The sequence below is a fragment of the Chlamydomonas reinhardtii genome, chromosome 15, assembly GCF_000002595.2.
Source record: "Chlamydomonas reinhardtii strain CC-503 cw92 mt+ chromosome 15, whole genome shotgun sequence".
NCBI classification, from domain to species: Eukaryota; Viridiplantae; Chlorophyta; class Chlorophyceae; order Chlamydomonadales; family Chlamydomonadaceae; genus Chlamydomonas; species Chlamydomonas reinhardtii.
The window spans coordinates 1231990-1362467 of record NC_057018.1 but is presented as its reverse complement, the minus strand read 5'-3'; the positions used below and the strand labels follow the sequence as shown (position 1 = coordinate 1362467).

The window sequence follows — 130478 nt, the reverse complement described above, 5'->3', positions numbered from 1 at the left end:
CACACACACACACACACACACACACACACACACACACACACACACACACACACACACACACGCACGCACGCACACACGCACACACACACACACACACACACACACACACACACACACACACACACACACACACACACACACACACACACACACACACGCACAGGCCTGCATCGCGCGCGTGCGGGCCGCCGGCCAGACCCGCGACGACATCATCCGCCGCTCCTCCGGCCTTCCCTTCGCCTTCGCCGCCCTTTTCCTGGCCGAGCCCACCAACGCGCCCAAACAGCTGCTGCCGCATGGCATGAACGCGCTGCTCGCCGTCGCCGCCGCCGCCACGGATGCGTGCCTGGCGCGCGACGAGGAGGCGGTGGCGGATGGGGCGGCGGTGAAGGGGGAGGAGGTGGAGGGGAATGGGAAGGAGGAGGGGAAGGAGAAGGAGGGGAAGGAGGGGAAGGAGAAGGAGGATGGGGAGGCGGATGGGAAGGAGGGGAGGGAGGAGGGGAAGGGGGAGGGGGAGGGGGAGAGGATCACCATTTATCAGGTGTGGCCGGTGGTGCACGCCTTCAACTGCCTGCGGCACGCCTTCAACGACTCCCACCTGGCCGTGGACACCAGTGGCTACTTCGCGGCCGCCATCCAGGTGCGTGTGTGGGTGTGTGTGGGGGGGGGGGAGAGGGGGAGGCGGGGGGCTACTTCGCGGCCGCCATCCAGGTGCGTGGATGTGTGGGTGGGGGGTGTGTGGTTGGGGGGGGAGAGGGGAAGGGTGTGGGTGCGGGTGTGGGGGGGAGGTGGGTGGCGGTGGGGTGTGTGTGGGGGACCGCATGGGGGGACCGCGGGGGCGTGCGTGCTGGATCCAGCGCACATCAGTGTACGGTACCCATTGCCATGGCTTGGCAATCCTGACGCCGACTCCTCTCCTCCCTCCCTCCCCCTCCTCCTCCCTCCTCCCCCCGCGCCTCCGCCTCCTCCCTCCCTCATCTGCCTCCTCCGCCTCCTCCTCCCTCCTCCTCCGCCTCCCCCTCCCTCATCTGCCTCCTCCCTCCTCCTCCGCCTCCTCCTTCCTCCTCCCTCCTCCCGCCTCCTCGTCCGGCGCTTTGGAACCAAAGGCCTGCCTGCGTGCGCTGCGTGCTGGGGCCTGGGAGATCCGCAACAGCGCCATGCTGTGCTTCACGGCGCTCGTGACGCGCATGCTGGGCTTCAAGAACGACAGCAGCGCCGAGACCGTGCGCAAGGCCGTGAGCGGTGCGTGCTGCGTGCTGCGTGCTGCGTGCTGTGTGTTGGGCGCGCCGGGATGGGTGGAGATATAGTGGGTGGGATTTCGGTGAGGAATGCGGTGCTGGTGGTGGTGATGGTGGTGGATGGAGTGGGTGGGTTTGGCAATGAGGGTTGGCAAAGGCTTGCTCGACTACCGTACGCTGGGTGCACGCATCACTCCGCCCACATTGCTCTCTGATTGTTGCTCCTTGGTCAAATACAACTACGAAAACCACACACAAACAGGCGCGGAGTTCTTCGCTCGCTACCCCGCGCTCCACGGATTTCTGCTGGAGCAGTTGCAGGAAGCAGCGGCGGAGCTGGAGGCGGCGTCAGCCGCCGCCGCCGCCGCGGCCGCCGCCGCCGGCAGCGGCGCCGCCAGCCGCGCCGCCGCCGCGCTCGCCAATCCGCACCCGGGCCTCTACCCCGTGCTCATCATCCTCTCGCGCCTCAAGCCATCCCACATCCGAGACGACGACCCAGCGGCAGCGGCACCGGCGGCGGCATCGGCGGCGGCGCTGCTTGGAGAGGAGGGCGCCGATGGCGGTCCGGCGGCTGAAGGCGGCGACGGCAGTGGCGGCGGTGGAGTGGCGGCGGCGGCGACCTACATGGGAGCGCTGTCGCCGACGGTGTTTACGCCGCTGGTTCGCCGCTGTGCCACGGCGGCGCCGCTGGCGGTGCGGCGACTGGCGGCGAGAGCGCTGGCGCCGCTGGTGCGTGCGTGCGGGCTTGCTTGCTTGCCTGGTCGGCTTGCTTGCGTGTGTGCTCCTTTATATTGTGAAGAATGCTGTTGCCTGCTTGTGCTTGTGGGGCGATGATGCTGAATGGTTCTGGATGAGCGGCTTGTGCATTGTATGTACAAAGTCGGGAGGAAGCGCAAGGCCCCGAATGCACCGACACCGAGCATTCAAACCGCTTGCTTGTGACAACACATCTACAACATATACCCAGGCCCCGAATTACACCGCTTGCTTGTGACAACACATTCACATTTAACCTCGCTTGCTTGTGACCCCCACCCACAGGTGGCGGCCCCCGACGTCGCGCCGCTGCTGCGGCAGCTGCTGGCGCCCGTGCCACCCCGCCCCCGCGCCGTCGCCGACGGCTCCGCCCGCCCGCCCCTGCGCTTCGCTGGCGGCGGCGGCGGCAACGCCCTCCACGGCGCCTTCCTCCAGACCGCTGCCCTACTGGAGGCCGCCTCCGCGGCTGCAGCTGCTACTGCCGCTGCTGGCGGCAGTAGCAGCTGCAGCAGCGGCACCAGCAGTAGCAGCAGCAGCAGCACCGGCAGTAGCAGCACCGCGGAGGAGGACTTGTTGGCCGCATCGCTGCCGGCGCTTTCCCGCGGCGCCTGGATGGCAGACCCGGCCCTGGGCACGTGCGCGGTGGGCTGCGGGCTGCTGGCGGCGGCGGCGGCGGCGCTGGCGCTACTGCCGCCGCGGCGCTGCTCCGAGTTCCGTACACAGGTGGCGGAGCTGGCGGCGGCGTGCCGCGACGCGGCCGAGTTCGTGCCGCCGCCGCGGCCCGGCTCAGCTGCTGCTGCTACAGCCGCAGCTACAGCCGCGGCTGGTACAGCCGCGGCTGCTACAGCCGCTACAGCCAGTGGCGGCGGCGGCGGCGGCGGGGGTGTGAATGTGTTTGTGAGTGACTACCCCGACCCCATGCGCTGCCAGCTGCTGAAGCAGGCGACGCAGCTGTGGCTGGGGCCGGTGCTGTTGGCGCAGGCCTTCAGGTGCGGGCGACAGGGCGACAGGGCGTGTGCGTGTGTTTGTGTGTGTGTGTGTGTGTGGGGGGGGGGGGGGCGCTGCGCGCGCGCGTGTGGGCAACGAGGATGATGTGTATATGAGGGAGGGATGCGGTGCCATCACGCGAGCACACGCAAACGTCCACGGTCCCGGTCACTGTGGTATCTGCTTCCATCGCTCCCGGTCCCATCGCGCACCCCTTTGCGCGTCCAGTGCCTTTCTCACACTCCTCTACACCCGCCCCCCACACTCCCTGGGTTGGCAAATGTTTATTATGGAATCGGACTTGATACCCCACCTCCACACACGCTCCACCTACCGCCCTTCTTCAGGTCCAGCGCCCCCGCGGGCTTCTACACAGAGGGCCTGCTGCAGCAGCTGCGCACCTGCCTCGCCTCGCCCTCCTACGACGTACGCGCCGCCGCCCTCAAAACCCTGGACCGACACCTTACGGCCATCAACGCAGCCGTCGCCTCCGCCGCCGCCGCCGCCGCCACTTCCGGCGGTTCTGGAATTGGTGGTGGCGGCGGCGGCAGCGGCGGCAGTGTGAGCAGCGAGGCAGCGGTGGCGGCGGAGGCGGAGGCGGCGGCTGCCGCCGCCGCTGGGCCGGGCGTGGCGGACGCTGGCGGCAAGCTGGCGGCGGTGGCGGCGGCGCTGGCGGCGCGGCCGGCGCAGCTGTCGCGGATCGCTGGCGAGGGCATGGCTTTGTTGTGGGGCTGCGTTGCTTCCGAGCCCATTCACAAGGTGGCGCGCCGCCACCTCAAGGCGTTGGGGCAGCTACACACGCTTGCCGCCAGCCTGGCGGCGGCGCAAGCGGCGGCGGCGGCGGCGGCGGCGGCGGCGGCGTCGCCAGCGGCGGCGCTGGCGGCGGCGGCGGCGCCAGCAATGGACCCGATCACTGGCGAGCTGCTGCCGCCGCCGTTGACGGCGGCGGCGGCGGCGGCTGCGGGCGGTCTGACAGTGCAGCATCCGGCCGGCTGCTTCTGCTGCGTCGATCCCTCGGTGGCGGCGGCGGCGGCGGACCCGGCGGCGGCGGCGGAGCTGGCGGCGGCGCTGGCACACGTGGCACTGGTGCGGCGACTGCTCGGCAGTAGCAGGGAGCTGGAGGCGAGGTGCGAGGCGCTCCGGTGTCTGGGCCGGGCCCTGGGCCGCGCCCTGGCGGCCGGCGCAGCGGCTGCAGCTACAGCTGCGGCGGTTGCTACAGCCGGTACCGCCAGTGGCAGTGGCAGCAGCAACAGCAGCAGGGGCAGTAGCAGCAGCGTTGTGCCTGTTGAGCACTGGCTGCAGCTGGCGGCGGCGCTGGGTGCGCTGTTGGATTCTGTGGCGGCGGCGGCGGCGCCATGGCAGCCTGAGGACTGGCGGCGGGCGGGCGTGGAGGCGCTGGCGGGGTCACAGCTACTGCCGACTTCCGCGCTGGCGGCTGTAGCAACAGGAGGCAGCGGTGGGGTTGCGGGGGCGACGGCGGCGCAGGCGGCGGCGCTGGTGGCGGCGCTTGACGTCGGCGCCAGTGGCGGCGGCGGCGGCGGCGCGTTGCATCGGTCGGCGCTGCGAGGGTGGCGCTGTGTCGTGGCGTTCCTGGAGGTACGTCGTTTGGCCTGTCGGGTTCGGCGTTTTAGTTCGGTGAAAGGATCGGGTTCTGATTGCCGTGTGCACTGCTGTGCCCAGCTCGATCCCAACCCATTGCGGACCAGAAGTGCGCTGACACGCACACGTGCAGAACACACACACACACACACACACACACACACACACACACACACACACACGCACACACACACACACACACACACACACACGCACACATACACACATACACACACACACACACACTTACACACACTTACACACTTACACACACACACACACACACACACACACACACACACACTTACACACACACACACACACGCACTCGCAGGACGAAGACCTGCAGGTCCGCCAGTCCTCCGCGCGCCTGGCACAGTGCGTCATGGAGCTACTGCCGTCCACAGCCGCCGGCAGTCGCAGCAGCGCCGGCAGTAGCAGCAGCAGCGCCGGCAGTAGCGGAACCGAGGAGGAGGGGCAGGAGGCGGGGCTGTGGCGGCCCGCGCCGGCGGCCGCGTACCAGGATGGCGCGAGTGGCGGCACCGGTGGCGGCAGTAGCAGCAGCGACGAGAAGGAGAGGGCGGCGGCGGCTGCTGCTGCTGCTGCTACAGCCGCGGTGGTTGGCCGCCAACCGCTGTACGTCGAGGCCGTGATCCGGTGGCTGTACCCGCTGCTGGTTCGGCTGTACGGCAGTAGCAGCAACAGCAGTAGCAGCAACAGCAGTAGCAGCGGCAGCGGCAATAGCAGCAGTGCTACTGCCGGCGCCGCACGGCCGGCGCTGCTGGCGCTGCTGTGTGACCTAGTGGTGAATGGTGTGGCGCCTCAGGCGGAGGAGCAGCAGCAGGGGGGTGGCGTGGCGGGCACGTCGGCCGCTGCTGCTGGAGGGGGTGCTGAAGGGGATGGGGATGGTGGTGTGCCAGAGGTGGTGACGGCCCTCCTCAAGGTGAGCATATGCAGCAGACTCTTCAGCAGCAGCAGCACCAGCAGGACCAGTAGCAGCAGTAGCAGGTGTCGCACGTGTGGCATTGTGTTTCTTAGGAAGGCACCGAAAAGGAAGGGGCCAACACCGGGCGTGCAGGTTGGGTGGGCGGTTAGGGCACCGCGATGTGGGGCCAATCTGCCCTTTGATTGGGTTATGTCCCAGGGGTTCGCTAACTGCGCTACAACCGCAAGCAAGCAAGCTGCCCACCTTTCATCCCGCAAGCCTCGTACCCCACAACCCCATCCACAAGCCTAACGTAACCCACAACCCCCGCCACTCCCGAACGACAGGACGCAGCCGCGGCAGCTGCGGCTGCAGCTGCGGCCGACGGTGCCGCCCCTGGCGGCGGCCCGGCTGCTACTGCCGCTACTGCCGCTACTGCCGCCACCTCCTCCGCCACCTCCTCCTCCCGGCGCCTGTTTGACAAGGAGGCAGACAACCCACACGAGGAGCCGCTGCTGACATGCCAGCTGGCGGCAGCGGCGGCGCGGCGGCTGCTGCTGCAGCTACAGCCACACCCCGCAGCAGCAGCTGCCGCTGCCGCTGCTACTGCCGGCCTGACGGCGGCGGAGGCGGCGGCGCTGGCGGCGCTGCGGGCCGCTGCCTGGCGCCGCCTGGGCTCCATTGCGGCCGCCGCGGCGGTGGCGTGCGGCGAGGCGCCTGCTGCTACTGCTGCTACTGCTGCTACTGCTGCTACTGCTGCTACTGCTGCTACTGCTGCTACTGCTGCTACTGCTGCTACTGCTGCTACTGCTGCTACTGCTGCTACTGCTGCTACTGCTGCTACTGCTGCTACTGCTGCTACTGCTGCTACTGCTGCTACTGCTGCTACTGCTGCAGCCGACAACGGCAGCAGCAGTAGCAGTAGCAGCGGGCCAGACGCTGCCTCAGCCGCTGGAGTGGCGGCAGTAGCACCCACCGCCGACTCCGCCTCCGCTTCCCCCTCTCCGACTGCCTCTGCTGCGACGGCGGGTGGGTGGCTTGGGGGTTTCATCAACCAGCCTGACGTGTTTGGCTGCGCTTACCGAGCTCTGCTGCTGCTGTGGGCCACAGAGCCCGCGGCGGCGGCGGTGGCAGCAGCAGTGGCGGCGGCGCAGGCGCCTGCGGCGGCCGGGCAAGCACAGCAGGCGGAGGCGGTGGGCGTGCAGGAAGCAGTGGTGTTGGGGGCGTTGGCGGCGCGGGCGGATGTGGCGGGCTCTCAACTGGGTCCGCTGCTGCGGGCGCTGCTGCCAAAGCGGGCGGCGTCGGAGGGAGGAGAGGGGCAGGCGGGGCAGGGCGGTGGCGGTGGTGGTGGTGGGGGAGGTGGCGGCGGTGGTGGTGGTGGGGGTGGGGGTGAGGAGGAGCAGCAGCATCGCATCCTGTTCCTGGTGTAGCGTGCAACTGGTGGTCAATTGGGGCATCGGGGCCGGCGGCGTTCAGTTGTGTCACCGACTCCATACTTGATTGACCTCATGAATATGGCAATCAAATCGCAGAACTGCCTGTTTGCTTAAGAACAGAGGCGGGAGGGATTGCTTTGAATGCAGAGCTCGAGGTGCGTTGGCCGCAGCACAGAATGACTGTGTTTGCCGGGGCGGGGTGCCTGCGGCCGATGCTGAGGAAAGCGGGTTTCAGATGAAGGAAAGGGGGGTGGGTTCAGGTGAAGTCGTTGGCCTGGTCGGTGGTGCAGGCGGTGTGCAGGCGGGTTGCTTGCTGTTTTGCTGTTTTGCTGTTTTGCCCTGAAAGCTCAGCTCCAAGCCATACATGTACAGCCTTCACCGGGGGGGGGGGGGTGGCCACCGGAGGCGGCTGAGCTTGCCGCCGTAGGGGCGGGGAGGCGGCCACAGCATCAACAGCTGTCAGTGGTTTTTGGCTTGTGCGGACACCCCATTATGGTCGAGCCGTAGTGCGGCACTGGCTTGCCGGCACTGCACGCACGCCACCAGCAGCAGCAGCAGCAGCACGAGGGCTTCTTGTTGTCGCGTGTGCTTTTGTGTGTGACAGCAGACCGGCCCCAAGCAGGGGGGCTGCGCTCTCGTCAACACCTACCCTGGCTCCTTCAAGAACGTTTTGGTGCTGTCCGTGTCAGCTTTTGGTCAGCTGGCCACGTGTCAGCTGACCGAGTGCGTGTCATACTGCCTTGGCTGGGGAGAAAGAGGAGTGCGTGAGCAGGGTTGAGTTATGCGGCTGGGTGGGTGGGTGCGGCCCCGACGACATGGTGATAAGATAGATGGGCCTTACTGGTGATGGGCCTTACTGATGGCTGGGGTTAGTTCAACACGGCTGATGCACGTAGCGGCACGCACGCGCTAGCCTGCAATTGTATTATTGCTAACTTAAATCAAGCACGCGCATAATCATCAGCAATAATTGGTCCAAAACACGCACACACGCTTCACACGGCGGCCGGCATCAGCTGCAGCCCAACAAAGTAAGGTCGCGCCGCCCGTACTTCGTCGGCCACCCACCCTTCCTTGCTCATGTACCCTTCAGCAGCAGTAGCAGCAGTACCCCATGGCCATGCATGCACATGCGCACGCACACGCACACGTCCTCCCCCGTCCTCCCCCGTCCTCCCCCGTCCTCCCCCGGGGGAGGACGGGCCCGTCCTCCCCCGTCCTCCCCCGTCCTCGCCCGTCCTCCCCTGCACCGACCACTAACCATTTTTACTGCGGCGGGTCCCCATCTCATCGTCAAGAGAATTCCTTGAAACATGGAAGCAACGCGGCGGTTCCGACACTGCTGCCCCTGCCTCGCTACACTGCCTCGCTACACTGCCTCCGTCCACTGCCGCCACCGCCGCCGCCTCCAGCACGCATTGCCACGCACGGCCGACACAGCTGCACTACTGCCCGCCGCCACCGCCGCCACCTCCAGCAGTATTCATCCTCCGCCGCCACGAGTGCAGTAGTCCATCCCCTGCCCTCCTTTGCTACCACACCCCGCTGCTAGTGCTGCTCTCCCCACTCCCCATTTTGTCCCCTACCCCTGCGACTACTGCCACGGCCCGCCGCGCCCCCTAAATACTCCTCAGCATCAGCCCGCCGGGGGTAATGCAGCAGTCCATCCCGCAGCAGTGCAGTAGTCCTGCTCCTGCTGCCCCTTACTTCTGCTACTGCTGCTCTCCCTGCAGCTGCGCTGTCTTAACTCCCCTGCTGCTCCCCCTACCGCCCCTGCTCCACCTGCTGCCCCCTGCCGCGATCCGCCGAGCCGCCGCCGCCGCCGCCGCCACTGCTGCCGCCGCCGCCGCTGCCGCCGCCGGGAGACGGCAGCGCCTCCTTGTCCATGGCGACCTACGATATCGATTGACGGATTTGGAGGTAGAAGGAGAAGGATTGGGAGGAGTGTGTATGTGGAAACCCGCCCACACACACACACCCGCCCTCTCACGCTCACCATGCGCGCGTACTTATCCGCCGCGCTCTGCAGCTTGGAGGCCACACCCGCCCGCGGCACTGCGCCGCCGCCCGCCGCCTTCTCGGCCTCGTAGGCGGCGGCGGCCTGATGGGTGGGCGTGTGTGTTTGGGGGGGGGGAGGTGGGGAAGGCATGTGGAGGCATGGGGGTGGGGAGGGGGTGGTGTGTGTGCGTGCGGTGGGGGAGAGGTAGGGCGTGACAAGGTTTGGCATGGGGTTGTGGGGTGGGGGAGGGCACAGGGTGGGTGTGGGCAAGGGGTGGGGGAGGGCAAGCGGGTGCATCGGCGGGACAATGGGCGAGCCGCTGCGGGTGCAGCTGGGTGGTGGATACATGGTTGGGGTCGTGGCATTGGTTGCAGCCCAAACCGTCTCACACACACACGCACCCAACCTACCCAACAACCACGCATATGGACACGAACACTTGTGGGCGCTTGCTTTTCCCCCCCAGTTCTCATCCCTCCAGCCCCACCCAACCCACCCACCCACCCATATCCAACCCACGCCACACCACCTTGTCACCCACCTCCGACGCCAGCCTGGCCGCCACCTCCTCCTCCCCTGGCAGCGCGTCTTGCGCCGCCGGCACCTGTGGGGGCGCGTGTGTGTGTGTCGTGTGAGTAAAGCATTGCCAACCCAGAACCAGAGAGCACGGAGGAGGGTTTGCAATGGTGGTGATTGGTGGTGGTAGTTTATGTGGCATAAGGGCGCGCGGCCTCACTCGGGCAGCCGTTGCCCCCCCCTCTACCCACCCACCTACATGCGTGCCTCCGGATTCTTACTCCATCTCCGCCTTCCTCTCCACACATACCCATGCTTCCCCGAACTCCCCCCTCTCCCCCCACCTCGACTCCCATCCCCTCCCCCCCCCCCCACACGCACACACCTTGACTCCCGACATGACGGCCAGGGGGCTCATGTGGCGGTTGGCAGCAACCGCCGCCGCATACTTGCCAAAGGCACCTTTTTGGGGGCGGGGCGCGGAGGGTTGGGTTAGGACAAGAAAGGCGGATTGCAGTATTGGAACAGTTTTAAGAATCCGAAGCGGCCAGAGACGCGCGGGATGAGACGCTCCGGATGGATCCAGGTTGATCCAGAGGGCAAGCAAGGGCAAGCACGGCCAGGGCGGGGGCGCGCCGCCACCGGCGGTGCCCCCGGTATGCACGCCAGCATGCAGCCACCCCTGCGGCCCTCCCTGCTCCCTCCTTACCAACCATTCCCGCCATGCACGCCCAGCCCAGTAACGGGCGAAGTCGACGCTCCCCGCACGTACGCACCCACCCACCCACCTCTCACGCCATTTACACATTCAGTGTTTACGCGCTTCATTCCCGCCATGCACGCCCAGCCCAATAACTGGCGACCTCCCGTGCTTCACGCACGCACGTACGCACGCACCCACCCACCTCTTACGCCTTTTACACATACACGCACAAACCCACGGCGGGCTTTCGTTTCGTTTATAACAAAAACACACACACACACACACACACACACACACACACACACACACACACATACACACGCACGCACGCACGCACGCACGCACCGCTGGCGAGCGAGGGCGGCGAATTGCGCGGCGGGTCGTGTCCGCCCGTGTCACTGTGGTAGCTGATGGTGCGTGCCTTGGCCTGTGTTGTTGGATAATGTGACACACGAAAGCATGTGGAACGAAAGCACATACACATGCACGGTACCAAGGGGAATTCAGACGCATGATGACTGTATGTGCATGTGGTGCGGCGCGACTAGCTGTTGCGCGCACTTATCCTCGCACCCTTCCCCTTCCCCCCAGCCCTCGTCCCAGCCCCTGTTAGTAATCACTTGCCCTCGGCTCACCCGGCAGCTGCCCTCATGGCTCGCCTCCCACGCCGCCATCCCACGCCAGCAGCACACACGCCATACCGACACGTGCCCCCGCGCTCACCCCCGCGTCCCCACGCCCCTGCAAATAAACACACACGCCCCTGCAAACACACATGCCCGTGCAAACACACACGCACACACATGCTCGCACCTCGGCTTTGAGCGCCGCCAGCATTTCATTCTCGTCCGCCGCGCGATAGCTGTGAGATTATTCAGGTTGCACAAGAAAGCGTGATCACTTAAGGGATGAAGGATAAGCAGCCGGGCATGAGACACGGAGTAAATGGGGTTGTGCTGTGCGAAGTACGGGGCGAAGTAAGGGTGTAGTGTGAAGGGCGGGGCGGGGGGCGCCGGGGGGGCAACGCCGGGAGCACGAAGTGGATTGGCGGAAGGCGGTGCGGTGCGTGGCGAGCGAGCTAGCATGGTAGCTAGGTAGGCAGCAGGTGTCAACAGGAGTCAACAGCAGCAGCACGACAAGTTATGGTGGGGAATGAGACGTGGTGCGGTTTGGAATCGTGGTTGAAAAGCGCGGAAGCGTGGAAGCGGTGGGGCACGAGGGTACCCCCGGCCGCACCCGAGCCCGCGCGCGGCGGCAGCTCGCCTTCAGCAGCAAACCAGTTTAGTTGCTGCGCATTCCCGCACTCCCATTCTTTCCTCTGCTATACTCGCTCCTGCCGCCGCCCCTCATAGCCAACAGCGCTCTCGCACACACTACACTCGCACGCACACACACCTGGCGGCTGCGAGCTCGGCGGAGGGCTCGTTGTCGCCCGCACCCAAATGCTGCAACCGCTGCTGCTGCTGCCGCTCCGCCGTGGCGTCGGCAAGTGCCGCTCCTCCTCCCGCCGCGCTCCCAGCCAATGCCGTTTGCGCAGCTGCAGTAGACATGCTCGCTGCTTGCTAGACGTGGAGCAGCGTACGTGGCGTGTGTTATGTTAATTGGGTGAATAAAGGCCTAAGCAAGAAGTGGAAAGCAAATGACGGAGGGAACGCGAGGTGTCTGAAACGCTGGGTGGCTTTGCCGGCTTCACACCAGTCAGCAACAAGTCAGATGTGGCGAGACCCGCAGGTCGGTGGGGTGGCGTGCCATTACCCAATCAAGGCTTCCCCCTGCTTTTTATCTCCCCGAACTCCCTGCTTTCCTCGCCCCCATATGACCGCTGTTGGCGCCCGTTTGCCCCGTTGCCCTCCCTCCCTTCCTGGCTTCGTCAACAAAGGGCCATGAAGGTCCCTCTTGTAACCAATGCAATCTTCATCCCATGCGGGGGCATGAATTGCATTGCTCCTCAGAGCGAGGTCAGGGCCGCCGCTAATAACGGTACCTACCACGGATTACCACGGGTTTCATGTCCCTTGCCTCATGCCGTCATGCCTCGCCCGCCGCTACGAATCTGTCACAGTTGCAAGGACACGGCCTTCTTTCGTGTCACACACTCCCCACCATGATCTCTCTGGGATCTACCGCCACCACCGCTGCATACCCCGCTAGCTGTGTGCGGCTAGCCAGCGACAGTCGTCCACTCCACAGCATGCTGGTGCGCACCAGCCCTCCCTCATTTGCCTGTCTGTCTCATCCGCTCCACAGCGCCAACACTCACGCATGTGTCTGTCTGTCTGTCTCTCTCATCCGCTACACGGCAGGTCGCGGCAAGCCCAACCAACACGGCCCAGCCCAGGGCCGCGCACATACCCGCCTGGAAAACCCACGCCCGACATCATTCAGCAGCAAAGTAGTCCGTTGCTACAATTGCTGTGCTAGCTACAGTTCTGCAGGACTGCACGCAAACACAAACCACGTGGGATGGGACAAGTTCCGCAGTGACTACCGCAGTGACTGCTGCTACTGCCACCGGCACTGCTGCAGTCGCTTCTGCTACTGCCGCCCCCTGGCCTCCAGCTCCTGTGTACAGCGGCACAGGTCCGCCAGCTGGGCCGCCAGCAGCTGACGCAACGGCGACGGCGGCGGCGGCGGCGCCCGGAAAGGCGGCGGCGGCGGCTGGAACGGTGGCTGCGACGGCGACGGCGCGTTCTGTGGCTGATGCGCGTACGGCAGAATCTGCGGCGGCGCCACTGCTGTTGCTTCCGCCGGCACGGCATGCAGGACGCCGGCGGCGGCGCCGCCACAGCCACAGCCGCTGCTGTGTGTAGGTGGGTGCGAGGACTGATGCTCGGCGCTCACACACAGCGCCGCGGCCAGCAGTGGCGCGTAGGGGCCGCTACTGCTACTGCTGCTGCTGATGTTGTTGTGGTGGAGGTGGTGGAGGGGGTGGCCTGAACCGCCGCCGCCGCCGCCGGCTGCTGGCGGCGCTGCAATATTGCCGCTGAAGCTACCGCCTCCGCCGCCTCCGCCTCCGCCAAGGCCACCGCCACCGCAGCCACAAGCGGCGGCTGCGCCCCAAGCGGCTCTGGCCATGGTGGTCTGCTGGAACGCTGGTGCAGTAGCAGCGGCAGTAGCGGCAGTAGCAGCGACGCCGGGCGGTGGCGGGTGTAGAAGCGCCGCCACAGCAGGGGAGCGCGATCCCACCGGCGGGTATGGCGGCACTCCGCGCAGCAGCAGCCTGCGGGACAGCGTGTTGTGTGGGAAGGGCGGGAATATTAATGGGACGTACAGGGACGTGAAGGGGTAGCGATGGAGTGCAGGAGGGTTACGGTATGGTTTGCGTGCAGGCGGGCGTTGTGGTTAAGAAAAAGGAGCTCCGCACGCTGCTGTGGGGACACGGCAAGCAAAATCGCCGCAACGTAGCGAAAAACGCACCTCCGAACAACGCAACGCAACGCGAGCGGCATACCGTATCAAGATGAAGGTACGTACTGTGGCCAGCCATAAGTTACACTGTCAGCAACGGTGACCAAGCCACAGAGTACTTGTCCCGTCACACTCCACCTTGCTAGCGCGCGGAGCATTCTAATCTTTCCAACACGCGTAATCGTTGGGTAATATCATGGTGTGTGTCCCGATATGCAGCACTCACTACTGTGACTCTAATTGGGTATGCGCACTACCTCACACAAAATTCAGTAGCATCACAACGCGCAAGTCCCTGGCTCAAGTCTCGTGCACATGCTGTCATGTCTGTACGGTATCCCGCGCTCTTTCACCACCACCAGCACCTCACCGGCACGACTCCAATCCCACCCCATCCCCCGCTTCGCTCCTTTGCATTGGGTTCCGTTTAATTTGGGTCCAACCCCCCCCCCCCCCGCGTCCTCCAATCATTATCATCGAGCCTCGACGCGACAGGAGACGACAGTGGGTCCGACACCCGCGAGCCTGGTGGTGATAGTAACCGCGACCCTGGTTGCAATCACCGCGAGCCTGTTGGTAGAAACCCTGGTTGCAATCACCGCGAGCCTGAAATAGTTACCGCGAGGCTGGTGATAGTTACCGCGAGGCTGGTGATAGTAACCGCGAGGCTGGTGATAGTAAGCGCGAGCCTGGTGGCAGTGACCGCGAGGGTGTGGCTGCGGGCGAGGCCGGCCGTGCCAGCTGCTCCACCCGGACCTGCAGCGCTGAGGTTCGCTCCGCCAGCCGCTGCAGCCGAGAGGACAGCTCGCCAGGACCGCCCGCGCCCACAGCCTGCGCGATGGCGGCGGCGGCGCGGTCGGCGGCGGCGGCGGAGGCCGCGGCGGCGGAAGCTGCGGCGGTGGCGGAGAAAGCGGTGGCGGCTGCGGTGGAAGCGGTGGGTGCTGCAGCTGTTGGTGCGGCGTAAGATGCGGGCTGGGGAGGGCTGCGGGCGGCGGCAGGTGCGGCAACGGCAGGTGCGCCAGAGCGTGGGTACGGCTCGCTGGAGGGCAGCGGCGGCGGCGGCGGCGAGGCGGCGCGCACGGCGGCTGACCAGCCGTACACTGACTCAGGCGGGGCGGCGGGCGGCGGGGAAGCCGAAAGGCCCAACCGCTGCTTGACCAGCTGAAAGGCCGCGTAATCCCGGTCGGCTGCCGCACGGGCCGCCTCCGCCGCCGCCGCGTCCGCCGCCGCCGCCGCGACGCGCGCGGCCCCTGCTGGCGGCGACGACACCTGGCTCCCGAAGGGTCGCGCGAGCCCCACAGCTGGTGCTGCTGATGCTGCTGGCACCGAGAAATGCGACGTTGGGGGCCCAGGGTGCTGCTGCTGCTGCTGCTGCGGTGCGTACGGCCCGAATCTGGAGGTCACGCCGCTTGCAGCCGCTGAGGCAGCGGCAGTAGCAGCGGCAGTAGCAGCGGTAATAGCAGCGGCAGTAGCAGCGGCAGTAGCAGCGGCAGCAGCGGCTGTAGCTGGCGGTGGCGAGGCTGCCAGCTGCCGCCTCAGCTGTCGGAAGTGGGCTAGGGCCAGCGCCTCAGGGTCGGCGAGCTGCGGGCGCAGCAGCACCCCCTCATCCGCCAGCGCCGCCGCCGCCGCCAGCTGCTGCTGTTGCTCCTCCTCGTCTTGGTGCTGCTGCTGCTGCTGGTGCTGGTGGTCATGGTGGTGCTGCTGCTGGTGATGGTGTTGCTGCTGCTGGTGGTGGTGGTGGTGCTCCTCCTCCTCTTGGTGCTGGTGTTGCTGCTGGCGTTGTTGCTGCTGGTCCGCATGCGGCAAGTGAGAGGGCGAGGGAAAGCGGCGCGACGCGCCAGCCCCGGACCCCGCGGCGGTGCCAGAGGGCAGGGCGGCCGGGAAGGTGAGAGTGGTGTGTCCCCCGGCGGCGGCAGGCGCTGCCGGCGGCGACCACGCTGGCGCCTGCCCCGTGCCAAACCCGCCAAAGGTCAGCTCCCGCTCCTCCCGCTGCTCCCGCTCCTCCTCCTGCCACTGCCTCTGTTCCAGCTCCCAAGCACCGCCAGCGCCAGCGCCGGCGCCGGCCGTGCGGCCCGCAGCGGCACGCGGCGAGCGCGGCGAGGCAGCAGCGGTTGCGGTGGCGGCGGCGGCGGCGGTGGCGGCGTCCGCGGCGGCGGTGGTGGCGGCGGCGTACGCGGCGGCGCGCTCAGCCGCTGACAGCGCCGCGTGCTGTGACGTATCCGCGTGTTGGGGTTGGAGGTGAGGGTGGGGGCTGGAGTGGGGGCTGGGATGGGGGCTGGGTTGGGGGCTGGGTTGGGGGCTGGGTTGGGGGCTGGAGTGGGGGCTGGAGTGGGGGCTGGGGTGGGGGTGAGGGTGGGGGTATTCGTCCACAGGCACTTCGTAGACCACAGCCCGGTAGCGCGTCGGCGACTGCGTCGGCGACTGCGACGGCGACTGCTGCGGCTGTTGGGCGGCGGCGGCGGCGGCTGCCGCCTCCGCGGCACCGCCGGCAGGGCCAGCGGGCGAGCGCGAGGGGCTGAGGCTGCGCGCCAGTGCCGCCGCCGCCGCCGCGTCCGCCGCCGCCAGGGCCGCGGATTCCGCCGCCGCCCGTGCCGCCGCCGCCGCCTCCCGCGCGGCTGCTGCCTCTGCCGCCAGCCGCGCCGCAGCCTCGCCGGCGTGCCAGTCTCGGCCTGACGTCGGTGCCTGCTGTGGGTGCTGTGGGTGGTGGTGGTGGTGGTGCTGCAGTGGGGAATGGCGTTGTGGTTGTTGGTGGTGGTGCTGGTATGCGGCTGGGCGCCCTGTGGTCAGGCCTCCGCCCCCACCTCCACCTCCACCTCCGGCAGCGGCGCCCGTGTAACCGTACGGCCCGTACGCAACTGGCAGTTGCTGATGCTGCGGGTAAAAGTGTGACTGTGAGTGGGAGTGTGGTCGAGGCGTGTGCAAGTGTGACTGCCGGGCCGCGGCGGCGGCGTCCTCCAGAAGCAGCGCCGCCGCCGCCGCGTCCGCATACGTGGCGGCTGAGGCGGCGGCGGCGGCGGCGGCGGCGCCAGAGCCCGCTGGCGGTGTCGGCGGCGGCCAAGAGGCTCGCTGGTGAGGCGGCGGCGGCGGCGGGGTGGGGGTGCCGCCCGCCGCCAGCGGCCGCGGCTGTAAGCGCGGCGCGCCGCCGCCGCCGCCGGCATACCACGCAACGCTGCCAACCGGAGCCGCTGCCGCTGCTGCTGCCGGCGCCGGCCAAGCGCCCAGTCCTGGCGGCGGCGGTGGCGGCGAGGCGAAGAGCGACGCGAGCAGGCTGCCTGGCCCGTCCCTGTCGGCCGCCGCCGGCTCGCCATAACCGCCGACGCCGACGCCGCCACCGACGCCGCCGCCTGCCCAGCCTGCACCGCCATCGCGGCTGTGTAGCGGCCGCCCGCCCGGGACCAGCAGCCGCCGACCGTCCGACTCGGGAGCACTAAAGTCCAATCGTCCCGCGGGTGTGGGCATGTCGCCTGTCGGACCCGGTCCCGACTGGGGCCACGACGACCCGCGGTTTGCGGCGCCGCCGCCGGCATAGCGATCACCGCTCGCATCGAGCTGCAGACTCGCGGCATAGCCCGCTGCTACTCCTGCGTAGGGGTGCTGGGGCTGATGCAGCGGCGGCGGCAGCGCCGCCGCAAACGCAACCTCCGCGGCGGCGGCCACAAACGGCGCAGCGGCGGAGCCGCCCGCATTCCAACCATCACCAACACTACCAGTGCCGCCGCCGCCAGTGCCGCCGCCAATGCCGCCGCCGTCAGCAGCTACCGCCAGGTGCTGCCGCAGCGCCGCCGCCAGCTGTCGCAGCTCGGGTCCGGGCAGGCCTGCGGGCGCCGCCGCCAGCGTCAGCACGCGGATGCCCAGCTGGTGCGCCGACTCCTGAGCTCGCGTGTGCGTGTGCGTGTCGTGGGTGGGGGGTGGGGGAAGGCATTCATGACCGGTTAAGGAAGTGGTAGACGGCACGTGTCGCGGGGGGGGGGGGGGGAGGTAAGGTGGCAGCAGCGAACAGCAGGTTTGAGGTGGCAGGCAAGCGCGACAGACAGACATGACAGAACGCTAAGCACCCACCCACCCACCCACCCACTCACCCACCCACACAAGCACACACACCCACACACCCACAAACGCATGTCCATCACCTTCTTTCTTCCCCCTGCTCACCTCCAGTGCCGACACCACACGGCCCACAAGGCCCCGCCGCAGCTCCATCTCCCGCAACGTGGCGGCCGCCCGCCCACCCGCCTCCGCCTCCTCCGCCGCCAGGCGCCCAAAGTCACCCGCGCCCGCCACCGCCATCCTGCTACTACTTCTGCTGCTGCTGCTGCGGATGCCCGGCTGTAGCAGCTGCTGCTGCAGCGGCTGTAGCGGCTGTAGCACGGACCGCACGCGCGCCAGCAACAACGCCACGTCCTGCCGGTACTGCTGCAGCGCGGCCGCCGCGACGCGGCGGAACGCCTCCGCCGCGCCGCCGCCGCCGCCGCCGCCACTAGCGCCGCCGCCAGTAGCGGCAATACTGCTACTACCGCCGCCACCACCACCCGGGCATGCCATGCCCGTGCCCGTGCCCGTGCCTCCACCCATCCAATAATGTTGTTGCTGCTGATGCTGATGCAGCTGCTGCTGTCCCTCCGCCGCCAGCGCTCTCTTGAGCCGCCCCACGGCCCTTCGAAAGTCGGACAGGGCGGACTGGAGCGCGAGGCGGTCCGACAGCTGCCGCGCCGTGTCGCTGGCGGCGGCGGCGGCAGTAGCAGCAGCGGCGGCGGCGGCATTGGAGGCGGCGGCAGTAGCAGCACCGGCGGAGGTAGTGGTGGCGGGGCTTGGAGGGGGCCGCAGCGTGAGCTCGAAATGGTCCTGCGAGGCAGTGCGAGGATGGATGGATGCGCAGGCAGAGGCGGCAGGCGATGCCGAGTAAGCGGCGGCACAATCGGCGCTATGGCGAGGGCTAGGGCGGCAACGGCGTCAAGTGCTGGGGATTGGTCAATCATGAGCGCGGCTGTTGTGATCTGCTTTCCCGTGATCTGCTTCATGACCTGCTTCATGATCTGCTTTCCCCAATGCCGAGCACCCCACGGTAGCCCACCTACCGCTATCTCCCAGCTGGCATACCCCCTAGTGCACCTGCCACATTGCCCTCCGACTCATCCCCTCCACGCGCCCATCATCCCTACGCCCACCTGCAGCGACCTCTCGAACTCGGCAATCAAGCCCTCGACGTCCTCCCCCTCCCCCACGCCGCCGCCGCGTCCCGCCGGCGGGGCTACTGCCGAGGGCTCCCAGCCGCCGCTGCTACTGCCGCCGCCGCCGGTGCTACTGCCGCCACTGCTCCCAGAAGAGGTCGCATGGGCAGCAGCAGCATCAGCATCCGGGCGCGCCACCGCGGCTTCGACCTCCGGCCCCAACGGCTGCTGCCGCTGCCGCTGTTCATGTTGCTGCCGCTGCTGCTCCTGCAAAGGTGACTGCGGCTGCAAAGGTGACTGCTCCTGCAAAGGTGATTGCGACTGCGACACGCGGCTGCGCAGCAGCTTTGGCGTCTCCTGCGCAAGCATGGCCCGCGCGGCGGCCGCAGCAGCGGTATCACTGCCACCGGCGCCGGCGCCGCCGCCGCACATGCGCGACGGGTGGCGCGGCGACAGATCAACGCTGGAGTCCTCTGAGGTGGCCGACCCGCCGCCGCCGCCTTTGGCGCCGCCGCCGTTCACGCCGCCGCCGTTCGCGCCACCGCCACTGCTTTTACCGCCGCCGTTCACGCCGCCGCCGTTCGCGCCGCCGCCGCTGCTTTTACCGCCGCCGCCTTTTGCGCTGCCGCTGCCGTGCTGACCCGCCGCCTCCGCCCCCACCTCCACCTCTACCGCGCTACGGCTGCTGAGCGTGGGGGAGGAGGCGCCGCTGGCGCCGCCATCACCGTCGGCGCCGATGGCAGCAGCAGTAGCGCGGGGGGTAAGGCTGCCGGGCAGAGAGCGAGACCGGCGGTCCGAGCCGTTTGCCGTGGCACTGCCGCCTGCGGCCACGATGCTTCTCTCGCCGGAGCGGAGTTGCACTGATGCTCGGTCGCCACGCGGACCGCCACCGCCTGAAGCCGCCGCCGCCGCCGCCGCTGCCCCTGCTGCAGCTGCTGCTGCCAGCTTGCGCCTCGCCATCTCTGTGACCGCCACGCTGCTAGGCACGGGCGTGGGGGAGGACAGCGGCGGCGGCGGCAGGTGCCGTGGCGAGCCCGGCGGCGGCCGCCTGCCTGCCGACTTGACTGAGCCGGCAGCGGCGCTGCTGCCGCGCGGCGGCGTGTGGTGGCGAGAGCCGCCGGCGCCTCCGCCAGCGCCTCCGCCGGCGCCTCCGCCAGCGCCGCCGCGGCCACGGCTGGGGCCCGGGGGCGGGGGCGTGGCGGAGCGAGGCGTGGAGGCGGCGGCAGCGGCGCGGCGGGAGGAGGGCGGCACGGACGTGCTGCGCCGCCGCGACCGCTGCGAGGCGCCTGCCGCCAGTGTCGAAATGGATGGCGCGCGGGACCCCAGCGGCACCGGCGACGGGGCGCGCAAGATGAGGGCGGGTTGCGGCGGCGGCGGCGGCGGTGGCACTGGCACCAAGAGGATGGGCGTGCGCAGGGCCGGCGGCCGCCACAGCCCGGCCCGCGCCGCCGCCGCCGCCTCTGCCGCCACCTGCGCCGGCGATGTGGGCGGGCTCGCGAGCGACAGCGCCGCCAGCCGTGCCGTGCCGCCGCCGCCGCCGCCGCCGCCGCCGCCGCCACCGCCGCCGCCACCGCCGCCGCCGCCGCCGCCGCCGGGGTTCGAGCGGCTCCGGATGGTGCGGGAGGCCTGCTGCAGGGCCCCTGGCGCGGCGCGCCCGGCGACGTTGCCATGACCGCCGTAACCGCCGTAACCGCCGAAACCGCCGGAACCGCCGAAACCGCCGTAACGGCTGCTGCTGTTGCCGCTGTCGGGTGAGGCCCAGAGGTCTGGCTCCGACAGCTCCGGCCCATGCTCTCCAGCATGCCATTCATCGTCGTGCTCGTACGCCGCCTCGCCCCCCGCCTCCGCCTCGCCCCCCTCCTCCGCCTCGCACCCCGCCTCCGCCTCGGCCCCCTCCTCCTCCGGCTCGCCCCCCTCCTCCTGCCCCTCCTGCCCATCCCCGCCGGGGCCAGACTGCAACGCCGACCGCAGCAGCAGGTCACTGAACTCAAACCGGGCCGGCCCATCGCGATCCGCGGCCAGGACCGGCGGCGCCGACAGCAGCCGCGGAATGAGGAAGCCGCCGCCGGCGCCCGCGCCGGAGCCGTCTGCGGCGTACGCGACCGTGCCGCCGCCGGCGGCCTGCGCCGCCGCCTCCTCCGCCGCGGCGGCCAGGGCGAGCGGCGAGGAACGCAGGTGCCGGGCCAGGCTGTAGGCGTGCACCGGGTCGGCGTGGGGGTGGAGAAGGTGGCTGCTGTTGATGTTGTTGCGTCGGGCTCGGGAGGGGCTCGCGCTGCGGCTGCGGCTGCCACGGAAGGGCGGAGAGCGCGTGTCAGACCAGTGGCCGCCGCCAGGGCGGCCGCCCGGGCTGCGGCTGGGGCTGCGGCTGGGGCTGCGGCTGGGGCTGCGGTCGGGGCTGTGAAGCGCACTGACGCCCGCGCCACGGGGGCTCGTACGAACGGTGGGGCGGTGGCCGCCGGGGCTGTGGAAGCGGGGGGCCGAGGCGGCGGCGTGTGTCGGCAGCAGCGGGCGCAGCCAACCGTCCGCTCCCGGCGGCAGCGGCGGCGGCGACGCCAGCCAGACCGGCCCGGGGTCACTGCGACGGAGCAGTGACGCCGGCGAGGCGGCGGCTGCTGCTGCTGCTGCTGCCGCTGCTGCTGCTGCCAGTCCAGCTGCGGTTGCTCCGGCATTTCCGGGTGTTGCTTGTGTAGCTGCCGGTGGTGGTGACAGGCGGAGTGTGGGCTCGCCCCACGGCAAGAAGCCCGCATTGCTGGTGACGGCGCGGCTGCTGGTGCCGCGGCTGCCTGCATAGCCGCCGCCGCCGCCGCCATCGGTCCTGGCATCAAGCACGGCGCTGCGGGAGAGCGGCAGCGGCCGTGGCAGCAGCGCAAAGCCCCGCCCGGCCCCGGCGCCGACGCCGACGCCTGCGGAGGAGGCTAGGCCGCTGCCGGCGGGGCCGCTGCGTGCAGGCCCGGTCGCGGCGACGCCTGCTGGTCCGTGTCCACTGGAGATAGCCCAGGCGGTCACGTAGCAGGGAGCGGGCGCCGCATGCGGCTGCCATGGATGCGGCTGCCGCTGCTGCCCCTGCTGCTGTTGCTGTCGCCGACCTGGGCTGGCTCGGGTGCGGGTCCCAGCCTGAATCCCGGTCCCGTCCCAGGGCGCAACACCGGGCGTCCTCGCCGGTGACCGCCGCGCCGCGGCGCCTAGGAACGCCAGCCCAGCTGCCGGCGGCTCCGCTGCTGCACCACCCCGGCCACCCGACGGCGGCGACGCGAACAGCGCAGCCGCCGGCGTGAGCTCCCGCTCCTCCTGCCCTGCCTCCTCCTGCCCTGCCTCCTCCTGCCCTGCCCTGCCTCCTGCCTCCTGCCCCGCATCCGCCTCCGCACGGTAATCTGCGGCCGCGGCGCCACTGCCGCCGCCGCCACCCGCCCTGCTGCTACTGCCGCGGTCCGCCGCGCTGCTGCCGCTGCCGGCAGTGCTGCGGCCAGACAGCGGGTCGACCGAGGCTGCGGCATATAGCGGCCTGGCAAGCGGCTGGAAACGGTTGCTGCCGCCGCCCCAACCGCCGTCATGGAAGTCGTACGGCTCAACAGGAAGGCCCTCAACGCCCGCAGCCAGCAGGCTCTGGCCCAGCCAGTCATCCAAAAGCTGCGCCGTGTCACCGCTGGCGCCGCCACCGCTGATGCCAGCACTGCCGCCACCGCTGGCGCCGCCGCCGCTGGTGCCAGCACTGCCGCCACCGCTGGCGCCGCCGTGCCTGTGGCTCGACGCGGCGACCAGGCTCCTACTCCCGCCCTGACGGGAAGCTGGGAGGCGTCCTGCGCCTACGTCTGCGTCTGATGAGTTGGGGGCGTTCTTCCGATGCGGCTGCGGATCCCGGCGGCGCTGGTGCGGCAGCGGCGGCGCTTTGTCGCTGCCGCCCCTGGAGCAGCGCAGCGGCGGCGTGCCCGTGAAGACGAGCCGTGAAACAACACAAGGAGGCAAAACAAAAAGCACCAAAACGCGCAGACAAAGAAGCCGGCGCGGGGACAGAAGCCATACGTGATCGTGATCGTGATCGCGATCGTCTCTTACTTGCCACTCCGGGGGTCCCTAACGTGTACGGTGGTCCGGGTGATCACGCGCAACCTCATAGTCCTCGCAATTCGGACCCTACCCGCCGCAGCCCGCGGCACCGCAGCACCGCCGCCCCGCCCTGGCCCGCCCCGCCCCGCCCCGTTCCGCCCCGGCCCGCCTCGCCCTGCCCCACCCTGCCCGCATGCCAAACCTCCCCGCACCTGCCGTCGCTCGCAGCAGACGCCGGCGGCGAAGCCCACCGCTCCCGCGCGCCCGCCGCCGCCGCCATCACCGCCTCCAGCCTCTCCTTGCCCGCCGCGGAACGCTCCCGCAGCCTGGCCTCCCGCCGCCTCGCGGCGCGGGCGGCCAGCTCTGCCTCCTTGGCCGCCAGCAGCGCCGCCGTCACCACCACCTCCGTCTCCTCCTCCTCCTCCTGCTCATCCTCCCGCTCGCCCGCATTCCCCACCTCTGCGTCCTCCTCAGCACCCTTAGCGCCCGCGTCCGGCTGTTGAAACGGAGGCTGTTGAAACGGAGGGTGCTCCGCACCCGGCGCCCTGCCGCCGCCGCCAATACCGCGTGCCGACGTGCGGCCTGTCCCGCTTGCGGCGGCGCTGGCGGCGGCACTGCTGGGCCGGGCTGATGAGGTCCCAGGCCGGCCGGGGGCAGCAAGCGACCGGCTGGGGGACAGCGGGCGCACGCCGCCCGTGGCCCCACTGACGGCGCCCGTGGCTTCACTGACGCCGCCCGTGGCCCCACTGACGGCGCCCGTGGCCCCACTGACGCCGCCCGTGGCCCCACTGACGGCGCCCGTGGCCCCACTGACGCCGCCCGTGGCCCCACTGACGCCGCCCGTGGCCCCACTGACGCCGCCCGTGGCCCCACTGACGGCGCCCGTGGCCCCACTGACGGCGCCCGTGGCCCCACTGACGCCGCCCGTGGCCCCACTGACGCCGCCCGTGGCCCCACTGACGCCGCCCGTGGCCCCACTGACGGCGCTGGGAGCGCGGCGCAGACGCGACGAAGCAGGTGAGAGCGGCCGCTGCTGCTGCGAGTGCGGATGCGAGTGCGGATGAAGCTGCTGGTGTGGCTGCTGTTGCCACGACTGGGGCAGGCTGCGCTGGGGGTGGGGAGACAGGTGGATGTCCGAGCCGCCGGCGCCGGCGTCGGACGCCGCCAGCGGCGCCGCCGCCGCGGGCCCAGAGCCCCCGGCGGCCCTGAAAATAACAGGCGGTACAAGGGGATGTGTGTGGAGTGCTGAGACAAGGCAGGACAGCAGGAGGCAGTCATGTTCAGGTATCAGAGCCTCCAGCCCGACTGGTCGCTCGATATCCATCGTGACCCCAGCAGCACCTCGCCCACGCGCCCCGCCTCCAAGCCCCACCACTCCCCTGGTGCCCGTTCTTGATTCCGCATCCTGCCCACTTAACTCTCCGCTGGTGCCCGTTCTTGATTCCGCATCCCGCCCACTGAACTCTCCGCTGGTGCCCGTTCTTGGTTCCGCAACCCGCCCACTTAACCACCCCCACCTCCCCATGTGACCGAACACGCGCGCGCAGCATCCCACACCCATCCCACGCCCGGCCCGCATGCACACCCGCGCCCGCCCTGCATCTACCCACCAAGCCAGCCAGTCAGTCACCCCCACCCCCACCCCCGCACCTTGGCGTGGCCGCCTGCTTCTTCATCTGCCCTGCTCCTGCTCCGCCTCCTCCTGCTCCGCCTCCTCCTCCTCCTCCTCCTCCTCCTCCTCCGCCTCCTCCTCCTCCTGCTCCTGCTCCTCCTCCTCCTCCGCCTCCTCCGCCGCCGCCGCCCTGGTCTCTCAGGTCGTACCCACGCGCCCGCATGTTGTCATGGAAGGCCGCCACCAGACACCCCAGCTGGGCCGGACCCAGGTGCGGAGCGTGAGCGTGAGCGTGAGCGTGAGCATGGGCGTGAGCGTGAGCATGGGCGTGCGGCTGTGGCGCCGGCGCACCGGTCTGAGGAGCTTTGGCATCGCCGACGAGGCCGCGGCCGCGGGACTGTGGATCGCATGGGGATGCGGAGCCGCTGCGCGGAGGCGGGTGCTGCGGGTGGTGCTGTGGGCGTGGCGGGCGCTGCTGGTGCTGCTGGAAGGCGCGTGTCGATATGCGCGCCGGCGACAGACCCCTGAAGGTACGCGCGTGCACATCATGGGACGAGGAGTGCAGTTTCAAGGAAGCCGCGTGGGGTCGTGAAATGTAGGTGGGCCAGCCAGGGCGAGCGCATGGCTGTTGCGACGCCAACCCGCACGCGCTCGCTCACCATCACATGCCGCTCGATTGCGGGCCCAACTCCACGTTCACTGGAGCTGTCTCCACCTAAGCACCACCATTAACACCATTTGACCCCTGCTAATGCTTGCAGGAAGCCCCCCACGCACCGGTACGCTAGGTGCTGCGGCAGGTTGGGCAGGGCTCCGTCGGGCGGCGAGGAGGTGAAGGGCGGTTCCAGGCGGCCCTGCTGCAGCTGCGCCAGCAGCAGCGATCCGTACAGGTTGCGGTTGCGCTTGAAGACCGGGTTATTGGTCTGCGTGGGGGCGCGGGGAAGTAGGTGAGGTCAACGTGCCCTAGTGTTTTTGTCCGGGCGCAGTGTCAATTGCGTGTACAGTGCGCGGCGATGCAGCCAGGCCTTGGTAACAGATTTGCGCTGTTACGAGGAATCTTACCGGATCTCTCAGCTTAATGAGCCAGGCCTGCGCCCGCAGCTTAACTGGCTTGGGCTGTGACAGCACAAGCATCGTGACTTGCGCCGCGACCTGCAGTAAAAGTCCTAGAACATCTTATTGCAACATCGTAGATTACAGCAGGTTCTAAAGAGCAAGTACACAACGACTGTCAGCGCTCGCCTTCGCAAACTGCTGGTCAAGCTCCTCGGCGCCAGCCGCACCGGGGGCCAGCATTTTGTGGTATTATAGTGCAGTAATATCTCGATGCCTACATCCAAGCGTCTGTTAGAGCTGGAGACAGAGTTTGACCACCGACGCAAGATAGTCAATGTACGCAACGAACGTGCTCCTGCACCGAGGTAAATTGTAATCAGTTGCTATAAGAAGCAACAGTATCTACATTGACTTGCGAGCAATCAAAGAGTCTCAGGCATTCGCGGTCTAAACACTCATGGCCGCTGCTGTGAGGCACGCTCATCGCACCACCCTGTCCTGTTGGCACGGTCACCACGGCTCAGCCGACGATGACATGTGGGTACATGGCCGGCTCAGGCCCTAGAAAACGGCCGCACCAACCTATTCCACCAGTCTTGCTTTCATACATGCATCAAGCTTGATCAAGGGGACGGAGGTGTGTGTGCAACTACCTCTAATTGCGGCGGTGTCTGAAGATGTTTTGGGGGTTTGGGGGCTTGCCCCCTAGGAACCAGTTACCGCCTGCCGTAGATGCCGCGGGACGGGTCATCTACGCTCTGTAGACGCTGCGTACCTCAGGGCATCCACTAGATACGGGCACTGGGTGGGGCGGGGCGGCGGGGCGGGGTGTGAGGTGGGGCGGGCCACCGCCCGACACCCAACCATGACACACCCAGGTCGAGAGCGGCGGGGTTCACAGCACTAGATAGCTAGACACTGTGGCGCTTCTAGTTAGAAGATATTAGCGCAGCACGCAGAGTAGTAGATTCCGATTTCCGATTGCTTGAGCGAGCGAATCATCAGCAGTCGCTCGTCAGTCACTGCTGCTGCTGTCCCAATTCTTACTACTTCGTGGACAAAGTAGTTAGGTCACTTAGTACGCACGAGCGAGCAGCGTTTGTGCTCACTTTACTTGCGACGGCGAGTTTGCAGACTGCTGCTGACTGCAGTCACCCCATTTGGGCCCGGCACCGCTGATAGCCCACGAAGCTGCTGCTGGAAGCGATTGATGGTGGAGCCTTGCGCGCACGGTAAGGGCCGCCGCAGGGCTAGCTCCTGTATTTCGTTTTTGGGCTGAGCCCCCCCAGCGAAGCGTTCCAGGGGGGGGGCGAAGCCCCCCAGGAACACCCCTGTCGTGCGTTCGTTCGTTCGTGCGTCGGCAAAACATAGCATACTGGCACAAACCGCGACTGCTACGTATTAGTATTTGTTAATGCCTATTGCATGTAAATAGGTGGCAGGGAAAATTCGGGCGGAGCGAGAAGTGCCTTGGCGCGTCCATGGAAATTGACTTTCGCGAGGTCGCGAGGAAAGCATCCGGTGCCCGCCGATATGCAGTCTATAAGGCAAACTATGTTGGCGGCAAGCAAAGCGGGGAAGTATATCGAAAGTCTTTGAGCGACTTGCGCTGCCATGCCTGCCGACGCGCCAGAATGCCGAGAAGCCCCGAGGTCGCCCCCGCCCCGCGCCTAGCCCTTTGAGCGTGGGGCGCCGGGGAGGTGTTGAGTATGGCAGGAGGCGAAAGAAATGCTTGGGGTGTTTGGGAACGTGACAAGGCACGCATGTGGCGCGGGAAATCCCGCACGGCCCCAACCCGAGTGTCCCTAGCCCATGCGCCTGCGCGTCGTAGCGGCATGGAGGCTCTGACGGGGCGTTACACGCCTATTAGCTCCCAAGCGTACGGGGGCTCAGCCCATTTTCCAGCTGTACAAAGCTGACACCCCTTGTTCACTCACTAGCGGGCCGCCGCACGTTGTAGACCAAGTCGTGAACCATTAACTCTCGCACACAACATGAAAATGCGCAGACTTGCTGCACTCAAGCAAGCAACAAAAGGCAAGTAAGCAAGTTGCTAGTTCACGGTGTGAGCGAGCGATCGAGACCATACATCGGCAGTGAGAACCCACACAATAATCCGTTACATATACTACACATTTTGAAATATTAAAGCAGTCGTGTTGCGCGCTCAACTTCAAGTAAGCAAGCGCAGATGTTTGTTTGCTTGCGTAAGCGTCACTTGATTGCTTCTCCTTCTTGCCGCCGCTCGGCCGCGCGCTGCAAAACAACTCGTAGCTCCAAAACAGATTAAACTCTGCTCTCACGCAGATACGTTCAAAGGAGGGTTACAAAAGCCCCCACGCACAAGTTCGTTGGCTGTCCAGTATCGAGACACCGATTTGTCAATGTTGGTAGGCATGTTGGTAGGATGGTAGGCATATTGGTAGGATTAATCAACCCCCGGCTCCATCCTTTCACCTGCCCCCCCCCGCCCTTGCTCGTCGTCCACTGTACGTCCCCCTGCCACCGGCGCCCCAGTATGTAGCCACCCCCTCCAATTTTTGGGCTGAGCCCCCTGAGCGAAGCGATCCAGGGGGGGCGAAGCCCCCCAGGATTGCCCCTGTCCGGCGTGCCTGCCTGCGTCGACAAAAAGTGTCAAACTGGCGCAAACCGCGAGCGCCACGTATTATAAATTGCTATTCCCTATTGTAGAAAAATAGGCGGCAGGGAAAACTCGGCCGGAGCGAGAAGCGACCTCGCGAGTCCATGGACATCTTGACTTTCTTCAGTCCGCAAGTATAGCTCTCAGGCCCTGAATATCTTACATCCATGTGTCAAAATATGTCGACGACAAGCGTCTTGGGGCAAGAGTGTTGAAAGTTTGTGCAACAGCCGAACCATGCGTGCCGATCCCGCCTTAAATGCGTCGCGGCCCCGGTCGCGCCCGAGCCCGGCTAGCCGTTTGTGGTGCTTGTGAGGGATTTGGAATGAGGTACCACGGGCTCATGTGTGGAGTGGCGTGGACAGGGCGTGGCGGTGCCTTGGCACGGCGTTGGCATACCCCTTTGCCAGTCCCGCTGGGCTTGCAAGGGTGTGTGATGGGACAGGGTGCAAGGCGTTGCAAGGGTGCTGTTCATGTCGCCGGTGCCCATCATGACATCCCTTGCTCTAATAATAATAATAATAATAATAATAATAATAATTACAACGCCGGCCCATAGGGCCTGGCATGGATTAACGGGGCAAGGTGACTAGGGCGAGAAGTGGCGAGAGGGCTCACGCTGACGCCTCACCACGAAAGAGTCACAACCTCCGAAACTACAACCTCCAAGTCCTAGGCCGCTCTTCAAAGTCCACTACATCCGAGCCTGCACACCTTACATATCGTGCTAGGGAAACGCCGCGTTATAGTAGTGGAGCACTGCCAGTTCGTGCAAACCGAGGAGCCATGGCGCTCCTCATCGAGCCTTGATTGGATCTTGAGCCTTGTCTCGAACCTTGGACCTCGCCACTAAATCGGACTTCTGCACCACGACCTTTCTAGGTTGCAGCGGGCACAAGCCCGCAATTGCCACTAAGGGCAATTACCTTTTATTCGTGGGATCACCAATCGGTTTCGCACCAATCTTTCGCCTTTTGTATAATTGGGCTTTAATCCGGATGCGTACCCGGGTCCCTTCTGCCGTAAGGACGAGTCAAATCGCTAACTGAGTTAGCGATCCGGTGATTACCACTCTATCAGACCATCACCTGCGTACATAAGACCAGGGAGGGGTGGGCACCCAGCAGCCGCATGCAATACATACAGTGCCACAGGTGCGTGCACACTGCCTAAAGTACTCACCTTAATAACGCAGTTCTCATTGTTGTTATTGCTCCTTGGATCCCAAGTAAGGCATACACGTGGCTGTACATGGCTGGGTTAGCTGACTCTGGACTGAAATTGCTGCTGCTAATCATGATGCCATTCCTTCACGCTTGCACATGCAGTTATAAAGGCACACATACGGTGCTTGCCCAACAAACTTGACGCACAACTGTGGATGGTGCCTAACCTTCTTATCGCACTTCGTCCTTGCTGCCATCGTCGTCATCGCCAGTATCAGCCTCAGCCACGTCACGCCATGGCAGCAGCGGCCTCCTGGCTGCTGCTGGCAGCACTGCTTGCCACCCTCACTGCCAGCACAGGAGTGGCGAATGCCCAGCAGCAGACCACGGTGCCACCCAGTGGTGGCAGACCACCTCCAGCTCCAGTAGTAACCAATGTTACGGCAAACCCATACACTCCTCCTACAAACAACAACAACAACGTTGTCGGCGGCGACCAACTGCTGTTGCAGGAAGATGAAGATGCCAGAAATGCTACAATCCAGGTAAAAATGATGCGGGGGGGCACCGCGGGGGTGGGCATGGGTGCGTGTAATTAGGGTGGAGGGCAGCTGGGGCAATTCCGATACGATAGAGACACTAAGCCGAGGTAGTGATGATGCTTCGAGTCATTTGTGTATGAGGTATATGAGGGATACATGAATGGATGCATGCATGTGTTCATGCATGTGGGATTGAGGGGGCGGGGGGCAGCAGGGTGACAGGAAAGGCGGCAGGTAGATAGGTAATAAGGTGGCAGGGCGGCAGCAGGACAGCAGGCATGTGGGAAGGCGGGAGGATGGCAGGGCGGCAGCAGGACAGCAGGCATGTGGGAAGGCGGGAGGATGGCAGGGTGGCAGCAGCAGGGCGGGGCGGGGGGCGGGAGGGCAGGGGGGGGCCGGTGGGAGGGAGGGCAGGCAGGCGGGAGGGCGGGGGGGTGGGTGGGTGGGAGGGAGGGCAGGCAGGCGGGAGGGCTGGAGGGCAGGAGGGCAGGAGCAAGGGTGGGAGCAAGGGTGGGAGCAAGGGTGGGAGGGCGGGAGGGTGTAACGGGAGATTCGCTCCCTTGTTAACCTAGGTGACAATCTTCTTCTTACAGCAGACTAAGCAGACGGCGGGAGTGTCTGAGGGTAGGAGGGTAGGATTAGTAGGATGGAGGGTGGAAGACAGGCGCGAGCAAGCATCAAGCAAGGTGTGAGAGAGTGGGGGCGTGGACAACTCGGAAGCATGAGAGCACGAGAGTAGTGCTACGGAGTAGTGCAGTAGTACGAGAGCAAGGGAGCAAGGGATGGAGCAAATGCAGCAGGAGCATGGGAGTAGTGTGTACAGGAGCATGGCTGGATGAGTGGGAGACATTTGAAGACATACATACCGTCACATGTACCTGCCTGTTTGTTTGCATGCCATATATCCTGCACGTGCCTTTCTCCATACATGATTGCATGTAGCTTCTGGAAGCGGCACGGAACATCACTGCTGCATGGGCGGCACACAAGGCCCGTTACAACGAGTCCTATGACAGCCCCGAGCTGGACGCACAGCACCTCCAGCGCTTCAACGAGTCCGTGCAGCGCGCTCTGGCACTGAATCAGGGTCGCACCAGACTGAGCGCGTTCTACAGCTTGGAAGCAATGGGCGAGGTTGCGGATGACAGTCCCGCCGAGCTTGTCGCGGACCGGTTCGGCATCGATCCAGAGCTTGCGGCCGGCCTGGCCAGACTGGTCAACAAAGCACTCAAGGTGCGTATGCAAGAAACTTATTAGCTGGAGGTACTGACTTGCAATTTATATATTAGGTCAGCAGCAGCGTGCGTGCAGTTGGTGCTGACATGTATGGGCTTGCATTACTCATTCATGCAACACACCAGGGGCGCGTGGGGGCTCACTCATTGTGGGGGCTCATTGATTCCTTGAGTGAGTAGCTGTTACATCGTGCTGGTGTAGTTCCTGGTGTGTCATATAGTAGGTTCTAAAGCCAATGAGCTAGTCATTATATGTGCTTACCGGCAGGGGTGGGAAGGATAGGGCACAACGCTTGCTGACTACTACTACTTGCATGCACACACATGCAATTGAGCAGATGGCCATTACGCAAGAATTGTGTACATTATGTGTATATTATGTCGATGCCCATACACATGTGCTCCCGCTGCTGTGAACATGCTACTCCCAGGCTGCTGGCAACAGCAGTACCCAGGCTGGGATCATCAACGGAACGAATGGAAGTACAAGGCGGCGCAGGATGCAGGCTTCGGACATCAACGCTTGCCGTGCCATCCACAATCATGTTACTGAGAATGTTCATAGCAGCTCGCAAAAGATAGTAGACTGGCGATATGCGGCATGTAATGCCGAACACCTGAATGCAGTCTCCACCGCAAAAGACCAGTCAAAACCAAGAAGTTGTGGAGCCTGCTGGGCCTTTGCAGCCGTCGCGGCTCTGGAATCATATGCGGCCATAGAAGCGCATTACAATTTGACTCTGGTATGTATGCTAGGGTCATGCATGGCTAGATCATTGAAGGGCTTACTTCAGCAAGCCAGCAGGGATGTCTGTGTTTCCATATGCATGTTTGTATGATCAGCAGTCACACTCTGGGAAAACAAAGTTACCGGACAATCCAAAACCTACCGGACAAGTCACCAGACTTACCGGACAAGTGCCGTACCCTACCGGACAATGCCTGAAATCTACCGGACAATAGTCCCCGGCGCCCCTTACCGGACATTTGCAGGCCGCGATTTGCCAAATCTTACCGGACACCATGCACACCAGTGAAAAGCCGGTTCAACAGCACCAGCATGCTCAGTTTATGTACTGTATTAATTAGTTGTGTGTTATTACCAAATCAACAAGATCCTTGCACAGGGCAGAGCCATATCCAAGTCCTATCTACTACTATGCCGGCAGAGACAGCTTCCACGCGTCTGGCGGTGGCTCCATTGAGTTTGCCGATAGCAAGGGCAACGTGGTGAACATGAACGACCACAGGTGCAGGAGGGGCGGCAGCGGCAGCGGCAGGCCCTTCTGGAACGGCGTTGGATGCATTGTTGATGACAAACGAATAGAGTTTGGCTCTATAAAGTGGTACGGACAATAAGAATTGAGAAATACGGCTTGTGTGCGAAACGAAAAAAACCCACCGGTTCCAGTGGGTTTTCCGTTCGTCGCGTACACCTCGAATTCTTTATCCCCTGATGCACACACCTCACGCACTGCCGAGTAGCTATTGATAGTAGACATCAAAGACGCATTCCACTCCCAGGCGTGTCCTTGCACACGCGGTCATGCGTGTGCTCGTGTGTACACGAGGTGTGTGTGTATTGACGTGCGTGTATGTGCGTGCGTGAGCATGAGCTTGTGCATTTGTGTGTGTGTGTGTGTGTGTGTGTGTGTGTGTGTGTGTGTGTGTGTGTGTGTGTGTGTGTGTGTGTGTGTGTGTGTGTGTGTGTGTGTGCACGCTTGAGCGAACACGTGTGTGACGCCCAGCTGTGCGTGTCTCCAAGCGGGCAGCCCAGGGGGGTGTGTCCTGTGTGCGTGTGCTGTGGGGAAGTGTGTTTCCGGGCATATGGCCTGCTTGTGTGGCCCCAGCCATCTGAGCGGCAGGCACATGCGTGCATCTTATCCGGCTGTCGCCGGCCCAGTTTGATGCCAACCCCCAGGCACGCCCGCCTGGCCTCTCCATTGAACTTATGCAACTGCCTCCGGCGGTGGGGGTGACAGGCCTGTTACCGCTGGTGCCGCATGTGAAAGCGCGGCAAGCCGGCCTCGCGGTACAGTGTGTGTTGGGTGTGTGTGGTCTGCTGCCGTACGTGCCCCCGTGGACCCGGGTCGTGGCGGCGTGGCTGCGCCAGGTGCACCCGGCGGCAATGCCCCTGCGTTTGTTGGACCGTGTGCTAAATAAGCCGCTCACCCCGGCGGGCAAGCCGTTTGTGCGCCTGCTGAAAGCCATGACTAAATTGCCCGCGGTGACTCTTGTGGCGCCGCCCGAGCCGGGTGCGTGGGTGAGTCATGTGCCGTTGTGGGCTAACCCGGCGCTGTGTGAGGACGGCCGCACGTGGGAAGTGGCTTTCGCGGATTTGTTTGCTCTGCCGGGACTGGCGTGTGTGGGCCAGCTGGTTGCAGCACATGACGGCCTGCACGAACTGCGGCAGGCATTGACATGCCCTTGGGCGGAGGGCTCCCGGTTTGGTGAAGCGTGTCCCTACCGTTCCAGCCCCTATTAAACCGATCGGTATGGGGGCGGTTACCGGGCGGTCACCCTGATAAACCGATGGTCAGCGTCGGTTAGCATCGGTCTGGATTGGTATGGGTTGGCTGATCGGTAAAACCTCGGTAAACTTTGATAAAATGGGAACTTCCTGCTGGTAACCCATTGTTATGTGGCTCCTGCCCTTGTCCAGGCTCTGCCCAGGCGCGCTCAGCCCCCACCCAGATGCCACCCAGGCCCGCCCAGCTGCCGCCCAGCCGCCGCCCAGGCCCGCCCAGCTGCCGCCCAGGGCCGCCCAGCTGCCGCCCAGGCCCGCCCAGCTGGAGAGGCGCCTACTGCCTGAGCATGAAACGTACCCCATCATGCACACTATTTATTACATTCTATAAACACCGCAGGTGAACTGGCCGCTGTCAGGCGTCTACACAAGCTGGGAGGGCAAGACACCGGCTAGCTTTGGCTGCACAGAGAAGCAGCTGGAGAACGCCAAGAAGTAGGGGAAGTAGAGGGATAGTGCTTGGACAGTAAATTACATTGCAGGATGCCCTTGGTCTGTTGGGCAGTAGCATGGCATGCACGGCGTGCGGGATAGGTGCACCAAAGCAAGTAGTACAACTGGCGGCGGGGGGCAGTGGGCGGTGAATGTTGTTGAGTCCTTGCAAGCACTTGTTGGTCGTGAAGCTGGCTTACATGCGTGTCAAGGTGTGCCAAAGAGTCATGTTGGTGCTGCAATTTATACGGCAGCCGGGTGCCGGGGGGTGGGGCGGCAACCGGGAGCCGGGGGCTGGGGCGGCAGCTGGGCGGGGCCTGGGCGGCAGCTGGGCGGGCCTGGGCGGCAGCTGGGCGGGCCTGGGCGGCAGCTGGGCGGGGCCTGGTTAGTGCGTGCGCTATGCGTGTGTCCTGCGGCCTAGACGTTTCCCGGCACTTCTGTACCTAGGCTTGTGGCGATAAGGCACAGCGGTGGGGCTCTGGCGGGTTGAGGCCTGGCTAGGACTCACAGTGCGCGGAGTCACACAGACTTTGTCCACAGGAGGGTTTGCAGCAAAGTCGGGGTTGGTGGAGTCAAGTTGGGCCCTGATAGCATGTGATGGCTCGGCGTCTTCGGGTGCTGGGACTGTCCCCTCTGTAACTTCCGCATTCTTATACATGCCCGCATACGACATAACCAGCGCCCAACACTTGAACCAACACAGCAACACTGCGCAATGCCCAGCTGTGCGTGTTTCCAAGCGGGCAGCCCAGCAGGGCGTGTCCTGTGTGCGTGTGCTTTGGGGAAGTATGTTTCCGGGCATGGCCTGCTTGTGTGGCCCCATCTGAGCAGCAGGCACATGCATCTTATCCATGCCCGCATCCGACATAACCAGTGCCCAACACTTAAACCAACGCTGCACAATGCCCAGCTGTGCATGTCTCCAAGCGGGCAGCCCAGGGGGGCGTGTCCTGTGTGCGTGTGCTATGGGGAAGTGTGTTTCCGGGCATGGCCTGCTTGTGTGGCCCCATCTGAGCGGCAGGCACATGCATCTTATCCATGCCCGCATCCGACATGACCAGCGCCCAACACTTGAACCAACGCTGCGCAATGCCCAGCTGTGCGTGTCTCCAAGCGCGCGGGCAGCCCAGGGGGGCGTGTCCTGTGTGCGTGTGCTGTGGGGAAGTGTGTTTCCGGGCATGGCCTGCTTGTGTGGCCCCATCTGAGCAGCAGGCACATGCATCTTATCCATGCCCGCATCCGACATGACCAGCGCCCAACACTTGAACCAACGCTGCGCAATGCCCAGCTGTGCGTGTCTCCAAGCGGGCAGCCCAGGGGGGCGTGTCCTGTGTGCGTGTGCTGTGGGGAAGTGTGTTTCCGGGCATGGCCTGCTTGTGTGGCCCCATCTGAGCAGCAGGCACATGCATCTTATCCATGCCCGCATCCGACATGACCAGCGCCCAACACTTGAACCAACGCTGCGCAATGCCCAGCTGTGCGTGTCTCCAAGCGGGCAGCCCAGGGGGGCGTGTCCTGTGTGCGTGTGCTGTGGGGAAGTCCTGTGGGGCATGGCCTGCTTGTGTGGCCCCATCTGAGCGGCAGGCACATGCATCTTATCCATGCCCGCATCCGACATAGCTGCATACAATGGATTATGTGTCCTAGCAATGGCATTACCAGATCTGGGAAGGGAGCTGGCTGGCATGCGCAATGGGGCAGCACTGCTGCATGAGAGACCCTACATTCAGCTTCTCAACTTGTTAGTATGACTCTCTCATAAGACTCATACTTGACGCTACAGATTTAATACTTACAAGTTGTTAAATGTATCGCTGAGCTGTTACAGCCTATCACCGCCGTTGCAAGCGATATCGGCATGCAGTGTTCCACGTTCGCAAACCCTCTATGATACTGCACGATGCTATTTCATAGCAACTATGTTAGACACAAGGTTGCGAGCATGCCTGAGGGGTTGGCGGAGGTGCTACAAACTTGGTCAAAGTGGAGGCCTTTATCGCTGACCATCGCCGACCTGCACAAGATTCAAGGCCAAACAGGCTCACAGCCCGATAATGTAACGTTCTGACTGAGAACTCGCATTGTATCAGCTCAAAGTGTCTACAGCAGTGTTTTGCTGTCACGGTCAACAACCATGCGTTTGCCCTGCCTGCGCTTTCGCACGGAGTCCTAATAGTTTCAATCGCTTATGCATGGAAATATCTGCTTACAATTCCCCGGCCGCCATATCCTCATGTCAACCTTGGTCTGCGCGCTAGGCATCGGTGCATGTGCTGCATGTCACCATGCCTGTTGCAACGCTGGTGGTGCTGTGTATGCAGGTGATATGTGCGCAAACATGGAGGCGCATGGGGCCAAAGGAGCGCGACGAGGTAGCCAAAGGGATCCAGGAGCAAGCAAAAAGGGTATGTGAACAGGGTTGAACAAGGGCAGGGGAGCCGCTGCTACATGACAAGGGAATGACTAGAATGACAGGACATGCAACGGTGTCTGTAGACACCACAAAAGACGGTGGGACGCGTCCTGCTTGTACTGCTGGCTAGGCTACCGGACATTGGTGCGCTACCTTACCGGACATTGCTTGAAAGCTACCGGACATTGCTTGAAATCTACCGGACAATCGTGCACTACCCTACTGGACATTGGTGCACTACCTTACCGGACATTGCTTGAAACCTACCGGACTCTACTTTACCGGACAAATTGTCCCTTAATTAAATCGCATTGTCCGGTAACCGATTAGCCTGTATGTCCGGTAACAGATGACCGTATTGTCCGGTAAGATTAGGGGTGGGTTTTCCCAGAGTGTCAGCAGCGGGCTAGTAAACTACTAAAACTACCGCTGCCTTACTAGCCTTACTTGCTTACTTGCTGAAGAAATGGCATGCATGCTCTCTGCTCTCGGGACTTCTGCTGCTGCGACTAACACTGACTAACACTGATGCTAATACGGGACACCACCTTCCTGCACCTTCTGTCTTCAGGACCCATACAATGACTGGAAGAACTTCAGTCCCCAGGAGCTGATAGATTGCGCACAATATGAATGGAAAGGCGAGACAATGCGCAGAAAGGATGCTTGAGCGAATCCCCTGGCAGGTAAACTGTTTGCACAAATAAAGATGATGTTTTATAGCATGGCAACTAGCATGTGTCAACCCCAATCATCAGCACAGCTAACGGGTGCTCCTGCTTCTGTCACACACAGGACTTGCATATGCACTGGAAGCCAAATCTTTGCTTGGCCTTGCAGCTTACCCCTATATAGGAGAAGGCGATCAAGAATGCAAGAAAATAGTTTCAGGGGTACGTATTATGTATGGGCACCTTCATTTCCGTCTGTCCTCATCATCATCTCATGCAATAATGCTGATTAATGATGACTAAACAGGCGGATCTGATCAGCATGGACAACATCGCCTTCATGCCCCCTGGAAGTGAATTACATCTGATGGATGCCGTGGACAATGGCCCCGTGCTGGTTAGTATTTTGCTTGCAGTCATTCTCGATTGGGGATGAAAAATGCCACAGGTGTTGCTCAATAGTCATTGAGCTGCTGATGGGGACAGCAGCAGCGGATGATGGACTGCTGTACTAATGGCGCTTACTGCATGCGGCATTGCACTGTCACATAGGTGCTTCTGGACATCCCAGATGACCTCAAGGGTTTCAAGGGAGGTAAGCATCAAGCAAGCATGCATACATCCAATCCTTTGAGTCCCACATGCAGGGGATAACCGTGTATGGTGTTGGTGTAGTAGGTGAATCAAGCCATCTGCATATATATGCAGCACATTATCAACATGCGTGACCCTACCTGCCTGCCTGCATGCATGCATGCAGGCATCCTTGGCATTGGCCGCAACTTCAGCGCATGCATTCGTAACAGCAATAACAGCAACAACTTGCATCAAGTGGTGGTGGTTGGTTACAGTGTAGACAGCCGTAATGACAGCAGTAGTCTCAACTACTGGGTTATCAAGGTATGTACCCCGTAGCCTTACATGCAACTGGACCCCATGTGTGCTAAGTCTAGCTAGCTGCGCACTCCATCCACTCCATCTAGCCATTTTCGGCTTTGTACTTAATTGTTTGCCATCAAGTTGTGCTTTGGTTCCTGATAACAGCTAATGTTATGCATCCATTTGACAAATGTATTGCCCTGCAGAATTCTTGGGGAGCAGGTTGGGGAGAGAACGGCTTCTTGCGACTGGCTATGGGCACGGATCAGGCCAACCCAAATGGCATGTGCGGCATTCTTCAACGGCCCATCGTTCCCTATTTCAGTAAAATCCATTCCGAGATGAAGTCTATATATGATTTATTATTTGTAGAGGACATGTAAGGCGCCGACCGGCAGCACACTAGCTAGGTGCATGCATGTGCGCCGCTAGCGCCGCCAGTAGTAGGCGGCACTGCTGCACGGACATATCAACTAACCTTGCTTGTGTATTTATTTATATGATTGTAGAATCAAGAATATTACCTTGCTTGAAGGGGCCATTGCAGTAGCCTCCAACACTACCAATATGACACAGCAGTCGGCACCTGCCACCAGCCCACGCCCCATCACCTCTCTCCCGGCCGAGCCGCCATCAGCTGGTGCTGCTGCACCTTCTTCAGCTGGTGCTGCTGCTGCTGCCCAACTGCTGATGCTGGTGCTGCTGTGGATTGCTGCTGCAGCCATGCACTGATGATAGGTATGCAGTGTGTGTGTATGTTTGTGTGTGTGTGTGTGTGTGTGTGTGTGTGTGTGTGTGTGTGTGTGTGTGTGTGTGTGTGTGTGTGTGTGTGTGTGTGTGTGTGTGTGTGTGTGTGTGTGTGTGTGTGTGTGTGTGTGTGTGTGTGTGTGTGTGTGTGTGTGTGTGTGTGTGTGTGTGTGTGCGTGTGTGTGTGTGTGCGTGTGTGCGTGTGTGCGTGTGTGTGTGCGTGTGTGCGTGTGTGTGTGCGTGTGCGTGTGCATGTGCGTGTGCGTGTGCGTGTGAGTGTGAGTGTGCGTGTGCGTGTGCGTAAGCGTGTGCGTGTGCGTGTGCGTGTGCGTGTGTGTGTTTGCATGCATGCATGCATGCGTGCGTGCATGCATGTGTGCGTGTGTGCATGCGTGAGTGCGTGCGTGCGTGTATGTATGTGTGTGTGTGACCTTTTGTTTATATAGATGTAAACAGTGCATATTGTAACAGATCATGCAGATAGATGCAGGGTCGCTAACATAGCACAGGTGTATAGCTACATGCACAAGCTTACTTACATTCTGTACATGTGCCGTAGGTGCAATCCAAGATGAGTACATGTACGCCTTGGTAAAAAATGTTGGGCGCTTTTCGCCGGAAAGATTACATGGTGTGTAATGTCCATAAGCTTGAGCAAGTTGAAAACAAAACACTGGTACATGGTGGGCAGGGTTAGTTATGAGAGCGTCCACGTAGAGCGTGCATGGGCATCGTTCATCAGCAGTGGCTGGCATAGCTGGCGTCCAACACACACTTTCATGTCAGGTGGAATAACCTGGTCACTGGAAATCTGGCCACAAAATGGATGGCACGGTGAGGTCAATTGGCAAGCTAGCATCATTCACCCATCCACACACCTTCTGACTGCATACAGTACAACAGATTATCATCACGTGTGAAGTATTGGATGAATGTGGTGTGTGTTGATTGGGTGGCTGACATCCGGCGCGGCAGTCACAATCTCACAGCAGAACGCGTAACTTGGCCTGGCGTGGTGCTGGTTTCATTGCAGTTGCTTGGCGCTTGGCGGCGTGTTGCAGCGATGTCACGTGATGCCAGCTAACTTTTTTGCGTGTCTTCTGTAGTGCTGTGTTGCAGAAATGGCGGTCTGTTGATTCTTAAGGAGAACGCAGTGCAACATCTTCATGCACCATGCATTAGCTGGCTGGAAGCAAGAGTTGTGTGCGTGCAGCTGTAGGTGGGGCGACTGCCTGCTGATCATGACTTCTTACTTGCTGTTATATCACACTACCTAGCCATTCACACTAGCATACCGGGAGTGAGAAGTGAGCATTCCACATGCCAGCATGCCCCATACATGTCTGCTGCTTGCTTTTTAAACTGGTATGCTCTGATGACACATCTATCTGTTGCTGTCCCCACGGTGCACATGTGCGTGTGCAGGGTGGGCTAGGAGCGTGCTAAGCGTGCATATGCTGGCAAGCATGCGTACGTGCGGTGCATGGCATGAATCCAAAGGGCCGTACTAGCCGTACATACCCATGCATGTGAAGTGCCCGCCCGTGTTGAGTATTTTTCTACCTCGAACCGACCCCAATCATGTCTGGGAGATGAGGTAGCTGGACGCTTGCAGCCTCAGATGACATTTTTGATGTATGGAAGGATTTGCCGACATCACTGGAGGGACGGAGCAAGTGCTTTGGTTGCTTTCTAAGCTGCTGCCAGAGGCTGAGCTGATTAGCGCGTGCAGGAAAAGATTGATGGCTTCCTGGACCCACGATCGTTTGATTACACCGACCACCTGAGACGTTCCCACCTGATTCCTTGCGCCCCGGGCTGCATTTGTCCAAACACAAGCACTGGATGGGGCTTAGTTTTGAGCGAGCGGCGCCACCCATGCAACCACCCCACGCTCACCGTTTTATCCCTTTTTGAAGCACACAGACTACACAGACGTGCACACAGATGCCTTATGAGGTTTCGGCTTTGCTGTTGCTTGGCCAATTGCAGCTAATAGAGACCGCCATTTACCTAGAAATGCCAGGCTTTGCCCCCTCTGCAACAAAGGAGCAGAGGATGAACGGCATGTTTTACTGGAGTATGAAGTGTACACGTGTGTCAGATCGACGTACGGTATCAGTTCTGATTCAATGAATCAGGTTGTGCAAGGTGCTGACCAGGTTAAGTTGGCTTGCTGCGTACGTACGCGTAAGCGCTGTCTTTTGGTTAGACAGAACCATGATGGTGCACTCGGTGTGCAAGTAGTGCAAGAGGCAACTAACAATCAGTGCTCGTATCTTCCTTCTTTTCGACAGAAATTTGCCCCCAAAAAGCCTCCGGCGGAAGAACTTTTGTATTCTTGAGGCCAAAAATCTGTCAAAACGCTTCAGGTTTTGGGGGGTCTTTCTGAGAATGGCAGAAGACATTTTGGGGCGTTTCTGTCACTTGTCCGGGCCCAAGGCAAGGGTGACTGAGGTTCTCCAGGATAATCTACGGCCGTGTCCTGCTGGGGGGCACACCACGATAGGCCAGCCTTCTACCAGGGTAGTCATGCCGTGGGTGAGTGAGCATGATGAGCGTGGGTGAGGGCGCTGGGGTTTGGCGTGGGGATGGGCCACGATTTGCCATGGAGCCATGAAGCCGGTGCTTTATTCAGCAATAGCGTTAATGTGGCAACAGCTACCTCACCCCGCACGCTGTAACAGTGGCACATCCCGTGCGGCGGAATATTTTGCTGTGCCGGAGCCGGAACGGGGGCTGGGGGCAACTGCAGCCGCATTTGGCACGCTGCAACAGGGCAAGCCTGACACACCCCTGGCCTGACACGAATCGCGCACACTCGGGGAAAACCAAGGCGTCCGAAACCGGGGTTTGATAATAATAATAATAATAGGTACTCCCTGCATGACAGGGCGTGTTCTGCGTCCGAAACCGGGGTTTGACGTCCGAACCTGGTCCGAAGCTGGTCCGAAGCCGGTCCGAAAAGTTCGGACCGGGAGGTTCGGATGGGAGGGGCAGTCTGGGCGCGACATGGGCGGCCCAGTTCGGACAGACGGGTCAGTTCGGATGGCGGGCCGCCCGCCAACAAAGTAACACCAGCTTTGGAACAATAACAATTCTTGTGTAAGAATGTATAACGGCTCAATCATTGTCATATAGATCCAGTCCAGGCTCGCAATCGACAGTCTGAGCGTCGCGGTTACTTCCAGTCGCTCGCGTACATAGTCACAACCGAGTGCTGCTTAAAGTCCAAAGCTACTTGAGTATGTTCCATTGCAATCATCATTATCTTCAGCCGTCTAGGATGTACCCCAGCAAGCAAGCGAACTGCAATCACGCCACACCGCGAACTTTGTAGTGTACCGAGGTGCAGGAACTCGGACCAGGAACTCGGACCAGCTTCGGATGGTCTTTCGGACCAGGCTTCGGATCAGGTTTCGGACAGATCTTCGGACCAACTTCGGACCAGATTCGGATGAGCGGCTTTCCCCGAGTGGCATATGTTGGGGGCGGAGCCCCCGGAAAAATTTTGGGGATGAAAGATGCGGCGGCAGCGGGTTTCTGAAAATTAAAGATGCCTGTTTTCGGAAATCTGTCACTGGCGCCGCGCCTGCCTTCTTAAGATACGAGCACTGCTAACAATCCAGCAGTTCCAGTAGATGGGGGGCCCTTGCGGCTCGGTTAATCTTGTTGCAGGTATTAGGAGTGCAGACTTCCAATCATGTAACACACACACACGCACAGGTACATGGCTCAGCCCACTATTGCCCACGGTGACGGTGGCGGCGGTGGCTTACTCCTCCCCAACTAGCACTCGCAACCACACCGTGCGTGCCCCCATCAACTGTTGACGCGCCTACTTGCCCAAGCAGCATCACATCCGCCACTATACTGTCTACTAGCTTAGATGGTAGCATGCTGGTCATAAGTCATCTCAGAGAAATGCTTGCTAGAAGGGCTGTTGTGAATCTAGATAGTTATTGTTGTGGCGGCGCCGGCTTCTCTGCGACCAACAATTCCACCGTGCCCGCCGCAAACCGCTCCGCCCGTGTCACGACGAGCCCAGCGCGAGCCGCCATAGCCTCCACATCCTGCGGGTGGGTTCGGCAGCAGACGACAGCAGGCATAGCATACATAACGCCTCAGCAAGGCGAAAGGTTCGTTGCCTATGCATGTTGTTAGGCATTCCATAGATAGTGCGAGGTGTGAATGCGCCCCCCAACACAACTGCAGTCCCCCCCCATTCCATCCCCCTCCTTCCCCCCCCCCTCCCTCCCTCTCCCGCCCTCCCCCGCCCTCTAACGCCCTCTAACGCCCTCCCTCCAACGCCCTCCCTTTCCCGCCCTCCCTCCCCCGCCCTCCCTACCCCTCCCGCCCCCTCCCTCCCTCCCCCTCCCTCCCCCGCCCTCTCCCGCCCTCCAGCGCCCTCCAACGCCCTCTCCATTGCCGATGTCGCTCACACTTTGCTATTGCTAACTGCTATGCTAACCTTCCCAGTGCCCTAACCCCTCAGACCCCCAGACCCCCCACACCGCATACACACACACACACACACACCTGGTTCCAAACGCAGCCCTTGCCCAAGGCCGCCACGGGGCCGGCAGTAGCATCCTGATGGATAAGGGAATGCGCCGATGTGTGTGTGAGGAACAGCACGAGGACATAAAACAAAAAGCGCAAAGACAGTGTGTGCGAGGCATGCAGGTGTAAGTAGTGCGTGCGTGCGTGTTACAGATTGGTCATTCATACATTGAAACGGCGGCTTAGGCACTGGCATGAACTCATGCAGTTGGAGTTCATATATGCATCACATCGAATCGTGGGCTTGTGTTGATTGGTGCGTTGATTGGTGCGTGTTGTGCCTATCTAGCGTGGTCCAGCACGACGCACACGCGGACGCGCGTGCTGCACCCGGTCTAGCAATCACCATCGTCAATACATGCAAGAATCAAATAGCTTCCAATTCGTAGCGCGCGCGCCCCCCACGCACCCACCTGGTAAGCAGCTAGGAGCGGGTTGTCTGACCGGCTGTGTTCCAGCAGCAGCAGCCGCCCACCGCCGCCACCGCCGCCGCCGCTTGCTGGCCGCACAACCCGTGCAAGCTGTGCGAGTGCGTGTGTATGTGTGAGCGAGGGCGGGAGGGGTTGTGTGCCCGAGCATGGAAGATGTAGGTTTACAATTGTCAAGGAATCGTCGCCTAATAGAGCGCGGCGTGCACGCGTGTATGGTGACGTGGCAGCGGCGTGGGGGTGGCAAATGTGGAGGGAAGCGAACACTATGAACACATGGGCTGTGGTTGGACTGCTGTGGGGCGGGTGCGTGGGTGCGTGGGGTGGGGTGGGTTGTAAATACCAGCCCAAACTAAACCAAAACCAACGAAAACGCGGGGAGTGCAGGCAGAGGCGTTAGTTGCAAGCAATAATACTGATGGGATGTGGGCCGAGGCTTCGTAGAGCAGCAGCGTGGGGTGGGGTTTGCCCGTGTCCCAATGCAACAGGTCCCAATAGCTAAGGAATCGTCGCTCAACCGTTGGGTGGATGTGGGGTGTGCATGCATGAGATGCCTCCTGCGTGGGATACAGCTTTCCAAAGGGTGGGGGCCAAGCTAAAGCGAAGAAGCGAAAGCAAACAAGCGAAAGCAAACAAGCGAAAGCAAACAAGCGAAAGCAAACAAGCGAGAGAAAACAAGCTAAGTTAGGCTAGGTCGCGTGAACAGCGAACACATCGATGGAATGAGCTCGGGGTCTCGGCGCCTGTGGCATCAGGCACCCCTACCGCACGATACGGTATGGCGTGTGGGTATGACGTCACAAGTTGGAATCACCCCCCCACCTCGTCCTCCCACCCACCCCGCCACCCACCCCGCCACCCACCCCGCCACCCACCCCGCCACCCACCCCGCCACCCACCCCGCCACCCACCCCGCCACCCACCCCGCCACCCACCCCGCCACCCACCCCACCCCACCCCAGCCCCAGCCCCAACCCCAACCCCAACCCCAACCCCAACCCCAACCCCAACCCCAACCCCACCCCACCCATGCACCGGCACCCACGCGACTGCGCACGCACGCCTACTACACCACACACACATGCACCATACCGTGCGCAAGCACTGTACCGTACCGTACACTTGCATGCCGTACCATATATACATGTATGCCGTACCGTACGGTCCAAGCAACAGAAAGGCAGTGGGAGGGGCTTCTGGCACACACAAGAGAGACGGCAAGAAATAAATGACAGCTCCCGAGGTCGGGGCCCACCCACCTCGTGCATGGCTGCCTGGGGGTCGGGGAAAACACACAGGCTGAACGTGTCAACCACCGTGTCGAAGGCCGAGTCGGCGTACGGCAGCGCCGCCACGTCAGCCTGCGGGTGGACGTTGGAGGTTGGTGGTTGGCGGTTGGTGGTGTTGAATCGGGTGTGAAGCTGCTGTGCGATCAGCACTCATGAACCTGAGCATAACGACGGGGAGGAATGGACCCCACCGGGTCAGGCAGTCAGAGATTGTGATTGGGTTTGCGTGCGGCCGCCCCATGCTTGCCAGGGCAGCCCCCCCCCCCCCCCCGCACTTGCCCCCCCCCCCCTTGCCCCTTATCCCCGCATCCCACCCCCATAAATACCCTACACGCCCCACCCCTCAGTGCATCCTGTACCGCCTTTCCAAACATCCCTGCAACCCCTGCCAACACCCTCGCTCCGCCCCTCCCTTCCTCCCTCCCTACCCCCCTCTGACCAACCTGTTGGAAGGCAATGGGGCGGCCCGCCAGTCCCGGACTGCCCCGCACCCGCGCCCTCGCCTGTGCCAGCATGCCGGGACTCAGGTCCACTGCACAAACATGGGGGCGAGCGGGGGTTTGGGTGTGCATGTTTGTGTGCGGGAGGGGGAGGTTTGCATACCAGCCCAAACTAAACCGAACTCAATGCAATGGAGGGGAGGGTAGCCTGTCATGTAGAGAACTGAGTGATTAAATCACAAAGGTTGAGAGCGCTGAGATGAGGTGGCAGTAGCACAGCCCGGATAGACCTCACTAAAGCAAGACCCAGCAGAGCCAGAGCGCTCAGGCGGTCTGGCCTCGGTGCGGGCTTGGGACCCGCAAAGGGGGAGCAGCGAAGCAGGCACCCCCACACCACCATACCCTCACCCCCAGACCACCATACCCTCACACCAGACCACCCCCAGACCACCATAGCCTCACCCGTGTCCAGTGATGTTACGCCCGAGCTGGCGGCGGCAGTGGCGGCGGCTTCTTCCTCGCCACCACCACCGGTTGCTTCGGTGGCGGCGGCGGGGGCAGGCTGCGCCCAGTCGTAGTATTGCAGGTTGAGGCCGGTGCCCACAGCCACCTCCAGCGTACGACCGCGGGCCTGTGGATGCGAGCGTGTGTGGGTGTGGGTGTCGTGGGGGGCGGGGTTACATTCATGATTACTTAAGAAATGGGGGCGGGTTTGTGTGCGTGTGTAGGTGCGGGTGGTAGTGGTGGTGGTGAGGGGGTGTCTGAATACCAGCACAAACAAACTCCGACCAAGCTTAACTAGCGGACCACCAGGCAGGGTGTTAACCCACCCACCCCCATAACACATACACACACACGCACACACACACGCAGCCACACACACACACATACACACTTACACACACACGCAAACACACACTTACACACACACACACTTACACACACACACGCAAACACACACTTACACACACACACGCACACACACACACACACACACACACACACACACACACACACACACAGACATACACACACATATACACACACACACACACACACACACGCATACACACACACACACACACACACACACACACACACACACACACACACACACACACACACACACACACACACACACACACACACACACACACACACACACAGCAGTCCCTCCCGCATCCACCTGCGCCAGCAGCTGCGCCCGCAGCTGCGGGAAGCCGAGCGCGTCCGCCGCCGCGCCGCCATCCAGCTCGTCGTAGGAGGCGGAGTACCTGTGAGAGGGGGAGAGTGTGCTTTGAAGTGCGTGTGTGTGTGTGTGTGTGTGCCCCCCCCCCCCTCTCTCACGCCCTCCCTCGTGCCCCCCCCCTTACGGGATTGGTTCAAACTTAACCCCGCCCCACTCCTTCAAGTCATCATCAAAGTGGTTCCTCACGCCCACGCCCACGCCACATGAGCCATCCCCACTCCTCCGCCTCAGACTCCAGAGGTCTGGCTGCGTACGCGTCCACCCCGGAACAGCCCCCCAAACGCAGCCGCAGCCGCAGCCGGTCTGCTTGTGTGGCAATCACCCGCTTGCGCGAACCACCCCTCATCACCCCAATCGCCCCCCCCCCCCTGTTAAGGCCACACCTCCTTCGCGCTCTGGGGTCTTGGGTTTGAACTTATGGACATAACCCCCAAACCCCCAACCCCACCGATCTCGGCAGCAGCTCGCCCCAGCCACTGCAGCTGTCCCCCACGACTCCTGCCATCCGCTTCAACAACAGGCAACCCTCTGGGGTCCCGGGCAACTGGACCCCACATACGCCGCCCTCGGGGCCAGCTTACTTGTCATATGCTTGCTGAAGCTCCAGCGCCGCGCTGCTTGTCGCAACCGCCTCCGATGCTGCCACGTCAGTCGCTGGCACGAGCGGAGAAAGCGCCACAGCCGCAGCAAGCACAATCGATGCAAGTTTGCGGGCCGGCTTGGCCGGCTGGGGCTGAGGGGACTCAAGCGAGCGTGAAACATTGTTGTTATTTGAGATTTTACAGTAAATGCTGACATGGCGAGTTCGCGGTCTTGTTGACCGAGCAGCCGAGTGCACGTCCTGTGCTTGCATACGCATTCTCCTCTTGGATTATCTACTATCCAGGTAACGAAGCATGAATTGTAATTGTAAAGCAGAGGGTCTCGTATGCGGTTCGTCGATTTCCATGCATGCGGCCATGACGAGTGTTCCCCGGTCACGGGAAAAGGGGCTGAGCCCCTCCACAGTCTGAGGCCGAACGTGCACCCCTGCGTGGAGCGGCCGCGGCGCCTTGCGGGGAAGCGATGCACAGAGAATGACGTCGAGGGGGGCTGGTGAAGTGTCGGTTGTGGTGGTAGGACGGCGGGGAAGGGCTGGGACCACGTGGCCGGGCATTTGTGCGCACCACGCACACACGGCCTCCCTCCGGGGCCTCCCCCCCCCAAAGCACCCCTGCCCTTGCCTGCTGGTATGTGGTTTTTGCCTCTTACCTTTATTTTTGCCTCTTACCCTTAATTTTTGCAATGCCGCGCTCCGTGATGTGATCTGAGGGCTTGTGAGCCTCAGTCAAATGAGTCAAGGTCCCGCCCTGCAGGTCATCTTCCTGCAGGTGCGATGCGGCTCTGCCTCGCGAGTGTGGCGTTGTGGCGGTGTGGCGTTGTGGCGGTGTGGTGCTATCACCTGGCCGGGCGCCCGGAGCGTGAGGAATGCGCGTCAGCAAACTTCCAGCCAGCCAGCAACTCGTCGGTACAGCAACTCCGGCGTTCGACCAGCCGCGCACTCCTCCTGCCCTGCCGTTGCCAATTGTGTGCCATCTGTTGGGTTCTGGGAATCAGATGCACCCTACGCGACTTTACCAACCTGCCTTACCACTGTCCCATCGCACGCCCTGCAGGTCAACACTGCTGGCGTTCGGCCAGTCGCGCGCTTATGCACTGCCACTGCCTACGGGACTTCCCGAACCTGCCTTACCACCGCGACCCGCTCTCACCGAGCAGCAGCTCAGAAGGCACGGGAAACGCTACCCAAGACGCTACCCAACCGCTGGGTCAGGAAACGCTGGGTAATGCAGGGGCGATGTGACAGGGCAAGAGAAACATGTAGCCAACATATACGGTAGCTGGTACAGCGCAGTCCCGAGAAACAAGCGGGTAAGGAGGCGGCAGCAAACGGCGGCGGCGGGAGAGAAGGAGGGCCCAGGAGGGGCCTGCACCTGGTGGGATTCCGTGGGATTCTTGTCGAGAGTGCATTCCGTATTTCCGTGCTGCTGTGTTATTCTGTGAACAAAAGCGCCAGGCATTTGGGGACGGGAGTAACGGGGCCCCTTGCGCCATTGAATTCCTAGTACAAGCAAGAGCGAGGGTGGTGAGAAGCCTGGTCCTGAGAGTGATGGCTGTAATCCCGGCACGCGGATTCCCACAAGGCTAGTCAGGGCAAGAGTCGCAAAATAGGCTTGCGGTTGCTTCACCGATGATTACCGTACGCTGGCTGGCTCTCAGAGTTTTGCTGGTGCGCAGTCCTCACGCTCTGGGCGCCCGGCGGCCAGGCGATAGCACCACACAGACAGCGCAGCTGGCCCAGTGCTCGTATCTTCCTTCTTTTCGACAGAAATTTGCACGATACGAGCACTGAGCTGGCCGCAAACGGTGACGGGCATGCTGCAGCCAGCGCTCCAGCGCCGCGCGGGCGCGCAGCTGCATAACACTGCACAATGCACGGTTTGGTGAAGGTCGGCAGCCAGCTGGGGGGAGGGCGGTTTCCCTTCGGGCTGGAGATGGTTCCCTCCTGACCTGGGTGCTGGGCACCCTTGCTTGGTCGGACCGTCCGTTCTTGTAATGTCGCATTCATAACACTGCACTGCACTGCATAACAACAGTTGCTCATATAGCTAGGCCCGAGGGGGACGCTGGTGCTGTATGAGTATACGATCAACTGTTGTCATGCAGTTGCATCAAAAGAGGCCGATGTATTGACGCGCCCGGGCTTAAGAGGTAGACGTGGAAGGGATCAAACGTTTTACAATTTTTGCATCTGGCAGCATAACAGCCACGCGCACCCATCCACTGCCCCCTCTTTGGCTGATGCCAAGAAGCTCTACCTCTTTCACCCCCACCCCCACCCGTGCCGGGCGTGCGTTGCAGTCGTTTGTTGGCAATCACCTGTTGTTGGAGCGATGATTACCGTAATCCCCCTCGGCTCCACCTTCCCTTCCACCCTCCCCCGTTCCCCCAATCCTGGCTCGCTGTAAATACCAAACAGATCTCATTTATTCGTGCCACGTTGTTCTTGCACAACCCCAGGCAATACCTGGGAACATCTAGAAATTGCTAGAAACCCGCTCTCGCCCACCGCACCATCGGGCGTCGCCGATTTTGCGCTCAGTTGCTTCAGGACGCAGCGACAGGAAACACCAGCCAAGCTGTCTAACTGCAGTTCTTGATACTCTTCTGTGTGCGTGTGTGCTTGTGCATTCCGCCTGCTATTCCCAGCAGCCCACCACGCACATACACACACCCACGCACATGCAGACGGCAATAGACTAAAAATGCATACTGACATGCAGGTCTCTGCTGTGTCATCGCCTGACGGTTGCGCTATGGCCCACGGGCCGCCGACAGCATTAACCGCCGCCCCCACCCGTCAGCCTTCAACGAACACCAGGCAAACTCGGCAGCTGCCAGCCTCCAGCCGTCCGCCAACAACCATCAATAGCCACACACACGCACGTTCCGCCGTGTAGCATTTCGTGCAGCGTCTCTTGTGGTCGCTGAGGCCACCTGCCTGCCACCCCAAAGTCACAGTGATGCGTCTCACCTTCGCGTTTCTCTCCTCTTGCCTGTGCCTGGCGACATGCCCACCGCTTAAGAATGCAACCACCATAAGGTGATGGAGCGTCGACGATTATCCACACGCCATGCTTCCAACCCCACCCCCCACCCCCCAAAATAACACAATGCAAGGTGTGGAGCCTTTGCATTGCGGCTGTGCGCAAAAAACAACGGGTGAAGGCGATTTCGAGTTTCCACTTGCAAATGCAACTTGGCCGGAAAGGAGATGCCAAAGCGGGGTGACCACGGCAGCTAAAGACGCCAGCTCGCATGGCGCCACCGCGGCAGCAAGCAAGCGCTCGGAAATATCGCGCTCGGAAAGATTGCCATCCAGAACACAAACGGTACCGCGAATGGAAACACCCACACCCATGTAGGAAGTTGGACAAAGGCTCACAACATCAACTTAACCACGGGCATCACCAAGACGCGAAGGTTGTTGGGCATCCCTTTCCAGACGTTATTCAGAGCACGTTCACACAGCGAGTGAACGACAGCAAGCCCCGTTTCTCCTGTTGCCATCACGCCGCCGCCTTTGCGCGTTCGCCTCTGAATCACCAGCTCTGGCCGCCGAGCTGCAGGCCTCAACAAAGGCGTTCATGCCTTTACTATCGCTGCCTTACTCGGCATACGCACACACGGCACGGCCCGCGGTGCAGTACACGACGCACGCCTTCACAGCATCCATAGTAAAGTAATTTCCGATTTGCCTTCTGTCTTTGGGTTTTTTGCGTTTGGCACACGACCGCGTCAACAGCGTCGACAGCGGCTTTGCCACGGCACGCCACGCATGCATGCATGCGACACGAACCCTGGGGGGCAGAGAGCTCCGCTGCCAACCCGAGGGGTGTTTGAAATTTCCACAAGCTGTTGTGACAAAATAGTAAAGACACACCACGCGATTTCTGACAGTGGTTGGCGCATCCATGCATCCGATGCGAACGCCGCCGACCAAACGTCAACTACCGTGGAACTAAACACAATCATTTCTGAAAATCCCTCCCGCCAGGACAGGGGACATAAGCCCGCCTTTTTCCGGATTGCATGCCCTAAACTTCGTGTGTGTGCGTGCGCGGCCCCTTCGCTGCCGGCCAACAGCCACCCGCTCTCATTTCCCCACTTGCGGCACGAGGCAGACGATAGGCCAAACCACACAACTCACATAGGCCAAACGCCAATTCCCACACGCATGACATATACGTCATCGAGCAAGCCGAAGGCACACCCGTACACACACACGCACACACACACGCACACGGTAGCCACAGCGCTGCTGCACGGCTGCACTGTAGTTATACCAGCACACCCACGCACTACCGTAGTAGCGCCCAGTGCGGCACAGGCAGCTCGGAAGGTTCCGATCGCTGCTCGCGCAAACAAAGCATCACAAAGAAGCCTTGCCGGCTTGCCACCTTGCGCCTGCTGCTGCACGACCACAACAAATTACGAATCCAAATCCAAAACGCCATGACGCCGCCCACGCAACCGCTCCTCTTCCCCTTCAACGACCACGGCATCCAAGGCCGCGGCCTGCACGTGACGACACACGGTACGTGCCAACCTACCCCTCTGCCGTACAAAAACACAACAAGAATTCCGGCACTGCAGCAGGACCCGGGGCACGGCTTCTGCCGCGGATGCCACTACTGCCGCTCTGCTTGCGGCTGTTGCTGCGGTTGCTGATGCGGCGGCGCTGGCTGTAGCACCTCCGGCAACAGGTTGCTACAGCCACTGCTACTGCCCCGCCCCCGCCGCCATCAGCAATGCTGAATACGTGCCACCGGCGCCGCCGCCGCCCGCCGCCCCACCGGCAGTAGCAGCAGCTGCAGCAGCTGCAGCTGGGTCGGCGGCTGCAGCTGGGTCGGCGGCAGTAGCACCAGCGGCAGTAGCAGGGGCGCCGCAGATGTTGACGCCCCAGATCTGTTTCATGGCTCGAAGCTGCGGGAGGGCAAGAGAGGGGGGAGGGAGCGAATAGGGAGGGGAGTTACATGAATGAGAATTCAAAAAGAAGCGCAGTTGTAGACACGCAGGATGGGGAGGATTGCACATGGTGGTGGGGAAAGATAAGAGAGGAGGAATAGGGAGAGGGGGGCAGTTCACTTCGGCGGATGGGTGCCGTGTTTCGTGTGCCCAATTCCCACGCGTCCCACATTTGCCCCCCGCCCCCCAAGACGCCCGCACGACCCAGCGCGTGAAGTCCCCGCTCAGGAACCCCGGACATCCCGCACGCTCCGCCCCCCAACGCACACTGCAACTCCCGCACTCCCCCCACCCCCACCCCCACCCACCCACCCTCCCACCCACCCACACACCCACCTGTGCGCAGGCGCGCATGAGCGAGGGGCCGCAGGGGTAGTACGGGTAGCTCTGCACCTGACACTTGGCGAACCTGTGAGCGTGCGTGTGCGCGGGGTGGGTGTTACATTACAATTCATGATTAATTAAGAAGTGAAGGCGTAGCCAGGTACAGTAGCATAGTAGACGCGTTGCTACCGACGTCCGTGAAGTCCATCGGGAGAAGTGGGGGGGAGTACTGGCTGGGCAGTACTGTCACAGTATATTCGGCCAAACATAGTGATTACATTCCCTCACAGCATTTCTTGCCCAGCCCAACGGGCCCGACCCGCCGTCCATTGGCCCATTCCTACCACACAAACAAAAAAAACCAATCAGCCTCTTCCCCGTGCACTCACTCCTTGGGTTTGAGGATGCGCATGGCGGCCACCCCAATGGTGCAGCTGCGTGGGGGTGGGGAGGGGTGGGGGTGAGGATGGCGGGTGAGGAGGGGGGTTGCAAGGATTGGTACAGAGAAAATTAGTGAAGTAGACAGCAGGTGTCGTGTTGCGCGTACCGGGGGTGGGTGGGTAAGTCAAACATGAGTCGAAGCCAAGCCGAAGCCAGCCAAAGCCCCACCGAAAGCAACACCCAGCATCACTTTGTTTCCCAAGGTTGTGAACCGAAACGCAACACCCAGCATCACTTTGCCTATGCCAAGTCACCCAAGGTTGTGGAGCTCGAGGCAGTGGCGCAGGGGATGTGTTCACAAGAACGACAATAACACGACAAAAGGCGCGAGTACACAGCACGACCTTGGGCATCTGTGGCTGTTGGACTGCGTGTTTCGTGCTGCTTGAGACATGGCCACATGGGCACGACCCTTGTTGTCAATGCCCATCAATAGCGTGTGTGCGTGTTTCGCCCACATACTTCCTGTTGCCGCTTAGTAAATATTCGGCCCCACTTGTTCAATTGGTCACTTGGTAAAAGGCCCCCCCCCCATCGCTCTATTGCACAGGGTTTGGTCCAGTTAGGCTGGCATCTACAACCCCCCCCCCCCCCCACACACACACGTACACGCATACACGCACACGCATACACGCACACGCTCCTTCTCTCACACAGGCAGGCACACACATACACGCGCGCGCCCTCACACACACACGCACCTGTACAGGAGGTGGGTTTTGGAGAGGATGGAGCGGACACGCTTGAGAAGTGCCGTCTGTGAGGGGGGGGGGGAATGTGAGGGATAGCGCGGGGCATGATTCTAGTCTGTGCAGGCAAAAATCAGACAGTGCTTTGCTGTGAGGAGAGCAGAGAGGAGACAACCCGCTGTGCTGTGCCGCCTGGCGGAGGCTGTTGCATGGGGTGTGGCGCGGCATGGCATGCGTGCTGTGGCCCGACCTTGCATCCCTCCCAAGAATGGCATAGGGGCATTCCCCCACATGCCAAACAGAACTGCATCAAACGCCACAGAATACTGCGCAAAACACCCTGGCAGCTCTCCAAACCTAAAACCAGAGCTAGCAAGCTAGCCATCAAACGCACCCAACCCAAAAAACCAGAACCCTAAAACCCCTAAAACCCTAAAACCCACCTGTCGCATTGTGAACAGCAGGCCGCCCTCGCTGCAGCGCTCCGTGGACACCATGGAGTCCTGCTTGTTCACCAGCTCGGCGAGCTCGCGCTGCGTGTCCTGCGGTTGTGTTACACATATAAATAATTTATAAAAGTAAAATGTGTTAGCTTGGGTTTGGAGCATAAACAGTTTGGAGCACAAGATGCTGGCGAATGCGTTATAGCAATAAGTTGGAGTACAAGAATAAGCTATCAAATAAACATGCCCCCTTAACCGATTAGATCCCCTGTCTTCGCCGGTCTTCCCCTGGTATTTACAACCCCACTCTCCCCCCCTCTCCCCACCTGCAGCTCCGCCCTGAACGAGTCGTGCAGCAGGTTGTAGGAGTGGAACAGCGTGTCCATCTCGCCCACCTGCGCCGCACCCACTGACATGTACCTGTGTTGTTGGGGGGGGGGGTGGGGGGGGGAAATATAATTTGTGTAGATTCACGATTGACAAAAGAAGTGAAGACAGGGAGTTGACAGGCACTGGAGTAATGAACCCAGGCACTGCTGTCCGATGCTGACTCAATCACATCAATCCTGTGTCCGGTCCTCCCCTGCCGCATCTCTCATCCCCACCCCGCACACACAACAAATCCTTATGCTGTCGCTTCGTGATCACGTCCATTGACTCACTTGATCACGTCCATCCAGTGGCTATCCGGCGGCTCCTCGTAGACGTTGGTCTCCAAATTCATGCCCTGCAGGAGATGAAGGGATCATGGGCAGTAATTACATAAGAGGCATAAGCGACTCAAAAGTAATTAGCAAGGAGCAGCTGCATATGGCAATGAAGACAACGCTGCGTTGCGCATGGCATACAAGATAGTACTGCGCAGGCACCCATAACTCCACAACCCACACCCCGGCCCCCACACAAACACGCACATGCACCCAAAAGCACCCAAGCACACCTGAGCACACATTCAGCCCTGCCCTTCACCCTGCTCCTCCCCGTCCTCTCCAAACACACACATACACAACCCTCAGGCCTCGGCTTCAACCGCCACAGCCTTGAGCACCCACCTTGAGCTTCAGAAGCACAAGCGGCTGGAACACACACACCAGGCATGTGCGAGCGCCCATAGCAGCGACCGCCGCCACTAGCCGCGCCTCCGCCGCCGCGTTGGCAGCTCCGCCGGCCGTGACGTCCTCGGCCTCGAGCAGCGTGAGCGAGATTTGCTGTGGGGCAAAAATGGAAAGGGGGTTGGGAGGGGCGGGGGGTGCAGTTATATTTAGCGAAGAAGTGAAGGCATAGCCAGGAAGAGTAGAACCCGGGGGGCGGGGTTGTCAGATACCAGGCCAAACGACGCCGGTTGGCCGAACCCGCTGCAAAAGAGCGAGGAGGAGAGCGTGACCTATGCTTTGGCAACAGAGCGGGGGTTGCAATGATGGTACAGAGAAGCAGTTTACCTGCAGGTACTGCTTGTACCAGTCCTTAAACTCCTCAAGACTGCAGTTGCGCGCCCACTCCATGAGCCTGCTCCCCTCCAGCCCCCGCGGCAGCACCGCCAGCGCATCCGCCAGTCCGCCCACCCCGCCGCCGCTCAGCCCACCGGCCGCCGCGGAGGCGGCGGCCGCCGCCGCAAACGCGCCCGCCCGGGCCGACGATGAGAACGGCGGCGTGCAAGACGATGGCGTCGTGCCGGGCAACCCGCTCGCGTTAGCTCCCGCCGCCCCCGCCCCCGCCCCCGCCGCCGCTCCTGCCGCTCCGGACCCCGCCGCGCCTGCGGCCGAGGCGGCGGAGGCGGCAGAGGCGGCGGAGGCGGAGGCGCAGAGGCCAGCGTAGCCGCCGCCGCCGGAGGCGGCGGCGGCGGCCGCCCAAACGGAGCCGTCGCCGATGAGGGCTGCGTCAAGGACCCGTGACGAAGGCGCTGACGCCGGCGGCCGCTGCTGCTGCTGCTGCATTTCGCCACTGGTGGACATGCGTTGGAACTGCAGGTTGGCTGGCTGCGCCTGGCGAGCTGCGGCGTCGGCACCGCCGCCGCTGCTCTGCTGCTGCTCCGGCTTCCTCGCAGCTCCCTGCAACGACGAAGGCAAGCCGGCGTCGCCGCCCGCCGCGGCCGCCGCCGCCGCCGCCGCGCTGCCGCCCTCCGTGTGCTGCGCCTGCGCCTGCATCTGCAGCTGCTGCTGCAGCGCACGGCGCTTCTCGGCGGCGGGCGTGAGCAGGCTGAGCACAACGTCCTGCCGCTCCACCGCCACCTGTGTGTGTGTGGGCATGTGTGTGTGTGTGTGTGTGTGTGTGTGTGTGTGTGTGGGCGTGGGTGTGGGGGTTGGAAGGAATTGGTAGAGTGGTAGAGTGGGAGGTGGGTGTGAGGGTACCGTATGGGGGTGGTTATCACGAAAAAGCTAGGGCGGGGGTAAGAAGTATGTGTGGGGGCCAATCGCTTGAGAAGGGTGCAAGCACCACTTGGTGCACACGAAGGAGGCCCATGTCGCGTTCAGGCAAGCCCCCATCCTTGATTAATCATGCATGCAAGCCCAGCCCCACCCACCCACCCACCCCTCCATCACCTTCCCAATGTTTCAACCTTGCAATCGCCCAGCTCCCCGTCCCATCCATTCATCTCTCTCTCTCTCTGTCCCCCTCACTTGCTGCTACGCTGCCCAAGCCCGCCCGACTACCTATGGTGACGTACCACAGCTCGCATTCTTCCGACAGCGCGACTGCTTCCTTACGGGATTGGTTCAAAGCTAACCCCCTCACCTCCAGGATCTCGACGCGCTGCTTGAGCGTGCTGTGCTCCACCTCGAGCGCCTCCAGCTCGCTCATCTTGCCCGCCACCTCCGCCTCCAGGGCAGCAAACACGGCCTGCATGGGTCACACGCGCGTTACATTCATGATTATTTTAGTATTAATGGGTGAAGGCATAGCTAGGAACCGGGGACGGGGCTACATTGTTACATTCACAATTCATGGTTATGTAAGAAGTGAGCGCGTAGCCAGGAGCAGGGGGCGGGGGAGACACGGAGCACGTCACGTCGCGTGGGCGATGTACCCAACTAGAGTGCAAAAAGTGCAGGAGCAAGCGGCGGTAAGGCGAAGGATGTGGGGCGAAGGGTGTGAGGCGAAGGCAAGCAACTAACTGCAAGTGAGCGACGGCATCAGAGTCCAGACCAACCCACCATGAACGGCCTCGCAAGCCGTTCCGGCCAGATTCTAGCATCACACCCCGTGCCCGTAACGCCCGTTACGCCCGTCATCTGGTGTGCCAATCTCAATCTAGTGTGCCAATCTCAGTCTGGTCTCAATCTGGTGTGCCAATCTCAATCTGACACCTACACACCTTGGTCCGGGCCGTACGGGTGGGGCGACCACTGGCGTTCACGCCCACTCCCCGTTGCGTGGAGTGGTGGTTGGCGCCGCCACTGCCCGCGCCCGCCGCCGCGCCGCCAGTGCCGCCGCCGCCGCAACCGCCGCCGCCGCCAATGGCCTTGCCCGCGTGCCCGCCGCGCGCGTGCGACACAGGCATGCCACTGCCGCCGCCAGTGGCGGCGCCGCCGGCGGCGGCGCCGCCGCTAAGGCTCTTCCTGCTGTGACGATGCCTGCTCCCCAAGCCGCCAGTGCCGCCGCCGCCGAGACCAGACGAACCGTTCCGGGGGAACAGGCCGCTGGGTCCGGCGCCAGACACGCCACCAGACAGACCAGACGGCGACAGCAGAGGATCCGACGGCGTGCGGCCAAAGTGCCCACTCCCACCGCCGCCCTCGCAGCCCGACCCCGCACCCGACCCAAAGTCTATGCTGTTGCGAGTCATTGACGAGCCGGCAGCACGCATGACGTAATCCAGTGGCGGCGGCGCCGACGCCACCGCCGCCGCCGCCGGCGGCGCACCGGTCTGTTGCTGCAAGCCGCTGCTGCCGCGGCTCATCAACACCATCGCGCCCTCGGGCCCACCCATGCCACCGGCAGCGGTGGCGGCGGTGGCGGCGGCGGAGCTGTTGTACCCTGGCAACGCGCCGCCGCCAAAGCTATCCGGCGACGGCGGCGCCGCCACACCAACCGCCGGCGGAACTGCCGTCGTGCCCGTCGTACCGCTGCTGGCGGCACTAACGCGAGGGGGGCCAGAGTTGGAGGCCCTGCCGTACAGCGCACGCGCCAGCAGTTGGTCAAACGGTACGACGCCAACCGCCAGCCCGGCCTCTGAACGCAGGCGGTTGGCCGGTCCTGCCGCGGCGGCGGGCAGCGGCGGCGGCTGCTGAAGGGCCGCGGCCGGTGCTGCCGCCGAGGACACCTGAAGGGCCGGCAGCGGCAGGGGCTGCGACGTGCCGGTGAAGGACGAAACCGTTCCGTGGCTTGGGAGCCGTGTCACGCCGTCGCTTGGGAGGGAGCCCAGGGAACCGCTGGCGCCCCCTAGCACCGCCAAGCCGGCGGAGCTGCCAACCGCCGCCAGCAAACCGCCGCCGCCGCCGCCGCCGCCGGTCCCGGCTGCGCCGGCCAGCGACGACGCGGCCAGGGAGGCTGTGAGGGCGGCGCCGTCGGCCTGCGTTCGCAGGTAGTTCTGCAGGTGGGAGTCGAGGCCCAGGCCGCCCAAGCCTCCCAAGCCTCCCAAGCCGCCCAAGCCGGGGGCTGCGCCTGCGCCTGCGACGGCACCCGAGGAAGCAGCGACCTGCCCTGCAGGCGCCTGCCCCGCCGCCTGCCCAAACACCGACGGAAGCGACAGGAAGCCGCCGCCGCTGCCGCCGCCGCTGCCGCTGACACCGCCGCCGCTGCCGCCAAAGCCAGCGCCAAAGCCGGCGCCGCCCATGTGGTAGCTCCAACCGCCGCCGCCGCCGCCGCCGCCGCCGCCGCCGCCGAAGTTTCCGCCGCCGCCGCCGCTGACCCCAACGCTGTCGCCGCACGAGTCCGACGGCGAAGGCGCGACACTGCCCACCCCTGCCGCCGCGGCGGCTGCAGCGGCGGCGGCGGCTGGGCCCGTCTCAAAGCTGCCGGCGGCACTGACGGCGCCAGTGCTGCCGCCACTGGTGGCGGCGGCGGCGCTGCCGCCGCTGCCGAGATGGGAGCCGGAGCCTGACCCCGAAAGCGCCGGGTCCGAATGCCGCTGCCCCTGGTGCTGGTGCTGGTGCTGCTGCCATGACAGCTGCTGCACCTGCCCCTGCCCCTGCAGCTGCGTGTGCCACAGCGCCGACAGCCCCGCGGGCCCGCCGCCGCCAACGCCGCCAACGCCGCCAACGCCGCCCTCATATGATTGCGGCGCCGACGCCATAATCGTATCCATCACCGAGGCATCCTGCCGGTAGCCCCCCGGCGGCGCCGCCGCCGCCGCCATGCCGCCGCCGCCAGCCGCCGCCGCCGCCCCGGGCGCCGGCGCCGCGCACGCCGCCACCGCCGCCGCCAGCGCCTCCATCAGATCAACAGACGCGGGCGCCTTGCCGGCAGCGGCGCCGCCACCGCCGCCGGGATCCACGAATCCGGGCACCATTGGATCCAGGGACGCCGGCACGATGAGATCCAGGGACTCGGGCACCATTGGATCCAGGCCACGCCCGCCGCCGGCGGGCTCGTCGTCGTCGTCATCTACGAGACTGACTTTGTCGCCCGCGGCAGCGACTTGGCCACCGCGTTGTTGTTGTTGTTGCTGTTGCTGCTTTTGCAGCAGCTGTTGTTGTTGCTGATGTTGCTGCACAGAGGCAAAAGAAAGAAACGTGTGGAGGGTTAACAGTCGGCACGAGGATCGCAGGATGGAGGCTGGGCGGGAGCTATCAGATAGGCAAGGGGCCAGGGCTAGGGGCAAAGCCAGGGTCGCGGTCGCGGTCGAGGTCACGCGCCGTCGCTCCCTGCAGAGGCACTCACCCAGTCGATCTGCGTGCCGTAGTCGTTGAGCGTCGCAAACACGTCGGTGATGGCGGCATCCTCGTTCTTCTCGCCTGCGGTCGTTTTGAGTGGATATGTTGGTAATGTATGATATGAATGTACTCGGTACTAGGGCTCGGATCGGAGTGGCAGGCGGGTGTGGCCAGCGGGCCCCACAGGAGCGAAGGAGGCAGAACCCGGGGGAGGAGCCGTGCCAGCGAACGGGAGCAGGCGTCAACCCGTCGGTAACGCAAGAGCCCGAGGACCGCCTAACTATTTTTCCTTGCGATTGTGTGCATGCGGACCGGCAATCTGCACCACCCTTGCACTGCGTTTCCAGGAGTGGAGCCTGAAGAAATGCCCTCGCTAAGCACAACGTTGCACACGCACCAATCCAATCCTCTAGCCAGCTGTAGAAGTTAGGGTCGTCCACATCTGCCTTTGTTGCGTACTCAATAGCTGCTGCGCCACCACCGGGGAACGGGGAGCCCGGCAACGCGCTCCCCGCGCTGGACGCCATGCCTGCCGCGCCTATGAGTTCTAACTACACACTTTTATTAAGTTTAATAGCAATTGAACTGTTCAAAAGCCCTGCGCGGGCGCGTCGTCGTCAGGCAGCAAATTTGCTTGACAAAAGTCTTTCCTCAGGCGTTCCTTGCTTGCCTATGTCGATGTCCAATCAGCTCTGCACACAGCTGCAAGGCCAGCGGGCGACTTCGCGCAAAGCGCAGGGATGACGCAGGGTGCGGCAATCGAATGTGTTCGGCCGAAGCTCCCCGCAGCTCCGGTTTCGGTCGCGGCCTGGCAGCCTCTGTAACTATCAGCACTGTCTTTATTGCTAGGACTGTACTCGAGCACTAAATCGAAACAGCCTGAACTTCGTGTTGTCACAGGCGTTTGCTGCCGAACGCCTGTCAAGATCAGAACCTCATCTATATCAAAGGTGGATTGCCCGTCCAAAACAACCTTTGGGAGCGCTGTCCTGCCCCGAAGGGTTCCATCCGAGCAGTTGGGGATCGCTCGTCAACCTCGCGTAAAAATTACTGGGCACGTGTGCATGACGGCCTTGCACTATAAGCCGTAGCGACGCCCTCCTCGGCACGCGTCGGAAACACTTTTGAGTCGCATGTCAACCTCCCCTGCCGATGCTCTTAGGCACCCCTGGCCATGCCCGCTCGCGATTAAACGTGTTGCGCAGGCACACGGCCTACCGCATACTGTCATCGATGAGGGTACTGGATATTACCGCATACCCAGCGCTGGCTGTGTCCGCGCGCAGAATGCGCAGATGTGTGTGTTCTGTGTGTGTGTGAAGGATGCCGCCGCGAGTGTGTCATTGCGATGATCCTTTACCAACGGGACCTACTTCGTTATTGGGGCTCGGGCATACCGGTATAAGCTCCTCCCTTCATGCTAGTCGAACCCTGGCGCGTCTGGTCTCATTCGTTGTCACTCCTTGATGTTTGCAACTCTGCATGCACGGCGAGTGCTGCCGGCTTGCCGCAGTCTGGATGTCTCATGCCTGTGGCCCCTCGCACATACAGCGCTCAGGCAGCCCAGCCATCCACATGCTCCGGCCAGTGGGGGGCAGCGGGCCTCCCAACAGCCGGGCTACACCAGGGCTTGCAGCTTTAGGGAGCTGCAAGAAATTGCCCCCAATGTAGGCCCTCAGGCAAGAAAGATTGGGCATTTCCCGGGTGCATTCTGGCCGCGTGAGGCTGCGGATACGGCCCCCGAATCTTGCCAACTACCCCTTTCCGGGGGGGTTCGCGGGGCCCCTGGATGCCGTGGGCGAGAACGTGGTTAGGGCCCTTCTCGCCAGCGGCGGCGGCCTACCGTACCCTGGAAGATGCAAGCCCTGGGCTGCACTCACCAATTAGTCGCGCCCAAGGTCGCGCCTAGTTGCGCTATTGCAGAGCTATTGAATCTTTACTGAGTCATAGGCAGCGGCGCGGAGCGAACGGGACCCAATGCGCGCGGCAAAACCAAGAATGTTTCTCCGCCTTCGGCGGATTTTGGGCACATTTCTACAGTGTAGATAGAAGATACGAGCACAGCGCGCCCTCGGGCGTGTAGGGCACTCATGACGTGCGCACGAACCAGGGGAGGCACGAACACCAGCGCGCATCACGTGACGCCCACGGTTCGCAGAATCCAACGTCGGCCACCACCAGGCCTCCACGGAAGCCCTCGACTGCGTTGGTCCAAAGCCAACGGGCGCCAGAGCAAGAACACGAACAAGGCTGGACTGCCAGCGACTTTTACCCATGGCTGCAAGGGATCCCCATCCGAACACACGTTACACACACCTTGACGCGCCTCCATCTCGATGCACCTGAAATTGGACTACCGAGCAGTACCCCCTCGCCCACTGCTTACACCTGGCCCACCTCGACTTCACGCTCACAGCCGTCACACACGCGCACACACATGCACATGCGCATGCGCCCACACGCACACAAACGCACACATGCACTGTCTTTACGCTTTGGTTTCCTGTGCGACACTCAGAAGTTAGAAGCCCCACTGTCAAGTTGCGTTTCCAGGTACCGGTATGTACGCAGTACCAGCAATGCCCTCTAAGAATAGCAACCCTATTGCCGCTGCTGCTGCCGCTCCTCTCCTCCTGCCCCCGACCTCCTCCTATTGCCACAACGGTCGTCCAGGCCAAAGCGTGCGGCCTCGCACGCAGCTGCGTGCGCCGCCTATCCGCCATGCAAGCACACCACGTGCTTCAAAGACGCGGCCGCCGCTGCTACTGCCACCACCGCCGATCCGCTGCCGTGCTACTGCCGTGTATTTTGCCGCCGGTTACCCGCCCACCCCAGCCGTACGTCCCGCCTTGTCACACACCACCATGCTACTGCCACCGCTGTGCTACTGCCATCCTCGTCCCGGACCGCTGACCAGTCTGCTACAGCCGCACTAACAGCCGCCGGCAGATGCTGCTCGGATCGCTGCCTCAGCCTCAGCTGCCTACCAGCCGCATGGGTAGCCACACCGCCGCCGCCACTGCCGCCGCCGGCGCCGCAGCTGCTGTTTCCGCAGCCATGCGGCTGCTGCTGTTGCTGCTGGCTGCCTTGCCGCCACTTGGCGCCGCATAAAGCCAATCACCGCTGACACCATTCCCACAAACACACACGAATTGACACACGGCGCCATCGCGCCAGCTGCCGCCACTGCCCTGCTACTGCCGTTGACCTCTGCTACTGCCGCCTGCTACCTGCAGCAGCTGCCGCGGCTGCTGCTGCCGGACGAGGGAGCGGACGAGGTCAGTCGCACGGGCTGACTCGCGGCCGACATCTGCTGCTGCTGCAGCAGCTGGGCGTTCGCCTGCTCGCCCTGTAAGAGAAAGAGTGAGCGTGAGCGTGAGAGGCATGACGAGGTGGGGCGGTGGGACACAAACGGTTGGGCAATCCACTAGTTCCCGCAGCCAGCCTTCGTACTCCCGCCCGCCAACGACCCCAGCCCAACTCGACCCGTTGGCGGTCACGCGTCCCCAGTCCTCGGCGTGGGTGAATCAGCACTGTTAAGCCCTTATGCGCTGCGTGTGGCACATGCGGAATGGTCCCACATGCGGAATGGTCCCACATGTGGAAACACGCATACTGCACCCATAACAACTGCACGCGTACGCGCACACACACTCATGCACGCAAACGCACATACGCACGCACACTCATGCACGCAAACGTACACGCGCACACACATACTCTCGTGCACGCACGCACGGACACACACACTCTCCTGCACGCACGCACGCACACACTCATGCACGCACGCGCACCTGCATGCGGTGCAGGACGTCCTTGGCCACCGACAGGAACGCCTGTGCGAGTGGTGGTCGGGTTGCGGAGGGGTGGGTGGAGCGGAAGGGGTGGCGGAGCTCGAGCAGCGGTGGTGGAGAGCGGCTGCAGACCGTGCGACCGGGCTAACAACCGCAGTCCAGGATCACCGATTAGCGATCCTCTGCCACATCCGATTATCCTTACGTCGCATGTGGTAACCGGGTACACCTGCATGCTACCAGGCACCCAACCACACCTAGACCCACATACGCACCCTTGCCGACGCCCACGCCACCCAACCCCACAAAGCAACCCAAGGGCTGTCGTTGCCCGCCACGCACACCCGCACAACCCCTCCCGCACGAGTCGCCTACAAACTCACACCCCCGGACTGCAAACCGTCACCCCGTGTTACGCTTGGACTTGACAATGCCTCGCCGCGCCCGTCCCCAAACCCTTGCAATCCCTACCCCCAAACTCCCCCCGCCCCTGTCTCCCCATCCCCAAGCCTGGTTCTGGGTCTGTGGTTGATTCTTGTGACCGCCACCCCGGCCCCTCCTCCTCACCTCCTCTACGCAAACGTTGTCCTTGGCCGAGGTCTCAAAGAACCTGAAGCCGTACTCGTCCGCTAGCGCCCGGCCGCGCGCCTCGGACACCACCCGCTTTTCGGACAGGTCCAGCTTGTTGCCCACCAGGATCTGTTGAGCGGGAAATGTTGATTTGGTGGGTTGTCGGTCGGTCATTCATGTTGTGTTGTTGTTGCGCTGCCGTGTGGTATGTGCTGGGGCGCAGCCTAGGCCCCGACCAACCAGCCCCCCGAGTTAACTGTATCGCCCATGCTGGCGCCATCCGCGGCCGCACCGCGTTGTCCCTGAATTTTTTTAACACCTCACGTATAACACAAGACCGCAAGCTTACCTTGTTTACGTTATCGCTGGCGTGCTGCTCGATGTTGCGCATCCAGTTGCGCACATTGTTGAAACTGCCCTCATCCGTGATGTCGTAGACCAGGATGATGCCCTGGGCCCCACGGTAGTAGGCTATTACCGTGCGGGAAGAATTTTCGGGAAGGGGGGGAAATTCGGGGAGGGGGGAAAGGCATGCGTCGGTGTGCAATGGGGGTTAGGGGGTGGGTGGGGTTGCTCGGGCTTGTCAGAAATGCCCCAGCCGCGTGGAGCTCCCAGACGCAGCATCTGGAACTGGGACATCGAACGTGCCTCGAGCCAGTCACGGGAACGGCCCCGCCGTGTGACGAAACCCCACGTGCGTGTGTGAAGAAACCTCTACTGTACCCCCAGGTCGGCCCGGTCCCGAAAAGGCTATCGGAGCGGCACGCCGCCTGCCCCATGCCAGCTGCGTCCATGTTTCCAGTGATGCCTATGCCTTGGGCATCCTGTCGACCCTGTCGACCCCGTGCATTGAAGTGGGCGAGGCCCAGCGCTAGGGCTTACCGCTGGTGATGGTGCGGAAGCGCTCTTGCCCCGCCGTGTCCCAGATTTGCAGCTTTACGAGTTTTCCCTCGACGTCCACCTTCTTGATTTTGAAGTCGATGCTGCGCAGCAGAGGCCCGTGAACGGTGAACCCGGCGTGGCGAAGCGTGGACTAGTGCGACGACGAATCCCCGACTCACGCTTACCCTATCGTCGTAATGAATGAGGAAGTGAACATATCATCCGTAAATCGTAGTAGCAAGCATGATTTCCCCACGCCTGCAGCCAAGAGTGCAAGTTAGCGGGAGAGTCGTGCAGCTCCGAACTCAGGCCGAATTCAACCGCCCGCGTACACCACAACCTACCGCTATCTCCAACTAGCAAGAGCTTTATGAGCGCGTCGAAATCTCCTCTCCGCCCTTGTGCCATCTTCGCCCTGCTGTAGCTTCTGGTCTGCTCCTTTTTCGCCCGGCAAATGCGCTATCACAACACAAGTTTATCCTAGAAGTCAATATGGAATTCGGCCCGAAAGGTAGCGCAGGGGTTTCGGTTCAAGCACCAGCAAAACCCGGTTCGAGTTTGAAGCAGTCAAATTAAAAATATAATGATGTATGTGTAAAGCGCAGAATGTGTTATGCACAAACATTGCTAGCGGCCGCACCTGTAAGGGTTCGAGCATCCGGGCCCCAGCAAGCGCCACGCCACGTCGTAGCTCCAGTTACCCCTTGGCCACCTAACCTTGCACCTCGGCGACCGCGCCACTCGCAGGTGGTCTTGTTTCATACCAGCGCAAAGCTTTGCGTGATACCGGTTTCAACCGCAGCACAGTCAATAACAAGCGACGTTTCCCCAGTCAAAACTCTCACACACTCACAGCCCAACCCGAGTTCATTGGGGAGCGTGCCCATACACGCCGCAACGTCCAACTTAGCCCTTGAGCCCAGTAAAATCGGCGGCCTGAGTCATAGTAAGCCCGGCTTGGGCCAGCCTTCAACCGGCGCGCTCGAGTCCACTGGGGTCTAGACAACATCATGGGCCGCGAAGCCCTGAACATTTTTGCTAGCCACGAGGTTTCCGTGCACGCGGGTCGCAATATTGTTGCCGACACGTCCAGCAGGATCCTGCCTTAGGCCAGTCCCAGTAGCTCAGGAAAGAGATACGGTAACCCAAGCATTTCGGTAACCCCCCAGCACGGGGGACGAGCCAGCAGCCCACAGCAGGGCAGCAGGCCTGCATGTAGCATGCGCCTCAAGGCAATTGAAAGCATGAAGGGGAGCGGAACTGGCCGCTGGCGAGCAAAGGGTGCGGCCAGCCATCCTCACAACGGGCTTGGTCTGGCAATGCTCTGAGCAGGCCACCTGATGCTTACATTTGGCGCCCTCGTTACTGCTCTCCAAGTAACGTGCATTTGTGGTATTCAAGGATTCTGATCCGCACATCGTCCGACGGCCTCAAGGCGTCGCAGGAGGGCGTCGCAGGAAGGTGGGGCAATCGGGTCGGCGTGCCAGCTCACACGTCAGCATTTAAACTCCCAATCTTCCAGGTTATGTCCAATCACCTATAGATACACCATACACTCGAAACCTGTATACAAGCGATTGCACTTCATAAGAGCGACCTAACCTCTGGCAAGCTCTTCCGGGACAACCCCACCCAGCCTCACAGAGGCCAGAATGTAGCTCGCCTGTGTCTCTGCACGATCAAACCAAGCTTGTTTCACTAGCGTTATACCCAGAATATCGTTTGGGCTCTCCGCCCACGGGTCGCAATCCTGTTTAGCAGTCGCGAACTCGCCAGACCCGCGCAGAAGGCAATGGCGACGCCATCAGGCTCCAGCAATGCTATCAAGCCGGGCGCAGAAGCTCTGGCAGCTCTGCAGGTGAGCGAAGCTATGGGCATCCCCCTCCACCGCATCCTCGATCCATCGCGGTTGTACCCACTCGTTCCTCTCGCTGCACTTGAGGCTTCCCCACGCTCGCGGCTCTGTGACACGTGGCAGGATGCGTAGAGGTTGTTGCGGCGGATGGGGCCTGACCCTATTGGGAAGGCACTGGGAGCGGGGCGGGGGTTGCTTCGGGCAGGCCGGTGCCAGGGACCGCAGGCGCACTGGCACCGCAGCCGCACTTTCACCGCGTCGGAATGCTTTGGGTCATTTGGCGGGCGGCGTGTGTGTGTGCACAGGGGTGGCGTCACATGAGGTGTTTTGAAAAGGAGGGCGCGGAAAGCCGCGGGGCAACTAGGCAGAACACGCAGGGGAAGTCGGCACCACGTGCATTCGCCTTCAGCACTTGCAGAGAGACGTGCGGGGTGGGGTGAGGGGGCGGCGCTAGGAGCGGTGCTCGGGACGGGTTTGGGCTTGGCGGGAGGCTGTGCGCAGGAGCCGGCCCGCCCGCGTGCCGCTAAAGCCGCAGCACAACAGCCACAGCTTTACCCACCTGCCTCGACGACCTACAGTTCTGCAACCTCCGCCAGCTCCGCCCAAACACGCCCCATGGTCAAAACCCTCCCGCCCCATTCCACCCATTCCACAACATGCACGCGCTTCCCGTTCCCGCCCCTTCACACCCCTGATGCCAGGGCTGGGTGCAGTGTGTTCCTCGGGGCTCCAACTACATCAGCCGCTTGCTCCCTTTGTCATTCACCCCTGCAGCCCTTCCCCTTCCCAATTCCTTCCCCTTCCCTACAACGCGCCTGCTGTACTACTGTTCCTGGGTACGCCTAACCCCTTGTACCGTCTACCACCTTCTTAACTTATTATGTACATGAATTCCCCACCTCAGGTCGAGCTTCAGGCCCTCAAGGCCACATGGGGCAAGCGGCTGCATCTGACTAAGACCGCGCCCACGGCGGCGCCCGCCACCGCGCCCTTCCCCATCGCCCTCACCTTTGACGTGGATCCGCCCTCGGCGGTTTCGGATCACTATGACGTCGGCACGATCCAAATCCGGATCCAATTGCTCAGCCCGGCGGCGCTGCAAGCGGCGGCGGTGGCGGCGGAGCCACCGCCGCAACAAAACCAACCGCTTCTGCCGCCGGGGCTGAAGTTGGCGGTTGTGTCGGACCAACTGCCGCGGCGGCTCCGCGCGCACATGGCGGTTGAGCTGGCGGCGGCCTGGCGGCGCGCGCTGTCGGACCAACCGCCCAACCAACCGCCAGCGACGGCGCCGGCAGTAGCCGTTGGCCGGCTGCGGCTGGGCGCCGCCGCCGAGGAGCTGCGGCGGCGCTTCGTGCAACTGCTAACCGCCGTACCGGGCGTTATCGAGCCGTACCAGAGTGAGGATGCGTACGGCGCAACCGTACGGCGTTACGCGGTCGTTAACAATGACAGCGCGGAGGGTGACGGCGCTGCGGATGGGGAGGTGGCGGGGGAGGTGGGCGGTGGCGAGGCGGAGGAGGCGGCGGCAGGTGGGCAGGCGGCGGCGGGCGTCCCAGAGGCGTCGGCGATGGATGAAGGAGCGGCTGCAAATGCAGTTGCTGTCGATGGCACTCAGTTAACCGGCACTTACTCCAATGGCAAAGCCCACGCCGCTCACGCTGCGGCCGCTCCTGCGGCGGCGGCGGCGGCAACGCCGGCGGCACCCGCAGCAGCACTCGCAGTAGCACCCTTAGCTACTGCCGCTACAGCCGGGATGCAGTCTGCTGCCAGCAGCGTAGCGGGCGGGGTAGCGGGGCCGGTGGCGGCTGCAGCTCAAGGGGCGTCAGCAGCCGCGTCGCAAGCGGCAGTAGCAGCGCCGGCGGTCGGGTCGGCGGCACCAGCAGCGGGGGGCAGGAGCGGCAGTAGCACGGGTGGAGCCACAGCCGGAGCCGGGGGCATCAAGGTACTCAAGGCGGCAGTGAAGCCGCCGCTACTACAGCCGCAGCAGCAGCAGAGGCAGCAGGCTCCTGCTACTGCCGCCGTGCTGCCGCCACCGCCACCGCCCACGGCCAACACGGCGGCTGCGGCGCTGCCACCGCCGCCACAGCTACAGCCGCCGCCACAGCTACAGCCGCCGCCAGGGCTGCTGTCGTACGGCGTGGCTCTCAAGGAGCTGGAGTACGTACGACGGCGCTACAGCCAGCTGTGCACCGTACGGCTGCACCGCGACGACGACAACGGCGGCGGCGGCGGCGCTACTGCTACTGCCGGTGCTACTGCCGGCGCGGCTTCTGCAGACGGTGGGAATGCTGGCGGCAGCAGCAGCGCGGCGGCGCTGCTACAGCCGGGCTGCCTGACCACGCTTGAGGTGGAGCTACTGCCGACCGATCCCGACTGGACGCACCCGCCCATCCGCGTCGTGGGACAGCTGCTGCCGGTCCGCGGTGCTGCTGCTACAGCCGGCGGCGGCGGCGGCGGCGGCCGCAGGCGCGGCGGCGCCGCCGGCAGTAGCAGCCGGCGGCGGGGAGGCGGCGGCGGCGGCGGCAGTAGCAGCAACGCCCGGGGAGCTGTGCTACAGCTGGGACAGCCGCTGCCGGGGCTGGGGACGTGCAAGCACTACCGCCACTCGTATCGGTGGCTGCGGTTCCCGTGCTGCGGTGGGTGCGGGATTGGGTAGTGTGTTTGTGTATGTGTTTGTGTTTGTGTTTTGTGTAGCGGGTTTGGGTTTGCCCCTGTGTCTTGGCGTGTGTCGCATTATGGGGGGCTTTGCCTCTTGAGCGGAGGAGCTCCTTCCCCGGGTTTGGCACGGCAGCGCGTGCCCTCCCTGGCCGCTGCACCTCTACAAGCTCATCGCAGGCATTAGCAATCATCACATGGTCACGCACACTCCCGCACGCTCCCTCCCCCAGGCGCCCGCTACGCCTGCGACTTGTGCCACGAGGAGGGAGCGCCCGACGGCCACCCCGCAGTGTGGGCGCAGGTGTGTGTTGTTGTATGTGCGTGCGTGTGTGTGTGGGAAGGGGGGAGGTCTAGATACCGGCCAACCTAAACCGAACCCGATGCATTAGAGCGAGGAGGAGAGCGTGGCATATGCCTTGACAATAGTTGGTGACCCCCGGGGGAATTCCTTGCATGGGTAACAGGATATCGTACAAGCAGGGGAGCCAGGGGACAGCAAGTACTAAACACACATGGGGGGGCGGGAGTAAGGCAAGACCCCGCACCAGGGTGCACGGGTGCGGGCGGGGTGGCGCCGCAGGCGGGCGGTCGCTCCCCTGCCCCCATTGTTGCATGTGCATTTCATCGCCGTGCGCTATTACCGCTTCGCTCTATCATCATCTCCTTTTGCTAACCGCCAACCGCCACTGACGGGTGCCAACCGCTGCCAACCGCTTCCAACCGCCACCAACCGCCAGCGCATGGTGTGTGGCTTCTGCTCACTGGAGCAACCGCTGGGGCTGGCCTGCCGTAACTGCGGGCGACAGCTGGCGAGCACAGCCTCCAATCCCAGCGGTGAGTGTGCCCGTTGTTTCCGTTTGTTGTTGCTGCGGGGTGATTGGTTACCAGGATGACACGTGTGTGTTTGAATGTCCGGTCGCTTGCGTGTGTGGGGCTTGGGCATTCCTGGCGACTGCTTGCACTCCACTCTGCTCCGTGCGCCACGACACACGCACACACCCCATCATCCTCTCCCCTCGCGCGACTCACCTCCCTTCGTGTCGTCTACTTGCCCCCACCCAGTGTGGGCTGGTATCTACAACCCCCACAACCCCAGAACATCATACACAACCCCAAAAAACACACGCCCCCCGCACTGCAGGCCGGCGCACTCGCTTCTGGGAGGGCGGCCAGGGCTGCCGCGACGTGCGGCGCCTTAACCGAAACGACCCGCACAAGTACAAGGGCAAGAACAAGACACAGAGCGCCAAGAGCTCACGCGTTGGGCCCAAACCCTGGAGCGGCGCTGGAGGAGGCGGGAGCTAGGTGTGTGGGGGGGGCAAGGAGGGAGGCAAGCTGGATGGGCGGCCTGGGGCCGGGTTGCAAGAACAGGACCAGTATTTCTGAGGAGGGGCATATTACATGGGCTTAGAAGTTAGTTGGTGACAGTTATAATGCGAAGGGCTCCCACATCAGGCCCAAGCTTTGGAGCTGGGCTGGCGGCGGCGGCGGCGGCGGCGGTGGGGGAGGCTAGCTGTGAGGGGCAGGGACTCACGCAGCAGGCTGGATGGGCGGCCCAGGGCCGGACTGCAATGAAAGGAGAACAATAGCGCTGAGCATGAGCATGAGCGAATTACATGGCTTGAAGTCGCTGCGGCCCCACGAAATCCTTAGCTGGTGACGGTTACCAATGTTGCTTAGAGCTCATGGGTGGGGCCAAAGCCCTGGAGTGGGGCTGGAGGAGCAGGCGGTAGTGGAGAGAGCTAGCTGGTGCTACGCGGGGTGAAATGGAGTAGGTGAAATGGACGAGGAGGGGGACGGAATAACGACGCCGGATGCCGCAATATGTATACATGTTTGGGGTCGTTGTCGTGTGTGTCTGCCCGCTTGTTAGGGCAGTTGCAGGACACAGCGTGCGCCAAGAGCTCGCTCGTGTGGGGGCAGTGGGGCGGGGATCTAGATGGCTTACTTCGTGTGTGTTTTGTGCCAGTGAGTGTGTGGAGCTGGTATTCCCCGTACACGAGCCTCAACGATGATGAAGTGTACGGGGCTGTGCAGAACAAGGAGGCAGTGACTCAGCATGCGTTGGCTGGGCTCCGTAGGGTATGGGAGCGGGGCTACCAGAGCGGGCTCCGCATAACCGCCCTGATAGCATGTGATGGCTCGGCGTCTTCGGGTGCTGGGACTGTCCCCTCTGTAACATCCGCATTCATAACCGCAGTAGTCTTGGGGTGCGGTGCGCCTTTGGCGATTGCTTCTACTTTATTGTCGTGTCCCATGTATCCGCACTCATGTAATCAAAATGTAACCTCAGTCTTCCGTCTCGATCTTCAGGGCATGACTCAAGTCGACAGGAGGCTCGAGGTGCCCTAAGTCTGACGGATTGAAGCCAGACATGGAGCCAGGGTTTTGCACGTTTGGACAGCTTGGCTTTGACTGCGATTGCACACACATGTATGGCGTCAGTGCGTTCATGGCGCGAATCCCTTGGGAAAATGGCAGCGGCGGTGTCAGATCCAGAGGCGATGGTCATGCAGCAAGTGGTGGTCTTCGGGCTTGTAACTCATGTCCATTAGCAGCATTTAGTATGCATTCTTTTCATTGATCCATTGGAATACACATCACCTCCACGCATACATAACAAGCGCTCATCCAAAACCGCATCGCCGAGCACAGCAACTTACAGATGACAACCGCAACAGAACGTAAAAAAGCCGAAACAGAGGCAAAAGCAACAGCAGCGGAGCCGGAGCCCAGCGAACAAGCTGGAGCCGCTGGCGAAGAGGGCGGCGAGGGTGACTCTGCTCGCTGCCCCATCTGCCAATTCATCGAGGCTGGCGAATGCGGGGGTGTGCACAAGGTGGGAGCAGGGGAGGGGCTTCCACGGGCAAAGGGTTTGATGGTGGACGGATGGACGGGAGAATTGCAGCTGTGGGGAATGGTGGGGAAAGGACATGAGCGGGGGTGGGGGGCGCGCCACCGGGCGGGTGGGTGGGGTGTTGGTGGGAAGTGCGTCACTGGGTTGCCGGCCGGAGGGCGCCCCAGGAACCCAGGATTCCGACACAGCCACTCGCGTGATGCTGCTGCTGCGTGCTATGTGGTAGCTTTGTGTGTTGCGCGATGAGCCACGCTGAAGAATGGACTAACCACGCTCTTTGGGTGCACCCAGCCAACCCAAACGAGCCCAACCGCCCCAAACCTCCCTAGTTACCAGCCACACCATCCACACCCATAACCAGACGCGCGCATGAGCGGGAGCCAGCGGGACAGTGGGCGGCGTACGCCGTGTGCCGGGGTGCCCTCAAACCCTGGGCCCAAACCTCCGGGCATCCTTCTCTTTTGCATCGGGTTCGGTTTAATTTGGGCTGGTAATTACAACCCCCACCCCACCCCACCCCGCCCCTCATGAGCAGGAGTGGGTGGCCTGCCGGGAGGAGGCAAAGGCCGCGGGCAAGGACTATATTGACGAGTGTCAGGACAAGGTGAGAGCGGTTGGCGGTTGGTCGGTTATGGCAGCGGTTGTGGCAGTGGAAACGCTTTTAGCGCTTGGTAGGGACGGTTGATGGGGCTGGACGGGGGCTGGACGGGGTACTGTGACGAGTGCCAGGACAAGGCGGGAGCGAGCGGCTTTGTGATGTGTGTGTGTGTGTGTGTGGGGGGGGTGTAAACTCTGAACCAATCCCGTAAGGGAACAGTCGCGCTGCAAGGAGGGGCGGTCGCATGGTTGGTTGGAGGAAGGCAGCAAGGTGGTAGGAGCATTAGGGCCCCGGTGGCCGGCCTGCCTCCGCCCGAATTTAAGCAAACGAATTGCTGCTAGCCCCCCCCCCCACTTGCTGAGTTCGCAGTCACTTCCGGTACATCGCCTCTGCGTCCTCTCAACCATCTCTCCATCACCTCTAGATCACCGCCTGGTTGTTCCCTTGTGGTTTCATATGTTGTTGCCCTGTCTGCTCGCAGTTCAAGTCGTTCCTGCAATGCGCGGTGACGCACCGAGACTACTACGAGCCCTTCCTGGAGATGCTTGGCGGAGTGCCCGACCCAGATGAAGAGGAAGAGGAGGCGGCGGCGGCGGCAGGAGGAGGAGGAGGGGAGGCAGGAGAGGGGCAAGGCAAGCCTGGCACAGCAGCAGGGGCGGCGGCGGCAACGGCACCTGCGGTGGGCACGGCGGGGGGTCCCGCCGGGAAGGCGGCGGCGGGCGGGGCGGTAGGAGCAGGGCAAGGGAGTTGAAAGGGCGGGGGCGGTGATGGTGCACGAGGGGGCGGGCGAGCGCTTGGTGTGCTGCGAGAGGACCGTAAGAGGGTGATGAGATCTGGTCTTGTGTGTGTGTGCGTGTTAGTGTGTCTGCAGGTGCGTGTGTGGGGTGGGTGGCAGCATCGAGGGCGGAGCGGGGCCGAGGAAGTGTATGTGGCAGAGTGGCAGTGGGCACAGTGGTAGTGGGCACAGTCAGGCAGTGGCGAGGCCGTGACGACCATTAAGACGTATAGGAGATGCGTAAGGGAACGAAATGCGTACGATGCCATGCAGGAGCTCATAAGGCCTGCTGGGCGCATGGGCGCATGCGGGCGTATGGGCTCCTTTTCCATGCAACACTTCCGCAACACTCGTCATATGCAGGGCTGATGTGAAAACTGGGCAGGTGGTGAGCGGACTTAACTGAGAGTTAGCTGGGCAGTGTATGTTTAGTAAACGACCAAGTGAACATGAGAGCGTGTGGGCGTGTGGTGGCCGGGGTGGGCTTTGGGCTCGAGTTGAGCGGGTTTAGCTTGCGTCGTGGAACTTATTCGTAGCAAGCACGGCCGCCCGTGGTTGCAGTGGCAATTGTGGCGCCGGAGGGTGCGCGGCGTGTGTCTGTGGGGTGGGCGGGGTCGTGGAGGAACAAGGAGTTGCTGCTGGAACCACTCCTGGCCCCACCCCGGGAAAACTGCGAAAGCCCTGATCAGGTTGCTGGCGTGCCGCCAAAGGAACTCGTCTGCAGCGTGGCGCCGGGCTGTGAGCTCGGTAGCAAAGTCGGGGACCCTTCAAGGGCTGCAGCGGATTGAAGTCGCGGTTCATATTGAAAGGGAATGACGTTTGATGCCACTCGGGCTGGCCTGATTGAACTCCACTACCTCAGCCCCGCTGGACCTGCAGCCCCCGAGCCACACACATCGGGACTACGCTTTCCTGCCCCTTGCCATGTTCCATCACGAGCGCGCCCTGCAATGAGGGCATCATCTGGTCCAAGCACAACTCGAGCAAACTGGAGGCAGCCCTGCAGAAGGCGCACATGCCTGCCCCCAACCCAGCCAACCACATGCACCGCCCTGCACAGCAGCACCTGCATGTCGTACCTCCACAGCCCGGGCATCACCGGTGTGACCATCCTGAAGCCCGCCTTCTTCAAGCAGTACCCGGGTATGGAGTTTGTGTACAGCGGCTCCAACCCTCGCATCTACGTCGGCCGCGTCATGCCCAACCCCGACCCCGCCACCCGTGAGCAGCACCTGGAGATCTGCTACCTGGCGCCCAAAGAGCCCTAGACGGTGGGCTTCCCACCAGCCTTCCCATGGCCGTCCAAACAATATGGAATGGGGCGGACCCCTTCACACAGGGTCCCCCCCATGGTCTGTCTCGATAGGGAGACGCCAGTTATGCAAGTAACTGGTGGGCGGGTCCGACCCCCGCACAGACCGTGGTCATGATCTGTAGGGGCCAATGTGATCACTGGGCAGGTGATGAGCGGAATTAGCTTAGACACGTCCGGCAGGGAAACGTCATGTCAGTTGGTGGGGAACCTGTCAGGTGTGTGTACCTAATAAATGGACCTCTTGTCAGGTAGAGCGGAATTCAGCGGAATTAGCTTGTCGGTCTGTGCGGGGGTCGGACCTGCCCACCAGTTATGACTGGCGTCTCCCTATCGAGACAGACCATGGGGGCAGACTTCAAAACAGACTTCCAAAAGGGTCGTGTCAACTGCCAACGTCGCGTCATCGTGTCGTGCCAACATCGTGTCGTGGACGCGTGACCCTGATCCAAGCTAATTGTGGTCGTGATGTGTAGGGGGCGATGTGACCATTGGACAGGTCGATTGAGCGGAATTAGCTCAGTTGGGAGAGCGTTAGACTGAAGATCTAAAGGTCGCTAGTTCGATCCTGGCATTTCGCACGCTGCAACAGCGTCCCGATACCAGCCCTGAAAGGGGGTGTCTGGTGAGGAACTTCTGGGCTGCCATGGGGTTGGTCCTCGTCTTGGATGTCCGCCGGGTTTCCGGAGCCCATCCTGGCGGATATTGGGAAACACCCCACAAGCAGAACTAGGGGCCAAACGCAGCAGTACGAGGCTCATATGTGCACGCTATGATGTAATAAGCACAAACACAGCGTAGGAGCTAAGTTGCGCATCCGGGCGTGGACGTGTCAGGACATGGCTCCACATTCAACACATGCGCACTGACACAGCTGGGCTCTGAAGCGCTGGTGCGCATGAATTCACATCTAACAAGGCTGCAGATGCACATTGTCCATTCGTCACACAGCAGAGAGTTGAGCGCGGGGTGGTCTGGGTCAAGGGGATTTCCATGGATAGGATCCCGCCCGAACCAAAGTCTCAGAACAGGACCACTGATGGCACGGAGTGGTAGTGCTCGTCAAGAGGAGTCGTTTGACACCACTTTGGTATTAAATGGAGGGGTTTTAACCGCTGAACAACAAGGTTTTGTCCATCAGGGTGTCGGTCGTCCCCTCAAGGGGGGTCCCGGGGGATTTCGGGGCATGGGGTCTGGCACTTTGTTTCCTAACCCCCCCCCCCCCTGACTGAACTACCCGGATACCCGGGAAATCTTTTGCTGGGGTGAGACTAAGAGACTATTGCTGACTAGCTCAAGCTAATTCCGCTCCATGACAACAATGCATTTATGGGTTACAGACCCCTGACCGGTTCCCCACCAACTAACACGACGTTTCCCTGCCAGATGCGAAGTTTTGTTGGTTGACGCGATGTTTCGGGTGCCCATTGCACTCGCCCATTGTATATATTAAACATGGAATATTTTGTAGACTTTATTTTACACTCTACACATGTTAATGACGAGTGTGGTGGAAACGAATGCGTACGTAGACCAGAGCGGATGGCGGAGTGGGCTTGCAGGCGGCACGAGAGTAGGCAGTCAGTAGCGCAAGTTGCGAATTCACATGTTACCTTGTAACCGACGGTAAACGCTGTGGATGGTCGCGCCCATGGCTGGCTGACGGAAAGCGGCTGCTGTATTGGGATGGCTGGGCTGGACGACGGCGGCCGGGTGTTGCTTGGGACTAATAGAAAGGATGTGCCCAAAACCAACCTGGAGAACACCAGCGCCATGTGCATGTGTTTAAACTGGTGGGCGGGTCCAACCCCCGCACAGACCGACAAGCTAATTCCACTATTTTGGTCACTTTGGTGACATGCAAGTTTTCCATACAGTCCATATGGAAGCCTTGTGAGAGCTCAGTCGTGTCTAAGCTAATTCCGCTCAACACCTATACCTGCCCAGAGGTCACATTGGCCGTTACACATCAGTTGGGTGGCAGCAGATCCGGGAGGCGGCGGGAGCGGCTGGAACCGTGGGAGCCACGGGAACCCCGGGAAAAGTGCGCAAGCCCTGATCAGGTTGCTGGCGTGCCGCCACAGGAACTCGTGGTGCCGGGCTGTGAGCTCGTGGCAAAATTGGGGAAGCTTGAAGGGCCGCAGGCCTGCAGCGGGTTGAAGTCGCGGTTCATATTGAAAGGGAATGACGTTGGATGCTGCTCGGGCTGGCCTGATTGAACTCCACTACCTCAGCCCCGCTGGACCTGCAGCCCCCGCGCCCTGCAATGAGGGCATCATCTGGTCCAAGCACAACTCGAGCAAACTGGAGGCAGCCCTGCAGAAGGCGCACATGCCTGCCCCCAACCCAGCCAACCACATGCACCGCCCTGCACAGCAGCACCTGCATGTCGTACCTCCACAGCCCGGGCATCACCGGTGTGACCATCCTGAAGCCCGCCTTCTTCAAGCAGTACCCGGGTATGGAGTTTGTGTACAGCGGCTCCAACCCTCGCATCTACGTCGGCCGTGTCATGCCCAACCCCGACCCCGCCACCCGTGAGCAGCACCTGGAGATCTGCTACCTGGCGCCCAAAGAGCCCTAGACGGTGGGCTTCCCACCGGCCTTCCCACGGCCGTCCAAACAATATGGGATGGGGCGGACCCCTTCACACAGGGTCCCCCCCATGGTCTGTCTCGATATCAAACTTCGGCTTCAGTTCTCGACCAGCCTGATCGTGGACGCACTGGCAAACACTGACACACTCCCAGCATCCTCAATTTGTTCTCAGGAGTTCGAGCGTGCGCTGGAGCAGTTCGAGCTACAGGTCGCAGAACTTGTATTTAGCGCCCCAAGGCAGGCACCGGTGCCACACGCCTCGGCCAACGAGGCACAGACTGCCGCACCCGCGGCGGAGCGGCAGCCCCACGACCTCGCAGTGCTGCGGGTACAGGTGGAGGAGCAACGGGCTGCGCTCGAAGCCGTCAAACGCTCCCTCGCCCGCGTGGGGGATGCGGCCGCTGTGGACGAGAGCAAGATCCTGCTGAAGTCTGTCAGCGGCGAGCTGCTAGAGCGCATCCGGGCGTCCGGGAACCTAGAGACGGTTGCTAGCACGAGTGGGACGTCGGTGAGCGGGCGCTATGTCCGTGCGTGGCAATCGGCAGGGCGGGAGGTGTGGAACGTCGTGGTGATGGTGACGCCCCAGGAACGCAGCGCATTGATCAGGGCCGCACGCCTGGTCCGCAGCACAGGTGTGGTGGTGGCGCCTTACCTGACGTCCGTAGGGTGTGCACTGCGCAAGGAGCAACTCGGAGCTTTCGAAGGGTTTCGAGCAGCAGGGCTGAAGCCCCGATGGAAGGGAGGGGCGGGCATTCGGTGCCGAGGCACCTAATCACCTAGGCTGGCGGGCTAGCAGTTGACGTAGTTGGCATTGAGTAGTACAGTCGAACACGCCTAACTTCGTTGCGCAAAGTAAGTTTCCCGGCGTTATAAGGGCCCACCGGCCCGGGCCACTGGTACTTACGGGGACAGGATAGCACGCATGCTCGTGCACACCACCTTGTAACCAACAACAACAACGATAGGGAGACGCCAGTTATGCAAGTAACTGGTGGGCGGGTCCGACCCCCGCACAGACCAGGGTGAGGGCTTGACACCAAGCTGCGAAAGAGCGGAATTAGCTTAGACACGTCCGGCAGGGAAACGTCGTGTCAGTTGGTGGGGAACCTGTCAGGTGTGTGTACCTAATAAATGGACCTCTTGTCAGGTAGAGCGGAATTCAGCGGAATTAGCTTGTCGGTCTGTGCGGGGGTCGGACCTGCCCACCAGTTATGACTGGCGTCTCCCTATCGAGACAGACCATGGGGGCAGACTTCAAAACAGACTTCCAAAAGGGTCGTGTCAACTGCCAACGTCGCGTCATCGTGTCGTGCCAACATCGTGTCGTGGACGCGTGACCCTGATCCAAGCTAATTGTGGTCGTGATGTGTAGGGGGCGATGTGACCATTGGACAGGTCGATTGAGCGGAATTAGCTCAGTTGGGAGAGCGTTAGACTGAAGATCTAAAGGTCGCTAGTTCGATCCTGGCATTTCGCACGCTGCAACAGCGTCCCGATACCAGCCCTGAAAGGGGACTGAACTACCCGGGCATCCGGGAAATTTTTGTTTTCCCATCGCGAGGGTGAGACTATTGGACTATTGCCGGCATACAGAGGGACATCGGGACACGCGTCGGGTGGGGGAGAACGTAGGGTGGCGCACATCTCGTCACACTGACGAATGATTACATGCTAACAATGTGCCTAGTACACGCATGGTCAATACAGTATACCGAGCTGCTGCGCCCGGTCTCGCGGTGGCCTGCGGTGGCATGTAGTGGCATGTTGACCCTCGCGCGCTCACGCCGCCTTGCACCCCGGATGGTAATAGCTATACGTTTAGCATACGCATGTATAGTTAATTTTGCGCTTACAGTTCTCCGGTTAGGGCAGACGGATGGCTCCCGCCTGTTCGTTCCCCCTGCAGTAAATACAATCAGGCATGCTCCCCGCTCTGAGAAGGCTTCCCGTCTGTTCCCGCCGGACTCCTCGCTGCAACCTGTAGGCACACTTCGGCCCCACCATACGAACTGGCGCGGACTTGGGCGCCAGACGGATTCAAGCGCAAATTGTGTGTGCACGCCGCGAGCGGGAAGGGGCGCGTAGCCGCCGACTGGCCGGCTCCCTCGGTTAGGCATGAGAGCTGACTGTGCAAGATGAGCGATTGCGTTTGATGGTGGCGGCAGTGCGGCACACCGCTGCGTGGATGCATGCAGGGCACCGGACAGCAGCTTGCCGTACATACATGTGTCATGTGCGCTAGCACATGATCGTGACGGAACACAACATGGCAGTTCCCTCCTGTGCTGCCTGCAAGCTCCGACAGCCTCTTCTGGCGTTGTGCGCATCCACTTCCGTTATCCCGCGTGAGGGGCGGGTGGGGTCACTGCCACGCTACCCTCGCCCTCTCCCCCCACCAGTCCACCACCGCGGCCATGGCTCCCAGCCTCCCAGCCACCACCCAGCCACCCCCTCACGGCCTCACCACGCGACCCGCGCATGCACCAGGTGTGGGCAAGGAAGCAACGAGCGGCTGCGCGTTAGTAGCAGTCGTCCTGAACCAACACACGTGTGCCGACAAAAGAGGCTGATGAAGCCATAGCTTCAACGAATATATTTGACACTAGCATGCAGAATACGTGCGCTGTGTGCGTGCCACTGTTCGCGCAGTCGTGCGGCGTGAGGAACCCAGTAGGCCCAGCAAGTAAGCGCCCGTTTCATTCGTCACCCGTGTTCCTTCCTCTCTTGACAGTCATGCATGGCAGCGCCACCTTGATTGCAAGTCTCAATTCTCAAGCTCTCAACACAACCCAGCTGCTCGCCCGCCCCCGTCGTGAGCAGTAGGCCCTAGGTCCCTCTGTCTTGCGTGTGTGGAAAGCAATGCAATGACCTCCAATCCGGTCCAACCCAATCCAACCAGTCATCTAGGTCCGGGGCACATTCCGGCACATCGCAACCACCAACCTCCTGCTGAATTGCAGCTGCACCCTACGGGACCTCGCCAACCTAAACCCTAAACCCTGTCCCATCGCACACATCCTCCTGCCTTGTTCACCCGCTGCCTTGCACCCACCATCCTTACTTGTCCCTCCTCAGCGTCGCCCCCGACCCGTTGCAATGAGTACGGCTGCATGACTGCACGTGCATCGGTGGCGAGCCAAAATCGCCACCCACCCGCTCCCATCTCCTCGCTTCCTTGCAGGCTTGAGCATCCAAGCACGCATAATCAGCAGCTGAGTCCGTAGTCCTGATGACTACCGCGTCCGCGTCCGCGACTAAGACTTGGCAGTCTGCATCAGTCTTCGATGCGCATCCTGTATCGCTTTTCCAACCATCTTTGCAACCGAACCCACTCGCAACCTTCGCTTCAGTTCTAGATCTGCACCCGGAACGGCAGCTCGTCATCGTAACCGTCACCGTAGAAGTCGTTGTTGGATCCGTAACCACCGTAACCCGCCGGTACGGCCGCCGCCCCAACCGCCGCCGCCGCTGGGTTTGAAAACAGCGCTGCGCCCGCGCCGCCGAAGCCGTACGCCCCGAGTCCGCGAGTGGCGGCGGCTGCGGCGGCCGGCGGGAGGGCGCCGGCGGCGGCGGGGGGCGGAAGGTGGGGGGCTGGGTGACCGGAGGGCCACACATGCTCCCGGCAGCCCATGCCTGCATGGGTCGAGACCGGCGAGGGTTGTGGCGAGGGGTGGGAAGGATTGGTTGAGAGCATTGTTATGTTGTGGGCGGGGGATCCGGATGGCAGCACAAGTGAGGGGGGTGGCTGTGGCAGGGGTTTCATCGGTACTAGGAAACACTGTACTTGCCATCCTGTACTGCCTCTGCACTGGCACCATATCAGTCACCACAGGCACGCTACCCCGCATCGGGCTGCATCGCACACACTGCCTTTGCGCTATGTTTTCCTTGTGCCCTTTTAACACAGTTACCCTACCCATTATTCGCGCCCCAAACCCAGCCGCCATGCACACCATCGCACCCTTGCTCCCGCGCCCCCACACCCTCGCCCCTCGCCCCCTCCCCTTCCACCCACCCCTGCCGCACCCACCCACCCACCCACCCACCCCTCCCCTCCCTTCCACCCAACCCCCTCCCCTCCCCTTCCACCCACCCACCCCTCCCCTCCCCGCACCCACCCCTGCACCCACCCGCCCACCCACCCCAACTCACCCAGCACCGCCATCTCCGCCATCGCCGCCACCAGCGCCGCAAGGTCCTCATCCCCACCTGCACCCCCACCTGCACCCCCACCTTCACCTGCACCATCACCATCACCTGCACCTGCACTTTCACCGTCGCAATCCGCCTCCCCGCCCACACCCCCGCCCGCACCCCCGCCTGCACCACCTCCTCTCGCCTCCCCATCACCCTCCCCAACACCCTCCCAGCCGCCCCCTCCGCCCGCGCCGCCCCCCGCCGCCGGATCGGTCGCCGCCCCTCCGTCTCCTGTTGCTGCCCGGCAAGTGTCAGTTGCAACGGCGGCAGGTGTGGCAGTTGCGGCGGCAGTTGTGGCGGTTGTGTCGTCATCACCAACCGCCGTCGGCGCCGTCAGCATGCTGTCATCGTACGTGCCGAACAGCAAACCGAAACCGCTGCCGCCGACTGATCCAACCGCACCAACCGCACCAACGGAATCCGTTGCCACCGCTGCCGCCGCCGCCGCCCCCTGTTTGTGCAGCATCGGCAGGTGAGCTTGCGGGCCGCCGTTACGGTCGCGACCGTTACGGCCGCCGGCTGCGGTTGTGGCGATGGCGGCAGGTGGCGGCGGCGGCGCCAGCTGTCTCCGGATGAGCTCTGCACCGGCGCCTCGGTACGCACCCCTGCATATGTGTGTGTTTGTGTGTGTGTGTGTGTTGCGTTTTATTGTTGTTATTTTTGTTGGTGTGTCAGGTATCGCACCGCCGTCAGATGAATACGTGTCATACATGTGTGTGCTTGTTGCGGATTGTGCCAAGGCGGCGAGCGAGAGGGCCTGCATCGCACAACCCCCCCCCCCCCCGCCGGCCCTTCCCAAAGCCATCACCGCCGCTTCGCCTAGTCAATAGCCTTGCAATCCCCCAATCCCCGATCTGTCACAATCTCCCCATCACACCCCAAACGCCACCCATTCACCATACCCACCCATACCGCCCAACCACCACACCCAACCACCACACCCAACCGCCAGCCCCACCCGCCAGCCCCAAACACGAACCGCCACACCCAACCGCCAACCGCCACAACCACCACAACCGCCACGCCCACCTGGCCACGCACTGCCGCACCAGCTCCCGCCAGCATGTGTCCGCCAGCAGCACCGCGGGGTGCCCCACCACCACCAGCAGCGCGCGGCTGTTGATTTGTTTTGGGGGGTTTGTTTTGGGGGGTTACATTATTCAAGAAGTGAGAGTTGTTTTGGAGTGTGTGAATGTTGGGGGGTACTTCGCGGGGTGCCCCACCACCACCAGCAGCGCGCGACTGTTGATTTGTGGGGAGGGGGTGGGGGTGGGATTATGGAGGGGGAGAGTGTGTGTGTGTGTGGGGGGGGGGGGCGGGGGTGAGAGCGTGAGGGCGGGGGAGCGTGTGGGAGAGAGAGAGCACATGTGAGTGGTTATGTGCCCGAGCCCAAAGAATAGGGGTGGTGGTGGTGGTGGTGGTGGTGGAAAAGGGGGGCGGGGAAGGGGTTAAGGAAGATGGGGGGAAATTGATGACGGCAGGAACACATGGCAATCCTCATGACCCGATCTCCCATCACCAATCCCATGCAAGCTACCGTTGCTTCGCCCACAACCCCGCGCCCTTCTGGGTCTTGGTTCCGTTGGGTTTGGAATACACTAATCTCCCCCACGCCCACGCCCATCCCCACGCCCACGCCCACGGCCCCACCCAACCAACCCACCCACCCACCCTCACCCCCACGGGCCCACCCACCTGCGTGTGATGGCCACATTGAAGCGCTTGGGGTGCGACCACAGCCCCCCCACCGGCTCACTGGCACCCCCGCCGGCAGTAGCAGCAGCACCGGCAGTGGCAGTAGCAGCGGTGGCTGTAGCTGCCGGGGGCAGCGGCTGCTGGTATCGCGGCAGGGACTCGGGACGGGAGAGGACTGTGGAGATGAACACGATGCGCTCCTCCTGGCCCTGTGGATGTGTGAATTTGTGTGAATTTGCGTTAAGCAGGTTTGGCTGGTTTGGCTGGTTTGGTTGGTTTGGCAGGCATGCGGTTGGATGGTTGTGTTTTTATTGCACGTTGGATTTGGATGTAAATTCCGGATGTTGGCGCGGCTGGGATTTGGGCGGCGGAGCACCCCAGTACCACCCCACACGTCAGCAGGTCAAACCATTCTCGACCCTTTTCGCCCCCTCCCCCCTGGCATTCGTTGGGCCCGGACGCAGACCCCCGCCGCTGTACCGCTTTTCTTTGCACACATCTTTGCACACCCGGGCACCCCCCCCCCCCCCACCACCACACACACACACGCACCTGGTAGTCGTCCACAGTGCCGACACGCACGCCGCCCAGCCCCCTCTCGCGCAACAGCTGACGGAGCTTGAACACCTTTGGAGGTTTGAAACATCCGGAGGGGATTTAGAGGGATTTACAGTCATGGTTTTTTAAGAAGTGAAGGAGTAGACAGGAACAGTAGTGCAGCAGGGAAGGGAGGGGAGGTGGGGATGGTAGGGGAGGAAGTTGAGGTAGGGGAGGGGAGAAAGGGAGGATGTTTGCAGGGGCGGGCGGGGCGGGTGGGGAGGACGGGGTAAGAGGGTGGAGAGGGAGGAGGTGGAGGGGCGGCAAGGGCGGAAAGGAGGGCGACAGGGGTTCAAGCCTTCATGGCTGCAAAACACACCGCCCGCTTGCGCACTCGCTTGCCCCAACACCCGCAAACAACCACCCGAAACACGTCAAACACACCCGAAACACGTACACAGAACACTACGCAAACAGAACGCAGACACACGCTCACGCCTACCTGTTTGCGGTATGTGGCAATGATGCCGATGTCCTGTTGGCCCACCACAACCCCCTCCAACACCAGCGGGGCCCCCCTACTACTGCCGCTGCCGCCGCCGCCTCCATCGCCGCCGCCACCATCGCCATCTCCGCCGCCTCCGCCGCCATTGCCAACGCTGCTGCCCCGCTGCTGCTTTGGCGGCGGCTGCTTTGGCGGCTGCTGCGGCTGCTGATGCTGGTGCTGTTGTTGGCGGGCGGCGGCGGCAGTGGCGGCGGCGGCCCACGAGGCCCGTATGAGGCGATCCACCAGATCCACAACCGCCGCCGCCTGGTTGGTTGGTTGAAGGGGTTGAGTGGAGGGTGGTGAGTTGGTATGGTGAGTTGGTTGGTTCAAGAGCGGTGAGTTGGTTGGTTGGTTGAGTGGAGGGCGGTGAGTGGGTATGGTGAGTTGGTTGGTTCAAGAGGGTGAGTTGGTATAGTTGATTGGTTGGAGGGTGGTTGCTGCTGACCAAACGTTAACGCTCCCGGCAACCCAAACCCGTATGCCTCGGCAGCCCCGCCCCGCCCTGGCTTCGGGTCTTGGCTTTTGTGGTCCTGCCCCTTCCCGTCCCGCCTAACTGCCCCCAACCCCTTCTTCAACAATCATGAATGTAAGCCTGTACCGCTTTTCCATCGTTGCAACGCTCCCCCCTCCCCCCTCCCCCCCAACCCTTCCCCCCCGCCCCCCCGCCCCTCCAACTTCTCACCTCCATTGGGTTGAAGTAGGAGGGCGCGTCCAGCTCCTGAGCCTGCTGCCCCCGCACCCCGTAGAACAACATATGGGCCGGGGCAGCAGCCAGGGCCGGACCGCCCGCCTCCTCCCCCTCCTCCTCCTCCGCCTCCTCCCCTCCCTCCTCCTCCTCCTCCTCCTCGTCGTCCCTTCCATAGCACGCCGCCTCGGCCTCTTGTTCCAAACGTGCCGCGTCTCCCTGTGCGGTTGTGCGCTTGGCGGCGGCGCCGCCATTGGCACCGCCGCCGCCACGACCACCGCCGCCGCCGCTGCCATTGCCGCCGCCGCCGCCGCCGCCGTTGCCGCCGCCATTGCCGCCGCCATTGCCGCCGCCGCCATTGCCGCCGCCGCCGCCGCCGCTGCTGATGAGGAGGTCCCAGTCGGGCGGGCGAGAGGCGGACTGAGACACACACGCCTGAGGGAGGGCGGGGAGGGAGGGAGGGAGGGAGGGGAGGTAGCGTTGTGGAGTGTGTGTGTCGGGGGAGGGAGGAGGGCCGGGTAGGTGAGAGATCGCGGCATTGGCCGACACATCCCACACGGGCTGAAACACGAGTCGGTCTGCATCCCCGCCCCCGCCCCCAGCAACCGCCCCGCTTCCCCGTCCCCCCGCCCCTGCCACACTTCCCTAACCAACCATGAATATAACCCCCCGCTGGGGCCCCAAGTCAAAACATGCATCAACGAACTAAGGCAGGCCTTCGGCTGCCGCAACCACCCACCCACCAACCACCAATAACCCTAACCACCACCCCAACCACCCTAACCGCCCCAACCACACCTTGAGCTGCGTGTCGTAGAACAGGCGACTGGGCAGGTCCAGCAGCGGCGCCGCAGAGCGGTAGTTGCGGACCAGCATGACGCCCCGCAGCGGTTGGCGGTTGGGAAGCGGTTGGCGGTTGGACAGTGGTTGGGGTGCCGCCGCCGCCGGCGCCGCCACACTCTCGTCCTGTTCCCCTTCCTCTGCCTCCTCCGGGGAATCCCCCGCACCGCTGCTCATCTCTGTCTGCCCCTGCTGCCGCCCCTGCTGCTGCCGCCCCTCCTGCTGCCCCCGCCCCTGCTGCTGCCGCTCCTGCTGCCCCCGCCCCTGCTGACGCCGCTGCCGCCGCCGCAGCGCCCCCTCCACCGCCGCCGCCGCCGCCCGCGCCCGCTCCAGCTCCCCTCCCGGCCCCTCAACCGCCGCCGCGCTCATCAGCTGCTCCAACAAGCTCACACCCAGACCCGCCCGGGCCGCAGTGCCGCTGTGGGCAGCAAGAAGGCGGGCGGGCGTGTGGGCATGTGTCAGTCGGGCGTGTGTGGGTGTGTGTGCAGCAGGCAGCAGGCAGCGGGGTAGGGGGTTTGTTGGTTAGGTGGGTTTCGTAGGTTGCGGGTGCGTTTGAGGATGTTAGGTTAGTTGAGGTTTGGGTTGTTTTCACGTGCGGCAGCACAGCCAGGTAATCGCCTTCGGATCACATGCACAACACGGCGTTCGCATCAACAAACACGCACGGATTGGGGGAAACACGCACGGATTGGGGGAAACACGCACGTTCACGCCCACACGCCCGAACACACATACACATATACACACACACACACACACACCCACACCCACACCCACACCCACACCCACACCCACACCCACACCCACACCCACACCCACACCCACACCCACACCCACACCCACACACACACACACACACACACTCCCCCACCCACCCACACCCACCCACCTGCGCACCACTGGCCCCAGTTGTTTGGGGTCGCCACACAGCATTGCCACACCTGCGGCGGCGGCGGCGGCGGCGGCGGCAGCGGCGGCGGCAGATAGAGACAGAGACAGAGGCAGACAATGTCTCGTCTTTGCATCACACCAACACGACAACCGCAGGGATAGATAGAGAAGCGAGTTGAGTCGGCGGCGGCAGAGCAACATAATGAGTTCACGTCACACTGAACACACCCACGATGCAGAAGTGATGAGTCGAGTAGCCACGGTCAAGCAACGGGCGCCACATACCAAAAACACACATGCAGCCGCCACGCACCCCACACCTCCCTCACACGCCTTCCCCCCTCTCTCCCCATGCCATACCCCATGCGCTTCAATGCGCACTTTGCGACCTCACCTCCCTCGGCGCGCAGGGTCAGCGGGATGAGCGCCTCCGGCAGTTGCGCCTGTGTGTGTGGTGTGTGCTTATTGTTGTTAGCGGGGGTTGGCGGTGGCGGTGGCGATTGCGGGAATGTTTGGTCAATGACAGTTGCGGTGGTGGTTGTTGTTGTGGTGGTGGTGGTGGTGGTTGCGGTGGTGGTGGTGGTGGTGGTGGTGGTGGAGGTGGAGGTGGAGGTGGCAGCAGCAGTGGGAGCCAGTGGAGTGCGGGCAGTTCAAGGGTACCGGCAGTTGCGGTGTGTTCATCATTGTTGGTGATGTGACGGTGATGTCGATTGTGGCAGCAGTGGCGGTGGATGCGGCCTGGTGCAAGCATCCTAAACCAATCCCTTGACTGTCCTAACCGCCAAACAAGTGCGCCTAATCGCAACACCTAACCGCCACACACACACACACACACACACACACACACACACACACACACACACACACACACACACACACACACACACACACACACACGTCCCCATGTTTTCCTTGTGCTCTTTAACACACACACACACCTGCCCCGCCTCATCCACCATGACGTGCGAGAACTCCACCCGCCAGCCGTACATGGCGGCCGCGGCTGTAGCAGCAGCAGCAGCAGCCGGGGCGGCTGTAGCAAACCTGCTGTCGCTGCGGCTGCTGCGGCCGGCTGTAGCATTGCCAGCAGCAGCGGCCGCAGCAGCAGTAGCAGCGGCCGCAGCAGCAGCGGCTGTAGCATGCTGATCTGGAGGGGGCGGCGGCGCAGCGGCGGCCCGCAGGGCGGCGGTGAGGAACTCACCCTCCATTAAGAGTGCGGCGCTGCTGCAACTGCTCACCACCACCTGTTATTGGGTATGTGTGTGATGTTGGGTGTCCAGGGTTGTGTTGGGTTCCGAGTTGTTAATTGTTGTGATGCTGTGGGGGATGTACCGGCAATGTTGGATGGAATGTTGTTGATTGGGTGTTGGGTGTCGGGCGTGTTTCAACGTTTATTTGGCAGTATTATGTTGTGATGGTTGACGTGCAACACGTTTGTCGCCTCGCCGTCTCGAGCGGAGTGAAACCCTGGCTGGCGCCCGGATCTGCCTTCAAGACTCCATGCAGGGCCGTGCCGTGCCGTGGCGTGGCGTGGCAAACACACACACACGCTTTCGCCCCCCGCCCACACCCACCCACCCACCCACCGTGGCCCTCTGCAGCTCCTCCAGAGTAGGCAGCCGGAACGTGCCGCTGCCTCCCCCTCCCCCTCCCCCTCCTCCTGCCGTACCGCCGCCGCCGCCGCCGGCGTCGTCGAAGAGGCAGTACGGCAGCACGTCGGCCTTGGCCTCGACCACACGTCTGCAGCAGTTGGTGGTTGTTGGCGGTGGCGGTTAGTTAGTTAGGTGGCTGGCGGTTAGGTCGGTTGTCAGGGCCGGACAATCAAAGTACCGATCTCAACGGACGCCACCAAGCTAGCCCGGGACGCGCCACACCATGTACGGTACAAACACAAGCACACACGCACACGCAGTTACACAGGCGCACACACGCACACACACACCGGCGTGGGTCATTCAGACGCAGCAGCAATCCATCGCCCGCTGCCGGGCCCAGGGCAACCTGCAGCAGCATACAACAGGGGCCCGGGGGGAGGGGGGCAGCAGCAGGAGGGAGGGGGAGACATACACACACGTGCGTGGTGGAATGTGTACGGAATGTGCAGAAGGCTCTCGAGGTGTTTGCCCGTACGTGCCCGCCCCCCACACACAAACACGAACATGAACCCAAACCCAAACCCGAACCCAAACCCGAACCCGAACCCGAACCCGAACCCAAACCCAAACCCAAACCCAACACCAACACCAAAGCAAAACGCCAGCCAGAGCACCAGCGACAACACCAACCCGCACAAACACGAACATAAACACTAACACAAATTGCACGCACGCCTACCGCCAGGCTGGCCGCAATGAGGTCAGCGCTGTAGTTGGCGGGTGCCGTCAGCAGCAGCCGCAGCGGCGGCGGCGGCGGCGGTGGATTGGAGGTCGTGGCGGCCGTGGCGGCGGCAGCGGCAGTAGCTGGGGCCGTGGCAGCGGCAGTAGCAGCGGCAGCAGCAAGGCTGGGCCTGGGGCGGCGCACAATGTGGAAGACGTTGTTGCTGTTGCTACTGCCGCTGGCCCCCTGCGCAGTGGTGCCTGCGGCTGTAGCGCCTGCGGCTGTAGCTGCGCCATTGCCCGTGTCGTCATTCCCGTTCTCGGCGGCGTTCCTGCCACGCCCGCCGCCGCCGTCCCTGCCACGCCCGCCGCCGCCGCCAGCCCCATCAACACCGCTCCCGCCGCCACTGCTGGCATCAGCGGCATCAGCAGCGGTAGCAGCAGCGGCAGTAGCAGCAGTAGCAGCAGTGGTGGATGTGGAAGTGGCAGTAGCATGGCCGCTGCCGTAGTGGATCGCTGCGGGGCCGATGCCGTTGGCGCCCAGAATCTGTCACAGCGCACGGTTGAGCGAAACACACACGAACAAAACACACACGAACAAAACACACATGCAAATGCGGTGATGTCAAGAGAGCGCTCGCACAGGATGTGTGAGCATTAGATAAGAGAGGGCGGCGGCTGGCATGACGGTTGTGCCGCTACCTATCCTGTTGAGATAGACCGCATGCACCGTACACCGCACGCACAACCAGCAGCAAGATCGAACCGTTCCCTGCTGGTCACACGCTCCGTTGACCCCATTCCCAAACCCACGCACGCAACCCACGCACGCTAGGCACAACCCCAGACCCCGTCCGGAATGTGCCTGGCTACAACTCTGCTTCTACTAAACCCACATCATGAATGTAAAACCCCCACCCACCCACTCGCCCCCCTCCTCCCTCCTCCCTCCCCCCTCCTCCCTCCTCCCCCCCCCCCCCCGCCTGCCGCACCTGCAGTGCTGCCTCCACAAGCGTCACCGTCTTTCCCGTGCCCGGCGGCCCAAACAACACAAACGGCGGGCGGTAACCGTAACCATCTCCAAAACCGTAACCGCCGTAACCGTCACCGTTGCTTCTGTTGGCGCCCGCCACGAGCATTGCGCCAACCGCCAACCGCTGCTCCGGGTTGAGGTCCGTACCGCCCACCGGAACCAGCGCCGCCGCCAGCCGTACCGCTTCTGCAACGGAGGTGTCGGCGGCGGTTTGGTGGGGATGGTGGTTGGGCTGACCGGCTGTAGCTGCTGCCGCCGAGCCAACACCGCTGCCTCCGGAGGCAGTGGCGGCAGTAGCAGCGGACAGCTTCTGCCGCTGTTGCTGCTGCTGCGCCCCAGCAGTCGCAGCTGCTACAGCCACGGGCCCCGCCGCCACCACTGCTGCTGCTGCAGCTGTGGCTGTAGCTGTAGCTGGCGGCGGCAGTAGCAGCACGTGCGGCCTCAGCGCCGCCCGCAGCAGGGCGTCGTGCATGCGCACGAAGTGGGTGCGGTCGTAGGTGAAACACACGTGCGCCAGAGGCGGCTGTAGCAGCAGCTGCTGCTGCTCCTGCGGCGGCGGCGGCGGCTGTAGCGGTGCGGCTGCAGTGACAGCAGCGGTAGCGGCAGTAGCAGCGGCGGCGTGGCAGCGGCTGTGGCGCTGGTACAGGGCCTCCCAGTAGGGGGGCGGCATGAGCACAAGGACCTGCGTGTTTTGGGGGGGGGGGGGTGTCAGGGGATGTGTGGGGGGTTGCAAGTACAGCCCAAACTAACCTAATCAAGTGGAGGCGGCGTGGAGATGTGTGCGTGATAATTAATTCCGATTCGGAAGGTACCAAGGTTTGCAAGGATGCTTGGAAAAGCGGCACAGGATGCACTGAAGACTGCAGCCGGGGGGCAGTGTGGGAGTGTGTGGGGGGTTGCAAGTACAGCCCAAACTAAACCTAACCTAGCTAAGCCAAACTAGAGGATGGGGCGTGTGGAGGTGTATGTGGGGGTAGTCCTCCACTGCCCAAGAAACCAAGAACCCCAAGGGGTGGTGGCGGAAGCGTGAAGGTTACTTGGAAGGTGTAGGAACTGACACGCACCTGACCGCCATCAACCGCCAGCAGTTGGCCCGCAAACTCGGTCTCCCCCAGCGCCGCCTCGCCCTCCAGAGCAGCAGCCTCCACCTCCTCCTTTACCCTCCGCGCTTTTGACGGTTGCTGCGGTTGTTGCCGTTGCGGTTGCTTCTGTTGCGGTTGTTTCTGTTGTGGGTGTTGCCGTTGCGGCTCCAGCCGCACATACACGATGTCCCCAGGCACCAGGGCGGGTCGGCCCTGCGTGTGTGTGCGTGCGTGTCGTCAGGGCTTTGGATCCATACTCTTGGATGTGTTGTCAGGGGATGCTGCTGAGATGGGTGCTGCTGCTCGTGTGGGAGGGGCAAGGCGCGGTGGCACGAAACACACAGGTATGGCCACACACACGCACGCCACCACCACCACCATCAACCACACCCACCACCAACAACAACACCCACACCCACCACCAACAACAACACCCACACCCACCACCCCCCACATCAACCTCCATCATCCCCCCCCCCCCCCACACACACACAAAACACCACCACCAACCAACAACAACCCCCACCCACCTCCACCAGACCCGGCACGTCGAACACCGCCGCCAGCAGACCCGACCGCGCCGCCGCCGCCGCCCGCATGCCGCGCCGTACCGCCGCCGCCGCCCGCAGCCGCATCACAGCCTCGCCGCTGCCGCGCTGGCGCCGCACCGCCTCCAGCACAGCCGCCTGCACGGTGGGACGTGGGTGGTGCATTTATTGATGCGCAGATCGTGGGTGGTGCAAAATTGATGCGCAGATCGTGGGTGGTGCAAAATTGATGCGCAGATCGTGGGTGGTGCAAAATTGATGCGCAGATCGTGGGTGGTGCAAAATTGATGCGCAGATCGTGGGTGGTGCAAAATTGATGCGCAGATCGTGGGTGGTGCAAAATTGATGCGCAGATCGTGGGTGGTGCAAAATTGATGCGCAGATCGTGGGTGGTGCAAAATTGATGCGCAGATCGTGGGTGGTGCAAAATTGATGCGCAGATCGTGGGTGGTGCAAAATTGATGCGTAGATCGTGGGTGTTTGATTACATTTATGACTAGTCAAGGAAGTGGTAGACGGTAGACAATTGTGGGAGGGGGGCGTTACAGTCAGGATTGATCGAGAGGAAGGGAAGTTGTAGCCATTTGAACAGAAAGGGAGGGGGGCACAATTGTGGGAGGGGGGGCTGGAGCGGCCTGGTTGGGGCGCGTTGAGGAATGAACGACCAGAGCACAGCACAACATGAATAATAGCTTGCACAACATGAATAATTACGTGTGGTAGCAACAGGCAAGCGAGGCCGTAGATCCTCAACAGGACGCGGGTACAAAGCGTGGAGCGTTCTGGCGCCAGAGATGGATGGGACAGACGAGAGCGAGGAGAACGATGACGAGGTGCAAGTTCCGGGCGCGACGTGCATGAATTGACGGGGGCATGGGAACATTCTTGCCCCCAACCGCACATTCCTTGCGCTCCCTCTCCCCGCGCTCCCGCACCCCCACGCCGCAACCCCCAGCTCCCAGCCCCCAGCCCCCGCGCCCCCGCACCCCCCAGCCCCCAGCCCCCAGCCCCGAGCACACAACACACACACGCACACACACACACACACACACACACACACACATAAAGAAACCACACACGCAAAACACACACACACACACGCACCGGGTCCTCCCCCTGCAGCCCCAACGAGCCGCCGCCGTCGCCATCCGCCGCGCCCACCCACAGTGCCGCCGGGCTGCCCGCCGCCGCCGCCGCGCACTCGTCCACCGCCGCCGCCGCCGCCCGCGCCGCCGCCGCCGCACAATCCAGCTCCGTCGCCGCCGTCAATGACGTAAGCTGAGCAACTGCCGCCGCTAACTCCTTCAAGCCCTGTAGCAGCCGCGCCGCCACCGTAGCCGCCGCTGCCGCCGCCGCCATCTTCCCCGCCGCCGCCACCCCCTCCGCAGCCAGCGCCGCCGCCGCCGCATCCGCACCAAGGTCCAATGCGGTCACGGCCGCAGCGCCAACCGCCGTAACCGACTGCAGCACAAGCGCCGCGATGCCGCCAACTGCCAACCGCGCTGGCGGCGGTATGACCACACCAAACGTCACCGTGGCCTCCACCTCCGCCGCCGCCGCCGCCTCCTCCTTCACCTCCTCCGGCGCCGCCGCCGCCTTAACCCACCTGGCGAGCTGCCTCTGTAACGCCAACAGCCTCTGCATGGGCGCCACCGCTTCATCTCTGGCGGCACGCAATGCCGTACGGCCGCCGCCGCCGCCGCCGCCGGCAGTAGCAGTACTGCCGCTACTGCTGGTAATCCACGTGTCATCAGGAGCGGCAGTAGCCGTGGCGACGTCGTGAATAGCCGACAGGGCTGTTGCCACGACATGCACCATCTTCGGCACCAGAGCAATCTCCTGACTAAGCCACCGCGCCGCCGCCGCCGCCGCTTCCGCTGCTGTTACCACTGGCGGCGGTTCCGCCGCCGCCACCGCCGCCGCCGCCGCGCCAGCGGCGGTCGCCGCGTCGTCAGCGGCGGTCACCACGCCTTGGCGCGGCGGCGGCGGCGGCGGCGGCGGCGGCGGCGGCGGCCGCCACGGCGGCGGCAGGGGCAGTGCCGTACAGCTGTGCTGCGCCGCCAGTTTCGCCAGTCGGTGGCCGCGGTACGGCTTGGGCTCCGGCGGCGGCGGTGATGATGGTAGTTGTGATGATGCTGGTGCTGACGTGCCGCCGCCGCCGCCGCCGCCAGCGCCAACTGCTGCTGCTGCGGCGGCGGCGGCGGCGCTGGCGGTTGATGGTTGGTTGGGCGGTTGCTGTTGCTGCTGTGGCGGCGGCGGCGGCGGCGGCGGCCAGACGTCGAGTAGGCGGTACGAGGTCATGGCGTCGTCGAAGAGCGCCGTACGGGCTCGGGCGTTGTACAGATTGTACTGCCTGTGAGGGGGGTTGCGCCAGGTACGACAGACGGCGCATAGCGTGCAGAGGCGCCGGTGTGTGCGTGCGTGAGTTCAGGCGGGGAGATAGCGCTTGAATTCCCCACCGCGCAACGACACGGCAAGGCACGACACGAACCGCGACACGCACCCCAGGGGAACCTGTTTTCCCGAATCGGACGGCAAGGCGGGTCACAACCCGACCTCCTGCCAAACGGTTTCTAACCTTGCATTCCCCCCGCCCTTCCCCCCCCCGGTAGTTTAGCTTGGGTTGCTTTAGTTTGGGCTGGTATTTACTACCTCCCATCCTCCCCCCCCCCGCCCCTCCCTACCCAAACACACACACACACACACACACACACACACACACACACACACACACACACACACACACACACACACACCTTACATCCCGCTCCAGCACGCCCTCCTCCTCACACAGCAGTGCGCCGTAGCGCAGCAGCTCCCGCGCCTGGTGGCACACGTGCGCCTGCGCGTGGCCGTGTGGTGGTCGTGTGTGTTTAAAGTTTGTGTTTGTGTTTGGGTTTGGGATTGGGATTGGGATTGGGAACGATACGGTATTTGCAAAAGGCGCAAATGGAAGGGGTTTGCTTCTTTGGGATGGAGTACGGGATGGATGAGGCAGATGACGCAGATGAGGCAGATGCGACAGAGATGACAATAAACTGACGATGAATTGACGACCGTGTGCGTGTCAGCATGTGGCCGACAGGTAGCGTGTTGCGCACAAAGCCACATTTCAACTTTGACTCAAAACTGGACATACAACTCAAGCAAAACGCAACAGCAGTGACAGTGTGTCAGATAACTGTTTACAACTCACCCAGTGACGTTCGGCGGGCGTCGCCTCGCCGGCGCCGGCTTCAGCAGCAGCAGAGCTCATTGCCACACCCGCCGCCGCCATTCCCTCCGCCGTTGCCACTCCCGCCGCCACTCCCGCCGCCACTCCCGTAGCCGCCACTCCCGCCGCCGCCACTCCCGCCGCCGCCACTCCCGCCTCTCCCACCGCTGCCAGCGGCGGCAGTTTCGGCGGCGGAAGCGGCGGCGTCAGAAGCGGCGGCGGCGGACGCAACCGATCCAGGCGTGCCTGCAGCGCCCGGGCATTGGCGACAAACACCCCCTGCAGCTCGTCCAAACACACACGCCCCAGCCTCCCCGCCTCCGCCGCCGCCGCCGCTTCCTTCCGAGCGGTCTTGCTGCTGCCGCCGCCGCCACCGCCGCTACTGCCGCCGCCGCCACCGCTGCTACTGCCGCTACTGCCGAGACCAGCAGCAGTTGTCAAGATCGCGCCTGCCGTCTGCTGCAGCTGCTGAGCCCAGCTGTCACTGACACACGCCGCAACCCCCATCGTCCCGCCAATCCCACCGGCAGTAGCAATCACACCGGGGCCGCCCGGCTTACCAACGCCCCCGGCCGCCGCCGCCGTCGCCCCCACTGCCGCTGCTGCTCGCTGCTCCAGTCCTTCCACACCTCCTCCTCCCACTCCTCCTCCTCCCACTCCTCCCGCCACGTCTCCTCGTGTCAGGAAAGACAGAAGGCCGTGCAGCCGCGCAAACGCGGGCCCGCCCACGCCACCGCCGCCGCCGCCCTCCGCCGCCATCGCCCAGGCCGCCGCCGCCGACGCCGACGCCGCCACCGCCGGCGGCGCCGCTGCTGCTGCCGTAGCCACCCCCAAAACCTCCACCCCTTCCACCCCCGCCATGCCCCCGGCAGCGCCGCCAGCGCCACTGCCGCTGCCGCCACCAACCGCCGCCGCCGCCGCCAACGCCGCCGCCGCCGCCGCCGGCGCTGCCGCCACCAGCCCACATTCGGTCGCGAACGCCTCCGCCGCCATCCGAAAAAGCGGCCCGCCCCGAACCGCGCCAAGCGCCCGGCTGTAGCGGCTGACCGCCTGCGGCGGCTGTAGCAGCCGCCGCCACCCCTCCTCCGACGGCTGTAGCAGCGCCAGTGCTTGTACGAGCGCCCTGGCGGCGGCGAAGGCGGGCGGCGCCGCCGCCAGCGCCGGGCCGGGCAGCGCGGGCGGGCAGTATGGCAGGCCGGCAGCGCGCGGGGGGCTGAGGATGGGGTAGGTGGGGGGCGGCGGGAAGAGCGCGGAGGCCAGCGGGACGGGGCACACGCACAGGCGTGCGGGCGGCGTGGTGAATAGCGTCCTGTGTGGGTTGTGTGAGTGTGTGTGTGTGGGTTTGAGTTTTTGGTTTCGGGCTGGTGGGGGGGGGGAGGGCCTGCGCTAGTTGTGAGTGAGCGGTTAGTACGATTAGTCTGTGCCCTGGGTTTTGCTTTGTTGCCTTGGGTACAAAGCACATACCGCACACGTGACAACACACGACCTTACGTACACCGGTTGTTTATTTCAGGGTTGGGTGTGATTGGCACGCACACACCGCCTGCGCCACGCACACACGATGCCGCCCGTGCCTGCCATGGCCCCACACCTTCACGCATACCATCATGCACACAGAGTGCTGCATCCCGGCTAAGACCCCAAGCAATGGCCCTCCCAACAGACCCAACGCCCAACTCCTCCCCCAACGCACGCACACGCACACGCGCACGCATACGCATACGCACACGCACACGCACGCGCACACGCACACACACACCTGAGCGCCAACGGAATGAACGGCACGGCGGTTGGTTTCAACAGACCGTTGACTTCCATCAACCGCTTCCGGTCAACCACCGCAACTGACACGCTGCGAACGGCAACCGCCACCAACGACGGCGGCGGCAGCGGCGGCGGCGGCGGCGGCGTCAACCCCCCATTGCCATTGCCAGCCCCTCTCCACCATCGGCTGAGGATGGTGCTGCTACTGCAAATGACGCCTTCCCTGCTACTGCCACTGTTACTGCCGCTACTGCTGCTACTGCCGAGAACGCCCGCCGCCGCCGCCTCTTGGGCCACAGCCGCCAGCGCTGCCTTGGTCGCCTCCGCTACTGCCTTCCCCTCCCCGGCTCCTGCTGCTGGTGCTGCTGCTACTGCTGCCCCTGTCGGCGGCGGCGGCGGCGGTGGCAGTAGCCGCTCGTTGCCATCGCCGCCCTCCTCCTCTTTTTCCTCCGCCGCTGCCGCCGCTGCCGCTGCCGCAGCCGCCGCGGCGAGTGCCAAGCCGCACCAGACGCGGTCATGTGTACGGGCCGCGTTCGCATCGGCAGTAGCAGCAGCAACAGCAGCAGTAGCAGCAGCACCAATAGCCGTCTCATTATCAGAGGCTGTAGCACTGTCGGCGGCACCCGCACCGGCACCCGCACCGGCGGCAGGCGCGGGCAGTAGCTGCATGCCCGGCGGCAGGAGCAGCTGCGGCTGTAGCAGCTGTGGCTGTAGCAACTGTGGCGGTGGCAGTGGCTGTAGCAGATGTGGCGGCAGTGGCAGTGGCTGTAGCAGCAGCTGCTGCAGCTCTAGCGGGCTGAGGTCCAGGAGGCAGGTGAGCAGTAGCAGCTGCCGCAGCAGGCCGCGCTCGGACTTGCGGCCCGCGAAGTTTGCCTGTTTGGTGGGTTGCATCGTTCAGGGAACGAATGTTTTGCTTTTTCAAGGATCGCAAACACGAGGGAATTTGACGAGCCTTACCTGCCAACCGCTACCCACCGAAGGCCCCGTGCACCTCTCATGCCGCACAGCCTGTATATCACCCATCACTCCAACACCCATGCAGACACGAAACATGAACACACTACCATGAACCACACACAAAACCCACAAAACCCGCAAGTAAATACCGTACACATCACACCACAAGGCACAAGTAAAAAAGCGACCTTCTTCACCCACTCGCCCACCCCACCTGCGCCACATCCAGCTCCACTCGCAACACGTACTCCGACCCAGGCAGTAGCAGCACCGCCACACCGCCGCCGCTGCTACAGCCGCCGCCACCGCCACCGCCGCCGCCGCCGCCGCCGCTGCCAGCACCCCGGCCGCCGGCTGTAGCAGCAGCGGACGCGAGAGCGGCTGTAGCAGCAGCGGGCTTGGGCTTGGTTGTAGCAGCCACGAGTCCGGCGTCATCCATTAGCCTGCGGCCGGCAGAATGATACTTTCTTGAACGTTCTCCTTATCCTAAACAAATGCTGTATCTCTTGAAGCCAGTCGTACTGTCAGATGCGTGGGAAGCATGCAAGGTTGCGCGCGCGCGTACGTACAACCCGTTCACCCACCACCCACCGCTCACCCAGCCCCCATTCCCCCACCCCGCAAACCCCAGCCCCCCGCCATCACTTCCACACCCACACCCACACCCACAGCCACACCCACACCCACACCCACACCCACACCCACACCCACACCCACACCCACACCCACACCCACAAACACACCCACACCCACCCACACCCACCCCCACCCCCACCCACACCCACACACCCTACCCCAAACCTCACACACACACCATCCCGGACCTTGCACGCACACACACACACACCTGAGGCAGTGCCCAAAGGGCGGCGCCAGTCGGACGTGCAGCAGCAGCGCCGGCGCCCACCTCGCGTTGCGCACACGGAACCGCGCAACCGCCTTTGTGGCGGCGGGCTGTGTGCTAGCACCGCCGCTGCTACTGCCACTGCCAACCCCGCCCTTGCCGCTTCTGCTACTGCCGCCACTGTCTTCTGGTGACGTTGCTACAGCCTGCGGCGCCGCCACGGGCCCGCCAATCGCAACCACCCCAAAGTCCACGTCGCCGGAAATCTCCAGCCCCGCTGGAGGAGCGCCGCCGCCGCCGCCGCCGAAGCCGCCGCCGCCGCCGCCGAAGCCGCCGCCGCCGCCGCCGCCGCCGCCGATGTCACTGCTACTGCCACGGTTGTTGCCCGGGCCCGAGGCCAGCGCTAGGGCTGTGGACCGTGGGCCCGCTGCAGCCGCCGCCGCAGCTGAGGAGGAGCCGGATGACGACGACAGCAGCGCGGCCTGTGGGGCAGCGGGCACAAGATGCATGAACTGACAGAAATCAAAGATAAAATGGACCAGGCAAGAAAGGACAAGGCAAGCAAGGGAACACTGCGCCCCGTTACTAGTCATGCCTTCGCAGTGTGGCCGTTCACATGTACCGTGCCGTACTGTACGGGATGCCAGCCAGCCACTGCTGCAATTAACCTATCCGATCTATCCGATCTATCCGATCCGTGCCCCGCTGCCTCCATCCACTCCACCTCCACCTACTAGCACACACGTTTTCCACCTGCAGCCTCTCCACGCCGCCCGCCCACCCGCCCACGCCTCAACACGCACGCAGGACGCCAACCACCCACCCACCCGCCCAACCGCCCATCCACCTACCCATCCACCCACCTGCAGCCGTTCAACGCCGCCCGCCGCCGCCCATCGAGCCACCGCCGCCGGCAGCGGGACCACCAGCGGCGGCGGCGCGCCTTCGGATGACGGCGGCGGCGGCGGCGGCGGCGGTGATGGCGGCGAGCTGGGGGGCGGCGGTGCGGAATCAGAGGCAATGGCGGTGGAGGTGGCAGCGGTGGCGGCGGCGGTGGCGGCGGCGGCGGCGGCGGCAGTCAGCGCTCCGCCGGGCAGTTGTGGGCCGTACGGACCCCGCGGAACCATGCCGTACACTGGCGTTGGGCCACTGCCGCCGCCGCCACCGCTGTACAGTGACGGCGGCCCACTCCCGCCGCCAACGTACTCTGAAGGAGGGCCGCCGCCACCAGCGGAACCGCCGCTGCCCATTTGCATCACGGGAGGAGGCTGCTGTAGCGGGCTGTACGGCATTCCATTCGGCACCGGCCCGTACGGCATTGCTCCGTATGGCAACTCGTACGGCTGCTGGGTGTACGGCGGCCGGAGAACGGGTGCGGCACCCGGCGGCGGCGGCATCACCATCCCGTACGGCACAGGGAGCGGGTACTGCAGCGGGTACTGCAGCGGGTACTGCAGCGGCTGTGCGTGCACCATTTCTGGTGGCGCCTGTTGTGGCATCAATGGCGGCAGCGGACCCGGCATGCCGCCACGATTTACCCAGCCATGCACTTCCCCGCCGCCGCGGCCACCAGCGTGCATGGGTGGCGCGCCGCCGCCGCCGCCGCCGCCGCCGCCAACGCCAACACCAACGCCGCCGCCACCGCCGCCGCCACCGTCACCACCAACGCCACCACCAACGCCGCCGCCGCCACCAATGCTGGCCGCGCCCGGCGGCATCACAAGAGCCAGTGGACCATCTGGCGGCGCACCGTACGGTGACGCCCCGTACAGCGGCATTCTGTACGGTGGCGCCCCGTACAGAGGCATTCCGTACGGTGGCGCCCCGTACAGAGGCATTCCGTACGGTAGCGCCCCGTACAGAGGCATTTCGTACGGTGGCATTCCGAAGGGCAGCTCGCCGTATGGGTAGGGGTAGGGGTAGGGGTAGGGGTACGACATGCCCGCTGGCGATGGCGGCTGTGCTGGCATCATGCCTGGTTGCAGCATCATGCCTGGTTGCAGCATCATGCCTGGTTGCAGCATCATGCCTGGTTGCGGCTGCATCCCTGGCAGCAGCATCCCTGGCGGCTGCACAGGCGGCATCAATTGCTGCTGCTGCTGCTCCTGTCGTTGCTGCTCCTGTCGCTGCTGCAGCTGTTGCTGCTGCCGCTGCTGCTGCTGCTGCTGCTCCAGCTGTTGGTGGTGGTGTTGGTGCAGCCACTGCAGCTGCTGTTGGTGGTGGTGCGCCAGGAGTTGCTGCTGGTGGTGCATCATCATTTGCATTCCGATGTGATCGCGCGGCGACGGCATGTGGTGTTGCTGCTGCTGCTGAGGTGGTTGCTGAGGTGGTTGCTGAGGCTGTTGCTGAGGCTGGTGCATGGGTGGCAGCGGCGGCGGAGGCGCAGCCAGCAAGCCGGGGTAATAATGCATGTAAAGATACTGATAAGGATGAGGCTGGGGTTGGGGCTGTGCTTGGATTTGGGGCTGGGCTGGGTGCTGGTAGTCGGCGGTGGGTGCACGCCGAGGCGCCCGCGTCCCCGCCCCAACCCCAGCAGGGCCTGCTCCGCCACCGGCTGTAGCAGCAGCAGCAGCAGCAGCAGCAGCAGCAGCACTGGTACCGGCTGTAGCGGCGCTGGTACCGGCTGTAGCAGCACTCCTGATACTGCTTTGGCCGTGCTGGGAAAGCGGACCGGCAGCAGCCGCGGAGCTGAACCGAGAGGCAGCGGCGTGCTGTGCGGAAGCTGCCAGCGAGGGCCACTCCTCCTGTGGTGCTGCTGCTGCTGCACCTGCCTGCGGCTGCTTGCTTGCGGGCTGCTTCCGCATCGCCACAGGATTAAAGAGGAAGATGGCGAGAGGTGCGAAGGGCTGGCAGCGGGAGGGGCGAGAGCAGCAGCAGCATGGCCCAGCGCTTTGGGGCCCTCGGGGGTTGGCCCGCCGGGCCTGCTGCGGTTGGCGCGAGTGCGACTGGACCGGGGTTGAGCTGGTTCCTCAGACCTGCCGTATGGCTACAGAACTGCTAAGAAGCCCGTGCCTCCTGTAAGCTTTGGCTTCGCTACATGGTGCACGCACGCTTCCTTTAACGGACAGCTTGTGTCGGTGCCGATCTAAAGTCGTTTCGTACATATGTATGAAGATGAGATGATGAGAAATGCAGCGAGCGCGTATCAAGTGTTTGCAAAGGTAGGACGCTCGCGAACAGGTTTGGCCAACAGGAAGGCTCTTCTGCGCAGCCCGTAAGGAAGCTATTGATATGGTTATGAATGGAAGCTTCATTAGCTGAGCATCGCGTCCAGGTTGTGCTTTAAGCAAATCGCATGGAAACCGAAATCCGCATGCGTGCACCCGACAAAAGCACGAGGCCCCGCGGCCGTTTGCTATGCAATTTGCAGCTTGCGACACATCTAATGCTCGCTAGGCACTGTGTCCTGAGGTGAGGGCTAGCGTAACAATCCGAGTCAGCGGCGAGCAGAGAACCACACACAGAATCCATGCGCGCTTCTTCTGTTGGCAAAGGCCTCCGGCTCCGCCTTAATACTGGGCATACGGCACAATCTCTAAAACTAGCCCCAACGTGCCTGAAAGAGTCAGAGTAACGTGTCTTGCTCGCCGACGCCTGCCTCCAGGGTGCCCTCAAGCTGCTGCCGGCCGCAGAGGCGGGCCCTGCTCACCACGCGAACAGCGATGGCGGAGCACACGAACGGCAACGGAGCCAAGGAGGTAAGCAAAGTGCCCCACCAGCAGGATAGCTAGCTCACGACAGTTCTTGGGAATCGGAGCATGACGTGCCGGGGGGGCAAGGGGGCTACGTGGCGTGTGCGCACTGCGCAGCTGGCAAGGGCGTGACGTGACCCCATGGGAGGGCGACACGGGTGACCACACGCACTCCACACACACGTGGAATGTGTCGCACCTGGAGCATTCCGCCAGCTCCTATTCTTACCACACGTCGCAACGCTGCCGGGATCCTGTCCCCGGGAGCCTCGCCTACTGGCCCCACACATATCCAGTATTACCCACCTCCGTTCCCCCTCCCTCTTCCCCTTTTTCCCCATCCTCCCTCCCTGCCCCTCTGTCACCTCCTCGCCCCTCCATTAACATTGCCCGCACTCCCCCCGTCTGCCTCCGCGGGTCGCCCGCCCTCCCTCTGCGCGGTGGCCCCGTCAACCGCGGCCGTCGCTGCTGCTGCTACTACCGCCGCTGCTACTGCTCCTGCTCGCCCCATGCTCCCCGTGTGCTGCTACTGCCGCTGCTACTGTCGCCAATGGTGGCGGTGCTGCTGCTCCGGCCGGGTGTGCGGCCGACGCCGCGCCGCCTCCCCAACCGCCGTCAACCGCTCCGCCCAACCGCCAGGCTGCGGCGGCGGCGGACCAACCAACCGCCACGGGGCCGCGCAACGTGCTGGGCGGGCCGTTGGGCTGCTGCTGCTCCAGCCCGTACAAAACCGGTTACTTTCGTGACGGTTTCTGCCGTACGGACGAGTCGGACTTCGGGCGACACGTGGTATGCGCGCAGGTGGGTTGCAGGCGGTTGGGTCGTGTCGTGTGGGTGGTTAGGCGTTTGGGTGGTTGATTGGCTGGTTGGGTGCATGTGCCTGGGATGGAATGGAGCGTGTAGAGCGGGTTTGGCGGGCTAGGTGGGCGTGGGGATACCCGTCGGGCTGGAAGGGTGGGCAGGGTGGGTGGGTTGGAAAGCCGCTGGGGAAAGGTTTTGAAAAGCTGTATGGGGGAGTTGTAAAGACCAGCCCAAACTAAACCAAACCAAGCCAAACTAGCAGAGCACAGGCATAGGCGTTAGTTGCAAGCGATAATACTTATCAAAGGAAGCCGAGGCGTCGTGGAGAAGCAGGGGGGCTGGCTGGCGTGGGGGCGGCAGGCTGGGTTGGTTGGAAGGCGCTGGGAAGGGATGTCGAGAAGCCGCTGGGGAGGAGGTTTGGAAACGCTGTGGGGTGGGCTGGGCAGCGGGTGTCTCCTGCTGTGTGCGTGTGTGGCGTGCTGTGACGCGTGCCGCCGGGAATGCACGAAGATAATCGGATAATGAGAGGTGATGCCGGGTCGTGGCTGCGCGCGGTGAGCTGGTTGAAGAGGTGTGCCAGATTGAGGGGATGAAAGGAAAGCACGCCGCCCTCCCCCAAGCACCGGCATCCCACTACTTCCAAGGACACCACCCCACTTCTCTCACAATACACATACACATCATTATTGCCCCTCCGTCACCCACACCACGCACACTACCGCCCCAGCCGACCCCACTGCACCCCCACCCACCACCACGCACGCACATACGCACACACATCTGCACACTGTCTTTGCGCTGTGTCTTCCTTGTGCTCTTTAACACACATATACACACACACCTCCACCCCCCACACACACATAACCCCCCACCCACCCACCCCACAAACCCCCAAACCCAAACCCACACAAACACAAACACAAACACGCACACACGCGCACGTGCCCCCAGGTGACGGAGGACTTTCTGCTGTACACGCGCGGGCTCGGCAACGACCTCATGACACCTGCGCCCTGGTACAACTTCCCCGGCCTCAAGCCCGGGGACAAGTGGTGCTTGTGCGCTGTGCGGTGAGCGGGAACGATTGATAATACGGCATACGGTATGATAAGTTGGGATTGGGGATTTTCCAAGCTTTTGTGCGACAAGGTAGTCAGGAAAACAGCTGTGAAAACATTCACTGTATCGGAAACGTCGGGATCCGAAGGGGGAGAGGGACGGGCATGTGGTGATATGGTGTTGGTGCGCTGTGCGGTGAGTGGAGTGGGGAGGGGGGATAGTGAGAGGGCACGGGAAAAGGAAGAGGAGGGAGAAGGGCTTGCGTGGCACTGCGTGTGCGCTTGCATTCTGTGAATGGTATATCAAGTACGCCAGCGAACGATGCGGCGGTCGGGATTGCAGGGGTGGGGGGGGAGGGGAAGGGTGGAGGCACGTGTGCGTGCGTGTTTGGTGGGGGTTGCAGAAGAATGGCGGCGGCGCGGGAGAGCCCTTGGAGGGCGGGGGCGGGGGAGTGAGGCGAAGTGTGGCGCGTGTGTATACGTTATGTGTGTTCTGTATGCGATGTGACTTGCGCTCGCAACCTGTGTGACCCGCCGTGATGATGGGGATGGGGATGGGGCGGGACGCGGGTCTGGGAGTTCAGCAGCACACAGCCTGCAAAAACCCGTACACAAGAGGGGGCGGAGGACGGGGAAAAGAGGGGCAAGGAAGGGACCCCCACTGACACGCCCCCCTTCACTGCGTAAACTTAATGCGTGTAACCCCACACACACACACACACACACACACACACACACACACACACACACACACACACACACACACACACACACACACACACACACATACTCGCACACGCTCGCACACACACATTCACACACGTGCCCCCAGGTGGCGCGAGGCGATGCAGGTGGGCAAGGCGCCGCCGGTGTTCCTCAAATGCACACACGCCAAGGTGGGTGTGGGGTGTGGTGGGACAGGGTTCAAGGCAGGTTGGCGAGGTCCCGTAGGGTGCAGCCGATGCCCAGACCCGTAAGCAGACAGCAAACAGTTTGCAGTGGTAGAGCAGAAGTGCATGGCTGGTCGAACGCCAAGGTGGGTGTGGAGTGTGGTGCGGTGGGGCTGTGGTCGGGCGCAGGGTGTGGGGTGGAGTGGGGTGGGATGTGTTGGAGTGAAGTGGAGTGGGGTGGGCTGTGGCGGGCGGGTTAGGTGGGGCCAAGGGCCGGGGCGAGGCAGGTGGTGGCGGGGTGCCCGCTGGGAGCGTGTCTGTGTGGGTTTGGGGCTCTCGCTTGGGCGTGACTACTTACATACAAGGCGGGAAAACCTTAGCGATGGAGGTTGCTCCAAACATACCGCCTCTTACATTTCTATATCACCGTCCTTACATACACACACGCCGCCCCCACCGCGTTCACGCACAGGCCCTGGAATACGTGGCGCTGGAGGACCTGAAGCGATTCGCGCTCGACCTGGATGAATGCGGCGCCGCCGGCAACTAACTTGCTAGCTAGCATTAGCCAGCTAGCTAGCATTAGCAAGCTAGCTAGCATTAGCCAGCTAGCGTCAGCCAGGTAGCTAGGTGGCGCTCGCCAGCGCGTGTACACGACCGAATGGCTTGTACGCCGTTTGTGCATTTGGTGGTACGGAGCGGGTCGATGGCGCGGCCAAATGTATTTGTTTGGAGTCTTCTCATATGGTTGCTTACGCAATGCTCGGGAGGTGGGCGTGACATATCATATAAAACACTCCGATACGCCTGCCTGGTGCGGTGCGGTTGTATACGCTGCTGCTGGAGCGGAGTGCGCGGTGCTTCCAGCATGCTCCACAGAGGTAACAAGCAGGCACAGGCAGGCACAGGCAGCTCGAGGTCGATGCTGTTTATTCTGGAGCGGAGTGCGCGGCGAAGCTGTGTAGGCTTTGCCTTAAGGGCGGGCGCGGGGCAGGACAGGAGCCGTGCATGGAGAACCGAGTGGCTAAATCGTACGTTTGAACTGCCGCTGTCAGGGGAAGGGGATACTACCTAGCAACGCTGACATGTATGGACGCGAAGGCAGTAGCACTGTCGCAAGGGGACAATGTGGCGAGTGATGAGGTGAGATATAGAGGCTGGAGAGGGAGAATGCAGGCGAAGAGGTGGGCGGGTACGTGTGGGAGGCGCCATGCCAGTTTTAACTTTGGGGCAGGCGGCGGGGAATGTCAGGCAGGGGACCAGGGCACGGGACCAGGGGTAGCAGAGGCTATTACCCTACTGATCATTGGGCCCAAGATGGGGTGACGAGTTAGCTATATTGAAGGACTTCACAGTGCAACTATACATGTGGCACGCGGGCGGGAGCCTCAGCTCGGCGGTCAGGGTCGACAAGCCATTCCCAGCGAGCTGCCTTGGGACCATCCCCACCACCGCTAGCCCAGCCCCCCTCGCTCGCTACGTATTGCCGCTTGCATTCGGAAGCGCACACCGTTATCCGCGCTTCCAAAACTTCAATGCCTGCGATACTACGTCAGAGCCCACGGCACAGACCGCGGCAAACCGCATGGCTAATAGCGCGCGCATGGCAAACCCCATGGGTAATAACGGTAGCGTGCCTCTGCCAAACCCATGGATATCAGCGCACGCCTGCGCCTGCGCCTGCGCCTGCGCCTGCGCCTGCGGGAGGAGCGTCCTATGGGAGCAAGCCTACTAGAGCTAGAGTAGGCCGACGGCGCTGCAGGCGGCACGCCCCTGGGGTCCAGAGCAGGGTGTTCGTTCTCCACGTCACTGGCTCGTGAACTGCGTCAGCAGGTCCCTCTCGTAACCATTGCAATCTGCGCCTGCGCCTGCTCGCGCCGGGTCTGCCATGTATGGCTGTTCCTGGCGCAGATGGCACCATATATCGGGCGGGAAGTTTGTGCCACATGGGGTCGGGAGCATACGTTTGTACCTCACCACCTACCTGGACATTCCTCCGGGGGCCTGATGTCTGGGGCGAGACTTTGTTGGCCCGGGTTTGGGGCGAGTTTTGTCTGGATTCCTATGGAAGAGCCCCTGAACCGCCATGTGTCCAGACAAAAGGTGGCGGCCAGTTGGCTGTTTTTGTCTGAGCTCAACATTGACATCACCCCGAAAACAAGATACGACCCCTGCGAGTCACTGGGTGGGCGCATGGCGTCGAGAGGGGACTGAAAGCACGTCATTAAAGCGAGGCAGAGTAGGCCAACCCCCCTACCCCCACACATATCCACACACCGACACATGCATGTGTACGCAGGTTCGCACACCCGTGCTGCCCCCCTCCCCCTCCACGACGCCTCGGCCCCGATCCCATAAGTATCACCACTTGCAACTAACGCATATACCTGTGCTCCGCTAGTTTTAGCACGGTTGGCTTGCCCCTTCCCCCGAAGGGGGAGGGGCAATAGCCATTGCGGTCGCATCGAGTTCCCGCAGCGGGGCCCTCCCGGTTTTTCCAGTAACCGGTAAAGTGCACTGGGCACGCCCCGTCGCTCCAGCCAAAATGCGTGCTGAATGTAAGAAGCTGTTCACTGTACTTGTGGCGACGCATAACTTTGCAAAAACGAGTGAAATGGCGAAGAATTGGTGCAACGCGCAAGTACCGATGCAGTGCTAGATTCCAAGCGTGGTGTATGTTAAGTTATTTGTAAAATTTAACGAGCAGGCGCCCGGCGATAGACGACGGCGGAATCGGAGGCATCGGAGCATCCGGCCCTCCGACACTTAAAACTACTTAAATCCTCGCGCGAAATACAGCGCCCCACTGATCTGATAAGCGCTTTTCATTCTTCATGCGCGATAATGGCTGGTACTATGCTCGTAGCCCGCACAGTGTGCACATACTCCCGTGAGGCCCACGGCTGTGCCCCGATCCTCTCGCCCCCCTTCCGCCCGTGTCCCGCCGCCCCCCCCCCTTTAGTTTGGGCCGGTATTTATCACCCCCGCACACACACACTCGCGCATCCTGCCAGCTGAAAGGCCAGCCACCGGAAAAAACCGCCACCAATCCGCAGCTGGCCCCAGCAGAGCGGGCCCAGCAGAGTGAGCAGAGCAAGTCCCACCTGAGCACCGCTCAGTAAGCTAGCCTCACAAATGTAGCCATACATACCGTCGCTACCAGGCTGCCTGGTGCTGAAGTCGTCACGGTATCGGCACACTGCTGCCAAGCGGCGTCCAGTGGTCGCGTCTGCCACCCCGCCCCCATCATACACCTAGTATGAACCACCAAAGCGCTCAGTGCCGCCGCTGCCGCCGCTACCAAAGACCTAGAGCTGTACGTACGTGACAGGCTGGCAGCTGGAGAAAACCGTGACACCAATCACCAAATCCGTCACCGATTCCAAAGTGACCGAATTCGCACAAACTATGGTATGGTATGCCCCGGCGGGGGTGGCACCGTGGCACGCACTACTGGTGCGTGTTGCGTGTTGCCTACCCCAGCCAGTCAACATACCAGTCAGCACTTCACAATCACTTTAGCGATGCCAATATGCTAAACGCTTAACGACTTCCCGGTGTCCATATTTCCTTGCGACTGTCAAGGGTGTTGATCGGTCCTGCGAAACGTTGCACACAAGTAAGATCTGTGAAGGTGTGGGGCCTGCCAAGACGACTGCAGCAGCTACATTCAGGGCTTACCTTGCAGGCTTTGTTCATGTCAGCGCCAGCCACCAGTAACTCTGTCACTATCTCAATGTGACCGTTCCGGGAGGCCTTGTAAAGAGGAGTTGCGCCGTTCTGCGCACATGCAGGGTGCATTCCTTACTTAAGATCACATGTGTACAGGCTATACAGGCTGCAGCCTGACGTGTCTGATCGTGCTGAAGCCCAAGTAAGGTATATGTATAGGTCAGCGGGCAATGTGGGAGGTCAGCGAGCCTTGGGGTCAGCGGGGAATATGGGCAGTACCGGTTAGCGGGCAATATGGAGGCGGTGCGGGCAATATGGGTTGGTCAAACGGTTGACCAACCGCCAACCCCATCCACATTGTGTGAGCCGGGGACTAGTGGACCTACCGGGAGCCACGACAACCAATACAGGATATATTTTGGGCCAATAACCAGTGCCAGAGGGGCCTCCCGGTTTACAAGCCTGCAAACCAAAGTCACGGAATTTGCCGAAAGTGCCTTTCAAGGTCCCGTGGACATGAGGGTAGGCGCCCTGCGACCCCGCTCCGCCTGTGCCTGCTGGTCCCGCGCCTGCAGCTGGTGCTAGCGCGCTAATGGTCTCAGTGTAGCCCGTCTGAGCGGTACACGGCATATGTATTGCCTAGCTAGCAGTACTATACGTGCCACATATGGTCTTCTTATGTATACTTCACTGCTTCTTTCTTCCCGAAGTTGCATTCCGCCAAGGTGCATGCACCACATGCGATGCCCATACATGCAGTCTGCCATGACACACAGTACCTTGTCAGCCTTGTCCATGTCAGCGCCGGCCCCTAGCAGCGCCTTCACCACCGCGGTGTGTCCGCTTAAGACAGCCATGTTGAGGGCCGTGACGCCGTTCTGCGCACACGCACGGCACATTGCTTGTCATCACATGTGTATGTTCAGTCTGTTCGTGCTGAAGCCCAAGGTGCCTGCCTGCCAATTGATGTCAAGAACCACCTCCTGCACCTCCACTCATCAGTGCTCGTATCTTGTTTGGTGGGGTATGTCCAAACTTCAGACATTAGCTGTATGCCCCGCCCAAAGCGCTGACCCATCGGGGGTCCATTACTTCTTGTCGTCAGCAGGCTTAGGTAGCAGATGACAGACCGCCATTTCCTACCCACGGCACTGCAACACGGCACTAGCTAGTCTATAGAGGCTGCACATACCTTCTCTGCAGCGTCCACGTCCACGCCGGCCTCCAGCAAAGCGGTGATCACTTTAGTGTGGCCAGCCATGCTGGCAAGGTGTAGGGGCGTAAAGCCATCCTGCAGAGGCAGTGAGTGGACGTAGGCATTTCGTAAACCATTGACAGAGACAATTAGCTTAATTGGTGTGCGCACTGAACGAAGCAACCAAATCCATGTCTCATCACCCACGTGGATGCGCCTACATACCTTGCATGGCTTGTCCTTATCCAAGCCTGCCGCAAGTAGCGTCTCCACCACGCCAACATGACCACCAAATGCAGCGAAGTGCAGAACAGTGCCAACAGCCTGCACACATAGGCACGTACCCAGTTCTCGAACCCATGCATAGCTAGGCGACAAGCCTTGCAGTACTTGCAGCAGTGCCTGAAAGCACAAATGGTATGATGCACGCATGTGTGCAGTCCCGTGCACTCGCAGTGTATATGCACAAATGCAAGGCTTCCCACCCACTCACAGAATGAGTCTTGTCCATGTCTGCGCCAGCCTCTAAAAGCACCTTCAGTGCCTCAGTACTGCCAGCTAGTGCAGCTGCTTGTAATGCAGTAAGGCCGAGCTGCATATGTCAATTATTGTACTGATTCTTAAAAAAATGCCGAGGGGACACCTAGTACATACGTTCACACAGCACATATGGATCATGTTTTGCATCATGTCTTGCAAAGCATTTACCGAGTTCTCCTTTTCCGTGTCGGCGCCGGCCGCTAGCAGCACTTTTAACGCCTCCATGTGGCCCTCTTTGGCGGCAGCAATGTGAAGCGCAGTTTTGCCGTCCTGAAGTTCCGTGGGAAATTCCAAGGATTCACTTGAGCGGCCTATTCTGGTAATGGAACTCAAAGTGGCATTGCCGCACATGCTTGACCACTGCCATTGGAAAGTGTCACTGCAAATTGGTCACCAATGGATTCAGGTGTTGCATCAAGTACCTTGTCAGCCTTGTCCATGTCAGCGCCAGCCCCTAGCAGCGCCTTCACCACCGCGGTGTGTCCTTTTGAGGCAGCCATGTAGAGGGCCGTGGCGCCGTTCTGCACAAGCACATGTAGGGCGCATTGCTTATCATCAAATGTGTATGTACAGCCTTAGAAGTGATCGTGCTGAAGCCCAAGTAAGGCATATGCTTGCAGACCAAAGTCACAAAATCATCAAAAGTGTGTTTTAGTAATGTCCTGTGGACATGAGGGTAGGCGCCCTGCGACCCCGCTCCACCTGTGCATGCTGGTCCCGCGCCTGCAGCTGGTGCTAGCGCGCTAATGGTCTCAGTGTAGCCCATCTCTTGCCTAGCTAGTACTAGACGTGCCGCATAAGGTCTCCCTATATACATACTTAAGGGGAGGTACTCACACGGGGGCTGCACCACCATGAGGGGTCTGACCATGTTCCCGCCCCTCACTACATGTATCCTAAACGTCAACGCAACTTCACGTTTACAGATGATCATGCAAATAGATGTTAAATAATGGGTTCGGTTTGGTTAACACCACTCTCGATAGAGGGTGTAAGGTACTGGGTTTGATTCCCGGGTAAACCCCCCGGCATTGAAACGCCAGTCTGAATGAAGTTTGGACTTTGGTTGACTTAGTCGGATTTCCTCTCTGACTGTACGCCTTTGTCGGCAAGTAGTTCGGGTGAATGGATGAGGCGGTGTGGCTAGTAGGCAGTCTCTATCTGGTGATGATCCCCTTACTTGGATCGGTTTCTGCCAGGTTCCTTGAGATCCAGCTTGGCTGGTCACATTGTAACAACGCGCCAACGGACCCTGTAGCTTCAGTACATAGCTGAATCTAATATTTGCGACCCTTTGCAGAGTAGCTTTGCCCTGGAGTCGGGATTGCGAGGAGGCCTCCTCTTCGTCCAATAAGTAGTTTAAAATTTTGTAACATACGCCGGTCTTGATAAACCAACGGCAGCAAATTCATGCCCTCCAGGGCAACATGCTTTCAATGTGGGGACAGAAGACAGGCTAGCCTGAGCCCCTGTCTATCTGATTTATGTTATACTCATAGGTAGAACGAATTAGCTAGTCAGCTGGCTAAAATGTCAGTTTGGTCCGATTTATTTGGCTCCCTGTGTATGCGCCCGCTAGAATACACTGGACACGTTTTGGTCCATGCGTGCCCACCTGTGTGGATGGACAGACACGCAGGTTGTTCTCCTAGCCCCCAACCCCCCGACTTCATAGGTGTTATACGTGTAGTGTTCCATGCTTCATACAATTTTAGGAGGGATCAGCTGAAGTCTGAGGCCAGTGATTCACCCCCCTGACATGTTTGAACCCCCCATCTGCACGCCAAATCCCAACGAACCTCCTGCCCAAGTTTGGTTTGGGAGATCATTGCCAAACAATGTTTTCAAGAGGGTTAAAGTGCACTAGGTACTCGCCTGATATACATCGCTGCTGCTAGCTGGGGAGGGCCGCCGTCAAGGAGTTGCATGGTGCAAGCATTGCCAGCAGTGAAGGCACGCGGCACAGCTGGCTGGCTGGGGGATGAGGAGGTGGGCGTGCGCGGGCGGCGCTGCTATGGCTGTCACCACGCTTGGGCCACGCATGCAAATCCCTCCCAAGAATGCAAAACGTGGGGATGTGTCTTGGAATAATGAACGAGTGAGGCAAGAGTTGTGCCAGCATGGAGTGGGAGAAGGGGCAGGTGGAAGGGCAACTGCGCGTACTGCCACGAGCGTTCTGCTCTGGCCACCTGAATCACACCTACCATATGCACATGGTTTTGCATCTGGTGCTGTAGCCCGCGAGTGTAGGCCGCGCTTCATGCGCCGACATGGTTAGCTGCTGCACGGTTGTGGGGCTCTGGCAGGCTTCGGCTTGGCTTCAACTTATGCCAGTGTAGCAGCTGAGACACGCTTTTCACGCAGAAACAATGCACAGTTTGATGAAGGTCGGCAGCCAGCTGGGGGGGAGGGCAGTTTCCCTTCGGGCCGGAGATGGTTCCCTCCTGACCTGGGTGCTGGGCACCTTTGCTTGGTCGGACTACTGTCCCTTCTTGCAATGCCATATTCATAGGCACCTACCATGCATAAATCACGTAACATAAAATTATATGAATTTGTATTATCAGGTCAAGTTATGAACATTTACATTTTGATCGGCTGTGGGTGGGGTCCCCCTCCGGTGCGGTCCCCCTCCATCCCCAGCTACGCTAGCCGGCCCCCCCACCCCGTTTCCTTGCTGGGATGTTCTGAGTGACTACCGTTCGTGCAGGGCCGCACATACCGTATCTGCCACGTCCACGTCCACGCCGGCCTCCAGCAAAGCGGTGACCACTTCAGTGTGGCCAGCCATGCTGGCAAGGTGTAGGGGCGTCGAGCCATCCTGCAGAGGCAGCGTTTGGACTTAGCAGACAATTGACAGAGATAATTAGCCAATCGGCATGCGTACTGTACAAAGCAATCAAATACAGTAGTAGCTATATGACCCATAATCTCGGCTCACTACCTATGGGGCGCCAACATACCTGGCATGGCCGTCTGCAAGTTGACCCCGGTCGTAACCCCAGCAGTCTCATCAACTAACCCTGGTCATAACGGAACTTCAAGTATTGCCCAATGTTTCAACCTATCAAGGTGTTGTTGCAATCCCTGCTGCATTGTCTATCAATTGATGATGCATTACAGGTGACATCAGTATACAGCAGTATGCATACATGGGTGTAGAAGAACACACAAACTTATTATGGCGGTCTGTGCTGCTGAGTCGTCTGCCCTATCCGTATCTCCTGGGCCTCTATCTAAGGACTCCATCTTATACAATATTACAGGGAGTGCAAAGAGTGCATTTATATGCGGCTCTTTTTTCCAGGTGCATTTTTTCCAGGTGCTTACCAAGCTTGCATTGACTGCCACGCCAGCCGCTATAAGAAGTGCCAGTGCTTCTATATGGCCACTTTGGGCAGCCATGTGAAGGGCAGTTGCTCCATCCTGCAGGACGCAGTGCACACAGCATAGTTGCCTTAGTTGCCTGCTTTTCAGGGTGAACAGGGCCTACCTGAGCGAGTGACACATGAAGTGCAGCTGCACTCATACGACAAAAGTGCAATGATTGGCTCCTTTTCCGTGACATGCTAGGGTGCTTCCAAGCATGCCGCTCATCTAAGCGTGCCCTATGTAGACCCCATGCGTGTGCCCAAGCAAGTTGACAAGTGCATGGGTACAGTGCACAAAACATGATGTATGGAGTATGTAACGGCAGTACATAAGGTTACATACCAAGGGCCGGGCCTTGGCTACATCCGCGCCGGCAGCTAGCAGGCATTTTAGAACCTTGGATAGTCCTCTCGCGGCAGCCAAGTGCAGAGCAGTTCCAATTCGCTGCACAATGCAAGCAATGAAAAGACTGGAATGAAGTTGATATGCAATATTCTAAAGGTCTGTACTGGCTGTGGATGGATGTTCTCCTTACCAGCATATTAGCCTACAAGCAAGCTGCACATACCACACCTGAGAAACCTTTTCCATGTCAGCGCCAGCTGCCAGCAGTGCCTCCACTGGCTCAACATTGCCTTTGATGGTGGCGTAATGGAGGGGAGTTGACCCAATCTGCATCACATGCAAACCTTTCATATTATTTGTGTTTTACCTGCTGCTGCTTGAGCGTAAGTATGTACATAACTGGATATGCACGGATGTCTACATACCAAGTCTGTGGCATCCTTGTCTGCGCCGGCCTCCAGCAGAGCGTTCACAGCCTTGGTGTGGCCGTTGATGGCGGCATCGTGAAGAGCAGTTGCTCCATCCTGGAACCAGCAAATTGCGCCTTGCTACTTTACTGCTGCTGGCCAAGCAGGTTGTCCCCTAGCCACCCCATACACACACACTGCTGCCACCAGTGAACTCACTTAATTGTCCCCACATACAAGTCCAAGCCACATGTGCATCCATACATGCGGCCTTGATGGGTCACCCCACCCACTTGGCCCTTGCCCCTTATGGGGCTGAATGTTGTTTGGCAATTATGGATGAAGGAGATTGTTTGTAATACATGTAATACATTGGAAGCATGAATACATACCAATGGCCGAGCCTTGGCTATATCTACGCCAGCAGCCAGCAAGTGTGTGATCACGTCAGTGTGTCCTGCTAAGGCTGCCATATGTAGAGCAGTCCCGGCTTCCTGCAAGTGCAAAAAACCATTAGACATACAGCTATACTGCATGTAATGCACCTGCATTGGCCTGGCTGTCCCTTCTTAAATGTCACTTTCAAATCACAGCCAGCATACAGATCAACAGATCAAATGTACATTGCGGATATGCACACCTGATGGGGCATATTTGGGTCCGCGCCTGCTGCCAAGAGCATTTTCAGCGCCCCTGATTGGCCCGCATAAACAGCACGGTGGAGGGCAGTTGTGCCATCCTGAAGGTGCACCAATGTGCCCGTGAGGGAACAATTAGTAGTTGAACAAGCTCATTACATATATGCAATGGTCATCCATACCATTATGAACTGAACAAACAGACCTGTGCAAGTTTGTCAATCTCAACACCAGCCACTAGCAGTGCCTCCAGGACCTCGGTGTGGCCCTCCATCGCAGCAATGTGCAAGGCTGTCCCACGCATCTGAGAATGATAGAGGCAGATTGTATGGTTAGGCCACCAGCACATACATATGGACAGCCCCAATCACACACACACACACACACACACACACACACACACACACACATGTGCACACACACACACACACACATGTGCACACACACACACACACACACACACACACACACACACACACACACACACACACACACACACACACACACACACACACACACACACACACACACACACACACACACACACACACACACACACATACACATATGTAGGTACGTACATCTGTGGCCTTGTCTTTGTCTGCGCCAGCTTCTAGCAGCACATTCAAAGTCTCGGTGTGGCCCTTCAGGGCCGTGAGATGGAGGGCCGTTCCTCCATCCTGTGATCAATTATGTAATGTCATTTATCAGTTTAATTTCAGCCAAAACAGTCCGCTGCAATGCAATGCATGCTCTGTTTCTTTGTGGCTGCTCTTTTCTGAAGTCTGGCCTGCAACACACCCTTAGCTTACAAATCTGTTGCTCTCCTATGTTGCACATACCATGTGTCGGCCCTTGTCCTTGTCTGCACCTGCATCTAGCAGTGCCTTCACAACCTCAGTATGCCCGGACAAGGCAGCCAGGTGGAGGGCAGTTACACCAACCTGTGCCATGCCAGGGGTTGTGCCACTGTAAAAAAGACCACTGATATTTGCATCATACTGCATGCAGTGCTGCAGCACGTTGGATCATGCAATGACTCAGCAGCAATAATGTGGATGTAAGCATACCAGTGCTTGCAGCTCTTCATGTGCATATGCATTGGCGGCTTTGCCTTGTGATATAGCCTCCATGCGCATGGCAGATGAAGCGTCCTGCAGGCGGCACCAACTGCTGCTGTCAGTTGTAGTCCCATGACAAATACTCCACAGCTAGCTAGGCCAGCAACATGTTTTCAACTCGTACCTTGCAAATGGCTTCTTTTTCTGCGCCTGCAAACAAAAGGATTTTTGCTACCACTGTGTGGTTTTGGTATGCAGCCATGTGGAGTGCAGTAAAGCCGAACTGCAGGCAACATGCAGCATAGCACAGAAATAACACCATGCACATAATCAGGGATAGATAGGGCTATGGGGTTGCCAACTAGAATCACCTCTTCTGTGACCCTAGCTGTAACCAACACCAATCAGTACTGAAGTAGAGCGAGCATTACACAGCAGTACTCACCAAGTTTGCCTTGTCCTTATCCGCTCCAGCTGCTAGCAGAACTGTTAGTGCCTCAGCGTGGCCACCCATGGCCACTAGATGGAGGGCAGTATTACCATTCTGCAGAGAGTTTGATGGTGGCATATCACTCATTACATTGATTGTGTTGTACGTTGTACAACACCTGGATACAACCACATATCACATGTATAGGCCAAGGTTTAGGGCCAACATAAAGCACCGCATCATCATACTGCTGAACATACAAATGAGATGAGCAGCAAATTACCATGGGGCGAGGTTTGTCCTTGTCTACCCCTGCCGCGAGCAGCACCTTTAGCACCTCAGTGTGTCCTCCTGAGGCTGCTCGGTGGAGAGCAGTTTCACCCTCCTGTAATTCATGCACCATGAATCAGTGCGTCTGAGTGCTGTTGAGTATATGGCAAACAAAGCAGACAGATAGCTGTCTTCGTTCACAAACCTGAGTTGTTGCTTCCATGTTTGCCCATCCAGCAAGCAAACACTTGACAATGGCAGCGTGACCGTGATGGCTTGCATAGTGAAGAGGCGTCCACAGGTCCTGCACAGACGCATGCAGTAGTGTTCCCATTCTGTGATCTTTTTTGGGTAACCTACCCAGGTTCACTCAGGGGCGTGCCCATACACGCAGCACCGTCCAAGGACCAAAAGTTGTCTTTTGTATGAAATTATGTATGTTATGACTTTGTTGTTCTAGGCCCTTGGGCGGCCTGCCCGCTCGCCAAGCTCACGGCATGCAGCGGCATGTCCAGCATTTGTGCACGAGTCTGTCCCTCCGTAAAGTCAGGCAAAAAAGCTTAATACATCAAATGAAAGACACAGCAACAGTTGCTAGAAAAATGCAGGTTAGCACCAAACTAACCAAACGTGTGCAAGGCCACACACTGCGCCCGGAGCTGGCAGGTGCTGCCATGGCCGACTGTGCATGCCACCATGGCGTAAATGCCCGACATTGAGCCTGCGCATTGTGGTGCAGGCGGCTCTGGGTAGCCTAGAGCCGCAACGCAATCAAAGGCAAATTTTTGCTGAAAACAATCAACGCTCATAAAAATCCCCGAGGCTGCCGGATGGGCAGGGAATTGGAATGGGTGCCACACTCCTCAGGGGCGGTTTAGCACCCTTACTATTGTTATATACCTCAGATATCCCGGGATCAAAAGGTCACAGGAGTGTGACATCGGTAAGATGTTTGATGACTCCAAAGTGAATGAGCTCTTCCAATGTAACTTCTGCGATCATGAGTATTACGACTCCTGAGCGCCTGCTCGGCGACTCATCACGTGGTGCCGGGAAGTGCATGCAATAGATAGCGTGCCGCCCGTGGTGTAGTAGGTGTAGTGCGGTGTGGTGCTGCATAGTGCGGAAAATGGCTCCTTGCCTCAACTGCAGAATTGCCAGTCAGCAGAGCCTTGCATTCGCCCCGGGATTTATTCCAATGTGTTGTATATCGACCTAGGTCGATATCAGGGGATGGAATGACTCGCAAGTAATAGGCTCTGTTGAGCCGGCGCTTTTGGGGTCATTCCAGAATACGACACAATGCAGTATTATATATGTGAGTTCATGCTTGCTCAAGCGCACTTCGGCTCGACCATGCCCTCATGTACCCATTGGGCTGTCTGGCCAAAACCCGCCCATTTTGACCTCAGGCAAGCAAGGAATGCCCTGCCAGCCCAACCAGCGAGTCAGAAATACATATACAGAGGGACTGGGAGCATGTGGGACTCAGGGGGATGAGTTTGGCATCGGGGAAGCCCCCTTTCTGCCCCCAGCAGGACAGCCCCCCCCCCCAAAGGGAAGGGCTGTACGGCACCTGGGACACACTTAGACTGTACATCTGACATGACAAGTGTCAATTGTGGGGGGATAGGTAAGGTTGGACACAGTCCTGTTGTGTCCCAGGTACATTTTTGGGGGTCAAAGATGGCACATTTTGGACAGTGCCCAAAAGTAGACCAGGTTGGGGTAGACCAGTTGCTTAGAGCACTTCCGTATCACCCTGTGGACCCCGGTTCAAATCTAGTATTTGGCCCGTTTCCTGGCAGATATAGTTGAATGAGGTCATGGGTTTGGATCCCACCCCCCTCACCGTAGGTGTTCCAGTATGGAGTCCATGGCGCTGAAGAATCATTGTATGAAACCTCTGGGTTCGGATCCCATTGGTGCAACGAGGAAACTCTACAATGGCCAAATTTTGAGGGTCGGTTGGCCAAGTAACCCCAGATCTTTGTAATCTTTGGATCCTGTGAGCTGAGTAGAGGGTGATGCATGGGGTGCCTCTAGTCAGGGTCCCACACGGGTACAGTAGGGTTCTAAGAAGGACTCTCCCTCAAGACACGCAGGGCCATTGGCCTGTGTGTATCTATTACTATTAGTATTCTTTTGGGTAATGGCACTACTTTTGGGTACCGTAGTGTTACAAATGTTTCAGGATTAATACTTTCGGGGAGGGAGCCTAAAATATTTATGGATATGTTTGGGGAATTAAAGATTCGGGACGCCCGCCATGGAGATTTTCGAACTTGATTCAATAATTTGGGGCACCGCTGAACGCGCCCGGAATGGGCCTGCGGCAGGGCCTGTGGCCCTTGTGACAGGGCGCCTCTCATGTACCATTCACCAGAACCCCATACTACTCATTCCATTGTGCATACACAGCACCAGCCACGAGCCACCAGTCACCACCAGCTTACCCCGCCTACTCCCCACGCCCGCACCCATGCTTGCACCCCCCCACCCGCACCCCCACCGGCACCCCACGCCCCCATCCCCACCTGCACCCCATGCCCGCAACCCCGCCCGCACCCCCCACCCCGGCGCATGGAGCGCGCCCGCGAAAAATCAAATTTTGTGCTGTTGATACTTATTTTCGGGAAGCCAGGGCCATTCATATTCATCAAATAGGTTCGGGAAATAGATTCGGGGTCTCTCCACGAACTTAGTTTCCCAAAACCTTTGTAACACTACGGTAGTAATTTGGGGGAAGGCTTTTGGAGGGGGCAATAATGAAGTGTGCCAGAGGCACACCAGGCCTTTACCAGCCTGAAGGGCACACCCTGCATCAGGCCAGCGACCCTACCTCCAACATTTATAGGCTGAGCCCCCTGAGCAAAGCGATCCAGGGGGGGCGGGGGTGCAGCCCCCTAGGATTGCCCCTGTCCGTGTTTGTTTGTGACCTGTACCATACTGGTGCAAACTGTTGTGCTTTATCCTTTCACAAGTGCCATGTATTAATATTTGCAATTTCCTATATTCCTATATTTGCAATTTCCCATATTGTAGAAAACAAGGTGAAGGGTCTAAGTCGATCAACCTATCTGCCTCGCCCATCCACGGACAATTAAGTGTTGCAAGCAAAGCGACCAAGCCCTAATGTAATGGACACTAGTCAGACTATGATGATGGTTGCATGGCAAGACCATCATGTATGGTCACCCAAGCCCCATAGGGGTGTGGGGCATTGGGAAGATGTTAACTGTGCTAGAGGTTCAAGGGAATGTGTGAAAAGGGACGGCACAGATTGCCACGATCCGTCCCTTTTAGGGACGGCACAGATTGCACAGATGGCGTGTGGGAACTGTGGCCACCTCACTTGCCCTTGGGGGTAGACACAGGGCCATACATCATATGTCTACCGATTTGCAGTCAGCCCTCCCTGATGCTGTGGGGCTCAGCCCATCTTCCAGCTGTACAAAGCTGATGCCCCTACTGTAATCATGCCCTCCATGTGCGGGGCTGACACAACGTATGTGCTGCTTAGCACTAAGAGACTTTGTTTCTAAGATAGTGGTATGCGCTTGGTCGGTCTGGCACAGTTGTTTTGGAATGTGCAGGTGCAGTGCAAGGCAAAATTCCATTATCCAGATCATTGAGAGTCTGTGAACCCCCCCCCCTAAAATAACCAGCATCTGGACATCCATCTGTGTTCACCTTGTCTTGTGGCCCTCGACTAGCTCCTGCTTCCAGCAATAGATGCACTACTTCTTGGTGACCGTGCTTGCTAGCAACATGTAGCGGCGTCATGTGATGCTACATGGGCCATTTCAGCAAATGATTGTCAGCATGAGTCTACAGTTGTCAGTCTGAGTGTTCTAACCAAAGTATGTGGCTTACCGGGTCCAGGGGTTCTGGGTTGGTGCCCAGCCCAAGAAGGAGCCTGACAGCCAAGGTGTTGCTGTGCATGCTGGCTGTGTGCAGCGCTGCTCCAGAGTACTGCTTGCAGGGAAAATGACATGGAAAATGACATGATTGCACTCTTGCTTCCATCAGTCAAGGCGTGGAGCAAAGGGAGTCAATGGGGTGTATGTGGAGGCATAAGTAAGGCCTACCTCAGCCATCAGGCTGCTACATACCATACAGTTGTGGAACACTAGGTTCTAATAAGCAGGGGACCGGGCTAGCCTGTTGAGGTCTAGCCCCCGTTGAGTGTGGTTGTGGTGGCACGGTCAAGGCATGGCTGTGCATGCAGCATGTTTGCAGCAATAGATAGTGATAGAGTATGGTGCTTCTCACAAGCAAGTCACGCTCATCAACAGCTGCCACTGCCAACCTCCCCCTACTTGCACCTTCTTGTAAGCCTGCCTTCTTACCTGCTGCACCACCACTAGCAAGGATGCTATCACCACCAAAATGGGCACCAGCTGGGGGATTCCTAAAGATTCCTTTAGGTTCCATCGAGGTTGCTGCTGCTGCGGCTGCTGCGGCTGCTGTGGCTGCTGCTGCGGCTGCTGCGGCTGCTGTGGCTGCTGCTGCGGCTGCTGCGGCTGCTGTGGCGGCTGCGGTGGCTGCGGCTGCGGCTGTGGTGGTGGTGGTGGTGGTGGTGGTGGTGGTGGTGGTGGTGGTGGTGGCATCTCCTCCTGCAACTCTGCCACTGGTTCTGTATCCTGTGCCCCCTGTGTGCTCTGCACCCCCTGCTGCACCACCTGCACCCCCACCTGCACCCGCTGGGCCTCCTGCTGTTGTTCGTATCTCGCCTGCTGCTGTTGCTGCACCTCTTGCGCCTGCTGTTGCACTTGGTGGACTTGTTGCTTGACTTCTTGGATCTGCTCCTGGACCTGGACAAGCTGGACGGTTTGGATCTCGTTCTCAAATGTGTTGATTCCGGAGTCCAGTTGGAAGCAGCAGTCCTTTACAGAAGCTGCGCGGCCTGCAAGTTGTAAGGGCAATAATACGTATTACCCTTCCCACCATCTTGGATAAGAGAATGCCAGCCAATCAGGCGTTTGGCAAGTTGGATGGTTAGTAGCAGTGACAGTGTGGCATGCGTATTCGCTGCTGTCATCCTAGGATGCGTTTAGTGACTGCTTACAGTAGTTCCTTCAAGGTTGGTCAAGCAATGCAGAAACTGGGGTGACCATCACACGGGGGACACGCCTGGTTCCAGGGGTGTGGATGGGATTGAAACCCAAGATTGGCGTCATGTAAATTTTATGAGTGCATGCTATATATGCTATATATGCCACGCTTCAGCCTTGTCAGTCTGCTTATCCTCCACAGTGCCATTCAACCCAAGTCGCTACATGTAAGCAAACATGACAAAATGTTCAGGGCCATCGCTGACCTACTGGCCCAACGTGTGTTAGCAGGGCTGAAGACATACTTCTACCACGTCCGCTCACACCAAGCAGACACGTGCGTAGGAAACCAGAAAGCCGATCGATGAGGCGGCACAGGCAGTGGCGACTAGAGAAACTCAGCCCGATGCAGTGGCTACACAAAAACAGGCTTATACGCAGAATTGTGGGATGCTGCCAGACAGCACATTGACGCGAGATATGGCCTACTCGATGGCTTCACCTTCAAGGAAGCATGCTGTGCCTTAGAATACCGATGGGGGCTCTCCGCCGGGAACGCTAAACCTGCCGCCCGCGTCAAACACCCCATACCCAGCTGCGCGGGTGGTGAATGCCCCCTGTGCTGATGTGACAACGGTGGCACGCACACTCTGGGCGGCTGCACACACCGGCATATGAAAGCCGCATACATCGCGAGGCACAATCATGCCGTTCAACGGATCGCGAAGGCAGTAAGTCAAGGGCAGAATGGCGGATGCGTTATGAACAAGGATGTAGGAAAAGACGCCCCCGCTTACAGTGGGGGAACACGCATACCCGCATGGGTGCTGCCAGAGAGCGCGCGACTACGATTCCGCCCGGACCTGCTGGTCGCCCCCTCGCTCCCTACCCATGACCCGATCCAGACAGCCTACTAGTATGCCCCGCACGTGACACCAGAGGAGTGCGCATAAAGTTTACATGATAGAAGTGGGCTACTGCTCTGACCTAAATCACTTAGACAAAAGGGCAGAAAAACTACAACATGACGACCTTGCCACTGCACTCCGCACCGCCAGATGGAACGTGATACAGAACCAGGACACTATCATCAGCCTTGGACATACCGGCACCGTTACAGCCCACCCTGCTTAAAACGATTGGATGCTCAACACACCTGCCGAAAGCTTGTCCAGCACGCCGTTCACACCACCACCGCCATTACAGCTCTCCGCCTGGAACTCTGCAGTCACCCACGGCCAGGACGCCCACCTTAACAAAGCACGCCCCGTTGTGAGAGTGGGACCAGGCCCAGCGCGCCTAGGCGCGCTGCCAGCCTCCCCACTCTCCTTGGGGGACAGGGGCCCAGCGGCTGAGACCACTAATGTGGTGGTCTCTCATGCCCTCATGCCCCTACCTCCTCAGAACACGCCCTGTCACACAGGAGTACCATTATTATCATGCCACGCTTCAGGGTGGCGTCATGCCCTGTTTTCCGGGGCCGCCGTCCCCACATACTTCTGGAATAGCCTCCTATACTCCTGGTGGCTTCCCTGAACCCCCCTCACCCTCACCCGCGCAATCTTTGTGTCTTATAGTATGTATTAGCTTGCCCCTTACCCATCGAGTGCCCAGTAAGCTCTATCTTGTGACACGATTTTGGAGGAACATGTGTTGACACAATTTTGCCCCTCCCCAGACCTGCGTCATACCCGTGTGGTGTGGCGGGGGGGAGAGTCCAATGGCATCGCTACTGGCGATTCAAGTTTGTGATATGTGATATGGGCCTTATCATACCTCAGCGCTGTCCCGAACCACAGACTAATGGCCGGCCGAGCGAGCAAGCGGCTGTTGTGTTCTAAAACAGGACTTAGCTTTTTCCATACAAACTGCCTTGCTTCACCACGCCATGCGTCCGTATGGGGCCTGGTCATGCTGGAATGTTAGCGGAGGCGGCGTGAGCAGGGGATGGGCCCACCTAGCAAGCCCATGGACCCCAACACACGTGTGCAGGCCCGCCCCACACGCTTCCAGCTAGCCCCCCCCCCATCCCATCCGCGCCACATGCGCCCAAAACAGCCATGCTGGGCCCCGCTGCACCACGCCATACGTCCGTATGGGGCCTGGCAATGCTGGAATGCGACATGTATGTGTGTGGGCCCGCCCGCACCCGACAGGTCCTCCCCAAGTAGGCAGTTTATGTCCCACCCCCACCCCCATAGCTTTTCGTCTATGGATGGGTCCGTCCACATGCCAAGAAGCCATCAGCGGCTTCACTACTAGGCTTCGCTTGGCTTCACCTGACACCGGCGACCCATCCATATCACTGCCCCAGAACGTTCCGAACACCCAATCCTTTCCTATTCGCCATTCCCCTCCTCCGCCCATCTGCTCGCACCTGCCCCTCCTGTGCTAGCAGTGCGGGCAGGTCATTGTGCCCACCCCCCGGAGCAGCGAGCACGCCGGGTGGGGAGGAAGCGGACAACTAGTTGTTCTGTTGCATAGAGGAAATTTGCCCCTGGCCCAGAATCACACTATTCGGCGGCTTCGTTCTCACACTCTGCATTGGCTCTCGCACTCAGACAAGAAGATCACAAGTCGCGTAACCAAACGCACAGCAGAATTGCGGCCACACTTTCTCAGCCCTGAAGCTGACGGTGAAAGATCGGGTGTGCGTGTCTTGCTTGTGTTTTTGGCTTAGTCCACGGCTGTCGTCCCGTGTAAGCTCTTTCAGCTAACAAGCATTTCACACAGCCCGGCACGCCTAGGACGCCCAGGTGCTGTAGTCGCCTCTTAGGTGCTTGTTAGGCATAGGCGCATTGTTGACCGGGCCGGGTGCCCAACGACAGCAGGTGAACATGCGTGCCGACAGTCTTGTCCAGCTCTTGTGCTGAACCCCAAGGCCTGCTCACTCACTTGATGTCTTGAATGCGCTCCAGACCGTACTCTGCGACTCCAGCAAGTCCTCAATCACCAAGTCGCACTGGCGCACCACATTCTCCAGGGCCTAGCGGAGGCAGTCCAAGCGGCCGTTTTGTTTCTCACATACATATAGGCAGCTATTCCAGGGCATGCGACTAATATGACCATCACTTACTTCGAGCGCTTCAGCGACTCGCCCGAGTGGGTGGCCAAGCGCAAGTCCGGACGCCTGCTGCTGCAAGACGACCTGGGCAGCCTTTTGAGCAAGGCTTTTGAGCTGGTCGCCTTTGTCGCTCCGGCCATAATGTCTTAATTTGGTGGCGCTGCCAGCAATTCTGTTGCAATGATGAACTATCCTGTGTAATGTGCCCATTATTCAATATTACAGGTTCAATCGCATGCGGGCGCAGGTATAACGCGGCTATGTAACATACACGCATGTTTCCATGCTGCGCGGCAGACCGGCGTCCCATGGTCGGCGGACCGGCATTGAGCATGCGGTATGAAGCAATCCCATAAATCGGGCAATAATCACTATGCTATTACGGCGGCGGGCCAGGCGCACTGCACTGCACTGCGCACTACGGATGGGAGCGACTTGAGCGTTGACGAGCGCGTTTTAGCCTGCTGTCAAGCGCTATTGCCCCAATGCATCGCGAGTAACATATACCTTAAGTGGCGGAGCCTTCTGGTGTGCAGGTTCGGCAGGGGAAAGCCAATGGGGATCCTTGAAGGATAATCTCCAGGGGATTTCGGTGCCGTCGAGTGGGCGGCTCCCTGGGAACACGCTTTTTCCTGGAGTGGACCCGCGCTGCCGGGAGCATGCTCCAGTTGATGCCGGTGGCCGTGTGTGTCTTGCGGCGAACCATCCAACTGACACACTGCTGCTGACTCCCACCACTCCAAGGCTCCGCTCACTGTGGTGGCCGTAGCAGTATGTGATGCGAACGAGGCGTGCATGGGGCATGAAAAAGGCAAAGCAAGTGCCTAATGTAGTTGCGGCCTGATAAACAAAATTGCACCCAGCCCAGGCACCGACGATCATGGAAATACGTCACCCCCAAGCCGGAGACTGCCCGGCCCCCCGTTACCAGTATGCGAACGAGGCAAAAGGGATGACACGCCCCCTCTATCAGGACCTCGAAGTTAGCGGAGCGAGCTCCGGTGAAGGCTAATCTGGGTGCAGTTAACCCGCTCAGGAGGGGTAGCGGGCCTCACCGCGGGTGGGCCCGGGGCTAACCTGGGTGGGCCGTCGGCTAATCCTTAGTGGACCGCCGGCTAATCCTAGGTGGGCCGCCGGCTAATCCAAGTAAGTATGGTCTTAGATGGGGAATGGTTGGATGCAGGGCAAGACGGAGGGTGGGAAAGTTGCCTAGCGCAGGCATCTGGCGGGGTGGGTCTGGTCTGGCAGCTAAGTTCCAGAGGCAACCTGACCCCCGCGCACGCGCATCTGAGGTTGCTGGGGTAGCCCTGCGCAGGCATCTTGGTTGCCGTGCCTACGCATCTTGACTGGCGGAGGCGGTCCGCCCACGCATCTGAGCTGCCGTGCCCAGGCATCTTGACTGGCAGAGGCAGCCCGCACTGGGATCTTAGCTACCTTGCCCCCGCAATTTAACTGGCGGGGTTTCCCCACCCCAGAAACGTAGCGTACCGACCGCGTACTAGCCTGAAGCCCGTCAGCTGTGGTTGAATGACTGTGGGCCAGCCAGTTGACCAGCCATGTCATACGGGGAAGGTCACACACGCTTGTGCCTGCCTAGTCCCCCGCGCTCTCCTGTCTCCCGCAGTCACACACCGTTCAAGGTGCTGTCCAAGTGCGCACGCAGTATCAGTATCCCATTCATTGCCAGCTCGCCGCACACACGCTTGTGCCTGCCATGTCCCCCGCGCTCTCCTCTTTCCCTCAGTCACACACCGTTCAAGGTGCTGTCCGAGTGCGCACGCAGTATCAGTATATATCCCATTCATTGCCAGCTCGCCGCACACACGCTCATGCCTGCCTAGTCCCCCGCACTCTCCTGTCTCCCGCAGTCACACACCGTTCAAGGTGCTGTCCAAGTGCGCACGCAGTATCAGTATCCCACTCCGCCTTCCGCTCTGGTCTACGTACGCTTTAGTTCCGCAACACTCGTCACTCATTGCCAGCTCGCCGCACACACGCTTGTGCCTCGCCGGACACACGCGCATGCCTGCCTAGTCCCCCGCGCTCTCCTCTTTCCCGCAGTCACACACCGACCAAGGCGCCGTCGATGTGCGCACGCAGTATCAGTATGCTATTCATTGCCAGCTCGCCGCACACATGCTCATGCCTGCCTAGTCCCCCGCGCTCTCCTGTCTCCCGCAGTCACACACCGTTCAAGGTGCTGTCCAAGTGCGCACGCAGTATCAGTATCCCATTCATTGCCAGCTCGCCGCACACACGCTTGTGCCTCGACGAACACACGCTCATGCCTGCCGAGTGCCCCGCGCTCTCCTCTTTCCCGCAGTCACACAATGCCCAAGGTGCCGTCGATGTGTGCACGCGGTATCAGTATCCCATTCATTGCCAGCTCGCCGCACACTCGCTCATGCTTGCCTAGTCCCCCGCACTCTCCTGTCTCCCGCAGTCACACACCGTTCAAGGTGCTGTCCAAGTGCGCACGCAGTATCAGTATCCCACTCATTGCCAGCTCGCCGCACACACGCTTGTGCCTTGCAAGGCACACGCGCATGCCTGCCTAGTCCCCCGCGCTCTCCTCTTTCCCGCAGTCACACACCGACCAAGGCGCCGTCGATGTGCGCACGCAGTATCAGTATGCTATTCATTGCCAGCTCGCCGCACACATGCTCATGCCTGCCTAGTCCCCCGCGCTCTCCTGTCTCCCACAGTCACACACCGTTCAAGGTGCTGTCCAAGTGCGCACGCAGTATCAGTATCCCATTCACTGCCAGCTCGCCGCACACACGCTTGTGCCTCGCCGGACACACGGTCATGCCTGCCGAGTCCCCCGCGCTCTCCTCTTTCCCGCAGTCACACACCGACCAAGGCGCCGTCGATGTGCGCACGCAGTATCAGTATGCTATTCATTGCCAGCTCGCCGCACACACGCTTGTGCCTCGCCGGACACACGGTCATGCCTGCCGAGTCCCCCGCGCTCTCCTGTTTCCCGCGGTCATACAGGTCCTCAGGTCCCGTAAGCAAAGTCGGCCTTCCTGCTCGCGCGCAGCTCGCGGCCAAAGGCTGACTTGCGTGGCGGTGCCCGCACGGCCGCGTCTACAGCCGCTACGTACGGCACCTTGCGCTGTAGCTTGGTCTGCCGCGGCCGCCGCTGCTTCCCTAGACCAGTCTCAGCACCGACACGCGGCAGAGGCGGCTCGTCCTGCGGCGGTGGGGGCGCCGGCGGTGGTGCTGGAGCCGCCGCTGCTGTCGGTGTTGCCGCAGCGCTGCGCTTGCCCGCAGCCCGCGCCTTCTTTGTGGACTGCCGCGGCGACCCGCCCCAGGCAGCTTCAACCCCCCGCGCACGCAGCCAAATTTGGCTCGGCAGGGTACCCGGCTCACCCTTACAACCAGAGGCCACCGGCAACTTTTCGGATATCCTACCCTCCTGGCAAGAAGGGGCAAGATGGGCACGCGGGGCCGCGGGGACGTGAACCACTGGTTCACCAGCCGGAAACCAGCTCGATTTGTTGGGATATTTTCTGTTACTGTTCATACGTATGGTGTCTATGCAGCTGAGGAAATAGGGACCTGTTTTGACCTCAAGTCACACGGGGGAGGCACCATGGGCGAAAAAGTGCACTTTTCATCCCTCTTGAAAACATCGTTTGGCAATGATCCCCCGAACCAAACTTGGGCAGGAGGTGCGTTGGGATGTGCACAACAAACACTTGATGTTCGCTCCCGGGGGCTCATTGCCAAACATAGTAAGAGTTGGCGTGCAAGATGGGGGGTGCAAAACGTGTCAGGGGGTGAATCACTGACCCCAGACTCCAGCGGATCCCTCCTAAACTCGTATGAAGCATGGGGGCACTATATGTATGACATCTGTGAAGTCGGGGGGTTGAAATATTATGCAGGCTAGGAGAACAACCCGCGTGCCTGTCAGCATAGGCCACCACGCATGGGGCCAAAACGTGTCCAAACCGACATGCGTATTTTAGCCAGCTGACTAGCTAAAGCTTCTATTTTATATGTGCATAACGTGAAGCGAGTAGACAGCGGCTCAGATCAGCCTGTCTGTCCGAACATTGAAAGCATGTTGCCCTGGAGGGCACGAATTTCCGCATCCTTTGCTGCCGTCGATTTAACAAGATCGATTTATGACTTAAAACTACTTATTGGACGAAGAGGAGGCCTCCTCGCGATCCCGACTCCAGGTCACGACTAGTCTCCAAAGGGTTGCTTTGAGCCTTATTCGCACGTTCTAAGACTTTGTGGTTCCTAAACGTTAGATTGAGCCTTGTACCGGAGCTACAGGGTCCGTTGGCGCAAAGCATGTGACATGTATTTGCACGATCGTCCGCAAACGTTAATGTCTATCGACGTCTGTAGTATATGTGACACGTAAAATCCATTACAGCTTGTCCGAGTAGCTAAATCGGCCGCATGAGTGAGGGGAACATATTCAGACCCCTCGGCATGGTGCCCCTCCCGTGTGACCTCAAGTCCCAAAGAAATGTTGTTGGTTGCCTCAGGTTTCAGACCGCATCGGTAGTATATTTGAACATGGGAGCTTTCATGGCCACATAAAACAATACGCGAACCCCTGTCCTGCATTCTTCCGAAAATCAACCAGTGGTTCATGCGGCTGCGTCGTTTGCCGGTTGCTGCGTTTGGAGACTTAGGGTGTGTCAAGGAGATTACTTAAATAGTACAGCATGCGTTGGGAGATTCGGGTGTCAACATAGCCGCGCCGGCGCGAAAATGGGTTTCTGAGCGTGTTACCCGCGAGCATCACCGCTGCCCCGCGCGAAGTCCTCGCGTACAGACGCTGCGCCCCCAGAAAGGGGTTTCCTAGTCACAAAGGTGGCTTTCCGCAGTCACCGGCGGCAGTTCCCGCGCCAATCTTGAGTAGGTCCCCGGCTAATCCTGGGTGGGTCCCCGGCTAATCCTGGGTGGGCGCGGGGCTAATCCAGGTTGGCCGGCGACCCAGCGGGCTTTGCCCCGAGCTCACC

At 61.4% G+C, this 130478-nt stretch overlaps 17 protein-coding genes across 19 annotated transcripts; 8 read left to right on the top strand and 9 right to left on the bottom strand.

Moving 5' to 3' along the window:
• Positions 1-267: 267 nt before the first annotated feature.
• On the top strand, positions 268-7883 carry CHLRE_15g642050v5 (uncharacterized protein). Its single transcript, XM_043070685.1, has 7 exons — positions 268-640; positions 1107-1242; positions 1501-1967; positions 2280-2983; positions 3329-4577; positions 4915-5523; positions 5853-7883. Exons 1-7 carry the CDS (start codon positions 302-304, stop codon positions 6933-6935), a joined length of 4587 nt encoding a protein of 1528 aa, XP_042916543.1. The 5' UTR covers positions 268-301; the 3' UTR covers positions 6936-7883.
• A 312-nt stretch (positions 7884-8195) lies between these two features.
• Positions 8196-11837, bottom strand: CHLRE_15g642000v5 (uncharacterized protein). Its single transcript, XM_043070684.1, has 7 exons — positions 11555-11837; positions 10973-11021; positions 10505-10586; positions 9842-9918; positions 9482-9544; positions 8938-9042; positions 8196-8834 (listed from the first exon to the last, which is right to left on the bottom strand). The coding sequence occupies exons 1-7, from the start codon at positions 11707-11709 to the stop codon at positions 8706-8708; spliced, it is 660 nt and encodes a 219-aa protein (XP_042916542.1). The 5' UTR covers positions 11710-11837; the 3' UTR covers positions 8196-8705.
• Positions 11838-11935: 98 nt separating this feature from the next.
• Positions 11936-13267, bottom strand: CHLRE_15g641976v5 (uncharacterized protein). The gene has a single exon (XM_043070683.1). The coding sequence runs from the start codon at positions 13232-13234 to the stop codon at positions 12695-12697; it is 540 nt and encodes a 179-aa protein (XP_042916541.1). The 5' UTR covers positions 13235-13267; the 3' UTR covers positions 11936-12694.
• Positions 13268-13637: 370 nt separating this feature from the next.
• Positions 13638-25837, bottom strand: CHLRE_15g641950v5 (uncharacterized protein). Its single transcript, XM_043070682.1, has 8 exons — positions 25634-25837; positions 25454-25543; positions 25169-25314; positions 24430-24915; positions 22992-23984; positions 18733-22636; positions 17720-18409; positions 13638-17437 (listed from the first exon to the last, which is right to left on the bottom strand). Exons 1-8 carry the CDS (start codon positions 25685-25687, stop codon positions 14204-14206), a joined length of 9597 nt encoding a protein of 3198 aa, XP_042916540.1. The 5' UTR covers positions 25688-25837; the 3' UTR covers positions 13638-14203.
• A 3600-nt stretch (positions 25838-29437) lies between these two features.
• On the top strand, positions 29438-31993 carry CHLRE_15g641926v5 (uncharacterized protein). Its single transcript, XM_001703016.2, has 2 exons — positions 29438-29799; positions 30739-31993. Exons 1-2 carry the CDS (start codon positions 29551-29553, stop codon positions 31051-31053), a joined length of 564 nt encoding a protein of 187 aa, XP_001703068.2. The 5' UTR covers positions 29438-29550; the 3' UTR covers positions 31054-31993.
• Positions 31994-32137: 144 nt separating this feature from the next.
• CHLRE_15g641901v5 (uncharacterized protein) lies at positions 32138-36543 on the top strand. Its single transcript, XM_043070681.1, has 3 exons — positions 32138-32281; positions 33145-33294; positions 33899-36543. The coding sequence occupies exons 2-3, from the start codon at positions 33160-33162 to the stop codon at positions 33995-33997; spliced, it is 234 nt and encodes a 77-aa protein (XP_042916539.1). The 5' UTR covers positions 32138-32281; positions 33145-33159; the 3' UTR covers positions 33998-36543.
• A 5693-nt stretch (positions 36544-42236) lies between these two features.
• On the bottom strand, positions 42237-47560 carry CHLRE_15g641875v5 (uncharacterized protein). The gene is made up of 8 exons (XM_043070680.1): positions 47251-47560; positions 46607-46694; positions 45883-46051; positions 45424-45512; positions 44951-45052; positions 43677-43784; positions 43240-43293; positions 42237-42773 (listed from the first exon to the last, which is right to left on the bottom strand). Exons 1-8 carry the CDS (start codon positions 47526-47528, stop codon positions 42660-42662), a joined length of 1002 nt encoding a protein of 333 aa, XP_042916538.1. The 5' UTR covers positions 47529-47560; the 3' UTR covers positions 42237-42659.
• A 1873-nt stretch (positions 47561-49433) lies between these two features.
• CHLRE_15g641850v5 (uncharacterized protein) lies at positions 49434-60878 on the bottom strand. The gene is made up of 13 exons (XM_043070679.1): positions 60345-60878; positions 59955-60028; positions 57448-59781; positions 56868-56972; positions 55574-56362; positions 55187-55342; positions 54797-54861; positions 54461-54554; positions 54135-54233; positions 53704-53759; positions 52951-52995; positions 52574-52646; positions 49434-52195 (listed from the first exon to the last, which is right to left on the bottom strand). The coding sequence occupies exons 1-13, from the start codon at positions 60472-60474 to the stop codon at positions 51992-51994; spliced, it is 4224 nt and encodes a 1407-aa protein (XP_042916537.1). The 5' UTR covers positions 60475-60878; the 3' UTR covers positions 49434-51991.
• A 1028-nt stretch (positions 60879-61906) lies between these two features.
• On the bottom strand, positions 61907-66328 carry CHLRE_15g641800v5 (uncharacterized protein). Its single transcript, XM_001703029.2, has 7 exons — positions 65538-66328; positions 65379-65451; positions 65194-65294; positions 64661-64782; positions 64309-64440; positions 63742-63783; positions 61907-63296 (listed from the first exon to the last, which is right to left on the bottom strand). The coding sequence occupies exons 2-7, from the start codon at positions 65408-65410 to the stop codon at positions 63174-63176; spliced, it is 552 nt and encodes a 183-aa protein (XP_001703081.2). The 5' UTR covers positions 65411-65451; positions 65538-66328; the 3' UTR covers positions 61907-63173.
• A 410-nt stretch (positions 66329-66738) lies between these two features.
• CHLRE_15g641750v5 (uncharacterized protein) lies at positions 66739-72005 on the top strand. The gene is made up of 5 exons (XM_043070678.1): positions 66739-67051; positions 67953-69684; positions 69937-70007; positions 70444-70540; positions 70848-72005. The coding sequence occupies exons 1-5, from the start codon at positions 66986-66988 to the stop codon at positions 71009-71011; spliced, it is 2130 nt and encodes a 709-aa protein (XP_042916536.1). The 5' UTR covers positions 66739-66985; the 3' UTR covers positions 71012-72005.
• Positions 72006-72288: 283 nt separating this feature from the next.
• CHLRE_15g641700v5 (uncharacterized protein) lies at positions 72289-74794 on the top strand. Its single transcript, XM_043070677.1, has 3 exons — positions 72289-72545; positions 73099-73167; positions 73643-74794. Exons 1-3 carry the CDS (start codon positions 72372-72374, stop codon positions 73910-73912), a joined length of 513 nt encoding a protein of 170 aa, XP_042916535.1. The 5' UTR covers positions 72289-72371; the 3' UTR covers positions 73913-74794.
• Positions 74795-74868: 74 nt separating this feature from the next.
• On the top strand, positions 74869-77223 carry CHLRE_15g641674v5 (uncharacterized protein). 2 transcript variants are annotated; one of them, XM_043070675.1, is made up of 1 exon: positions 74869-77223. In XM_043070675.1, exon 1 carries the CDS (start codon positions 75007-75009, stop codon positions 75202-75204), a length of 198 nt encoding a protein of 65 aa, XP_042916533.1. In that variant the 5' UTR covers positions 74869-75006; the 3' UTR covers positions 75205-77223. The 2 variants fall into 2 exon arrangements, with proteins under 2 accessions (XP_042916533.1, XP_042916534.1); XM_043070676.1 differs by having other exon boundaries at positions 74869-76880.
• CHLRE_15g641662v5 (uncharacterized protein) lies at positions 77119-79714 on the top strand. Its single transcript, XM_043070674.1, has 2 exons — positions 77119-77581; positions 77652-79714. Exons 1-2 carry the CDS (start codon positions 77433-77435, stop codon positions 77830-77832), a joined length of 330 nt encoding a protein of 109 aa, XP_042916532.1. The 5' UTR covers positions 77119-77432; the 3' UTR covers positions 77833-79714.
• A 372-nt stretch (positions 79715-80086) lies between these two features.
• Positions 80087-102218, bottom strand: CHLRE_15g641650v5 (uncharacterized protein). Its single transcript, XM_043070673.1, has 24 exons — positions 99859-102218; positions 98999-99477; positions 98366-98594; positions 97190-98067; positions 95413-96739; positions 94973-95058; positions 93321-94569; positions 92199-92354; positions 91651-91881; positions 90546-91268; positions 89573-90100; positions 89181-89239; positions 88825-88978; positions 88177-88482; positions 87633-87681; positions 87237-87288; positions 86306-86765; positions 85505-85942; positions 84778-85086; positions 84291-84365; positions 83739-83947; positions 83073-83159; positions 81999-82648; positions 80087-81479 (listed from the first exon to the last, which is right to left on the bottom strand). Exons 1-24 carry the CDS (start codon positions 101797-101799, stop codon positions 81199-81201), a joined length of 10956 nt encoding a protein of 3651 aa, XP_042916531.1. The 5' UTR covers positions 101800-102218; the 3' UTR covers positions 80087-81198.
• A 100-nt stretch (positions 102219-102318) lies between these two features.
• Positions 102319-106804, top strand: CHLRE_15g641600v5 (uncharacterized protein). The gene is made up of 6 exons (XM_001703019.2): positions 102319-102406; positions 102600-102693; positions 103327-103488; positions 104440-104558; positions 105379-105442; positions 105909-106804. The coding sequence occupies exons 2-6, from the start codon at positions 102658-102660 to the stop codon at positions 105984-105986; spliced, it is 459 nt and encodes a 152-aa protein (XP_001703071.2). The 5' UTR covers positions 102319-102406; positions 102600-102657; the 3' UTR covers positions 105987-106804.
• An 862-nt stretch (positions 106805-107666) lies between these two features.
• CHLRE_15g641527v5 (uncharacterized protein) lies at positions 107667-125988 on the bottom strand. Of its 2 annotated transcripts, XM_043070672.1 has the most exons (29): positions 125500-125988; positions 125319-125409; positions 122064-122275; positions 121719-121925; positions 121243-121341; positions 121060-121158; positions 117572-117670; positions 117380-117481; positions 117112-117210; positions 116851-116949; positions 116676-116759; positions 116448-116549; positions 116187-116285; positions 115811-115909; positions 115608-115706; positions 115360-115461; positions 114986-115084; positions 114789-114887; positions 114558-114659; positions 114174-114269; positions 113566-113664; positions 111266-111364; positions 111012-111113; positions 110797-110895; positions 110529-110627; positions 110301-110399; positions 109888-109986; positions 109118-109216; positions 107667-109035 (listed from the first exon to the last, which is right to left on the bottom strand). In XM_043070672.1, exons 1-29 carry the CDS (start codon positions 125695-125697, stop codon positions 108955-108957), a joined length of 3162 nt encoding a protein of 1053 aa, XP_042916529.1. In that variant the 5' UTR covers positions 125698-125988; the 3' UTR covers positions 107667-108954. The 2 variants fall into 2 exon arrangements, with proteins under 2 accessions (XP_042916529.1, XP_042916530.1); XM_043070671.1 differs by having other exon boundaries at positions 121719-122275.
• A 918-nt stretch (positions 125989-126906) lies between these two features.
• CHLRE_15g641500v5 (uncharacterized protein) lies at positions 126907-129868 on the bottom strand. Its single transcript, XM_043070670.1, has 2 exons — positions 129085-129868; positions 126907-128683 (listed from the first exon to the last, which is right to left on the bottom strand). Exons 1-2 carry the CDS (start codon positions 129085-129087, stop codon positions 128489-128491), a joined length of 198 nt encoding a protein of 65 aa, XP_042916528.1. The 5' UTR covers positions 129088-129868; the 3' UTR covers positions 126907-128488.
• Between the last annotated feature and the right edge of the window lie 610 nt (positions 129869-130478).

What these genes read in the sequence shown, in the direction of transcription:
- CHLRE_15g641926v5 (XM_001703016.2), top strand. Translation starts at nt 29,551, where the DNA reads ATGGCAGCAGCGGCCTCCTGGCTGCTGCTGGCAGCACTGCTTGCCACC. An exon ending in CCAGAAATGCTACAATCCAG is followed by an intron (nt 29,800 to 30,738) that starts GTAAAAATGATG and finishes GATTGCATGTAG; the next exon opens with CTTCTGGAAGCGGCACGGAA.
- CHLRE_15g641901v5 (XM_043070681.1), top strand. Translation starts at nt 33,160, where the DNA reads ATGCCCCTGCGTTTGTTGGACCGTGTGCTAAATAAGCCGCTCACCCCG. An exon ending in CGCCCGAGCCGGGTGCGTGG is followed by an intron (nt 33,295 to 33,898) that starts GTGAGTCATGTG and finishes TAAACACCGCAG; the next exon opens with GTGAACTGGCCGCTGTCAGG.
- CHLRE_15g641976v5 (XM_043070683.1), bottom strand. Translation starts at nt 13,234, where the DNA reads ATGGCCAGAGCCGCTTGGGGCGCAGCCGCCGCTTGTGGCTGCGGTGGC.
- CHLRE_15g641700v5 (XM_043070677.1), top strand. Translation starts at nt 72,372, where the DNA reads ATGACAACCGCAACAGAACGTAAAAAAGCCGAAACAGAGGCAAAAGCA. An exon ending in AATGCGGGGGTGTGCACAAG is followed by an intron (nt 72,546 to 73,098) that starts GTGGGAGCAGGG and finishes CCTCATGAGCAG; the next exon opens with GAGTGGGTGGCCTGCCGGGA. An exon ending in TTGACGAGTGTCAGGACAAG is followed by an intron (nt 73,168 to 73,642) that starts GTGAGAGCGGTT and finishes GTCTGCTCGCAG; the next exon opens with TTCAAGTCGTTCCTGCAATG.
- CHLRE_15g641650v5 (XM_043070673.1), bottom strand. Translation starts at nt 101,799, where the DNA reads ATGCGGAAGCAGCCCGCAAGCAAGCAGCCGCAGGCAGGTGCAGCAGCA. An exon ending in GCGGCGTTGAACGGCTGCAG is followed by an intron (nt 99,478 to 99,858) that starts GTGGGTGGATGG and finishes GCTGCCCCACAG; the next exon opens with GCCGCGCTGCTGTCGTCGTC. An exon ending in TCATTGCGGCCAGCCTGGCG is followed by an intron (nt 89,240 to 89,572) that starts GTAGGCGTGCGT and finishes ATGCTGCTGCAG; the next exon opens with GTTGCCCTGGGCCCGGCAGC.
- CHLRE_15g641875v5 (XM_043070680.1), bottom strand. Translation starts at nt 47,528, where the DNA reads ATGCGTATGCAAGCACAGGACGTGCACTCGGCTGCTCGGTCAACAAGA. An exon ending in CTTCAGCAAGCATATGACAA is followed by an intron (nt 46,695 to 47,250) that starts GTAAGCTGGCCC and finishes CCCCTCTCACAG; the next exon opens with GTACTCCGCCTCCTACGACG. An exon ending in GGGCGCAGCTGCTGGCGCAG is followed by an intron (nt 46,052 to 46,606) that starts GTGGATGCGGGA and finishes TCGCATCCACAG; the next exon opens with GCCCGCGGTCGTACGCTGGA.
- CHLRE_15g641750v5 (XM_043070678.1), top strand. Translation starts at nt 66,986, where the DNA reads ATGGCGACGCCATCAGGCTCCAGCAATGCTATCAAGCCGGGCGCAGAA. An exon ending in ACCCCGCAGTGTGGGCGCAG is followed by an intron (nt 70,008 to 70,443) that starts GTGTGTGTTGTT and finishes ACCAACCGCCAG; the next exon opens with CGCATGGTGTGTGGCTTCTG. An exon ending in CACAGCCTCCAATCCCAGCG is followed by an intron (nt 70,541 to 70,847) that starts GTGAGTGTGCCC and finishes CCCGCACTGCAG; the next exon opens with GCCGGCGCACTCGCTTCTGG.
- CHLRE_15g641800v5 (XM_001703029.2), bottom strand. Translation starts at nt 65,410, where the DNA reads ATGTTCACTTCCTCATTCATTACGACGATAGG. An exon ending in CCAGCGATAACGTAAACAAG is followed by an intron (nt 64,441 to 64,660) that starts GTAAGCTTGCGG and finishes CCCGCTCAACAG; the next exon opens with ATCCTGGTGGGCAACAAGCT. An exon ending in ACGTCCTGCACCGCATGCAG is followed by an intron (nt 63,297 to 63,741) that starts GTGCGCGTGCGT and finishes TTTCTCTTACAG; the next exon opens with GGCGAGCAGGCGAACGCCCA.
- CHLRE_15g641662v5 (XM_043070674.1), top strand. Translation starts at nt 77,433, where the DNA reads ATGACGTTGGATGCTGCTCGGGCTGGCCTGATTGAACTCCACTACCTC. An exon ending in GCCCTGCAGAAGGCGCACAT is followed by an intron (nt 77,582 to 77,651) that starts GCCTGCCCCCAA and finishes GTACCTCCACAG; the next exon opens with CCCGGGCATCACCGGTGTGA.
- CHLRE_15g641850v5 (XM_043070679.1), bottom strand. Translation starts at nt 60,474, where the DNA reads ATGGCGTCCAGCGCGGGGAGCGCGTTGCCGGGCTCCCCGTTCCCCGGT. An exon ending in ACGGCACGCAGATCGACTGG is followed by an intron (nt 59,782 to 59,954) that starts GTGAGTGCCTCT and finishes GCCTCTGTGCAG; the next exon opens with CAACATCAGCAACAACAACA. An exon ending in CACTGGATGGACGTGATCAA is followed by an intron (nt 54,555 to 54,796) that starts GTGAGTCAATGG and finishes CCAACAACACAG; the next exon opens with GTACATGTCAGTGGGTGCGG.
- CHLRE_15g642000v5 (XM_043070684.1), bottom strand. Translation starts at nt 11,709, where the DNA reads ATGTCTACTGCAGCTGCGCAAACGGCATTGGCTGGGAGCGCGGCGGGA. An exon ending in CCGTCATGTCGGGAGTCAAG is followed by an intron (nt 9,545 to 9,841) that starts GTGTGTGCGTGT and finishes GCGCCCCCACAG; the next exon opens with GTGCCGGCGGCGCAAGACGC. An exon ending in CGGATAAGTACGCGCGCATG is followed by an intron (nt 8,835 to 8,937) that starts GTGAGCGTGAGA and finishes TCGATATCGTAG; the next exon opens with GTCGCCATGGACAAGGAGGC.
- CHLRE_15g641527v5 (XM_043070671.1), bottom strand. Translation starts at nt 125,697, where the DNA reads ATGGGCACATTACACAGGATAGTTCATCATTGCAACAGAATTGCTGGC. An exon ending in GAGTCGCTGAAGCGCTCGAA is followed by an intron (nt 125,410 to 125,499) that starts GTAAGTGATGGT and finishes TGCCTCCGCTAG; the next exon opens with GCCCTGGAGAATGTGGTGCG. An exon ending in AAAAAGAAGCCATTTGCAAG is followed by an intron (nt 116,760 to 116,850) that starts GTACGAGTTGAA and finishes TGCCGCCTGCAG; the next exon opens with GACGCTTCATCTGCCATGCG.
- CHLRE_15g642050v5 (XM_043070685.1), top strand. Translation starts at nt 302, where the DNA reads ATGAACGCGCTGCTCGCCGTCGCCGCCGCCGCCACGGATGCGTGCCTG. An exon ending in ACTTCGCGGCCGCCATCCAG is followed by an intron (nt 641 to 1,106) that starts GTGCGTGTGTGG and finishes TTGGAACCAAAG; the next exon opens with GCCTGCCTGCGTGCGCTGCG. An exon ending in TGGTGACGGCCCTCCTCAAG is followed by an intron (nt 5,524 to 5,852) that starts GTGAGCATATGC and finishes CCCGAACGACAG; the next exon opens with GACGCAGCCGCGGCAGCTGC.
- CHLRE_15g641674v5 (XM_043070675.1), top strand. Translation starts at nt 75,007, where the DNA reads ATGTCGTACCTCCACAGCCCGGGCATCACCGGTGTGACCATCCTGAAG.
- CHLRE_15g641950v5 (XM_043070682.1), bottom strand. Translation starts at nt 25,687, where the DNA reads ATGCTGGCCCCCGGTGCGGCTGGCGCCGAGGAGCTTGACCAGCAGTTT. An exon ending in TCTGCTGCGAGCGACGGCAG is followed by an intron (nt 22,637 to 22,991) that starts GTGCGGGGAGGT and finishes GCGCTGCTCCAG; the next exon opens with GGGCGGCAGCGACAAAGCGC. An exon ending in AGTTCGAGAGGTCGCTGCAG is followed by an intron (nt 18,410 to 18,732) that starts GTGGGCGTAGGG and finishes ACTGCCTCGCAG; the next exon opens with GACCATTTCGAGCTCACGCT.
- CHLRE_15g641600v5 (XM_001703019.2), top strand. Translation starts at nt 102,658, where the DNA reads ATGGCGGAGCACACGAACGGCAACGGAGCCAAGGAG. An exon ending in ACGGCAACGGAGCCAAGGAG is followed by an intron (nt 102,694 to 103,326) that starts GTAAGCAAAGTG and finishes CCCAACCGCCAG; the next exon opens with GCTGCGGCGGCGGCGGACCA. An exon ending in TGGTGCTTGTGCGCTGTGCG is followed by an intron (nt 104,559 to 105,378) that starts GTGAGCGGGAAC and finishes ACGTGCCCCCAG; the next exon opens with GTGGCGCGAGGCGATGCAGG.